We start from the raw sequence: 144,179 nt of genomic DNA on the forward strand, positions 1-144,179 counted from the left end.
TTTCTCCCTTCCTAATATTTCCCACTCATTTTTTCTCCTTTCCCCTTTATTCCCTTTCACTATTTTTTATATTCCCCAAATGAATGAGACCATATAATGTTTGTCCTTCTCCGATTGACTTACTTCACTCAGCATAATACCTTCCAGTTCCATCCACGTTGAAGCAAATGGTGGGTATTTGTCGTTTCTAATGGCTGAGAAATATTCCATTGTATACATAGACCACATCTTCTTTATCCATTTACATGCCTCTTAAACTTAAACTCTTATGTCTTTCTCCATAAGGCTGTTCCTCTTGTAGCTTCCCAATGTCAATTGTTGTAGCAGTTCCATTCTTCCTGTTGCTTGGGCCTTTCTCTCACATTCCATATCCCAGTCACTAGGAAATCCCATTTACTACCTTAGAAATGTATCTTGAATCTGATTCTTCTTATCACCTCTACTGCTACCACTCTGGACCAAGTCCCCATCACATTCTACTTCAATTATTGAAATATCCTTTTAATCAGCCTCCTTGATTCCAGTCTTATCTTCATTCCACTTGAGCCCAAGCTCCAAACAGCAGTCAGAGTGAATATTTAAAACATAAATCACATTATGCACTCATCTGTTCAAAACTATCCAGCAGCTCCCCATATTCAGAGTAAAAGCCTGTTATGGGCTGAATTCTGCCTCTCCAAATTCATATGTTGAAGTACTTCAGAGTATTTCTGTATTTGGAGTTGGAACCTTTAAAGTGATAAAGTAAAATCAGATGATATGGCTGCGTCCTGATCTAATATGACAGGAGTCATATAAGAAGAGGAGTTTAGGGATCCCTGGGTGGCGCAGCGGTTTGGCGCCTGCCTTTGGCCCAGGGCGCGATCCTGGAGACCCAGGATCGAATCCCACATCAGGCTCCCGGTGCATGGAGCCTGCTTCTCCCTCTGCCTGTGTCTCTGCCTCTCTCTCTCTCTGTGTGACTATCATAAATAAATAAAAATTAAAAAAAAAAAAAAGAAGAGGAGTTTAGGACACAAGATAATACACGGGTCAAACAATGACCATGTGAACACACAGCAAGAAGGCAGCCATCCGTAGGTCAAGGAGGGGGGTTCAGAAGAAACCAACTCTCCTGACCCCGTGATCTTGGAATTCTAGCCTCCAGAACTCTGAAAAGATATACTTCTGTTGTTGAAACCAACCAGCATGTGGTACTTTGTTATGGAATCCCCAGCAAACTCATACAAAGCCCAGATCTTTTCAGTCCAAAAACTTCCATGATGGGGTTCCCAATTCATCTCTTATGTTATTCCTACTCCTTTCCTCTTCTCTTGTGCTGTTCCAGCCACACTGTTTTTGAGCATGCCGGGCATACCCTTGCTGTAGAGCTTTTGTCCAAGTTGCCTAAACTCCCCTTTCCCCCCAATGTGAATTCACTCTCCTCTTTCAAGTCTTTGTTCAAATGTGACTCTTAGTGAAATCTACTCTGAAAATCCTTCTTGAAACTTCAGTCTTCCCCCCGCCCCGCCTTTGCTTATAGTCTTACAGTCTCCCTTTTTCTGTTCTGTTACCTTCTTTTTTAAAAAAGGTTTTCTTAGGGGGTACATATATTTTTTATTAAAAAGATTTTATTTTTTTTTAAAAAGAGAGAGCATAAGCAGAGGGAGAGGGAGAAGTTGAGCTGGGAACCCAATGCAGGGCTCATTCACCAGACCCTGGGATCATGACCTGAGCCAAAGGCAGGTGCTTAACTGCTTGAGCCACCTAAGTGCCCCTATTTTATTATCTTCTAACTGATTATATAATTTACTTATTTGTTATTACGCTGGAAATTTCCTTTGCTCCTTGAGGTCCCTTCTTCACCCTTACCTTACTCTGTGCCCTGAGGAGCTGCAATCTGTGGGCAGTTTCAACAAATCTTTCTTGCTCTCTGACTTTTAGTTCAGTTTAGCCAAGAAGGCACTATCAAAAGATTGGGTGTGGGGAAGAGAGAAAGCGAGAGAGAGAGAGAGAGAGAGAGAAAGAGAGAGAATTCAGGGTGTGTATTTCCTTCAATTCCTCTGTCAGAGGAGACTGGACTGGTCAGCACAGCGTCCTGAAGCGAGGCAAACTACTGATCTTATGTAGGGTTTTAGAGAAGCAAGAAGTTGAGAATTGGTGGACTCTCAGAGGCTCTAGAGGGTTGGCCTCTGTATTGTTGCTCAGCAAGACTGTTGTTGATTGCTTGAGTCTCAGAGGTGTGTTCTCTAGAGGGAGGCTGACTTTCAGGATGAGTGTCTGACAGTGGTTACCTTACAAAAGTATGTTCACTGAATTGAGTTTTTGAGGATCATTTGAACTGGTTTAAAACTGGTTCTTATGGCTACGTATTGCCAAGGCTGTAACAATCAGTCTTTTTCTAAGTTTGTGGGAACTTCTGAATTCTCACCTCTCTGCAATGCTGTGTTTTGTTTTCAAGCCTCTGGTAATAACTTCCTCCTGTTGCTAGCCTTGGGTGCTTTATCATACACCGTACGGAGTTATTGAACTATACGCATTCACCCATTTTGAGTGTGCAATCGATTTCATGGAGGGATCCTGATATATCATTTGTCTTTTTCCCCCTGTTAAAATGAAGCTCTGTAAGAGCAGGGATTTTTTTTTCTCTGCTCTATTTTGTTCACTAATATAGCCGAGTGCATTCATTCTTTTTATAGTTATTATGACTCCTTTTATCTTTCCGAGGGCCATAAACAGAGATTTTCCTTGACCTAGGATGGGGTTATGCCTGGATAGATCCTTGGTAAGTTGAAAATGTCAAAAGTAAAAAATTCGTTTAGTGCACCTAACTCATTGAACATCATAGCTTAGCTTAGCCCAGCCTGCCTTACATGTGCTCAGAACACTTACATCAGCCTATAGTTAGGCAAGGTCATTAAACACAAAGCCTATTTTGTAATAAAGTATTGAATATCTCATGCACTTCACTGAATACTGTACTGAAAGTGAAAAGAAAAATGACTATATGGATACACAATAGTTGAGTGTATCAATTATTTACCTTTGTGATCACGTGGCTGACTGGAAGCTGTGGCTCACTGCTGCTGCCCAGCATCACAAGAGAGTATCATATCACATATTGCTTCAAAATCTGAAATAATACACTATATGTGTATTATTTTGCACCATCTTAAAATGGAAAAATCATTTAAGTCCAGCCATCGTACTTTGGAGATTGTCTATACATATATTAAAGTTATTTTTATGTAGTTTGATTTTATTTTGCTTGCATTGATTATAATCATCTCTTAACTGTAGATTTTATCAAAATAAAATAATATCTCTGTTTCTTCTAGTTTCCTCATATGTTTTGGGATTTTGGTAGATAGGCTCATCTTGAATTAGAGTGTCCTTTTACTTTTTATTTCTTGGTTTTGCTCTCACTCTCTCTGGGTTCATGCCACCCTCAGTAGTCATTGTGTGGTTACCTCCATCCAATACTCCAGGGATCCTTAATGCAGAAGCAGGTCTTATGTTGGGGTTTGGGCTCCAGTCCTGTGGTGATATTAAAAAAGAGAATCCTATCACCAAGCATGTGGGTAACTTGGTGCTGGATTTGGGGCAATATCTGCATTCTCCTACTATCATAAATAAGGGGGCATAAGTAAGGCACAGCCTCAGGAAGTAGTTAATTGAAGCATTTTTAGTCTTTTTGTAAGGGTGGAAACCATACTTCAGTCTCTGGATTTGAGCAGTGAACCTGACCCAGGTCCCAGACTGTCTACAACTTCACCCTACTTTCTGGTTTATGTTTCTGCTCTGTCTGTGATTTACAAAGATCTGCTGATCTTCTATTTAAATGTGACTAGGCTGCCTGTTTTTTTTTTTTTTTCTTTTTAATTGTATCATTGTTGTGTGATTGGAGTAGGGAAGATGTCTGAAAACAGATTTCTAACATATCTTTACTGGAAGTTAAATAGTTTCCTGTAACATAATTTTTAATGGATGCATGATATTTCACTGGGACAATTGCAGCTTAAATTTAGCAGACAGAACATGCACATTTCCTTCTATTTCCTCCTCAAGTCTCACAAAATAACTATTATAATCCAGTTTAAGAATACACATGCCCCACACTCCCTATGTCACTTCCCTGCTCTTCTTTGCTCCATAGGATTTATAACTGTTGGGCAAATCATAAAATTTATTTATGAATTTTGTTTATTATCTATTTCCTTTCACTAGACTATAAACCCTATGAGGGGAGGCCAGGGATTTTGACTACCTTATTCATGTTTATCTTCTCACCTGGTAGGACAGTGCCTGATATCCTAGTGAGTCCTTAAATATTGAGTGTATAAATGGATAAATGAATAAAGGAGTAAAGAGGCACAAGGCACAACAACGAAGATGAGATCAGAAACAGTTGCTGGCGAGAGACGTCAGCATCTTTGGTGCAGAAAAACTCACCAATCAGAGGTAACTGTGACAGATTAACTGCAAAAATAACTACATTCCTTTTTTGTTCCCTTTATCTATGTGCATTGCAATGTGACTTTACAGCCTGTACCATCAAGAGGTAGAGTCTATTCCCTGTTTCTTGAATGGGAAGTGGTCTTGTTATTTGCTTTGACCAATACTAGAAACAGTAAAATTTTACCAGTCCCAGCCTAACCATCAAAGAGTCTATGGGTTTCTGTCCTGAATCTAGGGACAGAACAATTGCCATGAACAATTCCAGGCTAATCTGATGAAAGATGAGAGAATATGTGGCCAGAACTGAGTCAGCACAGTTGTCCTAGTCAAGGCTGCAAGTGTTATGAGTAAACTCAGCCAAGGTTGACAAAACTGACTTTTCAGACTTGCGTTGGACTGCACATGACTAAGGAAGCCCAGCTGAAAGCAAAAGAATCATGCAGCTTGTTTAAAGACTCATGAGTAATCGTAAATGATTATTGATTCAAGCCACTGAATTTGGGGGGTAGTTTGTTACATAACAATAGCTAACGGATATAGTAACTCAGAAAACCAGAAAAAGTCCAGGGCCAGATGGCTTCCCTGGGGAATTCTATCAAACGTTTAAAGAAGAAACCATACCTATTCTACTAAAGCTGTTTGGAAAGATAGAAAGAGATGGAGTACTTCCAAATTCGTTCTATGAGGCCAGCATCACCTTAATTCCAAAACTAGACAAAGACCCCACCAAAAAGGAGAATTACAGACCAATATCCCTGATGAACATGGATGCAAAAATTCTCAACAAGATACTGGCCAATAGGATCCAACAGTACATTACGAAGATTATTCACCATGACCAAGTAGGATTTATTCCTGGGACGCAAGGCTGGTTCAACACTCGTAAAACAATCAATGTGATTCATCATATCAGCAAGAGAAAAACCAAGAATCATGATCCTCTCAATAGATGCAGAAAAAACATTTGACAAAATACAGCATCCATTCCTGATCAAAACTCTTCAGAGTGTAGGGATAGAGGGAACATTCCTCAACATCTTAAAAGCCATCTACAAAAAGCCCACAGCAAATATAATTCTCAATGGGGAAGCACTGGGAGCCTTTCCCCTAAGATCAGGAACAAGACAGGGATGTCTACTCTCACCACTGCTATTCAACATAGTACTGGAAGTCCTAGCCTCAGCAATCAGACAACAGAAAGACATTAAAGGCATTCAAATTGGCAAAGAAGAAGTCAAACTCTCCCTCTTCGCCGATGACATGATACTCTACATAGAAAACCCAAAAGACTCCACCCCAAGATTGCTAGAACTCATACAGCAATTCGGCAGTGTGGCAGGATACAAAATCAATGCCCAGAAATCAGTGGCATTTCTATACACTAACAATGAGACTGAAGAAAGAGAAATTAAGGAGTCAATCCCATTTACAATAGCACCCAAAAGCATAAGATACCTAGGAATAAACCTAACCAAAGAGGTAAAGGATCTATACCCTAAAAACTATAGAACACTTCTGAAAGAAATTGAGGAGGACACAAAGAGATGGAAAAATATTCCATGCTCATGGATTGGCAGAATTAATATTGTGAAAATGTCAATGTTACCCAGAGCAATTTACACGTTTAATGTAATCCCTATCAAAATACCATGGACTTTCTTCAGAGAGTTAGAACAAATTATTTTAAGATTTGTGTGGAATCAGAAAAGACCCCGAATAGCCAGGGGAATTTTAAAAAGAAAACCATATCTGGGGGCATCACAATGCCAGATTTCAGGTTGTACTACAAAGCTGTGGTCATCAAGACAGTGTGGTACTGGCACAAAAACAGACACATAGATCAATGGAACAGAAGAGAATTCAGAAGTGGACCCTGAACTTTATGGTCAACTAATATTCGACAAAGGAGGAAAGACTATCCATTGGAAGAAAGACAGTCTCTTCAATAAATGGTGCTGGGAAAATTGGACACCCACATGCAGAAGAATGAAACTAGACCACTCTCTTTCACCATACACAAAGATAAACTCAAAATGGATGAAAGATCTAAATGTGAGACAAGAGTCCATCAAAATCCTAGAGGAGAACACAGGCAACACCCTTTTTGAACTCAGCCACAGTAACTTCTTGCAAGATACATCCACGAAGGCAAAAGAAAAGAAAGCAAGAATGAACTATTGGGACTTCATCAAGATAAGAAGCTTTTGCACAGCAAAGGATACAGTCAACAAAACTAAAAGACAACCTACAGAATGGGAGAAGACATTTGCAAATAATGTATCAAATAAAGAGCTAGTTTCCAAGATCTATAAAGAACTTCTTAAACTCAACAGCAAAGAAACAAACAATCCAATCATGAAATGGGCAAAAGACATGAACAGAAATCTCACAGAGGAAGACATAGACATGGCCAACATGCACATGAGAAAATGCTCTGCATCACTTGCCATCAGGGAAATACAAATCAAAACCACAATGAGATACCACCACACACCAGTGAGAATGGCGAAAATTAACAAGGCAGGAAACCACAAATGTTGGAGAGGATGCAGAGAAAGGGGAACTCTCTGCACTGTTGGTGGGAATGTGACCTGGTGCAGCCACTCTGGAAAACTGTGTGGAGGTTCCTCAAAGAGTTAAAAATAGATCTTCCCTACGACCCAGTAATTGCACTCCTGGGGATTGACCCCAAAGATACAGATGCAGTGAAACGCCGGGACACCTGCACCCTATGTTTATAGCAGCAATGGCCACAACAGCCAAGCTGTGGAAGGAGCCTCGATGTCCATCGACAGATGATGGATAAAGAAGATGTGGTCTATGTTTACAATGGAATATTCCTCAGCCATTAGAAATGACAAATACCCACCATTTGCTTCGACGTGGATGGAACTGGAAGGTATTATGCTGAGTGAAATAAGTCAATCGGAGAAGGACAAACATTATATGGTCTCATTCATTTGGGGAATATAAATAATAGTGAAAGGGAATAGAGGGGAAAGGAGAAGAAATGGGTAGGAAATATCAGGGAGGGAGAGAGAACATGGAAGACTCCTAACTCTGGGAAACGAACAAGGGGTGGTGGAAGGGGAGGAGGGCGGGGGGTGGGGGTGACTGGGTGGCGGGCACTGAGGGGGGCACTTGACAGGATGAGCACTGGGTGTTATTCTGTATGTTGGCAAATTGAACACCAATAAAAAATAAATTAAAAAAAAAAAGAAAACCAGAAAAAATCTGATAACTAAACCCACAGTGGGAAAGCCAGTTAAAAGCAATCAGATTCTTCTAGTCAAATTCCCCTGTAGAATCAGAGCTATCATGTTCCATTTTAGGTGGAGGTACATGATTCAAAGTCTTTAAGATGAGTGTTTAGGGGCAGCCTTGGTGGCTCAGCGGTTAACGCTGCCTTTGGCCCAGGGCCCCATCCTGGAGACCCAAGATCGAGTCCCACGTTGGGCTCCCTGCATGGAACCTGCTTCTCCCTCTGCCTGTGTCTCTGCCTCTCTCTCTGTGCCACTCATGAATAAATGAATAAAGTCTTTAACAAAATAGTGTTTAGAACGCTAGATCCTCTCCACCCCATGCATTCAAGCAACTATTTCTTCCTCACCTTGGCATAAGATAGGAGCTTTACTTTCTGGAGAGGTCTTTGGACTCAGGCACACAAGGTACCTCACCAGCAGGTAGTAAGGAATCACACTAAAAGTAGGGAACAATGAAATGTCATAGAGGTTAATGGTAAAATTCTGAGCCCCCAGCTAGGTTCCGAGGATGATAGCAGCCAGGCTTAAAACTCTAAACAGGATTTTGGAGGGAAATCTGACCTATCCACAGAAGAGAATTTACACGTATGACCTAGTATGACCCCATGACCCTTCAACAAATTGTACAATGGACAGGCTCTGTGTGCACACACAGAAGGCTTTTTTCCCCACTCTTAAATATTTATTTACTTATCTATTTTGGAGTGAGAGAGAGAGAGCTTGCAAGCGAGCATAGTAGGGAGAGAAGGAACCAAGGGAGAGAATCTCAAGCAGACTCCCTGCTGAGTGGGGAGTGGATGCAGGGCTCTATCTTATGATCCATGAGATCATGACCTGAGCCAAAATTACAAGTCAGATGCTTAATTGACTGAGCCACCCAGGCACCCCCTCTCCTGCCCCTGCTCCAGAGAGCTTCTAATCAGTGTTTAAATACAAATTTTCAGTCAAGGGTCATCAGTTATGTGAGAGAAGTCTTTGTGTGAAACCAGAGTCCAAAACAAATAAACAGAAAAAAGGAACACAGATAAAGAGAGACAATGAAGGGAGCCGAAGAAAACTTAAAAAAAAAAAGCCAAGATTAATATCTCAAGGAGATGAGAAGATATTGTACCCCTGATACAAGACAAGGACACTGTTTAAAAAGGAATAGGCAGAGAATAAGAATATGCTTTTGGAAATACAATGTTTGATGGGAGAAATAATTTAACAGGAGAGTTGGAAGGTAAAGTTGAGGAAATCCTCCCAAAAGCAGAACAAAAAAGACGAAGAGATGAGGTACTGAGGAAAAAAATAAGTATTTAAAAAAAAAAAAAAAGTATTTAGAAGAGAAATCCAAGAGTCTTAAAACAGCATTGCATAGCATCAAAACTTATTTAATCAGCAGATTCATGGCTGACTATTAAAACTGTTTCTGGTTTTTGCAATTATTAACAGTTCTTGCAGTGAACATCTTTGAAGCTAAATTTTGGGTTTCTGCCATGATTATTTCCTTGGGATAAAATTACAGAATGGAATTACTTGATTAAAATATATAAACATATTAAAGCCTTTTGATATGTATTACTAAGAAAGATTGTTTCAATTTATAATTCCAGAATATGAAAACAATGGTTTGTGACTTTTCCTTAAAATCAATCACCCTTGTCTCAGTCTATCTGGCAATGGGTTCCCATTGTATCAACAATAGGTATGGGAATTGGCAGTTGTGTTTATTCTCATTTCCCAACAAGATTAAGCAAATTATCCATCACATAACATCCTGAATTGTCTTGGTACATTCTGCTTTGTTCTATAGATCAAAAACTTTGAATGAGAGTTCTACAACAGTAGATTAAAGATGTTCTTTTTTGTTACGCTCCACACATGTGCTTCAGTCTTGACCTAAAGAGATAATATTGGATGAGAATGAAGTTGTTTTAATTTTAGACTCTACTTTTGGTCTAGCCCATCTATGACTACATCTTAGACGTGCTAAGGATAATAGCAGTGATAGTGGAAGTCTACTTAATGAGGTAAGTGTTCTTTGCTATAAATGTTTAGAGAAGAAAAGGAAGTGAAAAATGGAGGGAAGGAGGGAGGAGGGAGGAGGTAGAGAGAGTGGAGGGTCACTGAAGGATCAAGATCCAGAAACTGGCTGGCCTTAAACACAAGGAAAAGGATTTCATCTCTGAGAGTGGATGAAAAGAAATAAAGATGAGTAAGGGAGGAGATGCTCATAGATTGTGGGTGAGTTGTTGAGGGAATTATTTCTCTGATCACTCCTTTTCTTTTGTTAAGTATGAAGTAAGGCTATTTGCTGAGAAGCAGGAAGGTAGGAGTTGGAGAAAAAGAATTGAGAAATGTGCGTTGGTGGAAATTTGGAATGGTTCTCATTGGAATGAGAAGGAGAAAGGGATCTGAGCATGAACAAATAAAGGACTTACCTATCTCTTTACTCAGTATGTGCTTCTTGAAAGTGAAGGCTATAACTTTGTTCCTCTGTATTATCAGTATCAAGCCTAATGCCTGACTTTCTGGAAGTACTCAAGAAATTTTTGCCAAAAACATGGCTGCCAGTCACTGTTATTTGACCCATAGCCTTGACATTGAATGTCTCAGATTTTTCCCTTTCCCTAAAATATCAGCTTGGCCCAGACCTACCTTGACTTACTCCCTGTAAAATTATTAGAAGAGACAAAAACAAAACCCAGTTCTTAATTGAGACACTAAATCTCAACACACCCAGGAAACAAAGACATAGAAAAAGCAAGACTGATTAATCATATTTCTCCTGCTGTATTTCAAGTCCTTTCATTGGTCATGGCAACTTTCCAAAAGGACATTTATTAACAGAAAGTTTTCATCACCATTTAGTTCTCATCTCAAGCAAGTAGCATTGCCAAGTAGCACTGCCATTGCAGCATGAATTACAGTTAACATTCTAAAGTGCTATGTGAATTTTTTGGGATGCGTTTTGTGGCAATTAAGCTCTGGGGGAGTTAATGACATGTTTGCATTTTTAAAATATTTATTTATTTATTTATTTATTTATTTATTTATTTATTTATTTACAGTGAGCAGGGGTAATGGAAGAGGGAGGGAGGGAGAGAATCTCAAGCAGACTCCACATTGAGTGTGGAACCCAACACAGGGTTGATCGATCCCACAATCCTGAGACCATGACCTGAGTCCAAACCACTGCGCCTTAAACTCATTCCATGAGGCTGAATGGGAAGCCGATGCCACGCCACCCTTTCCATTGCCCACTTTTTCATTTGAGAGCCCTAATCTTTTGGATGGTCTTCTGATGACCCTCTCCCAAACTCCTGTTCCAATTCAAGTTTTGGAACAAAAGTTCACGTTCATTGGAAAGGAAATCGTTACTTTCACTGAGTTGTTCTCATATTTGGTGGCATTTCATATGCAAACACATACAGTGAGGAAAACTAAAAAAAAAGTATCTGTAAGGAGTGATTTTTTTTTAAGGAAGTGTTTTTTGATGTCTATGTTCAAATTTTTTTAAAATTAAGGCTTTATTTTCTAGAGCAGTTTTATATTCAGGGCAAAACTGAGGAGAAGGTACAGAGATTTTCTATATATTCCTGCCTATACACGTATATAGTCTTCCCCATTAGCAACATCCTGTTCAAATGGTACTTTTTTCATAATCAGTGAACCTACCTCAACATATCGTAATCCCCCAAGGTCCAGAGTTTACATGAGGGTTCATTCTTGGTGTTGTGCATTCTATGGGTTTGGCTAAATGTATTATGACATGTATCCATCATTTTAGTATGTAGAAAGTATTTTCATTGCCTACAAATCCTCTGTGCTTTATTTATATATCTCTCCCCTCTACTCCCACTCTGCCAATCCCTAGCAACCACTGATCTTTTTACTGTCTCTATAGTTTTGCCTTTTCCAGAATGTCATATAGTTGGAATCATACAGTATGTAGCCTTTTCAGATTGGCTTCTTTCACTTAGTAAGATGCACTTTAAGTTTTTTCCATATCTTTTCATGGCTTGATAGTTTATTTCTGCTTAGTGCTGAATCATATTACATTGTCTGGCGTACCACAGTTTATTGATCCATTCACCTACTGAAGGATGTCTTCATTGCTTTTAAATGTTGGCAATTATGAATAAAGCTACTATAAACGTCTGTGTGTAGGTTTGGTGGGACATAAATTGTGGGCTACTTTGGTTGAACACCAAGGGGAACAATTACTGGATGATGTGTTGGTTTCGTAAGAAACCAACAAACTATTCCTAACAATGAGTGAGATTTTCTGTTTCTCCACTTCCTTGCCAGCATTTAGTGATGTCAGCTCCAGATTTTGCCCCCTTTAATAGATGTGTAGTGGTATCTCACTGTGGATTTAATTTGCATTTCCTTGATGGTATGTGATGTGGAGCATCTTTTCATATGCTTATTTGCTGTTTTTCTTCTTTAGTGAAGTGTCTGTTTTGTCCCAATTTTAAACTGGGTTGTTTGTTTTCTTATTGTTGAGTTTTAAGAGTTCTTTGTGTATTTGGAATAATAGTCCTTTATCAGATGTGTCTTTTGCAAGTATTTTCCCATTCTGTGGTTCATCTTCTCATCCTAACATTATGTTTTACAGAGCACAATTTTTAATTTTATCCAGTTTATCAATTATTTCTTTCAGGGATTATGCCTTTGACGTATCTAAAAAATAATCAACATTACCAAGATTATCTAGGGTTTCTCCTGTTATCTTCTAAGAGTTTTATGGTTTACATTCAGATTTATGATCCATTTTGAGACAATTTTTGTGAAGGGTATAGGATACATGTCTAGATTCTTTTGTTGTTGTTGTTGTTTTGAATGTAGATATCCAGCTGTTCCAATGTCATTGTTGAAAAGACTATCTATTTAAAAAAAAGACTATCTGCTCCATTGTATTACCTTTGCTCCTTTGTCTAAGAACAGTTGTCTGTGTTTATATATGTCGGCTTCTGGGCTTTCTATTGTGTTCCATTGATCTACTTGTTTATTCTCCCACCAATGCTACACTGTCTTGATTACTGTAGCTTTACAGTGAGTCTTTTATTTTTATTTATTTTTATTTTTTATTTTTTAATTTATTTTTTATTGGTGTTCAATTTACCAACATACAGAATAACCCCCAGTGCCTGTCACCCATTCACTCCCACCCCCGCCCTCCTCCCCTTCTACCACCCCTAGTTCGTTTCCCAGAGTTAGCAGTCTTTACGTTCTGTCTCCCTTTCTGATATTTCCCACACATTTCTTCTCCCTTCCCTTCTATTCCCTTTCACTATTATTTATATTCCGCACATGAATGAGAACATATAATGTTTGTCCTTCTCCGATTGACTTACTTCACTCAGCATAATACCCTCCAGTTCCATCCACGTTGAAGCAAATGGTGGGTATTTGTCGTTTCTAATGGCTGAGTAATATTCCATTGTATACATAAACCACATCTTTTTTATCCACTCATCTTTCGATGGACACCGAGGCTCCTTCCACAGCTTGGCTATTGTGGCCATTGCTGCTATAAACATCGGGGGGCAGGTGTCCCGGCGTTTCATTGCATCTGTATCTTTGGGGTAAATCCCCGGGAGTGCAATTGCTGGGTCGTAGGGAAGATCTATTTTTAACTCTTTGAGGAACCTCCACACAGTTTTCCAGAGTGGCTGCACCAGTTCACATCCTCACCAACATTTGTGGTTTCCTGCCTTGTTAATTTTCGCCATTCTCACTGGTGTGAGGTGGTATCTCATTGTGGTTTTGATTTGTATTTCCCTGATGGCAAGTGATGCAGAGCACTTTCTCATGTGCATGTTGGCCATGTCTATGTCTTCCTCTGTGAGATTTCTGTTCATGTCTTTTGCCCATTTCATGATTGGATTGTTTGTTTCTTTGCTGTTGAGTTTAAGAAGTTCTTTATAGATCTTGGAAACTAGCCCTTTATCTGATATGTCATTTGCAAATATCTTCTCCCATTCTGTAGGTTGTCTTTTAGTTTTGTTGACTGTATCCTTTGCTGTGCAAAAGCTTCTTATCTTGATGAAGTCCCAATAGTTCATTTTTGCTTTTGTTTCTTTTGCCTTTGTGGATGTATCTTGCAAGAAGTTACTGTGGCTGAGTTTTAAAAGGGTGTTGCCTGTATTCTTCTCTAGGATTTTGATGGAATCTTGTCTCACGTTTAGATCTTTCATCCATTTTGAGTTTATCTTTGTGTATGGTGAAAGAGAGTGGTCTAGTTTCATTCTTCTGCATGTGGATGTCCAATTTTCCCAGCACCATTTCTTCCAATGGATAGTCTTTCCTCCTTTATCGAATATTAGTTGACCATAAAGTTCAGGGTCCACTTCTGGGTTCTCTATTCTGTTTCATTGATCTATGTGTCTGTTTTTGTGTGAGTACCACACTGTCTTGATTGCCAGTACCACACTGTCTTGATTACAGTGAGACTTGAAGTCAGGTAGTGTCAGTCTCCATATAAACTCTAGAATTGGTTTGTTAATATCCACAAAATAACTTGCTGAGATTTTTATTGGAGTTGCATTGAATCCATAGATCAAGTTTGGCAGAATTGGCATCTGAGAATTTTGAGTCTTTCTATCCATGAACATGGAGTATCTCCCCCTTTATTTAGTTCTTTGACTTTGTTCATCAGGGTTTTGTAGTTTTCCTCATATAAATCTCATACATGTTTTGTTAGATTTATACCTAAGTATTTCACTTTGGGAAATGCTTATATAAATGGCATTGTGTTTTTAATTTCAAATTGCACTTGTTCATTGTTGGTATATAAGAAAAAATTGAGTTTTGTATGTTAACCTTTATTCTGCAAACTTGCTATAATGCTTGTTAGTTCCAGTAGATTTTTGTTGTTGTTGTTGATTCTTTTGGAATTTCTACATAGATGATTGTATCATCTGTGAACAAAGACATTTTTATTTCTTCCCTCTCAATCAGTATTTCTTTTATATCCTTTTCTGATCTTGTTGCAGTAGCTAGAACTCCAGCACAATGTTGAAAGAGATTGGTGAGAGGAGACAGGAAGTATCTTTTCAAAGACTGATCAACTCTAGTAATTATTAATTGAAGGGAAAAGAAACATAGTTTTGAGGTTTTGTCTTAAGTGTAAAGCACTTATTAAATTAAAGAAATTCTTCATGCCCATTTGAGCTCTGGGAAGAGGGAAAATTTATTTCTATGTAGAGAATGACTTTTTAAGAAAATTAATGCAATTTTCAGTTAAACTCTAAAACTTTGCTTTGTGGGAGTATGATTATAAGATTTAGACTTAAAGTCTGAAAAACAAATAAGTGTGAAAGAAACTATAAAGATTGGAAAATGTCTTCCCAGGCTCTTTGGAGAGTGGGACTGTTTGAGAAGCATTCATGTTACCAACCATAGTCTCCACCCCAGGAACCCAAACCACAGCCCATCAAACTCCTAGACACTGACCATGGGTGCCTGGAGGAGCACTATCAACAGTTCATGAGCTCTGGTCAGATTTCTTGCAGGGTTATGTCGTGCTGACTTTAGAAAGAGGTTAAGTTGAATTCAGTGTCCCCTTTATCCAACTTCCAACAGATATTTAGAATTTTTCATGGAGAAGTTTCTTGGAGGAACTTTGAGATCACTGTTCTAGAATCGTAAGTTTTAAAAGTAAGAGTGTATTGCTGTGAATCCTTCTCCATAAAGCTGAGTGTGAAAAGAGGTCATTTGTCTTTGTTTTCTTTATGTCAGGTCAAATCTGACTCAGAAACAATCCCCCCACCGATGCTGTGACAGCAGGAAATTTATGCTTAATGAAGTGGGCCCACATATCTTGCCCAGGGCTGTACAAAAATCTTATGTGGTTCTTAGAAAATGGAAAATGCGCCCTTAATCTTTAGCCTGCCATGCTACTGACATCTTCACCATCCAGATCATCATGGTCCCTTGAAAATGGGTGGATACTAGGCCATGTAGTCCGTTCTTTCTCTGAGAGCTTGCCCTTTCCTTGAAATCACCGAGGTGGAGCATACATCCTCCTCACTAGCCAGGCTGGCTGGCTTACCTCCCTTGAGGCTTAGAGTAATGAAGGTCCATCCATGTGCTTAGAATGGGATAGAAAAATATGATGACAACAAAATACAAATTAGTATTTCAATAAATAATTCTTCCACAGTAGGATGAAGATATGACCATTCCATTGTCTATACTGCTCCTGGCAGAGCAAAGGTATTGAACTCGGGCAGTTTGACCCCAGAACACATATGGAATGGATTTATTGCTTCATTCTTAAGAAAACCACTGATCCAATCAACCAATGCTGTTTATCATCTACCACACTGAAGGCACTATGCTAGATGCTGTGAATAGAGCAGTAAACCAAATAGATAGGGGCCTTTCTTTGTGATGCTTAATGTCCAGCCGTAGAGACTGTGCAACTATGGCAGGTTAGAGTTTATGCCTTATAGCTCAGATGTGCCAAAAATTAAAGTAGTTTTCTTTATTTTTTTATGATAGGCCTCATTCCTATTGATGGTGGGGAAACCATTTAAAGCTATCAACCCATGAAAGTAATTCATTTTTAAAAATAGTTTAAAATGACCAAGTTTGGTCTAACCCAGTGTCTTTTGGGTACTTGTAGTTTTTCCCCCGAAGGTTTTTAGTCCTTCTTTTTCCTCTTTTCCTTGGCCCAGGGTGAACCTAAGAAGTATGCATATAGGGAAGGTACTCTCCTGAGCCATACTTGGAGAATTGTACTAGAATCTCTTTGCCAGTGCTCCATGGGGATTCCTACAGACAAGCAGGCCTCCTCTCCCACAGGGTTTCAGCCCTCAGGAAGAGCTGGGGCCCTACAGTCTAACCTCTTTGCTCTATTCTGTTTCTTTCCCTCAAAATGTCCCCAGCAAAGGAGGAATTTCTACTTCTTGTTGGATGCCTTTATGATTGTTTTTTATATGGTCTTCTGCTTCTTTGAGCCATTTACTTATACATTTGACAGATACTTATGGGACACCTATAATATACCAGGTACTCGTCTACCACTCAGGATATGTCAGTGATCAAAACCAAGACTCCAGTCCTTATGAAGTTTACATTCTAGTGTGGAGAGAGGAGAGACAACCAATAGACATAGAAAATAAGTAAATTATGTAGTATATCAGAAGATCATAAATGTTACCCCAAAAAAGAGAAAGAAAGGCAAATAGGATGGAGAGTGTGGGAAAGCAGCATGCAATTTTAAATAGAATAGTCAGGGCTGGCCCCAATCAGAAGGAAGTATTGAGTGACGCTTTGGAGCAAAGGCCTGAGCTGGCCATTTGAACAACTGGGGAATGAGGGCTCTGGGCAGATGGGATGGCAACTGCCCTAAAGTGGGGGTTTGACTTGCACACAGCAAGGAGACCAGCATGCCTGGAGCCAATTGAGACAGGGAGAAGCTTATAGAAGTGACTACAGTAGAGGGGTTTATAAAAGTGGGGCAGGATCATGCAGTTGTCTGTAATGGTTCATATAGCTCATTTTACCATTGCATTCTTAACTCTTTTTGCAAAGATGTATCAACAACTACTGATTGGTTTTAAAAATTTTGGAAACTTTTTGCAGATTATCTGAGCATGGGTCTAAAGTGACAAGGTGATGAACTAAATTCCCTTCTGTAGTTCTACATATCATTATTTTTTAAAAACGATTATTTATTCATGGCAGATACAGAGAGAGAGAGGCAGAGACACAAGTAGAGGGAGAAACAGGCTCCATGCAGGGAGCCTGATGTGGGACTTGATCCCGGGACTCCAGGATCACACCACAGGCTGAAGGCGGCACTAAACCGCTGGGCCACAGAGGCTGCCCTCTACATATCTTTAAATTCTGGACAAGGGTTGCATGTGGTCCTGAATCATGATGAAATATTTCTAGTTTATATTCAGATCTATGCTTGTTCTGTTGGCAGAGCTTCCATGAGTCAGGTTGGAGCAAGAAGATACCTATGTAACATTGTGCCTTGATTCAACGAGATACTCAGAGATCACATTCCAGGAGAGAAGAAGTTTAGAAGTGGCAGCAGGTTAACAATGGCATTTAGCTCTAAAGCACAAGGGCTTATGGGTAACAGATCCTTTTTCCTAAAAAAGAGGGGCATTCTTATCTAATATTTATGTAAAGGAAACAGCTGTAAATGGTCATCCCAGGAAATTCATTGCTAGGATTTGCCAGCCTACCCTGCAGAGACAGTTCAACTCAGCGAGATATATACATATATTTCATATATATATCAAATATATATATATTTTTAACATCTTTGAAATTGAAGTTGGTAGAGCAAATCTAACAAAGGGAAATTAACGAGTGGCATTCATGCCCAGTCAGTTCATTTAATATAATGTCTGGCTCCTAACCCTATTTTTGGTAAACTGCAAACAGAATTTACTTGTTTTCTGAAGGGGATCTGGGTCAGAAGCCAGTAACAGAGCATCCAACAAGTTACTTTTCTGCCTTTGAACCACTCAGCTAGAGAAATGTGAGGAGCAGGTTGGAAAAAGAGGGACTGTTCTTTAGTGTCTGTTTGGAATTCGCTCTCTTTGTCCTGTACACAAGTACAGTCTGTAAAATATCACATTCCTAGAAGGTGGATTAATGAAATTCTGAAACCTCCTACATATGATACACCTCCTGGGTAATCTCACATGTGTTAAAATTGTTACAGACACTTTCCTATCACCACAATTACAGTTTTTATTGTGTGGAGTGAGGGGTGGGGGAAAGAATTCATAAAATAAAAGTTAGTCTTCGACATGTGGCAAGTCCATCAGCTACGTGATAAATCTTTCACAGAGCTGCATTCCGTAAGGTGAGAGAGTCTGCTTTCCTTTACCAGGGCCTGACCTCCTGTTACTCAGTACTTTGGGGTACAACTGAACTTTGCATCAGAAGGAAGTTCCAGAGGACCCCTGTGGGCCGTCTGTTTCTTGCTGAGAACATTCTAAGGCTGTGTTTTGAGTTGTTTGTCTTTCCCCTCCTTGAATGCCATGCAGTTTACTAGAGTAGACTTGCTTTTATGTTTTCTTTCTCTTTCATGTCCATTTCTGGCTGACCGTTCAATACTGTGGCCATTGGCATGAGTCGTAATGCTTGGGTAACTGGGCAAGCAATTAGTCCAACCAGACAGATCTTCCTTCTTCAGCAAGTCTTTCCTGGCTTCTGCAAACACAGCTGGCCAGACAAAGACCATGAGAAGAAACCAGACAGTAAGTCGCTTCTTACTTTAAAAGAAATAAACTCAAAATGTTATTAATAGTTGTCATTTTGTAGTTGAAGACAAGGATGCTCCAAGCACCAATGCTATAAGGATTATGTTGGAGGGCGCTTAGTCTTTTGTGGTTCCCTGCCTCCACTGTAGCACATAACTTGGGGGAAACCGTTCAGGGTTCAAATCAACACATGGTTAGTGGAAGAAGCTTCTGGAAATCTCCACTGACATTCTGAGAAGCCAGCTTGAAAGGGAAGAACTCAGTGAGACACCTCTTCAAACATCTTGGAAACAAATGATAGACTAGTGCTGGGGCTGTAATTAGAGCCTGAGATGAGAATTCTTCTCTCCTGGAAACTAAACAAACTGGGGGAAAGAAAAAAAATCCAAATATAATTTATAGACACAAAAGGAACAATTGAATTAGTAAGAATAGGCATGAGCTCAAAGGTAAATTGGAGCATGAATTCTGTAGGCACAAGATCACATGAAATATATTTTTTAAAGCTTTTCAAACCTCTGAATCCCATTGCTCTTGAAACGCAGTTGAAGAAATGGAAAAAGCATGGCTGGAAGTGCTAGTGAAGCCAGGGGAGTAGAAATTCTTGGTTCTAGCAGGCTGAGCTCATCTCAGGGACTGGGAATGAAGACAAAAGGAGTTGCGTTCCCACATCATCCCTGTGGAGTACGCAAGCACCGTGGCCTCCTCCCTTATCTTTGTAGACACCATATGGGATCAATCTTGGTGATGATGATAGGTCCTTGGTGACTATGATATTCCCCTAGCAGATCCTTCAGATTTGACCCGGGATGGGGTGGGGTGGAAGAGCGAAGGAGTGGGGAGGGAGAGAAGGGGATCACAGGGGATGAAAGCAGTTAATGAATTTCAAACAAAACCACAGGAAGACAAAAAGATAGGACTCCTCAGAAAAGTTTCAACACTTCCTAAATGAGTAAGTCAGAGAAACATCACTAAATGTGCTGCCCATAATTTAAGGTAGTCAGCTAGAGGATTACTTTCTATTGTGCTTTCTGAAGGCTGGAATTAGTTCTGTGGGATGCTTTTGCAAATGATACTGTCATTTTTTACTTTTCAGCTTGGTAGAGCTTGCCACTTAAGCAGGACTCCTAGGAGGAAGTTGGCTTGTTTACCAACTTTACAAGAATGATCCCAAGGGAAAGGGCAGTCCCCATTTTAGATGTGGGTTCCTGCCACTGACTACCTGTGTGACCGTAAGCTGATCAGCCTCTCTGGGACTGCCATCTGATCTGTGAAACGAAGGTATTGGGTTGGATGACTTTTTAGGATCTCTAAGTTCTGGAAATGGGCTCAAATGGAATATTCTATAGATTTAAGTTTATCTTAGTGATGGACACGACTCTTAGTCATCCCTTCTGGCACCTTCTTCAAAATTCTTCTTTAAAAGGAAGACTTCATGGAAAGTATTTCCTATATAGTGAAAGAGTTTAGAAGATATGACCCCAAAATATCCTATTCCAGATCATTTTTAATTCAAGGCACTTTAGAAACAGCAGATCCATGGAGGGCATCCTTCCTTTTTCCTCCTGAAAGCAGGAGATGAGATGCTGATATGGAAGATGTCCTGCCTATAGCAGAAGGCAAGAAACATTCGTATCACCAGAGACGAGGAGTCAAGGCCAAGAGTGCAAACAAACCTATTAAACTAATCAGTGACAGTGACAAAACATGAGAGACACCTAACTCTGGGAAATGAACAAGGGGTAGTGGAAGGGGAAGTGGACGGGGGGTTGGGGTGACTGGGTGATGGGCAATGAGGGAGGCACTTGGCGGGATGAGCACTAGGTGTTATGCTTGCTATATGTTGGCAAATTGAACTCCAATGAAAAAAAATTAAAAAAAATAAACTAATCTAGCCTTCTAGTTGCTTCTCCCTAATTAACTACCCTAGCCTAAGCCCCTCTGCCTTGTCACGTGCTCACAGTTTAGTCCTCCTTGTCCAACTTCATGTGGAAGCATTTGACTCTAGCTGCTTCTTTGCATATTCATTTTTCTTGTACAAGTCTAAAAAAAAAAAGTAACTAAAACTTGTATGTATGCTTTTCCTCCTGTTTATCTGTCTCATGTTAGTTTAATTCTTAGGCCCGGCTGGAGACCCAAATGTAAAGGTGAAAATTTTCTCTCCCTACAGTAGCAATACGTGTCTCTCCATTTTCAGTTGCTCCGTGCAGGTGACGAACATTGTCATCTATAGGAACATTCTCCTCCTTCTTACCACACTTCTGGGGAAGAGTTTGTCTTCCTTTCTCTCTGTTCTTCATACAACTGCAAATGATGAGACCCAAGTGGAAGCCTTAGAAGCAATAATGGAGTGAGAGGAAAAAGATAGGAAGGAAAGGAAGAGAAAAGTGAAAAGAAAGAACAGGTCAGAATGAGAGGAAAAAGAAAAGGATGTGAGGAAGGGATTGGTGAGGGAGGGACCTATGACCTCCATGAGGAATGGACTCTGTCTCTGGGCAGTCTTTAGGATGAGAGGGATTCAACAGCCCTGCAATTGCTCGAAATTTCTTTAAAAACTAGAGATACTTTCACCGGCCGAGCTGAAAACGTACACCTACTTCCTCTTGAGCTCTGTGGGGCTTTCTGTTACACAAATAAAAGAGCACTTGAATTCAACAGTCCCTGAGATAGAGGTGGGATCTACTGACATAGAAGTGAGCAGCCCCAAGGGGGCAGCACCACCATGGGAAATTAGGGAGGTATTCATTAAGGCCTCCTGCTAAAGAAACAAGGGCTGAGTTCTTTTTGGGCCGCCTGAGAATCACGCAAGCCCATGAACGGCCACGGGATCCACGGATAAAACTCACTGTGCCTCTCCACTCACTTTGCCAACCCAAACAACTCCTACATTGAGGGTTGCTGCTAGGCCTTTGCATGAGTTGGGTGCTTGCTCTATCCCGCCATGATGCATCTGGCCTAACAAAAGGGACCCCCTGCTGGCAACCAAATTCAGCAATTCTGCTCAAACTTTTTCATATGGGAATTATCATCCAGATCCATACCAGGCAAAGCTCAAATTGTCACCATTAACCAGCAACTCTCAGCACTGTGGAGAAGCAGAATCAAGTCACTGTGCGAGGAGATAATGTTAGCGCTATATGATCCTGGTCCCCAGGAGGAGAAATTCTAGAAGAGCCAGTACTTAGGTGTCCTCCTTTAAATCTCCCTTACAAGGAAAGGTTTGCCAGCAAAACTAGGCTTTGCTAGAAGTCAGGAGGTCAGGGAGGAGGGGTGGTGCTTGGAAAGGGCAGCAAGGCTTCTTAGGTTCTCTTAATGTTCTATTTCTTGATTTGGGTGCTCATCACACGGGTGTGTTTGGTTCAGGACAATTCACTGAGCGGTGCAATTATGATTTGTGTGCTTTTGTGTGAATATGTTACTGTTCAGTTTAGAAAATGTGGTCTTTAGGCAGTGCCCTAGGTTGTACTCTCCTTGAGGAGAAAGACTGAGATTTTATTCACAGCTCCATCCCCTTCTTTGAGTGTAATGTCTGGCTCAAATTAACTACTTTTGATAAGTATTTGTTCAATGAAGAAGAAGGAGAAGAAGGAGAAGGAGAAGGAGAAGGAGAAGGAGAAGAAGAAGAAGAAGAAGAAGAAGAAGAAGAAGAAGAAAGGAAGAAAGGAAGAAAGGAAGGAGGAAGAAGGAGGAACAGGAGGAATGGCTTTCTCTTGGTGTCCAACCATTTGGCATCAATGGTTCAACCATTGGTTCAGCCCCAACCATTTGGCATCCTTCAAAAGTTTTGGCTTCTGACCAGTGAGCCACTGTGTGCACACAGTGTACAGATGTCAGCTGGTGGCAACAATCCTGTGCTACTTGGCAAGGAAACTCAATGCACAGGTGCCTGGCCTTTTGTGTTTTAAGTCCTCTTAAGCATGGGATGGATTTTTGAGCCTGGAGAAGCCATGCTAATCATAAACGTAAATCATCTGGAACAAGAGTTCCATGGTCGAGAGAAAACCAGACTTCAAAGATGAAGGCCCAGCTGCTCTTGGAGGAACCCAAAGAACTGCCCCAGAAAGTTCTGTCTCACCCACAGCGGGTAGAACGGCCAGGCACCCTGATAGTTGTAGGAGAGCCTTCCTATCAGGTCGTTCATTGTCATCACAGGACATATTTATCTAGATGTAAAAAAAAAAAAAAAAAAAAAATTCAAATTTCTTTTAAACAATCACAAACTTATGGAAAGTTTGCAACTATGGTCTAAAAACATGTTTTCTGAACTAGTGGAGAAGAAGTTGCCCAGCTGCTGCCCCTCATCTCTAAATACTGTAATGCATGTTGCACACAATCGACGAGGGCTTTCCCCCACGTGGCCACAGTACAACCATCCTGGTCGGGAATGTAAAGACACGCGTCACTACTGTCTAAACTGCAGTCTCCCCTACAGTCTCACCAGTTGCCCCAATCAACACGCTTTATTGCAAAGAGATCAAGTTCTGAATAATGCATGCCATGCAGTTATTATGCCTCTTTGGTTTCCTTATCTGACAGCAAATTTTCAGTCTTCCCTTGACTTTCCTGACTTTCACACTTTAAAGGGTTATCGGCCGGTTGGTTGGTAGACTGTCCCTCAGTTTGAGTTCGCCTGCTGTTTGCTCATGATTCCATTTCGATTCTTCTCTTTGGGCTGGGAAATCACAGAAGGGAGGCTATGTTCTCCCACTGCATCCTCTCTAGATGCATAGGATTTTAATTTGTCCAGTGACTGGCAATGTCCATTTTGGTGCCTTGATTAAGGTGGTGTCCTTAAGGTGTTCTGGGGGAGGTAATCTGACTGAAACCACGTAAATATCCCATTCAGCCTCCAACTTTCAATTGTTGCATTGATGAAGTCTGTAAGGACCCATGGTTTCCTTCCTGTTTCTGTCGTGGGCTACACACGCATGAGATGCTCTTGCTTGGGATCCCTGGGTGGTGCAGCGGTTTGGCGCCTGCCTTTGGCCCAGGGCGTGATCCTGGAGACCCGGGATCGAGTCCCACGTCGGGCTCCCAGTGCATGGAGCCTGCTTCTCCCTCTGCCTGTGTCTCTGCCTCTCTCTCTCTCACTGTGTGCCTATCATAAATAAATTTAAAAATTAAAAAAAAAGAGAGAGATGCTCTTGCTTAATTGTCCCTGAGTTTGATCGGTGGACCCTTTGCAAGTTGGGTTCTATGTCCCTGGACATGTCTTTGTCATTCTATGGGTGCGTTGTTTCCCACCATAAGGTGCTCCAGGCTTGTCTCGTACCTTCCTGCTCCAGCCGGGGAATGAGCCATTTTCCCAAGGAGTAACACATATGCCCACATGCACTCACATGTGCAATCTTTTTTTCTGTGATTAGCTTTTACGTGGAATACTGTAGGTTCGCATCCATAGCTCTGATTCGAATTCAACACCGATGTTGTTGGATTCATATTTGTAGCTTCCCTCTCTGACAACAAGAGACTCGGCTCCACCCTTAATTTGCTTGTTTGATTGATCACCCAGAGCATCACTGATATTTCTCTGCCACCATCTCCTCCTCTGTATGGTCACCCTCCACACCCTCACCCTCGGATGGGGCTCTGCACCCTCTGGAGGCCAACCCCTCTGTGTGGCCTCTCCTGGCCCAGCTTGGGTTCTGACATCCTCGCTGAACACCTCACCTTGGGCACCCTCCTCACCTGCTGTGTGTCTGGCCATCATCTGTGCTGCCCCCCCGCCCCCACCTCACCTGGGCTCTGACCCTCCCCCCCCATGTAGCTACCTGCGTGTGTGCTCCTTTCTCATCCCACCTGGTCCCTGCCCCCCTGCTCTGGGCTCTGCAGCTTCTGACCCTCTCCCACTGCTCGTCGGAGCCCACTGTGGTCTGCCTCCACCTAATGGCTTCAGGAGTAAATTCTTTAGGGAAGGAAGTAAAGAGAAAGGAGGGGAAGAAGGGAAGGGGAAGGAGAGCTTTCTCCCACCTTTTGGCCCAGAGAAATGTTTCCAGCATAGTTGTTTTAAACGCTTATCATGTTCTACCCTTTAGGTGGTTCACTCATATCTTTTGACTTCTAACTGAGAAAGAGATCATCCTTTCATACCAGTAAAGAGAAATATCTGTTTCTTTTTATCAGAGTTTTCAGGCAAGAGTTTGCCATTAGTCTTATTACAAATTCAGGTAACCCTGGCCGATCCATCTTGGTTGAGGAGGATTGAGGATGCTGGGAACAGCTTCACTGAGGAGGAGATGGCGCTGCCTTTAATTTGTAGCTCTCGGTTAGGAGAATCACTGGAAAACCCAAGCTGCCACCCCTCCTTCCTTCGGAGGGACCCTAGTCACACCCAAGAACCAAGAACTGCTGCTGTGGAGAGGGTTGGGGTGAGGAAGGGATGGGATTCTATCTCTACCCCACCCCCACCCCCTGAGGCTGGCCTGGTGGCCTTCCAGTGGCACTACCTTCCTAGCACGCCAACATAGTGCTCCTCCTTTTCCCAGGGTCCTTCATCTTTTCCTACCTCAGAAAGATCCTACCTACCTGAAGGCACTCCTCAGGAGTTTGGGGGCAGGTTTTGGGCCTCTTTTCCCATTTGAGATGTTTCACCTGGGGTCTTAACACAAAACATTGGTTGCATATCAACATTTCTTCCACAAGTGACCTTGTCTGAAATGACCCATTCTTTGCTAGAATAACTTCCTTGCTTTTGCGTCTTTCTGTCTAGAAAAGTCTTCCATTTTGTACAGCTCCTGGGAGTTCTTTTCTGCTTGCTGGATGGGTTGCTATGTGACTCATGAACCAACGAGTAAAACCAATTTGATCTTCAGATTGACTCAGTTGAGTTTTTTTTTTAATTTTTTTTTATTTTTTATTTATTTATTTTTTTTATGATAGTCACAGAGAGAGAGAGAGAGGCAGAGACACAGGCAGAGGGAGAAGCAGGCTCCATGCACCGGGAGCCTGACGTGGGATTCGATCCAGGGTCTCCAGGATCGTGCCCTGGGCCAAAGGCAGGCGCCAAACCGCTGTGCCACCCAGGGATCCCGAGTTTTTTTTTTTTTAAAACAAGATCTTTGGAGTGTAAGACCTCTTGTCTCAAGCCAGTGAAATACAAGAACTTCATGCTGAACATGGATTGTAATTGGAGAGAAAAGCTGTTTTCATAAAAACAAAACAACAGCGATAACAATAAAACCCAGCAATATTGGGCTTATTTTCAGAGTATTTTGTGTCAGGCATCATAAGAATGATCCCATTGTCCTCTCGTCTGCCTAACTTATTTGGAATTACCTTGAGCCATTTCTTGTCAAAGGAAAAGTAACCATCTCTGCCCTGCCTGGCTCCGGACTCTTCACTGTGCCCCCATAGCACCCTTGATCCCATAGCAGGTCAACAAATTATCTATCCCCTTTTCCTCTGAAATAATTCACTCCTTAATGCAGGGACTTACCCGCCTTTGAACTTAGAACCTGATTAAATAAACCAGCAACCACTTAGCTCTTGAGCCACCTTTGCTGGGGAAGACATTGGATTTGAAGATGCAATTGTGCAAGGACATGCTCCAGCCTCTTAGGAAAGAGTGGCCATGGACCGACCCTTCCTTTGAGGAAGGGAAAGCAAGTTTCTGGGAGCATTGCAAATGCTTCATGGAAATCCCACTTTAGGGTTCTGGGAAGGACTCTTTGCTTGGTTCATCACTCCATATGCCTCGTGGACCAAATTGCCACTTTTTTCTGATGGATCAATATGTTCTTGGCTACAGAGGGATGAAATGCTGCTACAAATTGAGCTTCGTAGGAACTTCAAAGGAGATGTGTCTTGGGGAGACCTGTCCTCCAGCATGCCTTACATGAGATGCAGGCATTTGAAGACATGAGACCCAAGCACCAAAATGAAATTAATAAGAAGGAGCTCCCGGGCTGGTGGGGGGGCAGGGGGAGGAGGGTATCGGGTGCTGCCTCAGATCCAAATGAGCAGTCAATTGAGTCCAGTAAGGGTGCTAATGAGCTGTTTTACGTGATTCTGGCAAACTCACCCCGCACCCATAATTTTCTTTCAAGGTATCATTAAAATAAAATGATCCCTTATTTTGGGTATCCATTTACACTGTAATTATTTTGGTCTTTTGTAGTGACTTTCGTGGTTAAATTAGGCAATTCTTCTCCTGCCTGGTAGATAATGTAATGATTTTTTAATCATGTGTTTTTTTTACCAGCCAAATTGTTTCCATGATCCCATTAGAAATTCTTCTGTAGTGATTCCAATGGATTTATTGAACTACTGGTGACAGCCACACTGATGAACTGCAGGCTGCCTGCTGCTAAATTCTGCCAATGAATATCAAACACCTTCCATTTTCCCGTGGACCCAGAACAAATCCAATAATTTTGATCAATGGACGTATTTCCAGACATTCACCATGGAAGTGGTGAAGAATACCAAGCAGTTGTAGTAGTTTTTTTTTTTTTAAGGTTGTATTTATTTTTTGTTCTGATTATGAGAGTAGTAGTATGCTTTACTACAAAACATTCAGAAATATATAAAAATACAAATGCTATAAAAATCTGTAATTTCATCAATTACAGCCATTTCATATCTGATGGTATTTCCTTATAATTTTTTAATCTACTTTTGTTTCTATTATCTAGCTATCTCCAAAATTGGAACTGTAACTTACATGCAACTTAAAAAATATTTTATTTATTTATTAATAAGAGACACAGAGAGAAAGGCAGAGACAGAGGGAGAGGAAGAAGCAGGCTCCCTGCAGAGAGCCTGATGCGGGACTTGATTCCAGGACCCCGGGATCACGCCCTGAGCCAAAGGTAGACACTCAACCACTGAGCCATCCAGGTGCCCCTACATGCAACTTTTTAATCAGATTTTTTTTTCATTTAATATTCATGATAAACACTCTTCCAGGTCACTGAATATTCTTTGAAGTTATGATTTTAATGGTTGTATAGTATTTCATTGTATTCATTTGTCCTCTAGATGTTTCCTGAGGTCCTACTATAAACAAGCACAGTATTTACTATAATTTATTTGGTTATTTCCTTATTGTTTGAACACTTGGATGCTTTAAAAAAAAAAAAAAGGCACAGCATGGCTCTCTGCTCCAAAGCGGCGAAGGCTCCCTATTTTGCTGAAAGTTAAGTCCTTTGAAGCCCTTCATAACTGCCCCGGAGCTCTTTTTCTCTGTGGTCCCCAGCTTCCTCTCCGACTGCTGTACTCAAGCTACTAGACTCCCTACTGCTTCTCTAATTGCTGGACAGGCTTGTGTCCCTACATCTTTGCACCAGCTGTTCCCTCTTCTTCCAATGCCCAGGGACCCACTATCTAGATATCTCACCTCCTTTGAAACTTGGCTCAAATATCAGCTTCTTAGTGAAGCAACCTGTTCCCCCTCATCTTGTTTCCAGCCATTCCTGATCCCTCTTACATTGCCCTGCTTTTTCTTGGTCTTCCAACACCTGTTCTCTCATGTACTATTTTACTTTAGCTCTTTCCCAAGTTTACTGTTTGTGATCGATTCTTCCCACCATAATGTAAATTCCACGAGGGTAAAGATTTTTGTCAATTTTGTTCACTACAATATTGCAGGTGCCCCAAAGAATACTTGGCACATGGTAGGTGCTCAGTAAATGTTCGTCAAATGAGTGGATATGTGGTTTGCATTTTTGGCTGTTGTGAATGATGCTGTATTGCATCTAAATCTTTCACTGACTCTCTTGTGAGCTTCTGATACTGAGTCAAGGAAACAAATGTTAAGCCTTCTTGATATGTATTGTTTAGCAGCCTTTTAGAAAAGTTGTTCCTTTTTTTTTTCTTTTTTTTTTTTGAGAAAGAGAAAGAGAGAGAGCGCAGGGGAGGGGCAGAGGCAAGAGGAAGAAAGAGAATCTTAAGCAGGCTCCACACCCAGCATGAGCCCGACACGTGGTTCTATCTCATGTCCCTGAGATCATGACCTGAGCTGAGACCAAGAATTAGACGCTTACCCAACTGAACCACCCAGGCGCCCAAAGTTGTCCTGACTTACCCTTTTAGCAACAGAGTATAACAAACTGCCCATCTCATTGCATTAACATATGCATTAAGTGCTATTTAAAAATATCTTTGCCAATCTAATTGGTGAAAAATGCTACTTGTTTAAAAAATTTGCAATAAAAATTTTTTACAGCTGTTACTAAATTTGAATATTTAAAAATTAGTTTCTTAGTCATGGACATATCTTCTTTTGAGGATCAACTGGTCACCTTTCTTTGATTTTTCTGTTGTGAATATTAGGACTTATTTTCTTTAGAAATAATCTGTGCACAGTGAGATATATTTAGAAAAAGAAAATAAACAGCCTTGAACCTACCACACAGCCTGAGAAATCATACATCACAGATTCTTTTGAAACCCTGATGAGCATCTCCCAATCCCATTATTCAGTATCTTCACAAAGAAACCATTGATTTTTGCATGTCCACAAATGGCATATTATTTAATTTTATCTCTTTTGAAAATGGAGTCATACTGTGTAGTCTTCCGCACTTTAACGCTGTGTTCCAAAATCACCAATGTTTGATTTCTGCAGCATTAGGTTCACTTGTTTTCACTGATGAATGGTATTCCCTTATGTGTATGTACCACCTTTTATTTATTCAGTGTCCTGTCAATGGACAGTTGGGTCATTTCTCTTTGTTTTTTTTTTTTAATTTATTTTTTATTGGTGTTCAATTTACCAACATACAGAATAACCCCCAGTGCCCATCACCCATTCACTCCCACCCCCCGCCCTCCTCCCCTTCTACCACCCCTAGTTCGTTTCCCAGTGTTAGCAGTCTTTACGTTCTGTCTCCCTTTCTGATATTTCCCACACATTTCTTCTCCCTTCCCTTATATTCCCTTTCACTATTATTTATATTCCCCAAATGAATGAGAACATATAATGTTTGTCCTTCTCCGACTGGCTTACTTCACTCAGCATAATACCCTCCAGTTCCATCCACGTTGAAGCAAATGGTGGGTATTTGCATTTCTAATAGCTGAGTAATATTCCATTGTATACATAAACCACATCTTCTTTATCCATTCATCTTTCGTTGGACACCGAGGCTCCTTCCACAGTTTGGCTATCGTGGCCATTGCTGCTATAAACATCGGGGTGCAGGTGTCCCGGCGTTTCATTGCATTTGTATCTTTGGGGTAAATCCCCAACAGTGCAATTGCTGGGTCGTAGGGCAGGTCTATTTTTAACTGTTTGAGGAACCTCCACACAGTTTTCCAGAGTGGCCGCACCAGTTCACATTCCCACCAACAGTGTAAGAGGGTTCCCTTTTCTCCGCATCCTCTCCAACATTTGTTGTTTCCTGCCTTGTTAATTTTCCCCATTCCCACTGGTGTGAGGTGGGATCTCATTGTGGTTTTGATTTGTATTTCCCTGATGGCCAGTGATGCGGAGCATTTTCTCATATGCATGTTGGCCATGTCTATGTCTTCCTCTGTGAGATTTCTGTTCATGTCTTTTGCCCATTTCATGATTGGATTGTTTGTTTCTTTGGTGTTGAGTTTAAGAAGTTCTTTATAGATCTTGGAAACTAGCCCTTTATCTGATAGGTCATTTGCAAATATCTTCTCCCATTCTGTAGGTTGTCTTTGAGTTTTGTTGACTGTATCCTTTGCTGTGCAAAAGCTTCTTATCTTGATGAAGTCCCAATAGTTCATTTTTGCTTTTGTTTCTTTTGCCTTCGTGGATGTATCTTGCAAGAAGTTACTATGGCCGAGTTCAAAAAGGGTGTTGCCTGTGTTCTTCTCTAGGATTTTGATGGAATCTTGTCTCACATTTAGATCTTTCATCCATTTTGAGTTTATCTTTGTGTATGGTGAAAGAGAGTGGTCTAGTTTCATTCTTCTGCATGTGGATGTCCAATTTTCCCAGCACCATTTATTGAAGAGACTGTCTTTCTTCCAATGGATAGTCTTTCCTCCTTTATCGAATATTAGTTGCCCACAAAGTTCAGGGTCCACTTCTGGATTCTCTATTCTGTTCCACTGATCTATGTGTCTGTTTTTGTGCCAGTACCACACTGTCTTGATGACCACAGCTCTGTAGTACAACCTGAAATCTGGCATTGTGATGCCCCCAGATATGGTTTTCTTTTTTAAAATTCCCCTGGCTATTCGGGGTCTTTTCTGATTCCACACAAATCTTAAAATAATTTGTTCTAACTCTCTGAAGAAAGTCCATGGTATTTTGATAGGGATTGCATTAAATGTGTATATTGCCCTGGGTAACATTGACATTTTCACAATATTAATTCTGCCAATCCATGAGCATGGAATATTTTTCCATCTCTTTGTGTCTTCCTCAATTTCTTTCAGAAGTGTTCTATAGTTTTGAGGGTATAGATCCTTTACATCTTTGGTTAGGTTTATTCCTAGGTATCTTATGCTTTTGGGTGCAATTGTAAATGGGATTGACTCCTTAATTTCTCTTTCTTCAGTCTCATTGTTAGTGTAGAGAAATGCCACTGACTTCTGGGCATTGATTTTGTATCCTGCCACGCTACCGAATTGCTGTATGAGTTCTAGCAATCTTGGGGTGGAGACTTTTGGGTTTTCTACATAGAGTATCATGTCATCAGCGAAGAGGGAGAGTTTGACTTCTTCTTTGCCAATTTGAATGCCTTTAATGTCTTTTTGTTGTCTGATTGCTGAGGCTAGGACTTCCAGTACTATGTTGAACAGCAGTGGTGAGAGTGGACATCCCTGTCTTGTTCCTGATCTTAGGGGAAAGGCTCCCAGTGCTTCCCCATTGAGAATGATATTTGCTGTGGGCTTTTCATAGATGGCTTTTAAGATGTCGAGGAATGTTCCCTCTATCCCTACACTCTGAAGAGTTTTGATCAGGAATGGATGCTGTATTTTGTCAAATGCTTTCTCTGCATCCAATGAGAGGATCATATGGTTCTTGGTTTTTCTCTTGCTGATATGATGAATCACATTGATTGTTTTACGGGTGTTGAACCAGCCTTGTGTCCCAGGGATAAATCCTACTTGGTCATGGTGAATAATTTTCTTAATGTACTGTTGGATCCTATTGGCCAGTATCTTGTTGAGAATTTTTGCATCCATGTTCATCAGGGATATTGGTCTGTAATTCTCCTTTTTGGTGGGGTCTTTGTCTGGTTTTGGAATTAAGGTGATGCTGGCCTCATAGAACGAATTTGGAAGTACTCCATCTCTTTCTATCTTTCCAAACAGCTTTAGGAGAATAGGTATGGTTTCTTCTTTAAACGTTTGATAAAATTCCCCTGGGAAGCCATCTGGCCCTGGACTCTTATGTCTTGGGAGGTTTTTGATGACTGCTTCAATTTCCTCCCTGGTTATTGGCCTGTTCAGGTTTTCTATTTCTTCCTGTTCCAGTTTTGGTAGTTTGTGGCTTTCCAGGAATGCGTCCATTTCTTCTAGATTGCCTAATTTATTGGCATATAGCTGTTCATAATATGTTTTTAAAATCGTTTGTATTTCCTTGGTGTTGGTAGTGATCTCTCCTTTCTCATTCATGATTTTATTAATTTGAGTCTTCTCTCTCTTCTTTTTAATAAGGCTGGCTAATGGTTTATCTATCTTATTAATTCTTTCAAAGAACCAACTCCTGGTTCTGTTGATCTGTTCCACAGTTCTTCTGGTCTCGATTTCGTTGAGTTCTGCTCGAATCTTTATTAACTCCCTTCTTCTCTTGGGTGTAGGATCTATTTGCTGTTTTTTCTCTAGCTCCTTTATGTGTAAGGTTAGCTTTTGTATTTGAGTTCTTTCCAGTTTTTGAATGGATGCTTGTATTGCGATGTATTTCCCCCTTAGGACTGCTTTTGCTGCATCCCAAAGATTTTGAATGGTTGTATCTTCATTCTCATTAGTTTCCATGAATCTTTTTAATTCTTCCTTAATTTCCTGGTTGACCCTTTTATCTTTTAGCAGGATGGTCCTTAACCTCCACGTGTTTGAGGTCCTTCCAAACTTCTTGTTGTGATTTAGTTCTAATTTCAAGGCATTATGGTCTGAGAATATGCAGGGGACAATCCCAATCTTTTGGTATCGGTTCAGACCCGATTTGTGACCCAATATGTGGTCTATTCTGGAGAAAGTTCCATGTGCGCTTGAGAAGAATGTGTATTCAGTTGAGTTTGGATGTAAAGTTCTGTAGATATCTGTGAAATCCATCTGGTCCAGTGTATCATTTAAAGCTCTCGTTTCTTTGGAGATGTTGTGCTTAGAAGACCTATTGAGTATAGAAAGAGCTAGATTGAAGTCACCAAGTATAAGTGTATTATTATCTAAGTATTTCTTCACTTTGGTTAATAATTGATTTATATATTTGGCAGCTCCCACATTCGGGGCATATATATTGAGGATTGTTAAGTCCTCTTGTTGAATAGATCCTTTAAGTATGAGATAGTGTCCCTCTTCATCTCTCACTACAGTCTTTGGGGTAAATTTTAGTTTATCTGATATAAGGATGGCTACCCCTGCTTTCTTTTGAGGACCATTCGAATGGTAAATGGTTCTCCAACCTTTTATTTTCAGGCTGTAGGTGTCCTTCTGTCTAAAATGAGTCTCTTGTAGACAGCAAATAGATGGGTCCTGCTTTTTTATCCAGTCTGAAACCCTGCGCGCGCCTTTTGATGGGGTCATTAAGCCTGTTCACATTCAGAGTTACTATTGAGAGATATGAGTTTAGTGTCATCATGATATCTATTCAGTCCTTGTTTTTGTGGACTGTTCCACTGAACTTCTTCTTAAAGGGGAATTTTAAGAGTCCCCCTTAAAATTTCTTGCAGAGCTGGTTTGGAGGTCACATATTCTTTTAGTTGCTGCCTGTCTTGGAAGCTCTTTATCTCTCTTTCCATTTTGAATGAGAGCCTTGCTGGATAAAGTATTCTTGGTTGCATGTTCTTCTCATTTAGGACCCTGAATATATCCTGCCAGCCCTTTCTGGCCTGCCAGGTCTCTGTGGAGAGGTCTGCTGTTACCCTAATACTCCTCCCCATAAAAGTCAGGGATTTCTTGTCTCTTGCTGCTTTAAGGATCTTCTCTTTATCTTTGGAATTTGCAAGCTTCACTATTAAATGTCAAGGTGTTGAACGGTTTTTATTGATTTTAGGGGGGGATCTCTCTATTTCCTGGATCTGAATGCCTGTTTCCCTTCCCAGATTAGGAAAGTTTTCAGCTAGAATTTGTTCAAATACATATTCTGGCCCTCTGTCCCTTTCGGCGCCCTCGGGAACCCCAATTAAACATAGGTTTTTCTTTCTCAGGCTGTCGTTTATTTCCCTTAATCTATCTTCATGGTCTTTTAATTGTTTGTCTCTTTTTTCCTCAGTTTCCCTCTTTGCTATCAACTTGTCTTCTATGTCACTCACTTGTTCTTCCACCTCGTTAACCCTCGTCGTTAGGACTTCTAGTTTGGATTGCATCTCATTCAATTGATTTTTAATTTCTGCCTGATTAGCTCTAAATTCTGCAGTCATGAAGTCTCTTGAGTCCTTTATACTTTTTTCTAGAGCCACCAGTAGCTGTTAATAGTGCTTCTGAATTGGCTTTCTGACATTGAATTGTAATCCAGATTTTGTAACTCTGTGGGAGAGAGGACTGTTTCTGATTCTTTCTTTTGAGGTGAGGTTTTCCTTCTAGTCATTTTGCTCAGTGCAGAGTGGCCAAAAGCAAGTTGTATTGGGAAGAAGAGAAAAAGAGAGGAGAGAAAGAAGGAAAGAAAAGAGAAAGAGAAAAAAAAGGGAAGAAAAAAAAAACGAAAAAAAGAAGAAAAAGAGTAAGAAAAAGAAAGGAGAAAAAAAGGGGGTGGGGGAAGGAAACAAATCAAAAAGCAAAACAAAACAAAACAAAACAAAACAAAACCACGGGGGAGTATCTTCTGATTCTGTGTACTTTAAGTCCCTTGGCTTCTCCTGGAGGTTGTCCGTCTAGCTGGTGTTCTGGGGGAGGGGCCTGTTGTGCTGATTTTCAGGTGTTAGCAGTTGGGGGAGCTGCTGTGCCCCTGCCTGGTGCAGGGCTCAGTGGGGGTTGTTTACCCCGTGAGGCCGCAGGAGGAACAGCCCCAGTGGCGGGGCAGCTCTGGAAACCTGGATTCAGCTCCGGCAGGAACTCCGTCTGCAGGGCCTGGAGGCTCCGGGCGGGGCCGCTGATCTGCTCAGCTCGGGGCAGGAGCGTCCTCGCTGTCCTGGGCCCTCCCGGCCTCTGCCTGTCCCGGGGGAGGCGGGATCCTGGGCTGTGTCCCGGCGCCCTGTGCTCCGGGGCCTGCGCTGGTGGATTCGCGCTCCCGCCCCGCAGCCCCCTCCGCGGAGCCGCCGCCCGAGCCCCTCCGAGCTGCTCCTGGAACCGCGCAGCCCCCTCCGCACGGAGCCTCTTCCTCTGCCCGAGCCCCTCCGAGCTGCTCCCGGGGCCGTGCAGCCCCCTCCGCGGAGCCGCCGCCCGAGCCCCTTCAGCTGCTCCGGGTCCCGCCGGGTCCCGCCGTGCGCGCTGCAGCCCTTAGGGAGCTCGGCGCACTCTCCTGGGCGCGCAGTTGCTGTTACTGTCCCGGGGAGCCCGAGGGCATCCCCGCCCTCCTGGGGTCCTGCTCCACCTCCCTGCGAGCCCCTTTCCGCCCGGGAAGGTCGGTGCAGCTCCTGCTCCTCCGGGACGGGGCTCTCCTGTCCTGGGGACACTCGCCCCGGCCTCAGCCCGGCTCCTCGCGGGCCTCTCCCCCTTGGAGGCCTTTTGTTTCTTTCTTTTTCCCGGTCTTCCTACCTTGATAGATGCGCGAACTCTTCTCACTGTAGCATTCCAGCTGGTCTCTCTTTAAATCTCAGGCCGAATTGATAGATTTTCAGGATGATTGGAAGGTTTTCTAGGTAATTTGGTGGAGACAGGTGATTTGGGGACCCTACTCTTCCGCCGTCTTGCTCCTCCTCCCTCTCTTTGGTTTTATAAACAACACTGCTACAAACATTCTTGCTCATGATTCCTGAGGCATTATATGCAAAGTCTCTCTAGGGTGTGGAGTTGCTGGGTCTTAGATGGTGTGTATGTTTGGCTTTTCAAGATAATGTGGAGCTCCTTTCCTACTTGGTTGTAGCAGCGAATATTCCCACTATCAGCAGATGGTCATTCCTCTGGGTTCACATTTTTTCTAACACTTGTACTGCATTGGAATGGCTGAAAAACAGTATCCCATTTTGGTTTAAATTTCATTTATCTTTTAAACGATTCCTGGGTGTTTACTTTTCCTCTTCTTTTTCTTTTTACTTAAAGGCTAATAGTGCCCATTACCATAATCGTTTATTGAGTTCTGCTTTGAGTGTGCCAGTCCCTGCACATTACATGTTATCCCCTTGTCAACCTTGTGAAGTAGTTAACTATCTTCTTTGGGGCCCCAGAATATATGTTACAAATGGTATTTCCCCAAATGATAGCCTTCACATATTTATAACATGTGACTTGAGACCCAAGACTGGCCTGTAATCCTATTAGACTGTAACTTGACAGTAGATATCTAATTTCTAAAGTCTGTCCTATGGTCTTTCAGAGATTTTTAAAAAAATATCACTAATAGTTTTGTGAAAGAAAAAGTTCTTTCTTAGTTAAGCCGAGGCTAGATTAGAGTGTCTGGTTGATTTCCAAATATATGGGAAATCATCATCTTTAGGGAATGTTTTGCAACAATGTGGATGGTTCATCAGAATTAGACAACAGAACCCTAGAGCTTCCTGTCAACCTTTTGAGAGAAAATCCATAGGAAATATTGTCAGATAGATCCAAAAGGACATGAAAAGGTATTATCATCTTGTTTTGGAAGGTTCCGGCTAGATTGTCTCCCAGAACATCCTTTTTCTGAGGGAGGAGGCCCCAGCAAGCCTGGCTCAGAGTTATGGGAGCAGGGAGGGGCTGACATGTTTTGCTGCTACTCATCTTGGGCTAGGCTAGGCTCAGGAAGTTCACTGGGCCACAGGACCCCTGGGCCTTCAGGCAGCAGGCCGAGGGAAGGCGAGTGGGATGTTCACAAAAGAGGTAGAGAGAAGGATGACACCGTGGGCCTCAGAGACTAGACCCTTCCCATGGCACTCCTGGGTGGGTCCTCCCCCAGATTTTGCTTGTCTGCCAGCCCAGGATCATGCTCTGTCTGACGCTTTGCTTTGTCAGTCAAATTCTCAACCTTTCCATCATTCGCTTTCCCCTTGGCATGTGGGGTCTTGTGCTATTATTTATTAAAAAAAATATAATTTTACTGAAGTGTAATTTGCATTCCATGAAAGTCACCCTTTTTAAGTGTACAGTTCAATGATTTTTAGTGAATTGTGCAACCATTACCAGCATTGGCTGTCAATCCTTGCGTCCTACCTTTCCTGGGCATTTTGGATAAATGGAGTGATATAAAATGTGATCTTTCGTGTCTGGCTTCTTTCACTTAGCATGAACTTCATTCCTTTGTACCAATGGAATTACGTTGGAATAGTGTTCCATTGTTTGGATATACTGTACTGTATTTATCATTCACCAGTTGATGGATATTTGGGCTGTTTCCACCTTTTGGCTGGTTTGAATAGTGCTGCTCTGAACATTCCTGGGTAAGTCTTTATGTGAACATGCGCCTTAATTTCCTAGGAAATTAAGGAATTGTATTACCTAGGAACGGAATTGCTGCACCATATCGTAAGACCATCTAACTATTTAAGAAACTGCCTGTTTCCACATCAGTGCCCGATTTTACAACCCACATGATTGACATCTTTGTATGAGTTCTGTCTCTAAAAGCTGTAGACTTTTGCAGACAGCAATCCCGCTCATAGCCCCTTGTAACTCTCACTGTCAGTGGAGGAGAGGGTTGTGGTCATTAATGATGATGGCTATAGTGGGCTGAATGGTGGCTCTGAAGATATTATCCATGTCATAATCCCCAGAACCTGTGAATATTATCTTATGTGGCCAAAGATGTGAGGAGGAGCTAATCCTGGAACATCCAAGTGGGTCCTAAATGCTGTCACAAGCACCATTATAGGAGGAGAGGGATAGTGGGAGATCGCATGCATATACACAGAGGAGAAGACCATGTGAACACAGAACAGAGAGAGAAGTGGCCACAAGCCGAGGAATGCTGACAGTTACGGAAAGCTGGGAGAGGCAGAAAACAAACTCTTCCCAGATATTCCAGAGGGGGTATGGCTCTGGCCACACCTGATTTCAGCTCAGTGAAACTGACTTTGGATATCTGGCCTCTGGAACTGTGAGAACACATTTCTTTTAAGCCACTAAATTTATGATTATTTGTTATAGCAGCCACAGGAAATTAATACTGTTGCTTAATGTGGTGGCTAAATGGAGCAAGAGTAGAAGCTGCAACACAGCATATTGGCAGGTCGTAAACATAGTCCTGGATCCAGAAGACAAAGGGGTTTCCGATTCCTTTGGAATAAGCCTTCTTATGAATGAAGTGCATTCACTGACTCATTCAGTCATTCATCTTCAACCACAAAGGTTCTAGGAACTCTGTTTGACTGCACTTACTACATCATGGACATGTTTTTCTTTCTATCTGGGAAGAAATTACACATCAGCCATATTTGGATATACTTTATTTTCCATTGTACACAAACCAGTGTTACTGCCTATAATCATAAAGAGCAGGATTTTGGAACCAGGTTGCTTGTGTTCAAGGCTGGCTTTGCCACTATGTAGCTGTGTGGCTCTGGGCATGTCACTTAGCCTTCTTGTGCATGGGATCACTTTTCTAAATAATGGAAATGATAATTGCACAAACCTCATACAATTTTTACAAGGATCAAGCAGTAAAGGTTTAACAATCACCTCTCTTGATTTGTATGTAGCATTTGCCAATCTCTGAGGTGTAAATGCTCCCTTTGTGGACAATTTGAAGCTATCAAAGTAGCATCACTGAGTATGGCGTTGGAAAGAGATGCACAGCAGTGCCCCATGACGTGACATAATATTTCCTCTAACACAGAAACAATGCATTGAAATAACCCCAAGAATGTAGATAATAGTAAACGTAGTGAAATAAATTAGGGAGAGATTAATTTTGAACATTTGTTAACCTTGTTTTTAAAAAGAATTTACTGAATTCTTTAATCATGGCTGTGTTTAACAACTGCCTTTTAAATTTCCAAAAGTTTAACAACTGACACTTACTCATGAGCTGGCATAGACTAACTCCAGTTTATTTAAATTAATGTATATAAGGGACTTGGAACAAAGCCCGACACACAGCAAACGGTATATAAGTGTTAGCTAGTTTCTACTGCTATTGCTATTATTTTGACTAGTGAGCTCTATAAAAGCTGAAATGAGGTATTTTCCTTAATTACCCTGGGAAAGCCCTGGCACTAACCCAGGATCTGCTTTTGTCCCCAGGGATGACTAATGACTGTCAGGAGAGACCCAAGGGTAAGAGTGTGGGCACCCATGAACAGCACTGAATTGGTAGCAAAATGGAGGAAATGGTGGCTTCTCCATCTATCAGAATTCTTGATGCACTTTGGGCTTGGGAGCCAACTGTTAGGAATAAAGAAAAGGCCCAGAGGAGGATGAGGAGGGCAGCATGCAGCTGACGCACCATTTTAGGGATCTTGGGTAAGAGCCACCAGCTAGCCGGTGGCAGAGTTGAAGCTGGGGTCTCTTCATTCCAGTCTGCTGGTCTTCCTGATGCATCATGCTCCCTGTTAGTCTTTAGATGGTGACCTTTTGTTCTCTGACATCTCCACCTCTGATTTAAAGTTGAGTAATATTTAAGAAGCGCTGTGGAGATCAAGAATTTATGAGTCACCGTAAACACGGTCCAAAGGCAAGTGACTTAAAGAAATCCCTTTGCCAGGTAGTTAGCATGGGCTCCCTCAATGTTGGATGTTGCTTAAACGCCTGGAAAATTAATTCATCATAATGATCGCTTTATCCTTTGTTGATGAAACTAATTCCCTAAGTTGTAAACTTATATCCAAAGTTTTAAAGTACTTAACAATAATTAAAGTGTTTTTCTAATACTCCTTGAAATGCTCTTTTAAGAGATCAATTTATTCTGGAATATGTAGGGGGGAAAATAAACAAATTACGTAAAACCAGCTGATTTACAAGTTACACTGGATGTTCTTTGTGTTGTAAGTTGGAAGTTTTAGTTTTCCTTGAATTAGCTCCCAACGGATAGAATAACATTAAACATGCTGAAGAAAAAAAAGAGTGGAGTAAAGACTCAACTTCAGAGACTTCGATCTATTCTAGGACTTGTGCACCACAAAGTGTGCCGTGTAAAAATTTTATTCCCTGGGAGATGCTTTAGGGGAAAAAGCTCTCTTTGATCAAGTAAGTTTGGGGGCTGCTGCATATTAGTCCCTCTTGGGGATGTGCAACACACAACAGTGTGATAAAGGCTCTGAGCAGCGCTGCTATAAAGACAAAGCCCTAATTTCGGGTAACCACCCCCCCCCCCATCTCTTAGACTTATTTGGCCCCGGATCCTGTTTTCATATAAGTCATGTGAACATCCCGGACAACTGGTGTTCTTTGGGAACAAGTTTGGAATCCCCACTTGGGGCGGGGGGGGGGGGGATTATTATTAGCAATAATAAATTGTTTTGTGATCTTCAGCAAACCCTAGCCTCAGTTTCTCCTTTCAAGTAATATCCCCCCGACAGAGATGCTATGAACCAAAATTTCCACAGAAAGCTTCTTTCAGAACTTTGGAAATGCTACTTCCGTGTTTGGCTAAGGTTCATCACCAGGAAGCCACCGTACAGGTTCTCCTATTTACTCTATTCTCTTGCAACTCTCCATAATGCACCACCACAGAATGTTACCTGGGACTGGCACACACATAGAAGGGGGACACTGGGCAAGGCCAGGGAAGCTACAACTTGTTTCAATTTCAACCTGGTGGCTTGTTTCAGAGGTTCTGTTATTTTCTTCTGAAGGCACAACAAGTAATTCCCTTTAGTACATTTGTAGCCGCGTACTTTGAGACAAGTTGTCATGGAATTACCTGTGGTTCACATCATCATTTCAAAGGTGGCTTAAATGTGGAGCCAGGATGACTACTCATTACTCTGCTGCCTTCTCAGTCTGGGTATAGTTTAGAAATCGGGTAGTATGTAATCTAAATAAACAAGCCAGGGCAAAGTACCCAAAAGACTGAAAAGTATCCACTCTGGCAGGATACTTGGAGTTTAGCTCTTGTGACACCAGCCAACGATTCATTAATCAACATGGTGCCCAATGGACCAGGGGCCCATAACTGGCTTCGCGTCTTCTCCTCCCAGAGTGTGTTAGGCTTAATTAAGTAGGAGCAAATACTCATCTTTGCAAAGTAGAAAATAATCACAAATTAGTTTTGGGTATTTCCTTGAAGTGAGGGCAAGACTAAATTGGGCGTTGGGGGATCTTTGTCTTTAGGGTCTCTGGAGAGTGTCATAAGGCTCTTCACTGAATCAAGCTTCCCTGGGTGGAGATGAACTTAACTTCAAAAACAAAGCTTTAGACCCCAATTCCAGCCAGGTTTCTGCCTCTCTGTTGTCTAATAAAGAACAGCATTTATAAATTGGAAAAACCCAAGATTATCTTTTTGGTTAAAGAGGGTTGTTCATAAAATTCTGAAAAATGTCTTTCCCCTTGTGAGCTCCACTGAAAGCCACAGATTCTTTCTCAAACAGGAACTGAGTTTCAAGGAACTTGACTGGGCTGAAGTATAAAGCAATACACTTTATCTCCTTAATATGCCCCATACTTTCTCCCCTATTTTTGTGTTTGCAGTATTAACACAGGAGCAATTCAGTCAATGGTCACTGACTTAGCTGACTTGATGACGAATGAGTCTTCCATTCTCAAGGCTTGGGTTTTAAAGTTGAGAGGGGGACCAGCATGGAAGAGCTTATCTGGCTGGTGCCTAAGGAGAGGAAGATGTTTTGCATTTTACCTAGATTTCCTTGTCCACGGACCTAAGAACTTGTTCCTGGACAAGGCCAGGCCAGCCTCATGGATTTGTGAACTGTGCAGTTGCACAGGGCCCTTGCACGGAGAAAGACCCCAGGCTTAATGCCCTGTGGTCACCAGGTTGATATTCTTAATGCTTTTTGAACAAGAGGCTCCACATTTTCGTTTTGCTCTGGGCCCCTCTAATTAGACAGCTAGTCTGCTCTTGGATTGTTGTTGACCAAGGCTCTCCGCTCTCCTCTTGCTCTTCTCTCTCACCTATGGCCCCAGATGCAGCCTCAAGACCATGCTCAGTGCCATGTTCACTGGAGTGGGAAGCTGATATTCACTCTGCGGTGAGTCAACTTTCAACCGTCCTCCTGTGGATTGTATGGATTATTTGTCATCTCAGACTGGCTTTCTCTTGGTCCAGACTTTCAAGAAATGCCAGGTAATTTCAACAGCTGTGCCAGCCAACCACGAGCAGGAAGGGAAATGTGTTACCTAGTAAAAGCTTTGCAGTGCCAAAGCTTAATAAAAATTATTTTTCATTTGTAATTTCTGTATCCTTATTAACAGTAAACCAGTAAATAGGTGCAAAATCAATTTCCATTGGAGTTTATATTAGAATTTTTAAAATGTCTTACTGAACACCTGAAAACTTCGTTTTATGATGTCAGTTTCCTGTAGGTTGTTTCTATTTTTTTATGTTGAGCCATATGGAGGACATTTATTCAATACGCTTATTAAACTTTTATATTTGCACCACTTGCATAAACTGCCTAAAAATTATGATGATGAAACTCCTGTCTTTGGATAGTCATTTGTTTTCTTTCCTTTTCTTTCATTTTATTGCCTCAGGAAATTCTTCTGCAAGGGCAATGTTTCTCATTTAACTAATTTAAAAATGGCTCACCTCACGATATTCCCTTTCCCTCCCTTGCTTTTGGTAGAAATGCTTTTATGAAACTGCACTCTACTGTGATGACTTGTGCCTTCTTGAAGAGCATGGAAAGAACTAGTCCTGTTAAGACTCTGTCTATATGCCTGAGAGCATGTGTCATACGTGACACTCTTCACTTTCAAGTAGAGTTGGTGGAAGGGCTAGCTCATCGGGGGTGATCCTAGCACAGCCAGCTGGCATTGTGTCACAAGGGCCACTGGACAGGGAATGAGGTGAGAAAAAAAGCCTAGTTCCCAAAACTTCTTTTAGGAGGATTACTGTACATGGTTGAAGGGAATATTTTGAGAAGCCACTTGGGGAAGTGCTAAGAATTTCAAGGAGTGTGATCAAGTAACAATATGCTCCATCAACTTCCCTCTGAGCATCTTGGCTGCATTTAACTGGAGAGCTGTTTGCTGGGTGAGGCGTGGAATTTTAGGGCCGGAGACAAATTGCCTGGGATACTGGATGAGAAGCTGAACCCTGTCAGCAACCCCCTTTTCCCCCCCTTGCAAAGATCTTTAAGCAGCTCCTCTGCAAATAAGCATGGAAGAGAGATTTTAAAAACTATTGGCTTGAAGGGATGCCCAAGCAGCTTTCCCACAGACCTCCCTACCTTGATCCAGGCCTAATGAAGTGCCTTGTATAGTTTAACTTCTCCTGAGCAACTGCTTGGTTTTTGTGTTTATGGTCTTTGGGACTCATAACCAGCCCCGATTTCCTCTTTGAGGTGGCTGGAGCAGGGCTTAGAGCTAAATGTGTCATCCACCTCTCACACAGTGCACAGGAGTCCCTGTATGCCTTTTGTCTTAACCTCATTCTGAGGCCCATTTTATTGTTTAGCCTTTATTTCCTCTTGCCTAATTTTTCCTAATTATTCGATCCTGCCAAACAGTGCACATCTTCTCAGACAGCCTTAACTCCTTACTATTTTAACTTTTAAATTATTGTTTAGAGATAGTTTATATAAATATTCTCCTCCTCTTTAAGGGAAGGGGGAGGAGCAGAGGGAGAGGGAGAGGGAGAGAGAATCTCAAGTGGGCTCCAGGCTCAGTCCAGAACCCAATACGGGGCTCAGTCTCATGGCCCTGAGATCATGACCTGAGCTGAAATTGAAAGTTGGAGGCTCAACCGACTGAGCCCCGCAGGCACCCCTCCTCCTCTTTCTCTTTCTTCTTCCTCTCTCTTCTCCTCTTCCATGGTTACTTCATAAGAGTAATAGCAATTATTTCATATTTCATATTATTGGCCTTTGTTTCAAGAGCTGGCCACTATTGTTGTGATTTGACATAAACTAACCAAGTACCCAAAGGGCATATTTTGGATGAAGATTCATAATACATATGGGGGAGGGAGGGAGGAAGTGCTCAGTTTGCCAAATAGTAAACTACACTGTTATATAAATAAACATATACACAGAAAAGCAGCAAAGGGTATTAACTTTGTAGGATCTAAAGAGGCGCCTGGGGGGCTTAGTCAGTTATGCATTTACCTTGAGCTCAGGTTATGATCCCGGGGTCCTGGGATGGAGCCCCACGTCAGGCTCCCCGCTCAGTGGGGAGTCTGCTTCTCCCTCTCCCTCTGCCCTCCCAACCCCCCACTCCTGTGTGCAAGCGCTCTCTCTCTCTCAAAGAAACAAAATCTCTAAAACAAAACACACAATAAAATACAAGTAAATTGTACAGCATCTCACCAAATAAAGCTGTTATGTGTATTCATATTAAAAGTAATTCAATATATAATTAGTACTCTTCACATATAGTATAACTAATTATCAACAAATTATCAGACTAACCTCCTAACAACTGTATTTCCACTTGTCTACCAGACGTTTCCACCAGGATGTCCCAAAGGCACATTAAACTCAACATCTTCAGTGCCAAACTCACCGTCTCTGGAAACCCTCACCACTGCCCATCCTGGTTCCTCCTCAGTCCTATACATCACTGTTGAGATTCCTGTCTAGAACTTGCATTCAGTCAGTGACCCAGTCCCTTGCTTACGTTTGTCATCCTTGAATGCAGACTCTCTGTTTCCAAAGCCCACTTCGGATCCTGCTCTCTCTCTTCTTTGCCTGAGTTCCCTTATGAGGGTGCGCACTCCAGGGTGTACGTAAACCTGTCTTCCGGACAAGTGGAGAAAATATTAGAGCTTCTATTTCTATTTTTCTCTCTTCAACATTTCTGGCTTTTGTAACACCTACCAATTAAATATGTAGATAAATAATGGTCACCCGTAGGACTACAGGCTCAGAAATTTCTAAGGGAGTGTCGAGTCAAACTGGTTTGGAGACGGCCAACATAGACTACTGCGGTTTGTCAACCTGCTAACTTCCCTGCCATTTTATTACTCACCCATGAGGTAAAGGGCTTAGAAAAACTAAGTACTATGCAAGTGTTAGCTATTAGTACTATGAGCCTATTCCCAAACTTCACTTTCTGTCACCATCTTAAATCCTCATTGTCAAGCATCTGGATTTTTTATTTCAAAGTCTTAAATCATGTTGGTTCTCACAGTAGGATCCCCAGGGTTAGCTCCCTGGCTCCTGGCCTGCTTTGCCAAGTCCAGGTGAGCAGGAGCTGGCGCCCTGGGCTCTGGCTAGGTAGAGGAGGAAGACTGTTGTGGCCCTAGCACCACAAGATGTGTTCATTCTGCTTCCAGCCTCTTCCTTGATTGTTTCCCATGACACATCATGTCCCTAAACCACACAAGTCATTATGCCACTGCCCAGCAAAAGAAAATGTTTTAGATTATCTATAAAATCAAGTCCATATTTCCTGAGAAGGCCGGGGAGACTAAAACATATTGGAAAGCGCCTAACTGGGATCTGTGGAGGTCTGTCTGCATTTGCTGAGGAAAAGGAAGGAGGGGGAGGAGCCTAGTGTTAAAGTCTTTGGAGTCAGGTGACATGAATTCAAACCTGTCCCTCTCAGGTGTGATCTTGGGTGAATCGCTACGTATCCCCCTACCTCAGTTTTCTTATCTGTGAAAGGGTACAATGAGACCTGCCTCTCTCGATTGTAAGATACCACGTTATAATGTTCTTGGGAACCAACAGGTTTTTCATAAATGGCAGCTCTTCCCATTTACAACAATCTGACACTTTTAGAAAGTCTTAGAAAGCCCCCCACGAAAGGGATATTTCAACACATTCTAGGTAGAGAAGACTTCTTGAAAGCAATGACAACTAAATGGGAGCTGAGGAATGTAGGAGGGTCCCAGGCAGTGCGGGACAGGTGGGCCTGGGGAGCCTGACTGGGCCGGGGACTGGCATATTGTCTCTTCTTTATGACGCTGCAGAGTTTTCATTGCAACCAACTTCTTTCCACTTGGGGCAACTCACTGCGACCAACTTTATTTCCGTAAGATAGCACGCGCAAACACCATGCCATACAACTCTCGGAAAACTAAAGCAGCACCTTTATTTTATACAAACAGTATAAAATGTTCATTATGTAAGAGCTGTGTCTTGTTTACAATATATTATATTGCTTCAAGCCAATGCCAAAAGTCATACATTATAATCCCTATTTTATTGTGTTTACAATATATTATATTGTTAAATGCCACTGCCACAGTGTTTGTCTTTCTCTTCTTTTCTTTTTTCTTTTCTATTCTTCTTTTCTTTCTATATTGAATTCTCTGGAATCATAGTAAGGTCAAAAGATATCGAGAGTTTAAGAACAAGGGGGATTTTAAAAATGTGACAAATGTCTAAACACATGACAATAAGGTGAGAAACATAACTTCAACATGATTAACTGCTCCATCCGAACCCTTGATTTATGCCTTTTGGTTCATTTACCTTCTCCACTGTCCCCCAGCCCCTCGACGCCACGAGTGCGTTGTCATTTTGGAAATTATTTGCCGGCTATGCAACCGAAAAGACACAATTTTAACCTGATTGACTGACATAACATCAAACCTGTCCCAAAGCACTGAAACAAGAAATCTATACCATCCCGCTACAGACGTACTTAGAAAACTTAAAAGGAAGAGTAAATATCAGCTCAGTGATTTATAATGAAGCTAATAAAATTCAGGCCAGTATTCTTAACTGTAATGAACATTATTTGAACATTCAACACATGAAAGGTTAACAAAGGCTATGAACTTGGTGTAACTTAAAACGTTTCAGATGTCGGGGTTCACCAGATGTAATTGGATTCAGGTGGATCCTGCCGCTCCTCGGCCTTTTTAAGTGAAGGCGTGTGTTGCCTGAGCCGGGCGCCTGCTGGCCTCAGGGCATGCATGAGGCTGGCTCCGTACCCTGTAAAATTATTCACAGCTTAAAAGAAAAGAAACTACAAAAACAGGCTCTTCAGATTCATTATTAACCATTCAAATGAAATCCATTTTCCCTTTTCAACCCACAGTGAAAGACCACAGGCACCACTAAAAGCCACCTGAATGAGGGGATGTTATAGGTTCAAGATCTGTTACAGAAGAAACCCATTTTAGGAACTCCATGGAACCTGGCTTCCATCGAAGCTCTGACTCACTAGAGATTTTGGCCACGTAGAAACTCTTGATGCAAAGTTTGGACCAATGTGACTGCATGAAGGATTTCCTGCATTCAAGGTCTGGTAAGCATCTGGCACTGGGGTCCCCAAAGCAAGGAGACTGCTGCAGAGGACTTGACCATTTTCACTGCATTGCCAAACCAGCCTTGATTATATTGATCCAGGACACCCCCCACCCCTACTCTTCATCTCGGTCACACCGTCAAGTGTACCTATTGCATTTACACAAGATAGAAACTTTGCAAGAAGTAAGGACTTCCATGATGCATTTTAGAGAAGGGTTATGACTTGAATGGACTCCTTATCAACTGGGATTTGTCAGTTCAGGCAAAGTGGGCATCTGTCCATTTCCAGCGTTGCTGTAAGTGGACTCTAACACTGACTTACATTGCTTCAGATCTCCTTTCCTCCTACCTGAGAACTTCTGGAGGTGCTTGGGGCACTGACTCATTTTCTACTGATTTCCTGAAAGGGATCCAAGACAGCAATCACATTGAAAAAAAAAATCTGCCTCCATCTTCCTGTTGCATTAGAGTCAAGTTTGGCACTGCAGCTTGTTCCCTGTGGTTTTCAAATGCAAGCTTGCCATTAAGTAACTACTGAGAACAGAATACTTTGTCTCCGAATGTGTTTCTCTGAATTGTCAGTATGTAGGCTAGTAGCTCAAGAACAGCCACAACAGGAGCCAACAATGCGCAGGAGTAGATCCCCACCCTGCTGTCTCCCCGCCACCCATGAAGCCCCAGCCTCCCTGCTGGCGAGGCTGAGCCTCAGCCGGGAAGTCTGTCTCCAGTGTCCTCCTCCCCAATAACATGTCTGGGTGCCTGGGACCTCCCAAAGTGTCACCTCGCTGGGAGTCTGTTCTCAGCAGAACTCTGTGCCTCAAAGCTCCCTCGTCACCTCCCCCTGGTCAAAATAAACCTCATTCTTCCGGCCTGATTCTCGAAGCTAATGTGCAAAACGGCTGGGTGGCCTCCCCTGGACAACACGTTCACATTTGCATCAGGCGCCAGGGCATCTTCTGGATGCGGTGCCTTGATCTGAGGGAGGTACACTGGTGACAAAACTCTCAGCAGCAGGTCTAGGAGTGGGGGTGCCTGGAGGGGTGAGGCTGGCAGACGGTCAGGATTGCTCATCGATGCCACCCGAAGGCTCCTAACTTGCCTTCTTTTTGGAGGCATGACTGGTGTACCAGCAGGAACAGTGCCCTTCTACTCTCTCGCCACCATTCTTGGTCCCCAGGTCCCAAACGTGGGTCCCAGAAGATCTCTGTAACTGAGGCTTGGGATGTATAGTGTGATCGCAAGCCACCTAGGCCCGAGGAGGTCTCAAAAGTTAATTGTATCTCAAGTTAAGGGTGATGTAAAGGATTTAGTTTATTCTTTCCCAAAGTGTCTCTAGAAAGGATTCATTTTCTAGGTCTTTTAGTCCAAAACAAACCTCCCCCCCCGCCCACCAAGGGTGTCCCTGCAGGGATACCCTTCAGCCATGACTACCTGGGGAAACAACTATTTCCCAGAGGAGATGCAATTCTTGTTAAGCTACAATCACCTGAAGCCAATTCAATCTACCATCCAGTCAATTCAGTGAGTGACAAGACTCAAGTCAATGGCTTAGTGTAGCCTGGACCAGACAACAACATACCTTAAAATCAACAACTAAGTATGTCTATCTCCATAGAAACATATTAGATATGCATCCTAATGATATAATGTGAACATTTAAAATATGTGCAAAAAACTGTGGAAGGAGCCTCGGTGTCCATCGAAAGATGAATGGATAAAGAGGCTGTGGTCTATGTATACAATGGAATATTCCTCAGCCATTAGAAATGACAAATACCCACCATTTGCTTCCACGTGGATAGACCTGGAGGGTATTATGCTGAGTGAAGTAAGTCAATCGGAGAAGGACAAACATTATATGGTCTCATTCATTTGGGGAATATAAAAATTAGTGAAAGGGAATAGAGGGAAAGGAGAGAAATGAGGGAAAATATCAGTGAGGGTGACAAAACACGAGAGACACCTAACTCTGGGAAACGAACAAGGGATAGTGGAAAGGGAGGTGGGCGGAGGATTGGGGTGACTGGGTGACGAGCACTGAGGGGGGCACTTGGCGGGATGAGCACTGGGTGTTATGCTATATGTTGGCAAATTGAACTCCAATAAAAAATTTTTTTAAATATGTGCAAAAATTAGAGATTTGGGATTGAGATATATAAATTTACATATCTGTTTATATATAAATATAATAAAATAAAACATAAGAACATTTTCAAACTAGTATTTTCCATCAGCCCAGCTGATCATTCCCATACTCACCGGGCTACACAGATCACCCTTTGGAGGCTGAGGATCTGAAAAAACATCTGACATGCATGTGATCTGTTCAGTGTGTGTCCATTATTTTGGAGACTCACTCTGACAAGCACAATCTGAACTTCTGGGTGCTTGTATTAAAAAGGGTGTTGTATGACTGAAGCCTTCCTTCCCTCAAAGAAGTGGACCGTGGGCCCACGCTCAGGAGACTGAACTCAAGCTGCCAGATGTACTGAAACCACAATGTTTATTTTGTTCCCTTGCTAATTGTCCCTCCCACTAGAACCTGGGCTCCACCACGCAGGACACTTTCTGTCTGTTCACTGGCATGTCTCCAACGCCTGGATTCCTGCTTGGAACAGAGAACATATCAATCAAAATGAAATGGTTGAATGTAGCCAGTTTCATTTTGTGTCCAAACAGGCCAGTGTTTATTAGCTATAAAGCTAGCTCCTTTTTGGTAGTCAATCTAAAAAGAAAAAAACACAGCTCCATTATAACATCTCTCCCATACTTTTTTTTTTTTTTTTTTTTGCCTCGAAAGAACTTAGTTAAAACATATCATAACCAATAACAGTTAATGAGTTTAAGGAGCAAAACCTTTCATGTCTTATATGCTTGCTGATAAATCTTGAATGAATGATAAAATCAGAGCCCAACAGATCTATAGATTTGGTTTAAAATTTTATACTTGTTATTTCTTTCGTAGTTACCACACTGTATTACCAAGTCAACCTGAATTTCTTTTTTTTTATACATTTATTTTTTATTGGTGTTCAATTTGCCAACATATAGAATAACACCCAGTGCTCATCCCATCAAGTGCCCCCCTCAGTGCCCGTCACCCAGTCACCCCCACCCCCTGCCCACCTCCCCTTCCAACAGCCCTAGTTCATTTCCCAGAGTTAGGAGTCTCTCATGTTCTGTCTCCCTTTCTGATATTTCCCACTCATTTTTTCTCCTTTCCCCTTTATTCCCTTTCACTATTTTTTATATTCCCCAAATGAATGAGATCATATAATGTTTGTCCTTCTCCGATTGACTTATTTCACTCAGCATAATACCCTCCAGTTCCATCTACGTCGAAGCAAATGGTGGGTATTTGTCGTTTCTAGTGGCTGAGGAATATTCCATTGTATACATAAATTTCTAATTGAGAATTAGTACTTAGAAAACGGTCGTGGAGCAGTTTTACAGATGTGGTGATGATTTACACAGCTGCATTGCCCCTATACTCTAAAACGTGGAGTCAAAGGTGTAGAGAGCTGTAGGGGCCAGGGGGGAACCACAGGGGAGAGGAAGCAGAGAAGGGGAAGCTGCTTTCACTGAAATGGAAAGCAGGGCTGAGGTAGGGGTTATCTATTAGCCTTTGGAACCAAGATATGAAAGAGGCGGGCCCTCCAGATGGTTCCCACTCACTTTTATTGCAGTGTCTTCCGTGCCAGCCTTCTTGACATTGGCATTTGTTGGGTTCGTGGCAGGTTCCGTGTGCACCACAGCCAGGCTCACAGACAGCTAGACACGGAGGAGATAAAAGGCATTTGCTGAGCTTTCATTGTCCAACAGAATCACACAGCTGCTTTGCTTGCAGTTCTTTAGAATGTGTTAGTTTGGGCTTCATCCCTTGTTTGTTTTGTTCTGTTTTGTTTCCTAAGCCAAACTCCAGCTATAAGTCAGTTTGAGACTTTTTGAAAAAAAGTCCTGAGAGAGATCATAAACTAAGCTTAATGCTTCTCATTCATAAAAGATGCTCAGTAAGACTTTGAAACTGCTGGAATGGAAGTGCGTTTTCCTTAAGAAAACCCTGAATAGTTAAAAACTTGAGTTGCTTGTGTGTGAATGTGTCTGTTTGTTTGTTTTTACATGCATGGATTTCATATAATGTCTTTGTTTTAGATAAGGGAACATATGGGTCAGTGAAGAAAGGTTCATTGCGAAGCCTAGGCAACATGGTCCAGAAGATGTGTAGGAAGAGATCCCCAAACCCAGGGTGATTATGTGGATGGCACTTACGCTTTGAACAGAGGTCTCCTTGGTAACCTTTGGAGCACTTACATTTGCTTTTACCAATGCATTTACCTCCATTTCGACAGGGTTGTGGACACTTGCCTGAAACAGAGAAGGATGTGAGTAAGCAAGGAACTCAGTGCATCATTCAGAGATCATCACATTTTTCAAAGGAACTGCACAGCTTTAAGAGGATAAATGCTTCTAAAGGGCAGTTATTCTCACTTATTTTGGACCTGCACTGGCTTTGATACCGTTTGTGTTTTGTTTTTGGAACAAACAGGCTAGCATTTTTACTTGTGACTTCCAATGTATATCTTCTACAATAAATGTGTGGCCCACATGCTACATTTATGTGAACTTTTTATAAACAGAATAAAAATCTGATTCATAAACATTTGTAATTTAAGCTACAGTAAAAGTTAAGTTATGAATAAGCCTCTAAATGATCTTTTCTCTGAGTTCTGACTCTGAATGCCACTCCTTCTGAAAGAAGGCCTATACCTGTACCCAACAGTGTCTTTCTTAGCCTAGGATTCTCCAGACAGCAGGGCTTGCATGCAGAGTTTCTTTGGTGAAGCAATCCTAGGAAACCAGAATGGGGGATGGGGGGATAGAGAGAGTGAAGAAAATGGAAGGAGGAAAAGCCAAAACAAAATTATGTTTGTGGGTTGGTCATCACTACAGGCAACCAGGCTCTGTCCTGCTACGTCCTACTGAGGAGCCATGAAGACTGTACCTTCAAGTCACTCTTAAGAAGGCAGAGGGGGGCATTTGTTCATTGGCACCTGTCTCCCCCTGGTTGAGGGTCACCCTATGGGATAGCTTCCTCACACTTCCAATCTGCCACTGTGTGAGAGCAGACTGATTTGGCAGGACTCAGAGGCATCTGGCAGAAAGCAGAAGTGTAGAACAGCTAAGATGAGGGGCAATCAGGTTGTGTCTGTGCAAAACAGGTTCCCACAGCAGTGACTGGAGTGAAAGGCTGGCAGAGCAGAGATATGAGGTAGGGCACCAAAGGGGCCCCCTGCCACACCTATGCTTTTTTTTCTAGAATGCCTTAGATCCTTACAATTTATCATTCTTTCTTTCATGTCGGTGCCAACTGAGAACTGCTAGTGTTTTCACAGCTCTTTGGGTTATAGGATTGTAGAGCTGGAATAGAGCCTTAGATGTAAAAATGACATAATGATTGTCTTCTTTCTTACTCCAGAAGCTATTTATTCTCCCTCTGCAATCTAGAATTTACCATCCAGAGGCTGAATGTTTTTAAGAAGTAGGAAAAAAAGGATTGTTCACCCAGAGCTGAGATGGCACCCTGTAACTGGCATAAAGATGTTCCAAAGAGAGCAATTAGATTAGATTTTGGTAGTGGAGGAGTTTGGATTTTTTTACTGTAGTTCTTTTTTAGTAGAGCACTCTACATCAGTTTCAATATACAAGGAGAAGAAATGAAATCTTTATTATAAAACAACACACTTTTATTCTCTAAGCTCTTGTTTTTATGGTTAAATGAACTTTTTAAAGAAGTGAGCTACTCTGTTTTCCCAGCAAGTGCTATGTTTGATAAACATGAATTCCATATTAGCAAATTATTTTGCTAAAGCACTTTACTTCTCTTTTCACTTATCCAAAAGAACTTTCTTCATGTATAAATAGACCCAAACAGCATTTAGTCATTGTGGAGACCATATATACGTAATGTTGAGATGTTAGAGTCTCTCAAAAACCTGGAGTGCCTTTATACCTTTAAGTTTTCCTCATGCAGGGATGTCGTAGAAATAAGCATAAAACAATAGAATACCTTACTAATACCTTACTAATAGAATACCACCTTTTCATTGACTATTAAAAATCCTAAAGGGAACTTTTTGCTAGGTTTGGATACAAAGAATAGCATTTACTATTTGGTCAAGATCTCAGTTCTTACGTAAAGGAAAGGAACACATAACTCTGAATTTCTGTTTATATCAGTAAAACATCTGACCCCACCATATGTATGAAATCAGATCATATCACAGTACTCTGAAATGCACTTGGGTTTTTCAAGTAAACAAGATGGGGGGCAATAATTATATGGCAGAAAAGATAATACTTATTGTGAAATACTTGGTGAGTCCAAATTTCCCCACATTCAATGAGAAGTGAACTTGGTAGCCAGGGATATCACAGAGAATGACTGGTGGAGAGAAGCTTTTCATTGGCTCCATGGGTCTTTTTGTTTTCTTGGTCAGAGGGAAGTGAGAGCCCTTAGGTTCACCCCAGCCAGGAAGAAGGACGTTCTCTCCTGGTCATCACACAGCAGAAATGTGACTCTAGGTGACTGTTCAAAGGCCATTTCAAATCAAATCATATGAAGCCAAAGCCGCATGAAGGTCTGATTGCTTTACAATTCAGAATCCTAAAAAGTGCCTTTAATATTGGCTTCATTTCCTTGAAAACATTTTGCAACAAATTCTATCCATTGGACAGTGGGAAAGTGAGCCAACTTGGAAGATTACATATTTTTACCTAAAACAGACTAAGCATTGCTTGAAGACAAACAGATCTGACTTCAGTTTAATCAGTTAGCATTTTTACTATAACATGTGGATGAGTCCAAGGAGAACAATTAGTTAGAACAATTAGTTATTGACAAAATAAGGGCATTAAACTTCCTCTACCCATCAAATTGTAAGAGAACTTAAATTTGTGACTCTGCTTCATGTAGAGAACAGATAAAAATGATTTACAAAAGTGTCAACAACTATTGTTGGGTCTTAGGATTATGGGTGATTTTTAATTGTTTCATTCAGTGTTCTTAATTTTTTTAATAAAGAACACTTTATACAAAGGACTTTTATAATAATAAGAACCCAATAAGTTATTTTAAAACCTCATTTATAATACAGTATAAATAATCCATGTAAACTTTTTAACTGAAAGTCCACTGAAGATCCTTGGGCTATTTATGAACCTTAAGTAATGGGGTAAATGTATACTACATACATCCAGATATTTCTAACCATGATGTTATTTGTTAACTGGTAACAGTATCTCAAATTAAATCAAAGTAAAGTTTGATGAGATATCAATCCTGATAGAGGCCAGGAGAAATGAAAATATAAATAACATCCGAATACATATCTCATGAAAAAAATTAGACAATAGCAAGTATTGGCAAAGATCTGGAGAAATTGGAACCCTCATACATGGCTGGTGAGAAAGTAAAATAGTACAGTTGTTTTGGAAAACAGTTTGGCATTCCCTCAAAAAACTGAACTTGGAGTTAATATGTGGTCTAGCAGTTCCACTCCTAGGAATATACCCAAGAGAACTGAAAACATATGTCCACACAAAAACTTGTACATGAATGTTCACAGCAGCTTTATTCACAACAGCCCCAAAGTGGAAACAACCCAAACGTCCATCAACTGATGAATGGATAAACAAAGGGTGGTTTGTATATCCACACAATGGAATATTATTCAGCAATTAAAAGGAAGTAATGATACATGCCCAAATACATGCCCAACACAGATGAATCTCAAAAACTTAATCATGTTAAGTGAAGTCAGACACAAAAGGACATATGTTACATGATTCTATTATATGAAATGTCCAGAACAGGCAAATCTCAAGAGACAGAAAGTAGACTAGCAGTTTCTAGTATCTTGGGGAAAGGGGAATGAGAACAGGGTTTCTTTTGTGGGTGATGACATGTTCTGGAATGAGACAGAAATGATGCTGTATAACTTCATGAATATATCGAATTGCATATTTTAAAATGGCAAATTTTATGGTATGTGAATTAGATCTCAATTTTAAAAATAAGAACTCATAATTCAACTTTTTGTCTCTCTAGAGGCACTTTGCAACTCAAGACCTATTTCTGTATTTTCTTGGTAATGTGGTTCTTGTAATAGAAACAGGACATTTCCTAGGGGGGAATTTGAGCATAACGTGTGATAGGGATAATCAGGAGCTTTCAAAGGCCTACATTTTTGGTGCAATTAGGGGAAAAAAACAGGAATAGAAATCATTGTCTCTGTCAATGGAAAGGTTGTAAACCCAAGGGCAGACTTACATGAGGAGAAATGAGCCCATGAACAAAGATTCATAAATATAATCTAGCTAAGTATGTGAAGTCTGAGAGTAAGTATGGGGAGAAAATTGAGGGGAGTTAGTTCAGAGATATCTTTATCAGGTCAGGGTAATTCGTAAGAACAGAAACCACATCCTGACAATTAATTACATGTTCTATGGAAACTTCAGAAGTATTTCATTTTAACTCGGTAAAAAATGGTTACTTCGTCTACTACTCATTAAAGTACAAAAACTCACAAATAAATTAGAGGTTGAAAAAATAGGAAGTCGATATTATTTAATTTTGATCCCACTGCAACCCACTTCAGAAATTATGGTTGTACTAAACACAGCAGTATTTTACAGATCCAACCCAGCTGGAAATGAGAATGCTATATTCCAGAACTTCAGGAAAGGCACGGACACAGCACCCTTAGCAGATATGCTCATGTTCTTTTTGCTCCTTCCTGAACAGAGTGCTGGTGTTATCTGTTTTCTGGATCACAAAGCAATCTAGGATGTGGCTGGCTCATTTCTGAGTTTAATAGAGAGCTTCCGTGATTTGCTGAGGGTTACGCAGCCGGTAGGTGGCAGAACCAGAATAAGCAGTTTGATATCCTAATTCTGAAAACAATGATTATCTACCACATTCCACCCTTACATTTTTCTTTCTTTTTATGGAAGCACGACAAACATATAGTGAGGGCGTAACGAAGACATAACTGTGTTGATCTTACGCTTACAGCTCAGCTATTGTTTTTAATCTAAATAAACACTCACGTGACACTTCATCATTCAAGATATAGAGCATTTTTGGCACCCCATAAAGTCCCTTTGTACCCCCAACCACTATCCTGGTTTCTACTATCATCCATTATTTTTGCCTGTTCTTAAACTTCATAAAAATGGAATCGTGCAGTATGCACTTTTTCCTTTACTGAACATCTCTGTGATTGATTCGTGTTGTATGTACTGTTAGTTTGTTCTTTTTTGTCGTTGTTATTGCTCTGCACCCTTTCTCCCTTTTTCTTGAATTTATCCTTTCTTCTTAGATGGGTCCTGGCTCAGTGTAATTCAGGACATGTGGCAGTGAAAGGAGAAGAAACTTCTATGCCTGCAGGTAGATAAACAAATCCACCTGTTTCAAAACTTTGGTCTACATTTCTAGGCTGAAGCTATGGGCTCTTTGAGATGAGAAGGGGATGAACTCACTAACAAGAAACAATGCAACACACTAAACAACCCAAATCCAGATATAACTGAGTCAGTGTGTGTGCTCAGTCAGCTGAGCTGAGCTATGGTACCCTCTGCTCCAGCTTTAGCCACAATGAACGGTGGCTAAATCTGGTGAAAAGAAACCACTAGTCATTGCATCTGGGCTTCAGCTTCCTCACTAATTAAATGATAGGTGGAGTTTTGAAGTTCTCCCTCCCAAAAAAGAGAATGCAGAAGGTCAATACTCACTTATTTCACACTGTTCTCCCTCTAGTCCTGGAGGGCAAATACACTTTCCAGGGTAGAAACAGGTCCCTCCGTTAAAGCAGGTAGTTGAGCAGTTTGCTATTAGAATGGATAACAGGGTGATTGCATTAGACAGTAGGCCAAACCAAAAGAAAAAAAAAATGCAGCTTCACTTAAAGTGAGGTGATATTTCTGGGATCCCTGGGTGGCACAGTGGTTTGGCGCCTGCCTTTGGCCCAGGGCGCAATCCTGGAGACCCAGGATCGAATCCCACATCGGGCTCCCAGTGCATGGAGCCTGCTTCTCCCTCTACCTGTGTCTCTGCCTCCCTCTCTCTCTCTGTAACTATCATAAATAAATAAAAAAATTAAAAAAAAAAAAAAAGTGAGGTGATATTTCTGAGGCATCTGTTGCCTGCCCATTTACATACTTAGTCAAATAAGCCACTTTTGCAAAGGCCAAGGATTGTCACCAACTGCTTGGCCAATGGCAGATTCCAACCACACAACAGAATAGCACACACATTATATCCTATCCTCCCCCAGGTGCTTCTATCTTAGAAAAAAAGGCAGAATGTGTAAAAAAAAAAAAAAAAAGATCTTTTATATTTTCTTGTAAATATCTATGCCCTTAAAAAAGAGAACATTATAACCCCCTAAAATATTTGTTGAAGCTAGAAGAAGAGTGAAAAGAAGACTTACGTTAGATAAAAGGGAGAGAGGCCATCAATACTGGGAGCCGGCAAAGGAGAAAGCATTTATTTTTTTCCCAGAATGAGAACAGAGACTCATCTTATGTCATGGGGATTTTTAAAAAAAATAGACTTTCATGACTTTCAGAGGAAGGAGTCAAGGTATTTGGAAAAGGACAGGCTGTCAATCCTTCATGAGATCCCACAGGCAGGGGAGTGGCACCAGCTACTTGGACAGATTCCTGTGGGAGTCCAATTTTTCTTTTTTTGTGGGAGTCCAATTAACTAGATTTTCCAGGTAATAATCATACTGTCTGTGATTCATCGTAAACCCTGTCTTCGTGTCAACTTCTGGAATTTCGCTGCTCACACGTAAAATAAAAGGACAAAAATGGGGACGAGAGAAGGTAGACTGAGTATCTAAAGATAGACAAGTTGGCTCATTCTATAAAGGAGATTAAAATGAGAGCTCGGATTCTCGGCAATTCCAGTTATAGGCCCTATTTGTTCGTGTCCTATATAAAACAGGCCAAAGTTGGCTGCAGATGAACAAAAGCTGGAGTAAGCTTCCAAGCGGAAAATCAAAAAGGAGATCCAAGAGCTATGTGTACGCTTTGTTTGTGGAAAAGAAGTCCAATTAGCTTGTTCTGCAAATATCATGCTTCTAAAATGATAAAGCTTTTTGTTTAAAATCCTAAGTATCTCCCATCTTAAGGTCATGCTGTACTTGTTTTGACAAATCCAGCCTCCCGATGCACAGGGGAGCAGCAGCATTTGGGTACGGAATTTAGGATTTAGGAGAACCAGCTCTTAGGCCTTCCTCCTTGCTACTTGCTGCTAGTATTGTTGGGGCTGGAGGGTTGTTTTTGCGGGTGTGTTTCTGTCTCCCCACTTGTCCCTGTTTCTCCTGGGGAATTAAGAAGAGATGAAGAAACATCAGGATTAGGATCTGCTTGGCCAGAGCCCTCTGGGCACCATCCCATGAATAGAATGCAGCGAACCTGGGAGCTGGATTGGAAGTCACGGATAAGAACAACGGAGCTAGTTAAAGAATGTGCCCCCGCTCCCAGTATTTGTAGAACACTTTACAAGCTTCTCTACATTTCTGTTGTGCAATGATTCTTGACCAGGAAAATGAACCAGAGACACCAGGTAACTTTCACTGGGGCTGAGGGTGTGCTGGGCCAGGGCTTAACTACTCATTTCCTAAAGTTTGCAACAGATGTCCCAAGAGCCACTGAACGTTAATCTTTAATGTTTCTTCAAATATGCTGTGCTAAGGTCTAGCTCTGGGCCAGTAATTAAGCCATTTTTCAGAAGCTCTATACTCCCTCCTGGATGATAAATGTATCTTTTTGTTGAGGTAGTAAAAACCATTATTTTTTAATATTCCCAGATCTCCAATGAGACCAAGTGGAATTTCAACAGGCTTTCCAAAAGAATAATAATAATAAAAAGTTACTGGAGTCTGACAAGTAGGGAAAAATCTTTCATCTGAAAGGCAAAATATTATAAAGTGTAAAACATACTGGAGTACGCATATTTTCCTTCCACAGTGACCACGCAGTGTTTGTGGCTCCATAGCATTGGGAAAACATTGCAGTTGATGCTCCATTGTACAAGTGACACCATTGGGTGTCAGACACCCAAGTAAGTGACATTGTCACCATTGGGTGACAGACACACCCAAGTAAGCAGGTCTCACAAATGTTCTCTTTAAACCTGTTCTTCCAAATCTCTGAAGGATTTGCTCTATTTCCTAACAGTTTTGTGACATTCTGCTTCAAAAATTGCCCACTTTTGGCATAGCAGAGATGCTGAATGGTAGATTAAGACAAGAAACTTTTTTACTCACTGGCTGTCCTCGTGTCATCAGTGCTTACCTTGATGAACACGGACTTTAAAACTGTGTTAAATCCAACCATTCTAGTTTTAGATCACTCAAAAATAAGAGGTAGAGATGATCTCACATATTATCTCAATTAGCTTGGAGCTGGGGAGCCAAGGGCAATGGCTTAATTCCTAATTTATATTCTGGAAAAGTGTGACCCCCAGAGAGATCAAGTCACTGGCCCAGATGAAGTCACTTGTGGAGAAATGGGGACCCGAGGCAGCTAGCCTGAGTGACAACACAGGACAGCAGAAGATGTGAGTTCGGGGTCAAGCTACTGAAGTTCCGTAAACCTCATCTTGCTTATCTGAGAATGAGACAGAGAAAACTTTACATATCTCAAAAGGCTGTTGTTGAGTGTAAAATCAGATAAATGTGTGAAGTACTTTATGTATCACAAAAGAGCAGATGCCTGCAAATTATTCTTCTGACTCATGTTGAGGGGTTCTTCTTGTACTTTTTCCTTCTTTTTAAAAAAGCTGTTCATTTCAATCTTAATTGATGCTAACTGCATGATCACCAAAGAGACACTTCTCAAAACTAACACATCTTTTTATTTCACGGCATGTATTTATTTTAATTTATTCTATTTTATTTTTACAGATTTTATTTATTTTTTTGAGAGAGAGATAGAGAGAGAGAACATGAGCAGGGAGGGAGGGAGAGGGAGAAGCAGACTCCCCAGTGAGCAGGGAGCCCAACCACAACGCGGGACTTGATACCAAGACCTGAGCTGAAGGCAGACACTTAACTGATTGAGCCACACAGGCACCACCACCACTACTCTCTTTTTTTTTTTTTTTTTTTAAGATTTTATTTATTCATGAGAGACACAGAGAGGCAGAGACACAGGCAGAGGGAGAAGCAGGCTCCCTGCAGGGAGCCCGATGTGGGACCCCCGGATCATGCCCTGAGCTGAAGGTCGATACTCAACCACTGAGCCACCCAGGTGCCCCACCACCCCCCATTTTTAAAGTAGTGTCTACCCCAATCTTCTTCTCTGCTCATTGGCTAACTTCAGAGAGCTCCAGAGCTTTAGGCAGGACCACAGGTGGAAGGTGCCAGGCCCCAGAATCATAGCACGAAGGGCTGTCCTGCCCACTGTAGGGACCCCTGCCCTGGAGCATTCTGTAGGTGAAAACAAACTTCGACTGTGTTGAACTACATTAAAATTTGTGTTAAAGTGATCATAGCAGCCAACGAACTGTTACACCCTATTTACAGAGCTATTACATAGTGATGATATATTAAATATACTTCTTTTCACTAAACATTTAAAAAGTAAAAAAGAACCTTGTTTTTAAAAAGAAACTGTTACCTTTATCACAATTGACTCCATAGAATCCAGGTGGACAGATGCAGAACCCAGGAGTGACACAGAGCCCGCCGTTCATACACCATGGTGTGCAAAGGGCTGATAGAGAGAGAGCACTGAGTAAGGCCAAGTAGAGGTTTGAGGAAGGATATTGTGGAAATACCAGTAATACAATAGCTCTACATTTTCGATCTCTGTAAAGTCTTTAGAGATATAGGTTTGCTCTATTAAACATTATATATGAGTTGTAAACGAGGTGCTTCTTTGGGGGCCAATCTCATCAATGAGAATTTTGGAATTGTTCCATTTCCATGGCTGATGAAAATTTGCCTTGAATCATTACTTTGACTAAGATGTAGCCTTCTTATGACTATAAATATTTTTCCCTGCCCTTTTTCCCCTTCTAATTCCAAAATCTATGCAAACAAGAAAAATTCTTAGGTCTTGAAAATGAAAAATGTTTGGCTGACCCTCATCAAGTAAGCTCTTACTATTTAAGCATCTTGTGGTTAATACACATTTTCTTGTTTAACTCTTTCATAATAAAGGGAATTTCACTAAGAGAAATATTTATAATCAAATTATTCTCACTTTTTTTTTTTTTTGGCCTTCTAGCAACTTCATAACTCAGGTGTAGACTCAGTTGTGAATCAAGCTACTTTTAATTGGAGTAGATAGTCTCAGACCAGTCACAATATTAGCTTTTTAAATCCAATTTAAGTGGAGGAGAAAAACTTAAAGACTTTTATAAGATTATGCCGAAGCATAGCACATATAGTAGCGAATTAGGGATGGTGGGGGGGCGGTGGGTAGTGGCCACAAGGAATGTAGACATTGTGTTAAAGTTCTCTGCCCCGTCCCCATATATTGGATTTAACAGAATATCACTCCTAGTAGTACTTTCCAACTATTCTTCTGTGGCTTTTTAAGATTTTACCAATCCTTATGCCCAGAAAAATAATTTCAAGGAATGTGTTAAAAAAGCATATGTGGGGGCTCTGGTATGACATCAATTTCATTGGGAAGCAAGCGAGGGTAGCTGGCTCTCTCCATTCTTTACCTTTCTCACAGTGAGGGCCATAGAACCCATCAGGACACTCGCAGATGCGTCTTTCATTACAAAAGCCTCCATTTCGGCACCCTCCTGGGCATTCGGCTTCACCAAAGAGAAACAAGGTTATATGGACACCTTTGAAATTGTGCTGAGTGAATTACAGTGAGCATGAAGAGGTGAGTGGTGACTTTCCCCCTCCGGTGCACTGATGATCTTAATTTACTGAGTACTGATGACTTCTATGTGTATTCCCTCTACACCACTTGTGCTTCACTAAATCCTCATCCAAGTCAGACTTTGCTTCTCTCAATTCTACTTCCAACAGTAGGGGGCTCATGGAAGAAGACAAACAAGCTTCATTCTGCCTTCATCCCCACCTATCAATCTACTGTACCTTCTTAAATTCACACCGAAATAAATGATATGGCCCACGATGCTCACTTTCAGAGGGTGGAATGGCCTTCTGGTTCATCTTTAGAGCCCTGAAAAACTGCAAAGCTTAAAATATGTGCTGGAAAAGCTTGTATCTGGGTGGGAAAAAATCTAGGCCTTCATGCTTTAAATGGGCATCAGGTTGAGATGCCTTTGCCTGGCAGAAATTGCTGGTGTGACGGGAGCACCTTGTCCTCTGGGGAGGTCAGCAGCACCAAGCTTATGGTGGGGGTATGAGTGGTATTGCCTTCATAGGTGGTGGTTGCTGGTAATGACTGGCAGCCTTGCCATGAGGCTGGGGACTCCCAGAGATTGTGTTGGAGGAGGGGAAGGAGAGAGGTAGAAGAGGGCTTTTGAAGGGGTATTGGGGGTTCCTAAAATTGTGAGTAGGGTTGCAGAGAAAGTCTTAGTACTGGACCCTGCAGTAACCAGCCCTTCTATCCATTGGTGTGGTTATAATTATACCGATAATTTTTCGGTATAATTAAAAATTAATCTATCTTAATTAATTATAATTAAAAATTATCTATTATCTATCTTTCTATCATCTATCTATCTATCTATCTATCTATCTATCTATCTATTTATTATCTATCTATATATCTATCATCTATCTATATCTTTTTACCCACATCACACCTGGAAGGAAGCCCTATGAGCCATCTCTTGATGGTGATCACTGATTACCTTGTTGACATGTTTTAAAGAAGATAGCATTTTGAGGTGTCTGTAGGATGGTGTTGCCTTCAGAATTCATTACAATCACATTCACTTCAAATGCTGCCACTCCATCTTGTTTTCCAAGACACGGGAAACCAACTTGGACAACTAACGAAAAAGCAAGTATAGAGAAACAGTTTATCTAATTGATTCCAGTTGTATAGAAATCGTGGTTAGAGACAAAGAACAAGGCAAAAACGTTCACATTTCATTTATTTGACATTCTTGTATCTCTACCAGAGTAGTGATTGTATTTTGATCATATGGGCATTCTCCTCAGAACTTATACATCATGCCTGGTGGCAAAAGAATAAATGACTCGTTAATTTGTGCCCTACCAATATGGAATCTGGGATATTTTGTTCCTAGTCTGGGCTTGTACTATCTTGAAAAAAAAGATTTTTACTAAAAATTAAAGGAGCAAATAGGCAACACAGATGGACTGATTAGGGAAAGAAACCTTGTGGGTACCTTCGACAGCCTTCATATAATCCAAAAAGAGCTAAAAAACAGTATTCCGGAATCTATTAAATAACGACCCATAAGCGCTAGTTTATTTTTTACTCTGTGTGCTTGAAAGTGACAAAATATTTTCTTTGGAAACATTTTACAACTCAGACTAGACTCCAATTATTGGATTGAGTTAGCGAAGCTAATATTTTCTTAGGCTATTTGTTAATATTAAAGAGTCCATATCTTGGAGATCTAGAAGAAAGTTTGATGTGCTCAAATAATGTCATGACAAGCTAATATACCTAATGGTTTAGTTTCCTAAAAACGAACCATTATTTGTATAAGTGTAATGATCACTGGGGGTATGTAGATGTTTACTTAACAAAGAATGACAACTAATGATGATGGTGACTGGAGGAGCAAAGAGACCACCAATTGTGGAATGCCCACAAGTCAGTGGGTGGAAACTGGATCAAGTCATTGGCTAAGAGATGGAGTATGTAGATTTCTCCTTCTTTTTTTTTTTTTTTTTTTTTTTTAGGGGGTGGAGTTTGGAACTCATGACTTGAGGGCAAGACCTGAGCTGAGATCAAGAGTCTAGACACCAAACCGACTGAGACCCTGATGATATAAATTTCTAAAATCCCCTGAATTATCATAACATATCCACTGGGGAATACTGACCTAGCTGATCCACTAGGTGAAATATTGCTAATAGGTATACACTTGAAATTTTGCTTCATTTTGTTTCTATATAGCAGGTTATTATTACTGCCAAGCTTGGGGAAATCATACCAAGCCAAGAAAAATCCTTTCCCTTTAGTTTTCATAAACCTTTCCCCTAGGTTTTAAAAAGGAATGATTTGAAAATTGGTTTGCTCTTCTATAAGGCATTGCACATAAATTTTTTTTAAAGATTTTATTTATTTATTCATGAGAAACACAGAGAGAGAGGCAGAGACATAGGCAGAGGGAGAAGCAGGCTCCCTGCAGGGAGCCCATCCAGGACTTGATCCCAGGACCCCGGGATCACACCCTGAGCCAAAGGCAGATGCTCAACCGCTGAGCCACCCAGGCATCCCTGGTCACATAATCCTAATGTGCTTGACAACCAAAAACCTCTCTCAAGGCTTTGGCATTGTCAGTGCTTATTACTGTGCCATTCTCAAAATAATATGGATTTCCAGTTCTCCTGAATCTTGAGATCTGAGCAATGCAAATAATAAATTAAAAGGTAAAAAGGAAATACAGACATTCTAACAGAAATAAAAAGGAAGAGAAAACCAAAACTGTGTCTGACGTTTCAAAGTAAAATTGTCTCCACCGAAAGCCTTGGTTTAATGAAATCTTATGCGTGACAATGCCAATTTACAAAACACAAAAATCCATTGTAGGGATTTCCATTTCAAAAAGAAGCAAAAGCGCTGACAATTTTCCTTCAATTGTTAACTCTTCCAGTGCAATTTCGCTGTGTTCAGTTCCAAAATTCTGTTACTCTTTCTCATGAATCTTTTGCATGGATGGGGGAGGTCAATAACCATCCTGAGGCATAAAAGGCTGGAAGAACCTGAAAGGATTCTTAGAGATGAAACTTTCAGAATTTTCTCGCCACATGTAATCATCCAAGCTATTATTTTCCAGGTGCATCTTTTTCCTGGACCTTATTCAGCCTCCACTTCTCAGCCCACTTAATTCTTTAAAAAAGGTAGTTCATGGGGTGCTCAGGTCATGATCTCAGCATCATGGGATCAAACCCTGCATCTGGCTCTGCACTGGGCATGGAGCCTGCTTAAGATTCTCTCTCTCCCTCTCCCTCTGCCCCCCCCTCCCTTTTTCCCACTCTCGCTCTCTCTCTCTCTAAAAAAAATCTTATCAAAGCACTCATTCAGGTAGCATAGTTATGGCCTTATTCTGTCAAATGCAAAAGAAAAAAAGTCTTTTATATCTTTGAATAGAAATACTTCAGGCAATCTTGGCAGGTAACTAAAGATGTAGCATCTCTATTCTCTTAGTAAACCAAAAGGAAGCTATCTCTAAGAATTAATGTACTAATCTAAAATGATGTTCAATTCATGTTAATATTCATATGAAGTATTTTTCTTCTTCATCTTTTAAAGATCTAACACCCTAGGTTTAAACCTGTGTGTATTTTCATAATCACAACTTAACAAATGCAACTTCAATTAAAAATGAACACATCGCAAATTCCCTCAGCCCAGGTGGAAACGTTTTACCAACACATACCTATCTCTTTCGAAACAGGAAGTATGTCAACATAAGTATGGGCTTCCTCAATACAGAATGATTTGAAAGGAAGTTTAAAATAAATAAAGTTAAGGGGTACCTAGTTTATGAGTTTCAATCAGTTAGCTCTTTAAAAAAACATTTTATTTATTTATTTGCAAGAGAGAGCATGAGCAAAGGGAAGAGCAGAGGGAGAGGGAGAGAGGGAGATGCAGACCCCCCCCCCCCAAACAGAGAGCCCAACACAGGGCTCGATCCCAGGACCCTGAGATCATGAGCTGGGCTGAAGGCAGACGCCTAACCAACTGAGCCGCCCAGGCGCCCCTCAATGAATTAACTTTTAAGATAAAAGTAGAAATTAATAAAAGATGTATAAATTACACTACTTATACTTGCATATTTTTGAGTTTTAAAATATGAAATAGAAATGTGATTTCCTTTTGTGCAAATGCTACATGTCCTCCTTTCTGTTTATAAATTTATCTATAAGACCATTCAAGTAATAAGAATTATAATTATACCTTTTGGAGTTATTTGGAAAAAAATTTGCTTTATAAAAAGAACCATCTGGGGCACCTGGGTGGCTCAGTCAGTTGAGGGTCCAATTCCTGATTTCAGCTTGGGTCATGGTCTTGGGGTTGTAGGATCGAGTCCTGTGTTGGGCTCTGCACTTAGCGGGTCATCTCCTTGGGATCTTCTCTCTTCCTCTCTCTCTGCCACTCCCCCCACCAACTTTCTGTCTTACTCTCTCTCAAATAAAAACAACAAGAACAAAACCAAAAAGCAACAACTGACTTTAGTTAGCTTTAGTAGTTGACTTAGTTGTAACTTGTGCTCTACCCAAACTAGGTTTCTTTCATTTCCTCAACATGTGGTCCAGGTCCACATTCCCCTGACTCCGTGCACCCATCCTACTGCTTGGAATATTCTTTCTCTTTTTTTCTGTCCAGTGTCCTCCTACTTGTCTTTCAAGACCAAAGTGAAACAGCACTTGCTGTCTGTAACCTTCCCTAACACCACCTGCCTAAATCACTTCATTTACATATTTCACAAGCCCCTCTACATATGCTTGCCTTTTAACATAATGATTTAATTATGATTCTGCATCCTTCGCTAAGGATGAGATTTTCAAAGGCAGGGACCATATCCTACTGGTTTTTGTAATTTCAGCACTTAGCATATCACCAACTTAGTGCATCACCAACTAGTCACTGACAGACACAAAGATGAACCTTGTGGGGAGACTCACCCATATACCTTTATACACAAAGGCACACACTTGCACACACACCAGCACATGTACACACAAATGCATACACACAGAAATCCACCATGGACAGTGGGAGATGCAGAGAATAAGACATTAACAGTGTGTATGCAGAAAAACGCATCCATGAAGAAAAAGAGATCTCAAAGGTAGAGAAAGCACAGACTCCCTACTTCCAAGGAGTAACAGCAACATGATGGCAACGTTGTGTTTTTGCAACAATAAGCATATGAGTGGAGGGCCACTGTTACCTACGGCTAGACGAAATTAGTCCAGATGTTGTGAATTCCGGGGAAGTCTAGATTGTATCATTGAGACTCAGGTAAATGAAAACAACCCAGAAAAAACGAAAGCAGATTGAATCTAACTCACATGGTGTTCCGGGACAGTCATGTGCCACTAACTGATTGCACATAAACTAACTCTCAAAGGGAAGTAAACAGCCAGCGTATTCTGATTAAACACCTCTTCCACTCTGAGATGGGAGCCTCTGGTCACTTGAGCCACTGTCCTTACAAGGGAAGAGACCAGACGAGAGGAGAGAGCACATCCTCAGCACCACCTGACCACAAAGGGCTGTGCGATGGCACCAAGTCATCAGTGCTCCAGGCTGTGCTGGCAGCAGTTCATTGTCTCAGCAAATCCTGAGCACCTTCCCTGGGCTTCACTTTCCCCCAAAGACTGGGGTCGCTAATAAGAAGATGGTCCCTCCAGCATTAGCACCTACTGAAACATTTCTCAACTTGGAATTCCTGGAAATGTTGGTTGAGAAACAAGCCTGCTCTCTGCTGGTTTCACGGTACGACCGAAACCGTGTTCAGAGAGGCAAAGCCTTGGGTTTATGGAAACTGTTTTTTGTTACCCAATTTTACTGAAGCAGCCTGCAGTTTGTATTTCCTGTTTTTGTTTTCTTCAGATGCCAGAAGGTAGGCACTTCGTAACTGTTAAAGATCAAGAGTTTTCTTTTTCATGCAATGCTTTGACATAGAGGAGTCTGGGGGGATGAAAGAACAACTTAGCAGCATGAGGATATAAAATAGACCCGTAGAATAATGAATATTACCTGGATGTTTAGGGGCAAAGACACACTGATTTGGTTACTTTTTAATAATTCAAGGTACCCTTGCTGCTCCTACTGTGGGGACTGAGCTCATAAGGCTAATGAATAACTGCCCTGCAATGAGCTAAAATTCCCATAAACATCTTGCACCTGCATTTCTGCAAACAAACCTGCATCTGCCTTCAAAACCCTCTGTGTGGGGACGGTGGGGTTGTACATGCAGTGTGTGTGTGTATGTGTGTGCATGCACATGCATAAGTCACTTCAGCCCAGAAGGCTTATTCTTTTTAATCCTACCTTGTCCAAAGCATCAATCAGCTTTTCCCCTAAATTTTATTATTTATAAAGATTCTAGATTATTAGAAATTGAAGTTTTATCTCAGCATGATGTATTAAAATATTCTCACATCATATATTCACAATTTGATTATCTCAGATTCTGAAGAAATAGAATTTCAGGAAGCTTTTTTCACTAGACACTAAAGTGAATGAAGCTGGGAAGATTTAGGATATAAGCATTAAATTGGAAACCCAAAGATGCAAGATTTATTGGAAGTTGAGCTGATGTGACTGTATAATGAATTTAATTATTTAATGGGCTACAATGAGCTTATATTCCTTTAATAATCAGGGAATGACAAAGGAAAAATTCGAGAATATAAAATGGAAATCGAGAGCTACATTCTGCATTTGTTTTATTCCTGACTGCTTCTAAAAAGAGAGAGCAAAAAATATGATCAAGAACATTTTATTTAAAAAAAAAATGATCTTTGACTAAAAAGAAACACTGTGAGATGTGGCTTGAGACTGAGGAATGTTCTCGTCCAAGAACGTTCTTGTCTCTGTGATGTAGCAGTATGCAACTACAGTAGCAATGCCATCTGTGTGCAATAGGGATGGCCATGGATCTGGAACGGGGTATCCATATCCTTGGGGCTACAAATCTCAGGTGAGTTTATCTCCAGAATCCAAGGCCTCATTCCTTCACAGGAGTTTCGTAGAACCCCAAACTCATCCGGATTGGAAGCAAATACTCCGGGAGGGCTGCTAGTTACACCTCAAATTACACACACGTGTCTACACCCACATTGATACCTATGCCAGGAAACTGAAAAAAAACTCTGCTCATTTGGTCCCCAGCTCTTCCAGTGATGAGACGTGAAAATAGAGATCCACTGGAAGTAATAGATGACTGCAACCTGCAAGCGGGCTTTACAAGGGTATTTGATTTCCTAATTATTGCATAGATTCATATTAGTGCTTAATGAGATTTTCATTTGACATTAAACTTATTCTAACATTTCTCTAGAAGAATAAGTCTAATTTTTTTTCTAAAAAGGACAGGATTACAATATCAGTTATTTAAAAATAGTATAAAACTAAAAATATTACAGTATTAGAACAAATAGTAAGCTCTGAAGCTCTATGTATGAAAGAACTTAATGTGAAATAAAGGGCAAATCTGGAATCAATTCAACCTCTCACACTGGAAAAGCTGAATACTCGGGAAAATAATTCAGGTAAGAGCCCTACCTTGTACTATTGCCGAAATAAGTGTTGACAACATACCAGAAGCATATGTAAATGATCACATAACTGCTCTCTGGAATAAGAATTAACTTCCAAACAGAAAAGTAATAGGGGGAAAAATGACAAAGGGAAAGATAATTGTGATCACATAGGACTTAGAATCAAATATCCCCACCTTAAAAAAAAGTAATAAACTGAAGAATATGCCAGAAAGTGTAGACAGTTAATATATAGGGAGCTTTGCAAATCAATAGATTATTTTATATTTTCAATATAAAAAATGAGTGTGGTACACAGATATTTTACATCATCTAATAGATACAGGAACACATCTTGTACCCCAGTTGGAATTAAAAAAATCAAAAGAACGCTAAGAAACCACTTTTTGCTTTTTAAGTGAGCAGAACAGTTCACATGATTAAGAACCAGCATTGGTGAGGTTACAGTGAGCGAGGCCCTCTCCCACACTGCTAGCCAGGGCACAAATGCACAACCTTTGTGGAAACTAATTTGGCACTTTGGCAATTTGTTCTAAAAGGCTTTTAAAATGTTCATAGTTCATGTCCTTTGACATAATAATTGTACTTCTAAGAATCTACTTTAACAAAATAATGAGATGAGTGCAAAGATTTTGGTACACACATTAATCCAATAAGTATTTTCTGAATGCCTGTTCCATGCTGGGCCGTTGTTGGCAGTTGTGGTGAATAAGACAAGGCCTCCTGCTCAGTGACCAACTATTACTTCAAAAAGAGTGCTTATAAAAAAAAAAAAAAAAAGAGTGCTTATTGTCATATTTCTAGTATGAAATCCCCGAAAATAATCTAAGTAACACACAATAAGGAAATGAGTAAACCAATTATGGGTATGGTCATAAAATGGATAATGAGGGCATCAAAAACAACTTTTGGAAAAATCTAAAATGGCATGGAAAAATGCTTATGTTAAAAGTTAAAAGCAAAAAAAAAAAAACAGTGCAAAACCAAGTATGTAATATTTTCACAACTCTGGAAAAATATATCTTTATAGACTAGAAAGAAACAAACATGTATTTGAACATGTTAGCATAAGTGATCTCTGTACTTCTCTAAAGATCGTGAAACCTGTTCTCCGCTCCACTGCTTATTAGTCATATATGATTTTGGGAAAGTCAGTGAAGCCTCAGAAGGCTTAATTTTCTAATTTGTAGAATGGAGCAGTAATTGTGGCCTTGACTCCTTCCCAGAACTCAAATTAGATAAGGAAGGAGTTGCTATTTTGCAGGCCGAACAGCTCTAAACAAATACCCCATACTATATTTTCTCAGCAGAGAAGGATGATTAGCTCTGACATATTAACCCCTTAACCTCCCACATTTCCAGGTGTCTTCTCTCCTTCAAATTCCTATTCAGTACCATGCTCATTTGGGGGATGTTTTTCTTGATGCATCCCATTTCCCCCCAATGACTTGCTTTGCATCCTTGTCACATTTATGTGCACTACGTTAATTCATACCTATTGGCTGGATACATCTCATGTGGTGACTTTCTTTTTTTAATCTGGAATCACATACAAACTGGGGCCATGTAGAGTTTTTAGCAAATTAAGAGAAGAGTCATTTCATCACTCCCATCCTAATTTTTTGCCCCAAAGAGATAAGGACATAACAATTGAGTTGCCCTAAAAATTAAATCAACGGATCTCTTCAGGAAATTATTCCATGATTCCTCTGATGAGTGGCTTCTGGACCTTCAATATTATTTTTGTCACCATTACAGTTTAAGTGTAAACTTTCCCCCGAGGCAAAGACCACCCACCTGAGGCCTTGTGAGGCACTGTTCCCAGCAGAGGGACATTGACCGTTGGGTCTGCCATGATGCCTTTATCCAGGGAGCGTAAGGACAGGAATTCATAGAAGTATTCTTCCTACAATAAAAGGCATTGACAATCAGTACCATGGGAACCATGGAGCATGAGAAGGCGTTTCCTAACTGGTCACTCCTCTGATGGGAGAGTGACACTTTGCACTACAGGAAATCTGGAACACATGACGTCTAAAAAACTGGGTAGGCCTAACTCACCCTTATGGATTTTAGAACTCTAGAATCAGACTCCATTGGGAGAGAAGTGGTGCTTTAAAAACATTAATGACATCTGTCCAAAATACCCACAAGGTAGCCTTTTATGATATTATTTAGTTGTTGTCTCTTAAAAGGATTGAGGAAAAAAAAATGCTCCTAAGGAAACAGGTGGTATCAAAACAATCAGCAACTAGTCCCTAGAAGATCCATCGCAGCTTCTTCGGCCATTCCTTAATTCTTTTCAAATCTGAGGTGAGTCTTTTGATCAGAATTTGGAAAGCTGGAATAAATAAGGGATAATGAATGCAGTAAGCTATCGACGAAAGAAGATATTAAAGCCCAAAATGTAATGAACTTGCTCTAAATATTTATTTTTCAGTATCATTTCTTTGACAGGTTTACATTTCACGTCTCAATTTAATTATGGAGAGAGAAGCCTAAAAGTGTAAAAACCGCCACTGCAATTTGACAGCATGCTGTGAAATTTGACTTTGTAAACATTTTCATTTTCCCCACTAAGTCTAGTAGAGAAAATGGTTCCTGCTACTTGAATAGGCATGAAATAACTGAAAATAGTGAAGCATAATCTCCCTGGAGAGCTTTGATGCTTAACTGATTCTCTACTGGGTTATTCAAAGGATTTGTGATGGAAACAATGTGTTCTCACTTGGGAAGGGAGGACAACCAATAATTAGTGCTGTTGTCAAAGTGAGAGGTGAGCTGAGTGGCTCTGCGGTTATCTGTAGAGATATGCAGAATTTGGACGGGTTAAGTAACTAAATTATGAATTACATGAGCATGGGCTAGAATAACACTTAAAAAAGAATATAGTCTTTCTTATAGTCAGTATACAATTTATTTCCCAATATGGAGAAAATTAAGAGATACCTTGTACATATCCACACAGTTTTGTGGCCTTGGGTCCTAGTATCAATGTACTAGCTATTAGGGACTCCAAGTGAGGAGGGTCATGCAAAGGGGTCATCCCAGCTGCCGTGGGTGACACCTGCAGCACATTGGCGCGAAACACTTCTTGGTTTCCCCAGGAAAACAGACTAAATTCCCACTGCAGCCCCTTCTTTGGGTTGTGGCAATGTTCCACATGACCACCATGAAGGGTCCTTCCTTATGGGTAACAAAGATTTGTGAATTAATTTTATTAAATTCATTCACCAGGAGGGCCCTGAGGATAAAGAGTTTTAAGATAGTCGATTCCTATCCTGTTTGAGGGAAGGCAGAGGGTTACAAGAAGTCCGATGAAAGAAAGGAGTGTCATCAGGAAAACTAATTCAGTCTGTTTGGGGGTTTTTTTTGTTTTGTTTTTGTTTTTAGTGAAGTTCGATTTGCCAACATATAGTATAACACCCAGTGCTCATCCCATCAAGTGCTCTCCTCACTGCCCGTGAAGGTAATTCAATTTGGAATGAATTCCTTTGAAAAAAAGAGATGATTTCTGACCCTGCAGTAAAACCAACAACTACTAAAAGTGGGTTACTTCTTAGGGAGTGTTTCCTGAACCCAGCTGTTTTAAATGACCTCTACCAGCTGCGCTTCCCTCTCTGCTTATCTAGATAATGTTAATCATTTAACATTTTGTTCTAAAACATATTTTCATTGGCATTAATGAAAGGAGTTAGTGATGTATGCCCTTATAATTAATAACTTTGGGTTATTTGTATTACTAAGTACAGGAATAACGACTAGCAACAGTAACATAGCAAACACCTGTGTAATGCATCCCACGTTCCAAGACTTATTTTGAACACTTGTATTAACAGTACATATCATGATGGAAAAGAGCTGGGTGGGTAGAGCACAAGCATGCTGAAAATAAAACATTTCGCTGGCTAGACTGCCTCAAACACCATTTCATAAGTTGTCATTTACTGTTCTGTAATTACATCTTTGAGCTTCATCACATTATAAATGAAATTTACATTTATACGGGTGATATACTTTAAAAGGGCATGAATAAAAATACAATTAAATATAAGTTAACAATTTTGTGTGTATTATTAAGAAAAAGGATGAAAGACTAGCCACCCATATTAAAACAATGATTGTGTAGGACTGATACTGATTTTCCCCCAAATTTTCTATAAGCGGTTCCATGCCTTTCCTAGTGAAATAAAGACATTTATTTAAAAACAAACACTAATTATGTACCTTGTTTCAGTTCTGCGTGGCTGGTGATAATCATTGGCTCTGTTTGTAGAGTTCTCTGATCATAGATGAAATATTTTTGGACCTTTTATTTAGTGAGATTGTGCTCATGGAACAATTTGATTTAAATCTCTTGTCTTCTTAAAAGTGTGCTTTTTAAAAAAAAAAGATTGATTGATTGATTGGGAGTGACAGGGCGGGGCAGAGGGAGAGAGAGAATTCAAGAAAACTGTGCTGAGGGCGGAGCCTGACATGAGGCTTGATCCCAATGACCCTGAGATCATGACCTGAGCCAGAATCAACGGTCACGTCCCTCAACCAACTGAGCCACCAGGGTGCCCCTCCCTGAAAGTGTGCTTTAAGAAAACAACATTTAGTAGTAAAGTAGCTTCTGAATGTGTCTCTCAAAAGCTTTTGACTATGCTCAAAGAATGTGGAACTGAAAGAATTTCACTCGGGGTCCAGAAACAATTCCATAGAGCCTCTGGGTCTCCAGTTGTTGCTTTTGAGTATGACCCCATCAGGTAGACTGGCAAGCTCAGAATCCGTTATATTCAGTGTCAGAGAGTTTGTAACCAGTATTGGTGTGACTGCTTAGCACGATGCAGCCAGGTTCAATGGATTTGTCCAGACAGTCAATAGTCTCATCTTATCAATAACAAATTTCACACTAGAGGTTTTAGGGTGTCCCTTTGATTTCTCTGAGAATCAGTAAATATCAGTTTTTCTGCTGCAATACTAAGATTATATTTTACAGCAGGAACTGGTCAAAACAGTTTATGTTTGGATTTTATCTGTAATAGGCAGTTTCCAGAGAAAACTTTTTTTTTTTTTTTTGTTAATCCTCCTTTTTGGAGATGATAACGATGCTGTAATTTCTGAAATATATAATTTCCTTCATACTTGGCACACACATATATATATTTTTAAGATTTTTATTTATTTATTCATGAGACACACACAGAGAGAGGCAGAGACACAGGCAGAGAGAGAAGCAGGCTTCTTCCCTCCAGGAAGCCCAATGTGGGACTTGATCCCTAGACCCCGGGATCACAACCTGAGCTGAAGGCAGATGCTCAACCACTAAGCCACCCAGGCATCCCCTCGGCATATACATTTTAAAGGGGTTTGTCCATTTACCGTTTTCTTTCTTAAAAATTCCAATTTGAAAACTACTTAGAAATTGACCAACCCTTTGTCTCTGATCTTGACATGGATTTCTTTCAATGTTTCACTCTGTCATTATCAACAGACCTAGCAAAACCACCCATGCCATATAAAGTATTTCTACAAATCAGGTATCATCACCAGGTAGTAGAGATAACCTATATTCCTCATTTAACTTAATTATTAAATGGCTAAAATATTTCCCTCAAAGTAAAAAAAAAAAAAATGGCTGATGAAATAAATGTTAGATTTATAATGTCACAGTTTAAGTTCTAGACAGGACTTTCTGTTTTTACTTTATTTATAATACCATAAACAGTCTTAGTCTCAAACCTCTCCACTGGAAACACTTATTTGGGGGCAAATAAAACCTAAATTCTATGCCAAAGAGAACAGCGAGCTCGCTTTCAAGTTTGGGAACAAGTTCCACAGATTGTAGATTTATTAGTTAGATAAAAGGAACTCAGAGTATGAACTGTAATAGGGAGGTGGCATATTGGAGAGCACGAAACCTCTATTAGGGAAAAGTACATTTTGTTTTATTAAATGACACTAGTGGAAACTCAGGTAGAGGTAAGTAGGGTGCTTAGTTGAGAAACACATGAAAAGATTGCCTTGTATTCAAACAAAGAATGGGTCTATTCAGGAGAATAATTCACTTCTAAATTAAGTCGCTGAAAAATCTTGCTGGCCTGGTTTCCCATGCAGTAAATTTTCTTTTCATGGAGAAGTATAAAAGACACCCAAATATTATCAAGAGAGGAGTGCTAGAGGCCACTTAACTTGCTTCCAAGCAACTTGGCTGAATATGAAAGTCGTTCCTTCCAGAAGAGATGAAGACATTATTTAAACAGCAAAATGGGACAACTCAGAAGGCCTTCGCTCTGGCCCTCTTTCTTGGGTAGACACACAGAAAGGAAGCAGAGAACTGCATTAACCATTGGGAGGAACAGAGGGAATCCAGTATTCTTTTCCATCTTTGAAGTTCTGGGTTTGTGGTGCCTACTTAATCTAATATATTAGCACAATAATTACAGGAGCGTCTGAGTTAAGAATCAAAGGTTCTTCATAAAACCATGGCTCTCCAACCTCTTTTAACTTCATGTATCACGATGCTGACCTAAGTGTTCATGAGGCACATGGAACAATAAAGGTATCAGATTTGCCCTGAAGGAAATTTCAGGCGATTGACAGATGCAAAGCATACAGATGCCATAAAGCTTGAAAATGTGCAAATAATTTTTATTGAGTGTTTACTAAACTCCGGTCACTGTCCACTTAATTCTCACAAGAACCTGGTATTATCAGAGCATACACGTTGTGTTCAGATTAGCCAGGCATTCGGTATGAGAATTACCAGAGCGATTTGAAGTAAACTCCTATGCTGTGTGCGAACGGCAAGAAATCTACTAAAGTAATAAGCGAGAAAGCAAAAGAGTTTGATGTTAAAGTCCCAAACAAAATGAATGAGCACACCCAATGCTTAAAATAATCCGACGCCTGAATGTCTAGACCCAAAATTGCCAGATCTCTCATTCTTCCTGGGCATTCTTCTTGTCACCTCCCTGCAAAATGTCATCCTTTAGACGCACAACTCATTATCCTTGGATGCTGGGACACTGCTGATTCTTCTCGCATGCCTTGCTTTTCCTGCAGTTCCTTGTTAACCCTCCTCCTCCCAGCTCATGATCTCAAAAAATCACTAAGACTCAGGCCTCAGCTCTTCTCTGTTTATACTCTATCATAAAGCTCACGCACTTGTACAGATGGAACTATTTCCTTTTGGGCAATGATGCTCACTCGATGCAAACCATTCCCACTGCCTCGTGGCCAAGCTCCTCATTTGCACGGAGCTTCATTCATTACCTTCCCAAGCCAGAAGCCTCACTTGACGTCTTTATATCTGTCAACAGAGTTATCATTTTTTCCAGTAACAAAAGTACTGAACCTCTGAGTCATTGTTGTTTCTTGCCTCTACCCCGTGTCCTGATAGCCACACAGACATCAAAGTCTTGTCCTTTCTCTTTGCGTAATCTTGATTCTGCCCCTTGCCTGTCATTCCCACTGCTTCTGCCCTAACTTGGCCCTTAGGTCTTCATGTTGGCATTATTATAACTTTTCCTGAAATATCTTTCTATTTTTCCTCTTTAAAATCTCCATCATGACATGAACCAATATATGTAATTGATGCATCAGACTTGCCATATTGCAATGCTTTCATGTCACCTCTTGTCTCTAGGATAAGGCCCTTAGCCTGTTAAGGGTCCCTCATGGTCTAGCTCCAAATTTCCTTGATTTCGGACTACTCCCCAACAGGGATCCTTTTCTGGAGCTCAACTGGCCTGCTCTGAATACATCATAGCCATACCTATCTCCCAGGGTTTTCATCTATACTGGCCTGCAATAGGACTCAAACCAGTGTGGCCCTTAAACATATACAGTCCTGTATTACTATTAAACTTTTCCCATGTACAGATCATGTATTGTCATGTAGAGTTTGGATTCTTGGTGGTTGAGGATGGGATTATGTTTTTTTCCCCCCAGTACCCAGCATTAGGTACAGCCAGGTATGTAATATATACTTGCTCAATGAATGAATGACCTACTGAGAGGCATCCAGATGCGTAAGCCCAGTGCATTCCAGAACACACTGTTACAGTGAAATGGCATTAGCCTCTGATTTTACAGACGGGCATCAGCTTTTCTGTTTTGGCAACTGCTAAATTACTTTTATGGGCCAAAAGATTCTCTTTTACTTTGCTGTGTGGCCAGTCACCACAGCATGTATGGAGAATAGAGAATATTTTTGAAAAAAAGAACGATGACCCAAACACTGACATTTGATATCCAGCCAATCTCCATGTAGTTTGTAACTGTTTCATGCTTGTTTAGGGACAAAACCTTGGCAATGAGGCTCCCAGAATAAATACAAGCAGATAGTGTAGATAAGGCCCAGTTCTGAAACATGACATTGTCCAATCCTCTTCTGGCTCGTATTTCCAGAAGAGACTTGATCTCTTCTCTAAGTCACACATATATAATTGTATTTATATGTAATTTATATCATTATAAGTTTATAAATTTTGTAAAACTATGTATACATTTATACATATAAACACCTTCTGCAAATTACAATTATGCAATTACAATGTCACTGAGAAAGTGTGAAATATCGACAAAGACTTCTTTCATGACTTCTTTTGAAACTGGCTCTAAGAAGAACTTGTTTCAAAAAAAAAAAAAAAAAAAGAAGGGGCGCCTGGGTGGCTCAGTTGGTTAAGCCTCTGCCTTGGGCTCAGCTTATGGTCCCAGGGTCCTGGGATTGAGCCCTGAGTCGGTTAGACTCCCTGCTCAGTGGAGAGCCTGCTTCTCCTTCTCCCTCAGCTTTCCTCCCTGCTCGTGCTCTCTCTCAAATAAATAAAATCTTTTAAAAAAGTAAAAAGAAAAAGCTCCTCATGCAGAGTGGTTATTTAATTGTCTTACTGGTCTTGGCTTAATTGATAATGAAGTGAACATCACTTAAGGAGAGAATCTCAATGGCCTCATTCTTCTGTTCCAGTAATTATTTTTATCCACACTGCCGTTGACCACAATTACTGGGTTGGGGTGAGGGAGTAAAGCTATTGGAATATAATGATAACATTAAAACTTAAAGTCCAAGTAAACACATACGGGACCATGAAAGTTTTGTAAACGAAAACTGGCAGGAGATCACACAGTTTGGCTTCACATGAATCTGAAATATCTAAGCCATTTTCCATCTTTTTCCTCCTACGGTTTGGAATCACCATTGCTCATGCAAACCAGAAACAGACCTGGCTATCTGACAAATTACTGGCTAGTCACTCTCTTTTAAGATTCCTAAAGATAGAAAAGCAGTGTCATAGAGCACTATATTGCTTTTTTGTGTTAGATAAAACCAAAAGCTAGCAATTTTTATTTTTGTTTAAAGAATATTTTATTTAAATTCAATTTGCCAACATATAGCATAACACAAGGAAGTAGAAAAGCCAAGCATTGGGGAATGGAAAAGTGGTTTTTTTTTTTTTTTTTTTTTTAGTGCTTCTAAAGACGGAGAAAAAGGGTATCAGTATGCACACAAAGTAGGCTCTAAAAGTATAGCCCCCCCTTCAGCATACTGCTTTCACCACATTGCCAAAATTTTCCACGGGAAGGTCAACGTAGGCAGCGGGGAGGTTTCCAAAAGCTTCATTCCTCTTTATTCCTCAAGGCTTCTGGGACCAGGACCTCCTCCTCACAGTAAGCCTGCCCTAATTCAAGCATTTGCAAAGTTGTGGGTCAACTCCCACACTGGGCACTGAGAGGGACAGTATTGGGCAATATTGGGGTGGGTTAGGTGGGTAAGGAAAAGGATTGAGGAAAGAAAACTTTGTTCTACAGGGTGCAGCCAGGAGCAGTCCAAACAGGATGTGTGGGAAAAGAAAGGTCAGGAGCACAGTCACACATTTCTCCTGGAAAGGAGGATGGAGAATGTGGAAGGGCCGAGGAGGCAGCGGTATGAATGCAGGGGCTCTAGAGGAGATGAAAGATTTCAGCTCCTTCAGGAAAAGGAATACTTTTTTCTGCTGATCTCAAAATCTGTATTTGAATATTTTCTTTTCTTAAGGTTTTAGAGGCAGTCATTGGGTATTCACTTATATGGGGTAGAGGGGAAGAGAATGGGCTAAGAGCTCTTTTCTTTGATAATAATTTCAAAACTGAGCAACTACCCTTATGCTTCATGTAGTACATTCATTCCTCACTGGTATCTTCTTCCCTCCGTCTCACCTGCATGCAATTCATGCGCTGCGGACTCTTATAAAATGTCCACATAAATCTGTTTAGCACATAGAAATAGCTCAAAGGAGGCAAGACTAGTGTCCCATTTCCTTCGAGTTCTTTAAAATATATAGTTATCTCCTGGCATATGTATTTATTTTATTCCATTGATAAAAAGTGCTTGGAAATTTTTAACTGATGTAGAAATATCAGAAATATTCTTGGTGATGGCTTTCAAAATATTTAACATTAGGTCATGTTTTTCTTAGTTTCAGCTTCAGGTAGTTTTTTCTAAAATTCTTTAATATATTGTTATTGAATCCATGTGGACCATATTAACCTACTTCTTGATAAAAACCAGAAAAAAAAACATAGACTGTCCTTCTTGACTTTGTATTTTTAAAAAATACATTATACTATTTGGTAAATGTGAGATATGCCTTAATTTGACTTCTTAGTTCATATAATTACAATTTCATATATCAAAATCCTATGTTACAAGATATCCTCCAATGACCAGTTGTTCTGTTCCTATCTAAGAGCCAAATAAAAAAAAAGTCTGCAATTTCATAGTCTGCAATTTCATACAGATTTTCAAAGTCTAAAACTTTAGGGAACTAGTGTTACTAGCAGAAGGTTCAAGTAATAGTCATCACTATAAATTTATTTTTATACTTCAAAAAAAAGCCATTGCCTAGAACATGCAGTGTCATCAGCCCTTTTCATCTTCCAAGCTCCTCTAGATATTTGCTATTTTAAAACTGTTACTCATACACACATTATTCATCCTTTTTAAGAAAAAGAGAAACTAAGGCAGAACTGAAGCAATTTCCTGGAGAACACTGATGATGCAAATTCGTTATCCGAGGACTAGCTAAATCTATGTGGCCAACTTCAATTGCCCCCTAATACCCCGAGCAATTATTTTTTAAATTAGCTAATTAATTAATTAATTAATTATTTTTAGAGAGGGAGAACAACGATGAGAGGGACAGAGGGAGAGGGAGAGAGAGAATCTCAAGCAGGCTCCATGCCCGACATGGAGCTCAACAGGGAGGGGGGTGAGGGGGGCTTAATCTTTACAACTTCAGATCATGGCCTGAGCTGAAATCAAGAGTCAGATGCTTAACTGACTAAGCCACCCAGGCGCCCCCCTAAGCAATTCTTTTAAACATCCCTCTTCCTTTCCTTCTCCTACACACCACAATTCTATAGTTTCCCCAAAGTCCACTGCCCCCTCTGCTATCATCACTCAACTGATGACAACTTCCTACTCACAAAGAAAACAGGAGTTTACTAGACAGGAATTCTCTCAACTTTTCCTCCATCCACCTACAAAGAGCCCACATTCACATTCAGTCTGCTTCCTTCCCATATCCTGGGAGGTTGGCTCTAATGGTAATGTCATCTTCCCTCATGTGTATTAATATGATTAAAAGGTTGAAAACTCAACACTGTCTCCATCAGGCTTTCTTCCTGTCACTACATTGCTTCCAGAGGGGTCTGTACTCATGGCTTCAGTGTTCTTGCTCATCAATCTTTGGCTCACTACAGTTAGGCTTTTGCCCTCATTATTACTGTTATTATTATTTTAGATTTTATTTATTTGAGAGAGAGAGAGAGAACGCACCAGAGAGCATGAGATAGGGAGGGGCAGAGGGAGAAGAAGCAGATTCTCTGCTAAGCAGGGAGCCCAAAAACATGGGGCTTGATCTCAGGACTCTAAGATTATGATCTGAGCCGAAGGCAGATGCTTAACCGACTGAGCCATCCTGGTGCCCCTGCCCTCATCACTATTAAAATGTCTTCATAAAAGGTCGCAGATGGCCTCCCAATTGTTAAATCCAATGGACATTTTTCCTTTTTAATCTCTCGTATAGTCTTTTATAGAAATTTTTTATTACAATTTTTTTTGCCCTGTCTATAGCAACAGTCTTTGTGAGTTCCTCTTCTCCTTCTCTCATCAGTCTTTCCCTCATGACTTTCATGTGCTTCTCTTTCTACAATGGGGACTTAGAAAGAGTTCTGAATGTGGGCCCGTGCACCCTTAGAGAATCCATAGCTTTTGTGTTCATATATTTTTGACTATTTTTCTGTGGAGAACAGACCCTAGCTTTCATCACATTCTTAAAGGAGTCCGTGACTCAAAAAATAATGGTAAGAGCCACTGCCTTAAAAGCTGATGTTTCCAAGAAACAGCTGCTGCTCTCCTCTTCTTGCTTCTACTCTCTTCTTGAGGTATCATATTCATTTCTGTGACTTCAATTTTTGCCAACATTTCAATGACCTCCAAATTTTTATCTCCAGTTTTCACGTTTCTTCTGCGCTCTACGTTCATACTGGCAGCTGTCTCGCAGACATCTCCCCTCGGACTTAACATGTTTGAACCAAACTCATTACCTTCCTGATGCCTGATTGCTCAAGAGACAAACTTGGCAGTATTTCTAGATCCCTAACTTTTCTCTCACTAGCCATTTCCACAAACTCTCACTGACTTCTCAAATCTATTCCCTTCTTTTCCTTCCTACTGTTACTACCAAAATTCAGACACTTCTCATACGTGCTTGTATAATTGTCCCCTAACCTAACTCCCTATTAACTCCTGCTGTCCAGATTTATACTCTCCACGCTACAGTATCATCCAGGTTTTCTTCCTAAATGCCAATTGGACCATACCACTGCTCCCATTTAAAAATCTTAATGGTTTCTAATCATGGGGAAGAGTTTAGCTACAGCTTTACAGCTGGCTCTGCCCACTGTCCTCTTCTTTCACATCTTTGGTCCAGCCATAGCAAGCACTGAGTCCACTGAACTGCTGTGCTTTCTCATGAACCCTGCTCCCTACTCTATATGCCTGGGATGTTCCCTCACTGCCCTTGTCTATCAAGCAAATTGACTTACCTCTCTAGGCACAGGTGAAATATCAATTCTTCTGTAAAACTTTCCCACCTCAGATCCTTCTTTCCTGTCCTTTCCCCCTTATTTTTACATTGTACTTCCAGTAACAGTCTATTTACCTGAATTCGCCATTAAAGTCTCCTCTGTGGAAGGGACTTTGTCTATTCTTATTTGAATCCCCAGTGACTAACAACTTTTGTGGCACAGAGACTGTTTATAAAAAATAAATACAGGCTTTTAGTCAAACTAGTCATACCCTGAAAAATTAGGTAAATCACATCTTACCATATCGATTCCCAGTCCCAAAATTTCTCACTTAAATGAAACAGAGGCCCAAGTATACTTGTGAAGTCCTGATTGAGAGAAGTAGACATTGAGATCCTAATCACAAGTCAGCAGGAAATGGGAGAAGATGGAGTCATGCACAAGGAGACTCAAGCTGGTCTTGAGCTGGCTCTACATGGAGACAGACCACTGACAGTCCAAATAACCACATTCACAGGCTGAGGTTAATTTGGGTGAAATCTGGGCTATGGTGAGACCAACTGGCTTGAATTCTCATTCTATTACTTACTAGCTGGTGTTGGGCATAGTTTAGCCTTTTTAAAAATTTTTTATTTAATTTTTATTTTTTATTTTTAGCCTCTTATTCATTCAACACTTCATGTATCAGGCAATAGATGTTGTACATGCCCACCATGCCAAAGAGGAGCAAAAATAGATCTAATATTTATGCTTATGGAGCTTGCAGACTGGAAGGGAATTGGTCATTAACCAAATAGCCAAAAAATTAAATAAATAAGATAATAAATGATTAAAAAAGACTGTGATAAGGTGCTTCAGAGGAGAAAAATATAGTGTTTTGGGGATGTGTAATTAGGCTTAGCTTGGGCGGGGGGAGTCAAGAAAAGCTTGACTGAGAAAGAATGGCAGAATTGAGATTTCCTTAGGGAATGGAGGTTACGTGGGTAAAAGAGGGGTGGCATTTTTGGCAGAGGTAAGATCAGGTACATACGCTCTGGCAGGTCTTTGGCAAGCTGGAGGACTGAACTGGGCCAGCTCCCACTCTACGGTGTTGTCGCAAAGATGAAAATAAGTAATGGGTAAAGTAGGTAGCCAATGTTGACACATGGTAAGCAGTCAACAAATAGTGGTCATCATTAATAGGATCAATACACAATTCTCCTATTGCTGGGGCATGCCAATGGGAGTTTCTAGACAGTGGAAGAATCCATAGGTAGAAAGGAGTGGTCTGGGGACTTCTGAGTGTTTGGCGCTAGAGGAATGAGATCAAGGGGGTTCCCATAGTCCCAAAGCAATCAGCTATGTGCTGTGGGCATAGCAGTAGAGTTCAAAAGGAACAAGAGGTTGTGAAAATAGTCTAAAAAACATTTTATTTTCTGCTTATTGCAGATGTGGGTTTACAGTTGAAGTTAGCATAAATAGGTATACCTGGAATTGCCTCATTTCTTTAGCTTTGAAACAAATTAAAGATGTCTTATTGAAATTTTATCTTACAGGGAATTTAGAGGATAGAAGAACAAGTAAAACTATACCAAAAACATATAATCAGTGAAATCCAGGCTAGGGGAAACTATGGGCCAAATACCCAGTCTCCTCAACAAAAGTCTGAAGGAGGGCAGCCCTAGTGGCCCAGCGGTTTAGCGCCACCTTCGGCCCGGGGTATGACCCTGGAGACTTGGGATCAAGTCCCACGTCAGGTTTCCTGCATGGGGCCTGCTTCTCCCTCTGCCTGTGTCTCTGCCTCTCTCTCTCTCTTTCTCTCTCTCTCTCTCTGTCATGAATAAATAAAAATAAAATAAAAATATTTTAAAAATAAGAAATCAAGATAAAAGCCTTTAAAAAAAGTCTGAAGGAATAAAAAGAGAGAGAGAGAGAGAGAGAGAGAGAGGAAGCCTACAGATTACAAGAGAACTAAGACTTATCAACCACAGTATGAGTGCCTTATTTGGATTCTCAAACAAACATTGTTTATTTTTATATATTTTAAAGTATACACACACACACACACACACACACACACATACTTTAAAAATGGATGACGTTTATGAGCAATAGCTGGAAATTTAAACATTAACCAGATACTTGATTATGTTAGGGAACTATTTTTAATGGTTTACAGAGGTTTTTTTCTAATTTTACCTTTTATAGATCCATGCTAGAATACTGGTAGATAAAATGACATGATGCCTGAGATTATTTCAAAATACTATGAGAGGGGGCCACAGGTAGGGGAGTGTAGATAAAACGTGATTAACCATGAATTAACGATTCTTGAATCTGGGTGATGGATAAGTGGGTGTTCATTTTTCTATTCTGTCAATATTTGTATATGTTTGAAATTTTCCATAATAAAAGGCTTTTTATAAAAGAAAAAAAGCCTCACATTGGCATCTGTGTTGAATGAATAAGCTTTAATTCATAGAGAATAACACATCATAAGTGATACGGTAATGCTTCCCCTCCGGCTGGATGCTCACAAACTGTAGCTCCCCACCCACTCTGGTCCTGCCACACTGGCTTCCTTGCTGCTTCCTGAATGTGCCAGGTGCACTCCCATCGGAGAGACCTGGCACTAACGACCGCCTTCAGCTGGGGTGCTCTTCCCCCAGATGGCCACATAGCTTGCCCCCTTATGAATTGTATTCCTCTTTAGTAAAATGTCATCTCATCCAAGCAGCCTCGCCTGTCTGTCCTCTCTGAAACAGCACCTCCTCACCATGCATATTTTAATTTTCTGCTATATTTTTCCACTAGCACTTATCATCACTTGATATGTGTCCATTTAAACATTTAAGAAATTATGTGGGGCAGCCTGGGTGGCTCAGAGGTTTAGCGCCGCCTTCAGCCCAGGGCATGACCCTGGAGTCCCAGGATCGAGTCCCATGTCTGGCTCCCTGCATGGAGCCTCCTTCTCCCTCTGCCTCTCTGTGTGTGTGTCTCTCATGAATAAATAAAATCTTAATAAAAAAAAAAAAAAGAAATTATGTGTCTCCTCTTCTTCACCACAGGGAAAGTAAGTTCCACAAGGGCCATCACTCTCTTGTGTTCACTGTTATAGTTCCAGTACTTGGAGCAGTGCCTGGCACATTGAAAGTGCTCCCTAACTATAACTATTTATCGGGTGAATTAAAGAAGGAACGAATAAAGAAAGGTCAGCCAGCATATGACATGCTTCTGTTTATGTTTCAATGTGGAAAAGTTTTTGTTATTAATTAATTAAAGTTAATTTACTTTAAAATTTACTTTGCCAATTTGAGAGCTGTTGGCTGAAATTCATCCGTCGGGTAAAAGGCAAGATCTAGGAAAATCGTATGTGTTTTTGGAAACATAAGCACAGTATAATTTTTATTGCTGCTGTTTAGAGAGTAGATGTGTGCGTGTGCTGGGGGTGGTGGGGCAGATGGAGAGGGAGAGAATCTCAAGCCGACTCCACGCTCAGCCCGGAGCCCAAAGTGCGGCTGGATTCCATGACCCTGAGACCAAGAGTCAGACACTTAACTGACTGAACCACCCAGAGACCATCCTACGCCCCCTTTTCAAGCACAGTATAATTCAACCACAATTTTACTGATGACGTGATTTCCTTCTATTCAGATTTTTTTTTCTATTCAGATTTTAATACAAGAAATTGGTTGTAGGAGATTAAACATCAAATTTAATTTAAACAGGAGCAAATCCTCTTATTTCCTTTCATAAGTTCAAATAGTATTATTATCCAAGTTTCTCAAAGCCAGACACTAAGACTTCTTCTGCAATCCTTGCCTTGCCTAACACCGTCCTAGACAATACAGGTAATAAATACTACTGACTTAAACCAGTACTTAAAAAAAACAACAAAAACAAAAACAAAAAACAAAAAAACAAAATATACTCTCCAGTGTTGTCTTTGTCAGAAAAGCTTTCATGTTGATACAAGGAGGCAAATATGAATTTTGGAAAACTGGTAAGTAATTGAACAAATATCTGAAGGAAGAACACTCCAGCAGAAAGAATAGTGGTGCCAAGACCTCCAGGTGGGAAGGTACCTGACAGGTTGGGCAGACAGCAGGCCAGTGGTGGCAGGACCAGAGCCGGTGGGGCATTGGGGTTAGGAGCATTCAGCAGGCCGGGAAGCCTCACCCTGTCACAGACAAAGGAAGGGCTCAGAGGCTCCCACTGGAGGAACCCAGGGAAGTGCTCCTAAGTCTCTGTTTCCCATGTTCCCCCACCAACACCCCAGCCTTCCCGCCCTTGGGGAGCTGGAGGTGTCTAGAGAAGAGTCAACCACTGTGCCTTCCAGGCTGCAGCTAAGGGAGGGGAGGAGTTTTAACTGTGAATGAAGATGGGAACTTTAACTACTACACAGTAGTGGGTATTTTAATTACTGAAATGAGAATAACTTCAGCACTAAAGTCACTTGAGGACATTTATGATGTTTGGCTGACTAGAGAAAGTCCAGGACCTACCTGAGGAGTCATCCGAAGGCCCAGGGAGAAAATAGCCCACACAGCGGGTTCGTAGGGGCTTGTGTGAGAAGCAGCCACGACTGCTCCAGGTCATTACACGTGGCGGCATTTTGCTTATTGGGTGTAAGAGTTTTAAGCCTTGGGTCCTTATAGAAGGCTCTGAGGAGCCAAGGGGTGGGCAGCAAGCATACTTCCATTTGTAACCTCACAGTCTTTCTTTTTTGCCCACTTAAAACACACCAGAATATTAGCACAAATATGAACCTTCCTTTATTTCTTTTTAATTATTATGTCACATGTTAGCTTTCTCATTTCTAAGAATGATTTCCTGTAAATTCTTTAGTCCTTTGAGTTCCCCTTCCTAGACGTAAACCTAGTTAATGACCGTGACTCTCGAGGGCGCAGTGAATGACAATGCTGTGCAGTTAAAATAAACAGGCAGATGTGGGCAGGCACCGTAGTTAGTCAAGCTGATTCATTAAAGAAAAAAAAAAAAAAGGCACATTAAAGCTGGATCAACTGTCATCTTTTAGTGATGACTGTTGATCTGATGTGATGAGAGAAAGTTCATGCACGTGGATTGGTTGATTCGGCTCCCGGATGGTCTGGAACATCGTTAACTCATACAGACTGATTCTGGCCCTGGTTCAAACTTCTCAGCCTTTGTTCTTGGGGCTCAGAGGATGGCTTTGAAGTTCAGGATAAAGCCCTTCTAACACACCATTACCAAAGAATAACCTTTTGATTATGATCTCATGAAAGTATAATCAATAACTTACATAAGTTAAAACCATGGCAAACAGTGACGGTCCTGTAATTGGACCTTTATGAATTCCATATGCTACAATCTCTGCATTAGCTACAGTCTTGCATAATACATATATTTCTTCCCCAAAACATAGCCGTTGAACTTTCTTAAAAGGCTATGAAACTTTCACAGCTACTGTCAGCCTTGAACTCTTCAGGCCTCTGAGCTTGGGTGTGGGTACGTTAACAGGCAGGATTTTTGGAAAGCTTAAAAGGATAAATACATATTTCTCCCAATCCAATAGACATTCATTTGTGCAAAGCAATTTAATCAAAGCCAGTAATTGTTTACTTAATTGTGCAGCTTGTGTGCTTTAAAAAATATTTCGGGGGAAAAAGACCTCCAGCAAATGATGGTTAAAAACACAAGTAGAAAATATATTCACTTAGCAAAAAGGCATGTTCTCATGTAACGTTCTCAAATAACTGGGACCTGGCTAGGAAGCCGTTATGCCACTATCTAATTATCTAAGACTGATATTTACTTCTCTCTCGCGCTAAGCTAAATTGCACTATTACTAAATTGTAAATGTTAAGTGTTTAGTGTAGCTTTATTGGCTTCATTTCGGGAGAAAGGGCAGTAAGCACGCAAGAAAAGATTTGGGAAGAGAAGTACCTAACCCATGGTCACAGTAGTTAGAAGTCTGAACTGAAGGAACATTCAGTGACAGAGTGAAAGATGTCCAAGGAGGAACGAGTCCTATCTTTTTAGACTAAACATCAGATCTTTAAAGAGAGAGGAGTATAGAAAGCCCAAACCAATAACTAAAGGGGGGAGGAGACACATCAAAAGTGGTTTTTTTTGTTTTGGGTTTTTTTTTTTTTTTTTCATGTTAGCCTTCTCCCTCTCGACTATTATGACCCCTCTCAGTGTCGCCTTATTCAGTTTTGTTACTTGTTGCCACGAATTAGTTTTTCTTCTGGAACATATTTGAAAATTGCCAAAGGGGAGTAGGGAGGGGGTTGGGCAAAATAGGTCAAGGGAAATGGGAGACACAGGCTTCCAACTATGGAATGGATACGCCACAGGAATAAAAGGTACAGCATAAGGAATATAAGCAGTGGTATTATAATGATGTTCTATGGTGACAGCTGGTAGCTCCACTTGTGGTGAACGTAGCATAACGTACACACCTGTCGAATCACTAGGTTGTATTATCTGAAACTGTGTGTCAACTATAGCGCCATTAAAAAATGTTGCCAAAGCTCATTTCCAGCAAATGTATACACTTTTAGTTTCCTTAGTCCAAAATAGCACCATTAAAGTAACCTTTGTGACTCTACTGTCACTATTCAAACTTGTAAGTATGTTACTAGCTTCCATATTAAAATTTGAATTACTGACTCACAATGCATTTCTTGTATCATCTACATTAAGAATGTGATATTTGGCCCCATATCTCCTCTATTTGATTGTATGTAATTCCTAAAGGCAGAGACTATAACTATTTACCAATCTATTTTCAATTGTCCAACTTTATTTTATAGAAGTAATTTCAAAGTCTTACACACACACACACACACACACACACACACACACAAGGATGATGAAAGAAGACCAGTACACTAAAGGGGAGAAGGATCAAGCTTTTAATATCTTTGACTGTTTTTTAAAGAAAATACCAATGAGCCTCTGTCCAGTTGTGACAGGCTATATAAAGAGGAAAAGAAATAGACCATGGGAAAACCAGACGTACACAAATCAGCAAGGACAATATGATCTAAATCATGATTTATGTGAATGCGTGGAAACTAAAAGACATTAAGAAGTGGGTCTCCTCTATTCATTTTGTTTTTGTTTTGTTTTGTTTTGTTTTGTTTCAAAATAGAAAAAAGGATGGTTCTGGAAATTATAGATCTGTCAGCATCAGTACCTGTTTTCATGGCTCTTACACCTGGAAGAATAACCTAGATACCAACACAAGAGTCACAAGAAATAAACAATGCCTGACCAAATTACTGTTCTTCCTCATAAGAGAGGACAGGAAGCAATAGAGAGTCTACCTCTATGTCAAAATCACTACTGATTGCTTCCCACAGTTGGGAAGTCCAGCCTTTACTCCTCTGTGGAATAGCTAAACAATTGGCTTAAGAGTTTAAGAGTTTATATTACACTCAAAACATGAATCTCCATCAGCCTGGTACATATGAGGTGTACATATTGGGTGATGTTTCATTCAGATTGGTTTTAGAAAACCAATCTATCAGATACCCTTATTAGTGACTTTTACAAACAAAATGTAAAGGTGCTCACAAAAGCTGGAGACTTTCTTGAGTTAAGTGGGTTTTATACTCTAGAAGACAGAAGAATCTAAGTGTTCTTAATCAGTTAACATATGACAACACTAAAACTAGAATTAAATTTGCAGGGACAAAAGGTCAACTTCTGAGCATAATGCAGCAACCGAAACTAGGGAAACCAGATCTGGAAAATCAGTTTACCACAAACTAAAGATGAGTTAGCAATTTTCTGCTATATGGAAAATGTCAACTTGATTATGAAGCTTATTGTGTGTAAAATTAAGAGGAACAAACTTCGTCACGAAGATGAAAAGTACGGCATAGGGGATATGGCCAATAAGATTGTAATAACATTGCGTGGGGACAGATGGTGGCTCCACTTATTGTGGTGAGCACTGAGTAATGTAGAGAATTGTCAAATAACTATGTTGTACACTTGAAACTAAAATAACATTGTTGTTAATTATACTTCAATTAAAAGAAAAAAAATGGAAATTAAAAAAAATACTACTGGTATCTATTTTAAATGATATGAATGAATAGAAGTATCTAGAAAAACATATCAAAAGTTTATTGAACCATAAGAGACTCTTAACCCTAGGAAACAAACTGAGGATTGCTGGAGGGGAGGTAGGTGGGGAGATGGGGTAGCGGGGTGATGGGCATTACAGAGGGCATGTGATGTAATGAGCACTGGGTGTTATAAGCAACTGATGAATCACTGACCTCTACCTCTGAAACTAATAATATATGTTAGCTAATTGAATTTAAATAAAAAATTGTAAGTTTATTGAAATCATTTAAAAAGTCTTATGAATGGGTGTTTTTCAAAATTAAGTATTCAGGTTGATTACTTTTCCAAGTTCATTGTGTCTATAGTTCTTCCTGGTTTTGTTGTTGTTGTTGTTTACATATCATTCTAGAAATCAGAGAACAAAAGGGTCAGCACACTTTGTGCTAATGTCAGGTCAGGTCATTCTTCCTCCGTAGGCAGTGGATGGAAGACAAAAGCCAACCTAAGAGCCCAGACTTTTAGAAACAGGTTAGCACAAGATCAGGTCAATTTTTTAAAGTCATGTAAAAAAATGCTATATTTAAATATATATATTATCTGACTTTCCAAATCTCATTGAAAAATTTGTGTATATATTTCTCATTCATTTGGGGAAAATAAATAATAGTGAAAGGGAATATAAGGGAAGGGAGAAGAAATGTGTGGGAAATATCAGAAAGGGAGACAGAACGTAAAGACTGCTAACTCTGGGAAACGAACTAGGGGTGGTAGAAGGGGAGGAGGGCGGGGGGTGGGAGTGAATGGGTGACGGGCACTGAGGGGGGCATTCTGTATGTTAGTAAATTGAACACCAATAAAAAAAATTAAAAAAGAAAAATTTGTGTATATATTTCTTTTGATACTGTTGGAATTTTCACAGTAAGAAACCTCAGAAAGCTTTGTGAACGGGTCAGTCTTCATTAAGTCCCTCTCATGGGGAAATATGATACTGTAGAGCTGGAAAAAGTCTGGAGATCATTTGGGGATATTGAGGACCGGGGAGGTTGTTAAATTATATTTCCAAGGCCCGTCCAACAGGATTGGCTCAGCACGCTTTCCATGATATTTCCCTACCTCTGTCTTCATTACACTAATATTAAAATTAAAGAGAAAAAGAACCCAACATTGATATTAGCCTGAGATTTGGGGCACTACCATTGTTAACTGCCTACCACATTCTGGGCACTGGTGCTGGGTGAAATTCAGAAGACACATGCTTTTTTGCGAGCTCTGTTGCTAACTCTGTGATCCTCAGAAAGTCCGTTGTCACCTCTGGTCCTTGGTTTTCAAATCTGAAAATTAAGGAGGTCAAAGGAACCTTTAAGATGCCCTTCCTTGCCTTCTAAGAGTTTGTGATTTTGAGTGGAGGCAGCACTTAACAAATCCTTCCAGAGTTTAACACAGAGTCTCTCCTGAGCATTTGAGAAGAACAGAGTTCATTCTGCATAGATAACTGGATAGAGAACTAGGCTCAATAAACAGTGACCTCGTGGGGTGCCTTGGTGGTACAGTTGGGTAAGCGTCGAATTTTTTTATCTTTGGTTCTGATTGTGATCTCGGGGTTGTGAGATTGAGCCTCATGTGAGATTGAGCCTCATGAGAAACTCTCCCTCTGCCCTCCATCTCTCTATCTCTCTTTCAAGTAAATAAATAAATCTTTTTTAAAAATGCCTTTACAATCTAGGACCTAATGAGGAATTTTCTCAGAAACATACAAACCTGGAAATTTGCTACACAGATATCCTTGGAACTACACCTTTGCCTTTATCAATTTCTGATGTTTTCAAACTGCAGAGATACATTTTGATAACCAATTGACGAGACTGCTTAGAGTGAGAATGAATTCCCTCCATCAGATCTGCCCATTTCCATTTTGTTTGCCACGTGTTCACTGCAGGAGATTTTGCTCAAAGAAGTACATGAGGGCTCCTGTCTTTGAAGTGGCTACAGAAGATGCTCTGCGGCAGAGAAGCCAGCAGTTTATAAACAATAATTTGTGTCTACCTACCAGGTTTTTTTTTTTTCTTCCCTGGATCATTTTATTCCACAGAGAGCAAATTCAGGACAAGCTAACAGACACTTCAAAGTCTAAAATGCAGAATATTTACTCAGATATCAAGATTGCTGGTTCAGATGAAACCAGCTCTTCAGATGCCTGAGTACTTTTCTCTAAAGAATCCTCTATATCAACCCTTTCTCCTTCTTCCACTTGGATATACAGCTCTGGGAGCTCTTATTGGCAAATTAATTTGTCTTCCCTTTTATGGAACATCTATAAAGGCACATTTATTTGCTCAGGGTTCTCTTATTCTGATAAATGCAATAAACATGCCATTCTTCCTCTTAGAAAGTGCTATGCTCTAGCCACTGATGACAATAACCCTTTAGGCTTTGAAGTTGATCTACTTGCTAATCCTGCTCTACCCTGTCCCTTTGAAAATTGAGAAAATTATATCACTGAGTATTTAGAGAATAAATTACCTAATATATAAAATACATTAAAATTATTTGAAGAGCATATATGCAGAAGTAAATGTTCTAATCACTATTATTTCAAAACACTTCTGGATAAGTATAACTACATATGTACATGAAACATGCAGAGGAACTCATTTATATATTCATATTCTCTTAAAAATTAATAGAAAATGTGTTTCCTTGCTATGTTAAAAAGGAATAACCTATTTTAATCTTTGGAAGTCACCCATTAGTTTTGTATTTGTAATCTGAAAATAATATGTTTCTGAAGAGTTTTGTGTTCACAATTAATAATCATCTCTATGTAGTTTTTTACCTTGACCGACCTTGACATCTCCTTCTCTGGAAAAGGAGGAGAGCCACTTACTGATCCCCCACTGCCCCCTACAGTATGAAATTCCTACTGAGGTAAACTCCTCAGAACTTAAAAATGCTGTGGCACAAATCAACAGCCACCAGTATCATTTGGAAAGCTTCATTTAGAGGTTTAGAAATAAGCCACAAGAGAATACTAAAAAGGATATCCTTGCATAATTATGTTGAATGCATGGAGTAACCATTGCAAGCCATTCAGCATTAATGTATGTGCCAGGTGCCGACACAGCGATCAGGTGCTTTGACTCAAAAATTCCACTTGCGGATCTCAGTCCTAAGGAAGTAATCCTAATATGGAAAAACTCTTATGCACCAGGTTGCTCTTCACAGTGTTATTTATAATGGTGAAAAATTATCTAGAGACAATCTAAAGAGAAGAATGATTAAATAATCCACAGAATATTCGGTGGCTGGTAAAAAAAAAATCATATTTACAGAATATGTAATAACATGGGAAACTGCCCCACCATCCTTAAGCAAACAACAAGCAAAAAAGGGCACAAGTTGTTGCTTGAATGGAAAAAAACTCCAAAATTTTAGCATTTTCTTATATGCGTTGACCATACATGACTTCCCTTCTCCCATTCGTCCTTCTCTTTTTCTGTATTTTTCCAACGACTTTTAGAGGGTGTACTAGTTTATGATGGAAAAAGTAATGAACTTAAAATAAAACTCTGTAAGGATTCATAAAAAGAAATAGTTTTACCCAGGAAATTAAGTTCTGCACACTCTAATGAAGTCCAGTTTATGTAACTGAGTGAGTAATAGGTTTTGCAAGTTGTAATTACTACAAAGGCAGCTCACAATGCAGAAACATCAATTTGTACCAGAGAGACAAAATCTCAGACTTGGTTCCTCCGTTCTTTGTAAAGAGCCAAGCAAGGATAAATATTATGAATATAGTAGATCTCCTTCAGACGGTAGAAAGGAACTACCGTCTGAAGGAGATCTTAACGGGTAAACATGAGTAATAGAGCCATCTGGTCTACCTGCCTCAGAGTTGAACTCCTAAAATCAGTTTATCAGTCAGATTGAACGAACTGAAATCAAGCTAATATGAAAACCTGATGAAGGTTGCCTAAAATAGATTTTGGAAGATGTTACTGGCATTATTCAGGCAAACCGTATTTAGAAAAGTTAATTCTGCTCCAAGTTTATTTTTTGTTACAATTAATGGTATTCTCCAAGTTGTCTTTCGGTGATTTGAATTCAAATACAAACCAAGAACAAGGCAGAAACAATAATGACTAATAAATCACAGACATTTAGACCTAAAAAGAACCCCTTATTTTTGCAGAAGAAAGAAAATGAAATACTTGTCTGAGATCCCAGATAGATGGTGTGGGAGTCCAGGCCAGAAGCCAGGTCTCCTGAGGCCAGCTCAGTGTGACACGCTGAGTTCAGAGACTGGGACACCATCACATATAGTGGAATTTGGGCATCTCGCCGGCACACTCCCCAGCCTGCAATCTGGCAGGCTACCTTTCTTTGGCCTCCTGGCTCCCATGTAGCACTAACAGCTCATTAATACAAAGGGAAGAAAAGACCCTACTTTTTTCAGTGTCGATTATGTGTCAAGTACTTTGTACACATTATGCCACTGCATTTTGCTGCCAGTGTAAGAAGTAAATTAATGATTTCCTTTTAGCACTTGAAGAAACCAAGGCCCCAAGCATTTTCAAGATTTGGTCCATGCTGCTGTTTGCTTCTCTTTGACAGTAACTTCTCCAGCTAAGACAGAAAACAGTGTATTAAAGCTCTCCAGAAAGAATCAGTAGGCTAGATGACAGACAGATAGATAGATAGATAGATAGATAGATAACAAGAAATAGGTTCATGTAATTATGGATGCTGGTGAGCCTGAGATCTGCAGATGGCAAGCTAAATTCTGAGGAGAGGCGGTGATACAATTCCAGTCCGAAAGCTGGCAGGGTCAAGACCCAAAAAGAACCAGTGTTTCAGTTTGAAGGCAGGCAGGCAGGAGGAGCTCCCTCTTGCTCCTGGGAGGGTCAACCTTTTTGTTCCATTCACGCCTTCATGCGATCAGATGAGGCCCATCCACACTGGGCAGGGGCGGGGGGTGGCGCCATTTGCCTTCAGTCTACCAATTCAAATGTTAATCTCCTCCAAAACACCCTCACAGATGTATCCAGAATAATGTCTGACCAAATGTGGCCTAGTTAAGTTGACACATTAAATTAACAATCATATATCATGTTCTCCAGTGTGGTCAGGGCCTGGACTAGGGGAAGTGATCAAGGTATGCAGAGTGTAAATTTAGGGAGGCACTTAACGTACTCCTAGGTTCACCCTGAGTGCCTCACTTGTCTCACTCACCCTACTCCTGGCCCCATGTCCCACTCAAAAGGGCGATTTCATCACCTCTCTTAACTTGACGGGTTTTGTATTAAGGGGACAGCTTTCTACAATCATATAAATACCATTCTAGGAAAGTCCTGGATACGCAGTTTCTCAAGGAATTGATGGCAACAAATATCTGAAATATCAAGAATAAAAACAGATGAAGGGTAATTATTTCTATACTTACCATGGCATGGAATGGTAATCCACTTATATTTTCCACTGAAAATGCTTCCTTATAATTTAAATAGTATTTATTGAATGGGCCCTTATTTATTTTTATCAAGAGGCAAAAGTATTTCTATAAAATCACAAAAGCAAATCTTTTCATGCATTATGGAGGCATGCACAACTATTAAAGATCAGGTTTGAATTATTTTATTTTGGGCTAAAGGCCATTCACTGCAAATTATCACAGTTATTCCTCATATTTAATTATCTACAGTTTCAGCAATGCATGATTTTTTTCAGTTACTAGGAGAACTGAATGAACTCAGTGAGACAGTATCAATGAAGCATGTTTTAAACTATTAAGTGCAATATAAAAAGGTGTCACTATTAGCAGAATGATAGAAATCTCTTACCTTAATTCAAGACAGCTGTACCAGTTTCCACTGTCTCCCTCAGTTTATGAGTAAATGTTCCCCCAACCCCCAGACAATAGGATAGGCAATGATAACTCTCCAAATTCAAGCTGTCGATACCCAAGAAATCAGAAAAATGTAATGATCAAGCTTTGGGAACCAAAGACATCTAGCCAGTCTGGAGCCAAATGGACTTTGCATTCATTTCATTTAGCTTCTGGACTAGATCTTGACCTAATTGATTTGATATTTACCTTGTAAGGCAGGACTCTCTAAATGAAGCTGCTTCATTAAAAATTGATTTGGTTGGACAGGATTGGCCTACTCTTGTATAACACAGAGGGTGAAATAATATATACAGCCAGAGCCCTACTTGGGCATCCGACTACCAGGGTTCACACCCAGGCTCTGCAGATGACTAGGGTATGATCTTGGGCAGGTTACTTACTTTCTTGGCACCTCAGTCTTCTCATAGTATAAAAACAGTATCTTCAGGTCAAAGAATTGGTTGGAGAGTTAAATCCATATAAATTACTTAGAATAGCTGCTGGCACACAGTAAATAATCAATATCAGTTCTTATTAGGTTAAATCACATGAAATTCAACCATTTTTGACCTACTATAAATGACAATTTCAAGTGAGTCAACCTAATATTCTATAAAAGACATTCTGTTTTGGCCTCCTCCAACAGTATGAGCTCTTACTGGTCAGGGTCCTTATCTACTCATGCTCCACAGCACGCGGTGTGCGTACTATAAGTGTCTAAAGAATAAAGGGCCAGTTCAGGAAATTCTCGGTTTTAAAGAGAATTAAACACGTTGCAGTTTTGTCATGGGTTCTGGAGTCAGATACCTGAGTATCTAGCTGAGTATCCTGGCTCCAACCCCCACTAGCTGAGTGACCTTAGGCATGTTGCATTTTTGACTTTTTTCTGACCCAGTTGCATTTTTGTAAAATGGTAGTATTAGGAGCACTGATCTCACTGGTTGTTGAATTAAACTAGCTAGTGGTGAAAAGTGATTATTAGCAACAACGACTGGCACATAGAATACCAGAAGTGTTAGATATTTTCCTTTTTTCTTCCTTTCCTCCCTCTTCTTCTGTTTCTTCCCTAGTTTATCACACAAGTTGTTTTATGACCCAAAAGATGATTTCACAATCCTAGAAGTAATCCCTGATTCTAGCAATGAACTCTTTTCTCACCAGGGTATAAAGAGTAGAGTACCAGTAAATGCCATCTGTGATAATTTTATACTTTCGCTGAGGATTTAGGAGTCAAGGTTGAAGACATGCAAAACTGCTAATGTGAAGGAGCTGAAGGGACTCAGGCTGCAGGAAATTAATGTTGGTGTCTAGTGGCGGTCAAGGTCTTTAGTCATGCTGTTGTAGGTGCCAGGTGACAACGCTCAATGTCAAATTGAGGATAGAGGTAGATTCCCCATTTTGGTGCAGAACACCATGTTGCACTGAGACTGGGAGGCCAATGGAGAATACAGCCCTCTGTGGCCCCTTGAGTCTTCATAGCTTAGGGAGCACGATGAGGCTCCATCTAGACCTGACAGGCGGGTCTCACCAGGGCCACACTGTACCAGCTGAGGTCAAGACATCTCCCTCCAGGATGGCATGTGCAGAGTCCTTCTAAGAACTCACAGAAATAGCTGGTCTTCACTAGGGAAGAAGCAGGGGTAAATGAACCAGAGACCCTACATCCGCCATGAGGGAGACGACACATCAGCAAACTTTAGGGTATAAATGCAAAGCAGGACTCTCCAAATGGGAGCACACAGATTGTTCGAGTCTTGGGTATTCAGGGTACAGCAGGAAGGCAGGTTGTAGCCCATTATGAAGAAAACTTTCTTTGGTTAACACAATTAAAAGTATTCAGTAACACCTGTGCTAGTAAGTTCCCTGCCGCTGAGCATGTTCAACTAGAGGCTGAGAGCCCCCGATTCATGGATGCTTCAGAAAACGTTGGGCTTGATGGGGTGGAGGAGCTCCGGGATCTCTTCCAACTCTGCAATTCTGTTGACACCTAAAGCTACAGCCACAGAAGGCAAAGAAAATCCTGGATGAATACAGAGAGATACTCAAAACTTGACTCCAGCCTGAAACCGAGCAATTGTTTAAAAGGAAGAAAACAGAAAATGGGCATAAAATGAAATCATTCACATTTGTAGTTATTTAGGATGAGTTCTCACATCTACGATGAGTCTAAAATGCTTTCAGTGACGTGGAATTTGAGACAGTTCATTCTCTAACTTACTGAATATATTAATGGTTTAGTGAAATGAGTTACGTAAGATCACGGTACCCCACAAATTGGTCTCTGTTAGACAGAGAGCAGCCCCACAGCTTCGAAAAATGTTGAGGTGGAATATTTCACAAAGAAGTAACTTTTACATTGCCACCTGCTGGCTACTGCTGTGACAGCAACAGAAATACAATTTCAAAGACACACCAAGTTCCAACTGGAAACAGGAATATTCATTGAATTTACCAATGACAGGAATCAAATGGCTTCATGAAGTACTCAGAAGGCAGACAGCAGAGTAATTTTACAAGTTTATTGGGGATCCATCCATCAGAGTATTGCCTTAAGTAGGAGATAATCTACATGGACTTGACTTCAGATGTGATTCACCCCCTGGTGGTGCACCCATGGCTAATCCTGAAATAGCCCTTAAAAACGAGGCATACTAACAAAGCCCGTGGTGTAGACACCTAGTGATATAGGGACAATTGTCATATTCATTTCCAAAACAGTAATAATAATAATAACAGCAAGTAGAAGGCAGCATACATGAGGCCAATCTATCTCAAGTACATAAAAGCCATGAAGTGAAGCAGAGCGGTTGTTCCAAGTGGGCATTTATTCGTTTTATAGGTTTTAGGCTATGCCCCAAAGAACACCAGGGACACTATGTAAATCAATTCACACCTCTCCCAACAGTTATGTACCTTGTTCATTTTGCAATTATAACCCACTTAATACTGTGCTCTTGTTGTTTTGTTCATACCTGCTGTCACACTAGACTGAAGGCAAGCTTGATCTCCTTGTGGGCAATCTTCATATATGAATTCTGTTTTTTGTTTGTCTGCTTGTTTAGCATTAAGCACAAGCTTTGGCAGTAGGTAGGTCCTTAAATATTTACTGAGTTAGGGTCAAAACAAGGAAGGAAGAGGGGGAGGTACAGAAGGAAAACCTCAGCTCTCCGAAAGCAGGCTTTTTATTCTCCATCTCCTATCTTCCCTCTAGACTCAAGTTTTCAAATTCATACCAGACTCTGCTGTGGGAATGTTCAGCAGAAAATTCATGTTTAGGAATTTCCAATTGGGCCCCACTGCTTTTGTACCTCAAACTGTTCTGCTTTTGCTCCTGTAATTAATTTCTCAGTTAAGACATAACTATCCAACCATCTGTCCAACCATCTTGGAGTCATCCTCTAGCCCCTCATTTTCATAACACCCACGTGTCAATTATACTGAGAGATATTCTAGAATCTGTCCTTCCTCCCTCTCTCCACTACTTGTCTTCTTTCACACTCTGTCACCTTGTAACGTCTTAAAGAACTTCCTAATTGGTTCCTAGTCTTCAGCCAGGCACTCCGGCATCTATCCTTCCTCTGCCACCAAAGCTGTCTTTCATACAGGCATCACATTATCACCTATGTAATCATGCTCCCCATTTTCTCCCCCCCCCTTCCATTTTCTATAAGACAAGCCAACTATGGCATACAGAAACCATAATCTTTCCAAACTTTTTGGGACTGATAGTCCTTTTCCAACTACACCAGTGATTCTTAATCCTATGTGACCTCCTACAGGTCATTCAGTGTATGTAGGAAAGCCCATTCAGCCCCACCTGCCTTGGCCAGTATCTGCCTATTGAACATTTTTTGGGACCCAGGTTAGATGTTACTTCTTCTGTGATATCTTCTTCAGGACATAAGTAATTGTAAATTTACCTGATCAAAGACAAAACCCTTTGGCTTTATGCTCCCATAGCACTTCTATTAGGGCATTTAATGGGGGCCACCTAACTCATATGAAGGTTCTGTGCAAATTACGTACAAGTGTCCCCTCTGGACAGAGGCAGCTCTGTGGCATGTTGTCAGACTTGACAAGTGAGCTGGATTTCTGCTCAGAAGGTTGAACCTGCCACTTTGGTCAGGTTACCTTATGCAACGAAAAAGCCCATCCAACCCCACGCATGGGCCCTGAGAACTCAACACAATTATTATTGCTTTATATGCCACAGTCTTTACCACCAGCTGGTGAATTCCTAGAAGGCAGTTAGATCAATTAAAATTTGTATTCTCAGAACCTCACACATAGTAAGCATTGATAAATGTTCTTTGAATTGTTGTTTTTTGAATGAGAAGACATTCCAGAAGTTATCATAAGAAATCTCTTAAGTATATAAACACGTACATAAGTCTTCTTAGCAAAAAAAAAAAGCCTTCTTAGCTGCATGATCTTAGGTAAATAATTTGACTTCCTTATTCCCTAGTTTCCTCATTTATAAATTGAGGACATTACTGGTGCCTACGTCAGGCTTTCTGTGAAGATCTGATGAAAGAGTATCTGGCAAAGTGACCAGCCCTGAGTCTATGTTACATGAGTTATTGACTATTATCATCAACATAACAAATAAATAAAGGAGTATTCTGAGACCAGCCCTTTTAAATTTGACAACAAATAAGACAGTTTTGGAGGAAGAATCTTTCTGCCTTAATTTAAGAAACAGGGACAGTTACTGCAGTCTAAATAAGGATATTACCGTCAATGTTACAGTATTGAGGATGTTCAAGAGCTGGAATTGCAATATTTTAGAATTTGGAAGGCATTTAGAGATAATCCAAACTTCTTTTCTTATAGATAAAAGAATTGGGTTTAGTGACCTTTCCATGGGTTCTGTTTCTCCCTCCGGCCCTTCCCAAATGTCTGGCCTCATCTCCTCACACACACACACATACTGCCTGCTCAGCCCTGGCCCCCAATATCTTCCCTTGCATACAGCCCCTATCTGGGGCATCACAACCTCTCCCAGAATGCCCTTTTGCAGCTCCTTTGCCTCGGCCTGTGATAGCCTTCCTCTCTACCCCTGACTCCTGTCTCAGCTTCAAGTCCCAGTTCAGTAGTTGTGTCTTTTCTGGCAAAGCCTTCCCCTCCCAACTCAGCCAAGGTTGGCTGTGGCCCCCTTTGTGTTCATACCTCTATCCAGCCCTCATCAGAGTAAGGCTCCGAATCCCAACTGTCTGGCTTTAAATTCCAGCTCTGTCACTTACTACCTGGGTTTCTCTTGCTCTTCTCTGCCTCAGTCACCTTATCTATCAAATGGAAATAATCATGGGATCTACTTCATGTCTTAATACATTCAACAAATAGTTATCAACTGCTTATTGTGTGTCAGGAGCTGTTCAGGACCTGGAGTAGTGACATGGTGAATGAGACAAAGTCCTTATTCTCGTGAGCCTACACTGAAATGGGAGGGCTGAACAATTAAAATAAAATATAATCAAGTATAATCATTATTTTAAGGGCCATAAAAAATATACAGCAGAGAAGCAGACTCAAGAGTGTTGAGGGCAGTGGCTGTTGTTTTGAGAGGGGAGGCAGGGAAAGAAAGTCTGTTAGAGGAGGTGATATTTGATTGCACATGGGGGAACTGAGTGAGCAAGCCACACAGAAATCTAGCACGAGTGAATTGTAGGCAGAGGCAATTTCATGTGCAAAGGCCCTTGGGCAGGAAGGATGAGCTTGCATGGCAGGGGGCAGAAAGGCTAACAGGGCGACTACCAAGTTAATGAAGCAGACAGTGGGGGAAATGAGATTTTATCCCTAGCACCAAGACTTTTGGATTTTTATCTCCTAAATGTTTCCCCAATCCATTTTCCCCTTCTCTTCATCCCTGATCTTGTATGCTATTATCCCTGATTTCTCTCCTTGTAGTCAACCCGCCTTAAAGCTATCTTCTATCCTGCTGATGCAATAATCTAAATACATAACTCTGACGCCACTATCCTGTGCTTTATAGTTTTCTGTGGACTAACTCAACTTTGTCTGTAGAGTAAATCCCAGGTGCATCAACATTCTGCACAAAGTCCTTTACTTAACTCCTGCCGACCTCTTTACCTCCCACTTGAACATACACGTCAGCCACACCAAACTACTGGTTCCCAGATACCGTCTTTCTGGTCTCTACACCTTGCCTTGAGCTGTTTCCTTTCCCTAAAAACCATCCATTCTTCCACATTGTTTCTTGGCTAAACCAAAAGTCAGATTCAGCTCTGGAGTTACTTCTCTGTTCTCTCATTATAGCCTAGCAATGTCCTAGTACTGCTACAATAGCACTTCTCAGTAATTATTAGGATGATCTGTTTATATATATCTGCCTCTCCAGTTGCTTCTAATTTTCTCAAGGGCAGAGAATTGGTCCTTAATCATGTTTTGCCTCCCCAGGGCATGATCTGCGTTCTGGCCAAGAGCAGCTAGGCAAGAACTGTGTTCATGGCCTGTCTCATACTGTCAGCTAAGAAGTCGATCGTGAATATGTCCCCTGTCTCAGGGCCACACAAGACATAGCTGCTCTATGAGACTGTGTTCAGGCAAATGCGTTTCAAATGACGCCCAACAATTTTCAAGATTCTTTAATCACATTCATCTTAAAATTCAAAAAGAAGGCAAAATCCACATGTCTACCTGAGAAAAACAGAGAACAGAAAGTGTCTTAGAAGGTTGTTTTCTTTTTTTTTTAAAGATTTATTTAAAATAAAGTGAGGGAGTGTGTGTGTGTGGGGGGCACATGGATGCACTTGCTGGGGGGCGGGGGGTAGGGGCAGAGGGATAGGATCTCAAGCAGACTCCCCGCTGAGCAAAGAGCCCCACACAGGGCTCCATCTCATGTTCCCGAGATCATGACCTGAAACAAAATCAAGAGTCGGACACCTAACTGACTGAGCCACACGGGTGCCCGAGTTTAGAGTTTTAACTAGTAAGTTTTAAAAGAAAGGTAAATACTTGAAGAAACAGGCTTATTTTAAATAAAACTATGTCCAGTGTCTACTTCTCCTCATTTAAATGGAAGTATCACCTGCCAAGTGTAATTTCTATATATTTATTGTACTTTGCCTGATAGTTAAAAAGGTTTGGGAGTGGAGAATAGATGCTAAATCAATTCTTTCCCATATCAATGTGCTATTTTCTTTATTTAAGCTTCTTTTTACATTAAGTTCAAAGTTTTAGGCTCCATTAGAAAATTAAATTGATTTTTTTAAAAGTTCTATGCACTCACAAAATGAGATGTTTTTTTTTTTATCGTTCCATACTCTAATTGCCAAAAATAATTTAACCTGGAACTGAGACTAACCATCACAAAGTTTTCCAAAAGTTTAGTAAAAAAGAAGAACTAATTGATGATTGTAGAAAAGCCACTGTCCACCCAACACCTAAACCAAAGATTTATTTAATATATCCCCGGGACAAACCTGCAAAATGTTGAGTCTGTTATTTTCACAGCAGAGAAGAGAGATATCTCCCTGAATTGTTTCTCCCATCTTCTCTCCCCCCAGAACCCTTCTCCATTATTTGACCTTGACCTCTCCTTCGCTGAATTTCCAATGACCTCTCAGATATGATAGGAGGCCCTCATGATCATCTAGAACACGACTTTCTCTTTAAGATCTCCATGCACTTGAACATCCTGAGCTCTCCCCTTGGAAAGAAATTTCCTCCGTTGCTGGTCTGATGAATGCTTCCTCACCCTTCGGGAATGAATTCAGACATCACCTGCTCCGTGAGCTCAGTGAAGAGCTCCTGCCTCTCGTTCCTCCAGGCAGGGAATAGAGTGGCCTTCTTCGTGCTCTCAGCCAATCCCATTCTTTCTAACCTCATGTGGATGAGGATGATGAATATGTGCTTCCTAGACTATTAGCTTCCTGAGAGCAGGGACCACATTTATTCCCCTCCATGTGCTCTATGACTCAGCGTCTATGTTTGTTGATTGACTGCTTGAAGCAGAGAAGTGCGGCAGGGGAGAATAACGGAGGGTTCACAGCAATGGAACCAAGTTACCCCCAGGCTGGCAAATGGGGCAAGTTGGCTAAATTACTGCAGCCAAAGAAGTCCTGACCTGACAAGGCTTCCTTCAGAGATCCTGCTACAGGATGAAGAACATTTTCACTAAACTCTTATTCCCCCAAACTTCTCCTCTCACAACACATCAGGGACATTTAAGTGAAATGAGCTTAATCCAAAACAAAATGCTTTATTGAATATCATTCCTTTCCGCTTCGCCACAACAATTTAAAAGATTTTTATTTGTGCAAGTGTTTTAAAGTCAGGAATAAACACAGAGGATAGTGGTGGAGGGTTTGTTTATGCGCTTTTATACCACCGTGTAAGGAAGACACAGCAGAGTTTACATTTGTGCCATGTAAATCGCTATAGAACCAGATGTGGCTTACAAGGTACCTTGTAACTCATCTCCTCTAAGCAATAAAGGCTTTTTTTTTTTTTTTCTGGCAAAAGTTTGAGAAACTTACTGCTGTTTTCTATCAGCAGATACAACAGATGGCTGGCACATGCCTGCTTTGCTAAATGAAATGGGCTCTCTGCAGAATTACTCTTTGATCCCTAGTGGCATGTCCACAACACCACAATGCAAAATACCACAGCGGAGCAGCATCTAAACATTAAAAGTTTAAAGCTGTGTTTTCGATATGAGTACCTTCTTTAAAAAAAATCATGCCCACAGTGAGTAAACATATTCGCATTCCCACTTTGAAACCACGGGCCAGGGGTTAAAAACCGAGGTATTTCCTCCATTTGGTGACATAAAACCACTGCAAAGGTACGATGGCTAACCCCAGGAGTACGCAAGTATGCAACCACTTATAACTACCAAAACAATCACAACTCCATTAGGAAAAAATGTGGACGGTACACATTCAGGGACTTAAATAATAATAATCAGTGTTACCATAACTTAGGGAATTGGAAGAAGGCCGTTAACGGTATTTGGCAGTTCCTTTGAAGAAGGAGGGGAAGTACGCGAATTAAAATTCACTTCTCTATTGCTTTTCTTTCATTTTTGTCAAGGGGAGAAAAGAAGGAAAGAAACATTTTTTTTCTTTCTTTTTTTTAAAAAAGGATTTTATTTATTTATTCATGAGGGACACGGAGAGAGAGGCAGAGACACAGGCAGAGGGAGAAGCAGGCTCCATGCAGGGAGCCTGACATGGGACTCGATCCCGGGACCCCAGGATCATGACCTGAGCCCAAGGCAGACACTGAACCACTGAACCACCCAGGGGTCCCAGAAAGAAACATTTTCATACAGGTCTCCTTTCCTCAACAAGTCCAGTGGGAGATTTGAGGCTACAAACTATAGCCAGTTTAATGGGACTAGTGTGACACTGTACATTGCAAAAACAAGTTATCCAGAGCTGTAGGGGCATTTAAATGCCAGAATCATATTATCTAGTTCATATTATGGAAACACGTCAGAAGGATTCCGCTTTTAAAAAAAAATTAGCACAAATATGAGTCAGTTTTCAGGAAAATGGTCTGTTTTTTATTTTCCTTTTTGCCAACAGTACCTTCCTCATTTCAAAGCTAACTTTGGGTGCTACTGACTGGAATCATTCACAAAGACACCACTATCCAGACAAAGTCCTTGAGTTTTCCTCATACTGGATTTTGTATTATTATTGCCCTTATCGCTGGCAGTTTGAAGTAACTCAAGAAGCTTTTTAACTGACAGGGAGCTAGGAAGGGTTATGAACACATTGATGTTCTTTACATAGGAGTGAATATTGCACTAGATACACTGTATCTTCACCATCTGTCCTACTTGCTGTTTTCTATGGTGATACATAAAACACAGGAGCACATTTCTGCACTGTAACCCAATAATCGATTCTTCTAAAATATGCATGTGACCACCCCCTTCCCAGGACAGCAAAATTCTCCTCTTCCTTTCCTGTATCCACAATGACATTCTCAGTTATGTATTTAAACATCTTGCAACTGAGAAAAATGAAGCTCTGTCACTGACTTCTAGTGGTTATAAGAATGGGGACCACTATATATGATAACAAGCGTACTTTGAGATCTGGACCTGTTGTTACAAGAGCTTGCTTGGTAATCCACGTGGTGGGTTGGAAGTTAATAGCGACTAGTTTTCTTCACCCGGAGAATTTTTATTCCATACACCCCAGTTTCATCCCAGCCCTTGCCAACCATCTCAGAAATCCAAGCATTTGGTCACAAGGAGGTTGGTAAACTAGTACAAATGGCTCAACATAAATCCATCACCACTGCTTAAAAAAGAAAAAAAAAAAAAAGCCAACATTAAAAGAGATGCCCTACCAAATGGGTACTAAATTCACAGAACCTTGGCATCTATATGCGGGTGATAGACTATACTACAATTATTAAAATCAAGTCTATATGATCTTTATAAATCTTTATAAATAAAAATCTATTTATACGGTCTATATAAACAAAAAAATTTGGCCTTGAACCAAATTGGTTCATATGGAAATCAGCAGTGGTGTCCTAGTATTAGAATTCAGATTTGTCCAACAAAACTTCTCATTAAAGTTTTATTTGAAAGTCATTAGTTTTAGAAAGGGCTATTTTCCAAATAAAATATTTAATTAGTGCATCATTTAGAAAACCAAAATGGTCACTCATGGCCCCTACCTGTCCCAAATTTAGAGAAAAATCAGAATAAGGAATGTCTCATTGAAAAATATCAACTATTAAAAGTTATATACAGCAATAAAGAGTATTTTCCCTTAATTACTAAAAATCCTTCAAGCCTAAACTTCTTTAATAGAAATTCTTCTCTGATCTAAAGGCCTCGAAAAGGGGCATGTCAGAAAATGAGTATTCTAAATGGGAGATAAAGTAGAGACAGGGTTTTCCATGGAAAATGAGGATTTCAGTGAGAGGAAGGGGTCAGGTTATCTGATTTCAGATAGGAAAGCCTTTCTATACAGATTTTTAGGGATTGTAAAAGAAAGTGGTGACAATCAGATAAGCATTAGTGAAATCTTTGGGCTCCATAGTTATGATCAGCCATGAAAACCATTTGTTTTACCATTTTGTTGAGTGATACATAGTGTAAAAATGATACTGGCTAATAAATGTAAGTAAACTATAATGTAGAACATCATGAAAGTTTTAACTCAAAAAAAAAAGTTTTAACTCTAAAGTAGAGCTTTTTGCACACATTTAATGTAAAATAGTTCTTGAAATTACAAATCAATACACACTCATTGTGGGAAAACAAAAACATAATACACACAGATGTAACTACTGTTGTCACCTTGGAGAATCAGAGGTGTATCAGATGCTTATTCCAGTGTCTGCCTACATATTTTGTAATGTAATCAAATAGAATATACTGATACAGGCTGTTGACTTAATCTGTCATGAATGTCTTTCTATGGCATTGAGTAGATGCCTAGAATATTCTTTTTTTTTAATGTCTAGAATACTCTTATTAATGCTTCATTGCATTCTCCTGCCACTATCACCGGACCTTTAGATCCTACCCATTTTTACTTTTATAAATAGCACAATGAGGAACAGTCTTGCACCTACATTTTTATTAACATCCACAATTATTTCCTTAGAATGAATCTCTGGAAATAAAATTTTCCAATCAAAGGTTATCTATCAAACTTTTTGCTATCAGAATAAATAGCCTTGCAAAAAGGCTAACAGGGCCATCAGCCATATATAAGCATGCACTCTCCTCCACATACTCAAAACTCTTTTAAAAACCTGACCAACTTGATTTGGGTAAATGAATCTCACTGAAATTTTTATTTGCATTTGTTTGAAGTAGAACATAAAAGATATTTCAAATGGCCCCAAGAACACTTTGGGTTAATGGACTAATAATTTATTGGAAAGAGATAATACCTACTGCCTCTAGGTCTTCAATCCTAAAGTTATTTTAACTTTCTCCACGTGTTGCCAAAACACTTAAATATTAAGCTTAAAATTTTGTTAATCAGCTGTGTGTTCTTGCTTGTGTTGAAATCCTAAATGTTTGATATTATTTGGATGAAATAACTAGATAATGAAATGAACTTTTCATTTTCCATGTCGATGTTTTGATGTGGTTTGGCTGTAGCCAGAGATGCCTTTCAAAATACTTAATTGTCATTGAAGTGATTATTTTTCTCATCTTCAAAATTTCCATGCATTTCAAAAATTATGCTGCTGGAGTCACATAACTTTATTGAGTAAAATAAGTAAAATTTAAATAGTATTTTTAAATGTCCCTCTATTTGGCATTGTGTAGACCCTACCTTCCTCACCTACTCTCCTAGCTAATTAAAACAGACACCAGAGTTCATGTAGTTACTGATGGTAACTACATCCAGAGCAGACTGAGCATAAAGAGCAAGATAACTTAACCGAAGTGCTAACACTATACTGCATAATGAGATGATTCACAAGGGTGATCAACACCTAAACAGGAGAGAAAAAGATGTTAGAAGCTTCGTGTCCATGCCAGTTCCAACATCTTCTCTAATCCTTTACAAGAGACATTCCTGAGATTGATTCGAGACTCATTTTGTACTCAACAATGTGTCAGTATTTGCAAACATGCGCTAAGCTATAAAGCAACAGGGGAGATGACATGATATTTAAGTCTTTGTTCAAAATCCATTCTCCAGAAGACAAATGCATATGTAAAATAAATTAATAAATAAGAACTGTTGACATTTTCTGCTTCTCCTATAGTTACCAAATACTTTCAGCTAGGAAGGCGTGTAAGTCAAGCTACCTTCTAATGGTTCTTATAAATTCATAAAAGTATAGGTAAAGATGATGTCCTTTTTAAAACTACAGAATTAGGGACACCTGGGTGGCTCAGCGGTTGAACATCTGCCTTTGGCTCAGGGTGTGATCCCGGGGTCCTGGGATCGAGTCTCACGTCCAGCTCCCCGCAAGGAACCTGCTTTTCCCCCTGCCTAAGTCTCTGCCTCTCTCTGTGCCTCTCATGAATAAATAAATAACATCTTAAAAAAATAAAACTACAGAATTAATATTGATCTCATCTGCCAAGAGATCAAACACAGATTAAGTCAGGTGAAAAGAAAAGGAGATGACAAAAGGCCATTCACTGCTTTATTATTGATTTCACACTATTCCAAAATTAATAGTCTATGAAGTATCTATAAAGAGGGAATTATAGGAGAAAAGAAATGATCTCCTCTCGAGCAATAAGAGCCTCAGTGAACTTATCTGCCAAATGGGGATATTAGAGTACATGACCTTCCTGCTATGAACCCCGGTGGATCCAAAATCCATTTTGTTTTTTGTTTTTGTTTTATTTTTACAACGATAGAGTGTTGATAGGTCTAGATTCGGTTTATTTTAGAAAACAAAAAGAAAAACAAAATGAGAGAACAGACCTGAGGGAAAAAGATGAGTAAAGCAGTCACACCCAGCATATAACAGATAATTAGAGGCACCCAATGTGGCTTCTCAATTCAAAATAATTACTTTTTATAAAGTGTTTTCTGGATTGCATTGTTCATGAAAATAGCCATGTAAGTAAATTTAGAATAAAAAAAAAAAAGACCTGAAAATGTGATTTTAATTATAATTACAATGATTCTCATAGTGGACACATTTTACCGACTAATGAGCAAAAGAATTTATTACTTACTATTTGTCCTCCAGAGTAAATTCTCCAACTGCACAAAAGAAATTAAACTCACATAATATTTATTCTCCCTTTCTTTCCAAAATTAGACATCATTTATGTATTACTGGAACCGTACAAAAGGTAACATACAAAGGATGGTAATGTGCTAAGAAATAAAAGGAATGCTTCTTCATAAAAATACATTGCAGTTTTCTTTTTCCATATGAAAGTATTTAAAACGGTGCTTAAAAAATCAATAGCCCGCAATATTTTACAAATGTGACACTTTTTGAGGCTGTGAACTTCAACCAGAAATACGCAGCATTTACATTGTCCCAGTGAATAACATTCAACAATTTTTTCAAACGCACAACGTCAAAATCACTTACAGAGTTTAATATTTGTTGTAAAGCATAACCAACACCAAGAGTGATTGGGTATATAGCATGGAAAAGAATCTTTTAAGATATTATGTTAAATTTTAACGTCAACGATCATAGAAAGAAGTGATGTTGGTGTTTGTTTCTAGAAGCCTGAAGACTCAGAGTCATATCAAAACAGCAAGCTTAGGCACACTGCTCATCTTTTTATTTTTATTTATTTATTTATTTGCTCACCTTTTCCTTTTGGGAATCTTTATGTGACACGTTGGAATAAACGCGAGTAAATTCCTTATTTGCTTTGGAGATGATCCCATGAGAAATCACTCTAAAAAAGTCGTAAAAGTGTAGCAGCCTCCACACTACACAGTATTCTCTCTACCTGCCCATCAGGCAATGGAAATATTACAGGCTCATTTTCTCCACCCTTCCTCGTTATCAAAGCTTACCTGCCCTGCAGCTTGCCAGGTGAAATTCATGGAATGGATATTGACGGGAATGGCTGGCATTCTCTGCTGCGCTTTCCTGAAATCATGGGTGAAAGGGGCCATTTTCCCCTCTGAAACAATCAAGATATCTTCTTCAAATCCTGGTTTAAAAAAATAATAATAAAGTAAAATCAACAGAACCATCCAACCAGACCGACTTCAGAGAAGCCAGCAGACAGCGCACGCGGGGGGGGACGGGGGACGCTCAAGAAGGAGCGTGGTGCTCCCTGCCAGGCACCTGTCCTTGCCCCACCTGATTGTCCTCGACGTGTGATGAGAGCAGCGCCAGCACTCAGGCCTTCGGGGAAGGCAGGGGACGGGGGGCGGGGGGGGGTCCCCGCGGCGCCCACCCTACAGCCGCAGGGCCGTCGGCGCCCGCACCCGCGCCACCGGAACGCTGGGCCCGCTTAGGGGTCTCCAGGCTCCGCCGAGGGACGCGCGCTGTGGGGAGGGGGGTGGAGCGCATCCCGGGGAGCGAGGAGGCTCCGCGGAGGGACGCGCGCAGGGGGGCGGGGGGCGCGCTCCGGGGGGTAGGAGAGCATCCCAGGGAGCGAGGCTCCGCGGAGGGACGCGCTCGGGGGTGGCGGGGAGCATCCCGGGGAGCGAGGAGGCTCCGCGAAGGGACCCGCGAAGGGACGCGCGCAGGACGGCGGGGAGGGCGCATCCCAGGGAGCGAGGCTCCGCGGAGGGACGCGCTCGGGGGTGGCGGGGAGCATCCCGGGGAGCATCCCGGGGAGCGAGGCTCCGCGGAGGGACGCACGCTCGGGGCGGAGGGGGGGCGAGCATCCCGGGGAGCCAGGCTCCGCGGAGGGACGCGCGCTGGGGGCGGGGAGCATCCCGGGGAGCGAGGAGGCTCCGCGGAGGGACGCGCTCGGGGAGGGGTGGGGGGCGCATCCCGGGGAGCGAGGCGCGGCGGCCCCCGGTGCGGGCGCGGCGGCGGGGCCTTACCGATGAGCGCTCTGGCCTGGCGGGCGTCGATCCACAGGTACAGGCTCTCCTCGCGCGGCGGCCCGAGCTCGGCGCGCAGCCCCAGCAGGCAGGGCAGGAGGCCCCACAGGCCGAGCGCGGCGGCGGGGACGGCGCCCCTGCGGGCCATGCTCCCGCCGACTGCCGCCCCGGGGCTCCCCCTCGCCTGCCCAGCCCGCGAGCCCGGTGCGAGCGAGAGCGCGACGGAGCGAGCCCTCGGCGGACGCAGCGCGGAGGCGGGGCGGGAGGTGCCGGCACGCGCGGCGAGGCCCACAGCCCCGGGGTTAAATACGCGGCCGCGCGGGCGGGGGGCGCCGTCGGGGGCGGAGGCCGAGGCGCCGAGGGGCGCCCGCGGGGGGGCGCGGCGGCCGCGGCTGGGATGCTGGGGACGGGCACGGCACGGCACGGGGACGGGGACGGGGACGGCCGGGGACGGCTCCGCCCCGCGCGGCGCTGCAGGAGGCGCTGCGCCCCCGCTCCCCGCCTTCCGCCGCCCCCGCTGCCCAGCCGTCGGCGCCCGCCCTCCGCGCGTCCCCTCGGGGGAAGGCCCGAGCCGCCGCCCCAGGCTCGCAGCGCCGAGGGCGCTCTCTCGGGGTGGGGGGCGGTCCTCCCCGCGGCTCGGGCGGCGCCGCGAAGGGTGACAGGTGCACCTGCCGCCCGGCGCGCCGATCGATCGGAGCACCGCGCCGGAGCCCGGAGGCGCGCGGCCTCGTGCAGTCGGCGCGCTGGGGCCCGGCCTCCGAGGTCGGGAGGGGGGGGGGGGGGGCTGCAGCCTCGAGGGGCCGCCCCAGCTCGCCTGCCCCTGCCTGGCTCCGACCTTGTGCAAGTGGCCACGCTGGGGACCCGGCCTCCCGGGGCGGGGGGCTGCAGCCTCCAGAGGCCGCCCCAGTTCGCCTGCCCCTGCCTGGCTCCGACCTTGTGCAAGTGGCCACGCTGAGGGCCCGGCCTCCCTGGGGGGGGGGGGGGGGGCGCGAGGGCTGCAGCCTCCAGGGGCCGCCCCAGTTCGCCTGCCCCTGCCTGGCCCCTTGGCTGCCCCCAAGCACACGGAAGCCAAAGGTTTCAAACCAAAACAACTTAGAAAGGCTTCAGACCCTGAAAAGGGTTGTCAACTTCCCTCTGTCCCTTAGCCCCAGATGCTGTGACAGACGCCCGGGGGTGAGGCTCCAGGCCACGGGCTTCCGCTCAGGCCTTTGCAGAGCCGGGGCCGCCTCAAGAGGGAAACCGAACAGAAGAGGAGCCGCGCAAGGGCGGGGGAGCGCGGGAAGAGGTTGGCGCCGGGAAGCGCCTAAAAGGCCCAGAATACGCATTTCCAGTTGTGGACTATTTCCCGCCCTACAACTGTTGGTCTTTAGAAGTAGAGTGGATGTCTAGTTATGACTGATTTGAACTTGCAGTGTCAAAGTTTATAAGTACTTTTTTAAAAAGATTTTATTTATTTATAAGAGAGAGAGAGAGAAGCAGGCCCCATGCGGGGAGCCCGACAGGGGACTCGATCCCGGGACCCCGGGGTCACGCCCTGGGCCTGCAGGCGCTAAACCGCTGAGCCCCGCCCCGGGCTGCCCTGTAAGTACATTAAAGCGCTTACTTAATCCTCGCAACTGTCTTAAATAGGCATTGTTGTGATTTCCATTTTACTTTTGGGAAGCAGGGTTCCAAAACGCCCCGTAAATCGCCTGTGGTTGCCTCGCTGGGAAGGGGCACCAGTAGGGTTCAAACCCCAGGCACCCCGATTTAAGGGCCCATTCTTTTAGCCCCTATACCTCGCACTGATGAGTAAATCATAATTAGGCGTTTACATCCCAAGCCTCACAGCCACTCTTCCTTGAAAATCAAAAAGTTTTACCTCTTTTCAGACATTTTATTAGTTTTGATTTCATTTCAGTAATTATTCCTTTATAGAGAGTATGCACATACGTTAGGCAAGCCTTAAAACTCTTTAACATTTTAATGCCAGTTGTCTCCCAATTATAGATCGTTTCGAAACACAAGAGACCTTTTCCCTTGATTCCACAAAGTGTGGTCTTAATTGCAACTTTTTTCCCCTTAGCGATGCTCAAACCCCTTTGGCTCTTGGTGCAAGGACGCCCTCTACAGGCTGTTATAATCAAATACTAAGCGGGAAATAGTCCTAAAATGTACTTTCTGGTAGAGAAAGAGGGGCCTAAATTTCCTCCTCATCCAACTTCCTCTGATTGAGACCCTCTCTATTCACTTCTCCTTAGCAGTGGACACTTCTCAAAAAAAAATTATGTTTGATTATAGTTAGAAAAACATGCTATTTTTAAAAATCTTGGATTTGAGCTCCTTGTGTTTTAAAGGGAAGAAAAGAACATATGGTACACACGGTGAGCTATTTCCAAGAGTAACAGGGTGTATCCTTCGGGGGGAAGGGTCACCTAAGACCTAAATCAGGCTTGACTCTCCTTTCTCTTGTGAAGGAGCAAAGTGGCTTTTTCATCTAGAATACAGTCCTGTTTCAAATTTCTGTATTAAAAGTAATAGTATTTATTTGCATATGATAAAAATTTGGAAATAATGTGTTATGTAGTATTACAAATCCACACATTCAGTTTAAAACCTCTACCGTTTATTGGCTGGCTTAGTGGGTAGAGCATGCAACTCTTGATCTCAGGATTAGAAGTTTGAGCCCCATGTTAGGTGTAGAGATTACTTCAGAATCTTTTTTAAACGGATCCCTGGGTGGCTCAGTGGTTTAGCTCCCGCCTTCAGCCCAGGATGCGATCCTGGAGTCTCAGGATCGAGTCCCACGTCGGGCTCCCTGCACGGAGCCTGCTTCTCCTTCTGCTTGTGTCTCTGCCTCTCTCTGTGTGTGCCTCTCATGAGTAAATAAATAAAATCTTTAAAAGTATATTTTTTTAAAAAAATTCTATCATTTATTTTTGAGACTGTTACTTTTCCTTTCCTTATGTAATTCGTTCCCATCAATTTGCCTACATTTGTAGGCAGATTCATTTGTTTGTTCGTTAACTCATTCAGTCATTCCACAGAGATTTATTAAATACCTATTTTGGGGATCCCTGGGTGGCTCAGCGGTTTAGCGCCTGCCTTTGGCCCAGGGCATGATCCTGGAGTCCCGGGATCGAGTCCCACGTCGGGCTCCTCTCCTCCTGTGTCTCTGCCTCTCTCTCTCTCTCTCTCTCTGTCTATCATAAATAAATAAATAAATCTTTTAAAAAAATAAATAAAAATACCTATTTTGTTCAAGGCACTGTCCTAAAAGTTACAGGAAGACAAAGGCAGCAAAAAATAAAAATAAAAAAATAAAAAAACTGTGTGAAAAGCAAAGCATGACCTCAGCCCTTGAGGAGTATTAGAGGTATTAAAATGAGTAAGACAAGCCCCCAAGTAATTATAATGCGAGGCACAATACGGTGGTTATTCACAGAAGGACTGGGAATTCAAAGAAGAAATCTCATATCTGGCATTCAGAAAGTTTTTTAGTTCATTCAAAAAGCATTGGTGAAGTGTCTGATGTACGGACTGCACAGACACAGAGGCTAGAAAAGCGAGTAAAAAGATGCCTCCTGCTCTTGAAATCTTGGTCTATTAGGAAAGTGTAAAGAGTGAAACATAGAGAGAGATGAATGCCATGATGGGAACATGCCCTGGGTATTCGGGGACTCAGAGGAGAGTCCCCTAATACACACAGGGTTCCAGAAAGACTTCTTAGAGTGCAGGATATTTGAACAGTCTTGTAGGTTAGAAGGGAATTGAACACACAAGGGAGGAAGACATGGGATGTCCCTGCGCAGAGAGTGGCCTTAGAACAAGAGATGAGAGAAAGAATGGAACTATCCAGCACCTGCGAGTACTGGTCTGCAGCATGAGAGCTTGGAGGAGGAGAGAGAGGGAGCAGCTGGATGAAGCCAGAAAGGTGGGTAGGAGTTGATTATGCAAGACTGTGCTGGGAAGAATTGCAAGTAGCTTATGGAGAGACACTGTCCTCAAGGAAGTGGAGCACAACTCTCCACTCCCTAAGCGTGGGCTGTGCGTAGTGATGTTCTTTCATAAGAGTTCAGTACAAAAACGGGAGGGAGAGCGAATTTATAGTTGAAAGGCCTAACATTTCCTCACCTAGGTGATCCAGGTCAACATCAACGGGGATGTGTCATGTTGATAATACGTATCCTTGGTATGTTTGGAGAATGGCACTTTATCTCTGTGGCCTTCTCCTGAAAACCCACAATCTCTGTCTAATCATGAGAAAAATATCAGAAAAACCCAGCTGAGGGACATTTTACAAATACTTGAACAGTACTCCTCAAAACTGTCAAGGTCATCAAAAACAAGGAAAATCTGAGAAACTGTCCCAGTCAAAAGGAGACTAAGGACACATGACAACTCAATGCAACGTGGTGTCCCAGATGGGATCCTGGAACAGAAAAAGGGCATCAAATAAACCTAAGGAAATCTGAATAAATGATTAATATTCATGTATCAATATTGGCTCATTAAATGTGACCATCTACCATTCTAATGTAAGACACTAGTAGCAGGGACATGTGGGTATGAGGGGATACAAGAACTCTCTGAACTATCTTTGCCATTTTTCTGTAAATCTAAACCAGTTCTAAGAAATAAAGTTTATTTTAAAAATAAAAAGTAACAGCCCTAAGTACATCCCCAAACACTGGGATAGCTGACATTTGAAACTTAGAAGATTTCTCGTGAAATTTGGATTTCTAGCTTCTCAAGACTTTTCCTGGCTTCTTATGACTTCTTCAAGGAAAATTTAGAGATCTGGCAACATTCCCTCCTAAAAGAGGAGGTGTGTGAGTGGTGGTATGAGTAGTGGCTGCCATTCAAGCAGGGCTCCGCTTCTGACAATTCTTAACACTCTTCTACTGAGCCTGCTTGACTCATTGACTTGACTTGCTGAGCTTCTGTTAGCTTCTGAGTTTGCTACTGTTGGACTTAGAGGAGAGGCAATGGGACAGGGAGTGGGGAGGTGCTGGAGGGGGTTGAAACCAGCAGTCATCCCAGGGAACAGGGGCAAAGCCTGCTGTAGAAGAGGAGCTTGCCAGTATCCAGCCACCCACCTACCAGGCAAGCCGTCTTTCTGTTGCCTACTCTGCCTCGTGGTCTCAACCAGAGCTCCAGGTGTTGCCACTGAGACCGGGGCATTTCTGCTGCATCCTAAGCTATGTTTGGGAAAGGAGGGAAACGGGCACCCCCATAGTACCCTGTATGGACCATAAGATATGGAGTAAATAGAGCCAGTTGCCAAGCATTATTTTTATTGCAGTCCTGTTTTTTTTTAAATGTGTATGTGAACATATGTATGCATTTGTGTGTGTTTAAAACGATGCACAGAAAATGTCTAAAAGGTCACATACCAAAATACCTCTAGGGATTGTCCATAGGGAGTAGAACTGGGTCTAGGGCATGATTTTCACTTCATGCACAAATATTTCCTGATTTTTTTTTTAAATAAGCAAATGCTCTTGTAATTAAAACCATTTTAAGAAGGGAGAAAGATCTTTTCTTTCCTGCTTCAGTCAGTTTCTCCTAAAGTAGGCAGCTGTCACCACCCTAGGCCAGCACTTCTTGCTATGCTGCTTGCATACTTTATCACTTCAAAACTGTACATCACAACACATGACAGCTCATTACTGAAGCACAGCACAGCTTGAGCATTCCTCGTCATCCCATGTAACACTCTTGCTCTTCTTCCCTCACATAATGGCATTGCCAAGCAATCTAGCATATCTTGTCTTCCACAAGCCATAGCCCTTATTCTCTGTTCATACATGCTATTTCGTCTCTATGACATTTAACAGGTATTATTTTTTTTATGATGGGGGAAAAGAGGAAAACAATTTCATGGCCCAATATTAGAGGAATGAGAAACAAATTAGAACACTTTTACAGGATGAAATATTTTTGCATTAAAATTAATGTTCTGACACATATGCTCAATCATGAAACTATCATCACAATCAAGATAATGTACATTCCCATCACTCCCAAAGGTTAGCAAGTCATACACTTTAAACACGTGCAGTTTACTGTCAACTGAATATCATTAAATCTGTTTAAATTTTTTCTGAAGAAGTAAAAAAAAAAAAAAAATGATGTTTCACCAGGATACAAAAGGCACTAACAATAAGAGAAAAAAATTGGTAAGTTGAACTATATTAAAATTAAGAATATCTTTTTTCAAAAGATAGCATTGAAAATGAAAAGACAAGCCACAGAGTGGGACAAGATACTTGAATGTACAGGAATCTTGTCCAGGATATGTGGAGAATTTCTAAAATTGATAAGAAAAAGGGCCAGTAGAAAATGGGCAAAAGACCTGAACAGGCACTTCACAGAAGACCATATTTACATGGCCAATTAACACATGAAAAACTACCCAATGTCACTAGCCATTAGAGAAATGTGAATTAAAACCACAGTGGGAAACCAATTCACACCCCTCAGAATCGTTAAAATGAAAAAAAAAAAAGATTATATAAAGTTGGCGAGGATGTGAAGAATATACTGCTAGCAAAAGTGTAAATTGGTACAATCATTTTGGAAAACCATTTGGAAATAACTACAAAAGCTCAACTTAGCTCAACTTAGCAATTCCACTCCTAGAGAGACAGCCTAGCAAAAGAAAGAAAAGAGAGAGAGAGAGAGAGAGAGAGAGAACATATATATGTATCCAAAGACTGTTTGTAACAGCACTATTTATCTTGGCCCCAAAACGGAAACAACTCAAATATCTATTGGCAGTGTAATGAGTTAATAAATTATTATACTATACAACAATGAGAATATACAAACTACAATCGCATACATCATGGATGAATCTCAGACATAATGTTGAACTAAATAATCCAAAAGAGTACACACTGGATGATGATTCCATTTACTAAAAATTCAAAAATAGGAAAAACTAATACATGATATTAGAAGTCAAGATAGTGAAGGGATTACCTTTGGAGGGTGGTTATGATTGAAAGGGAATATAAAAGGAGCTTTGAGATACTGATAATGTTTTTGTTTCTTGATCCTGATATTAGCAACATGGGAATGTTTATTTTGTGAAAACTCATTAAGTTGCATACTTATAGTTGTGCACTTTTTAACATGCTATGTTTTAATAAAATACTAACTAAAAATTGTTATACCATATAAAAAACAAAGTCATAAAAGATCTAGTAGGACACATATATGAATGTGTTTATAAATTTCGAATGGGAAAGACCTTTATGAGCAAGATACTTGAAAGCTATAAAAGAAAAGATATATGAATTTGACTTAAAAAGTATTTTTTAGAAAAGTATTTGACATAGCTATGTAGGAATTAAAATAAAAAGATCTGCCCCATAAACAAAACACTGGGGGACATGCCTGCAAACATATGAGAGACAAATGAAGAACTTTCTTAATTTCCAAAATGGTTATACTTACCAGTAAGCATGTCATCTAGTAGAAAAATGGACAAGACTATAGAATTCTGTTTTACAGAAACAGAAGTACAAAAGACTAGGAGGTGCTTACCTCCACTTCTAATGAAAGACATGCAAACTCAAACAATAAATACAAAATATTGCTAAATATTAAAATTAAATAAATTAAAAATTAGACCAATTTAAAAATAACTAAAGTATCGTTAAGGATGTAGGAAAGAGATATTCTCATATGACTTATGAAAGTGTAAGTTGATTGATTCATCATTTTTGAAGAACAATTTTTTAAAATTTCCCAATATCCAACAAAAATTCAGAACACATACGTCCTTTGATTCAATAATTCCACTGCTGAGAATTTATTACATGAACACAGATGAAAAAAAACCCACCAAAATACATTTACAAAGATATCCTTTGTACTGTTGCTTGTAAAGGCAAAGACAAAGAAACAAAAAACATGAGACAGTCTAAATATGCATTAACCGAAAATTAGTCAAACAAATTATAGTACATGTATAGAATATTCAGAAAATATCAGGAATATTCAGAAAAAGGAAGCTCTGTATGTGCTGATTATGAAAGTTCTCAAGATTCATTATGAAAGCAAGTACAAAGCAGAGTATGTAGTTTCTGTTCCTTAATGTACATAAAATTATATATACAAGCATTTAAACACGGATGTAGGGATCCCTGGGTGGCGCAGCGGTTTGGCGCCTGCCTTTGGCCCAGGGCGTGATCCTGGAGACCTGGGATCAAATCCCACATCGGGCTCCCGGTGCGTGGAGCCTGCTTCTCCCTCTGCCTGTGTCTCTGCCTCTCTCTCTCTCTCTCTCTCTCTCTCTCTCTGTGACTATCATAAATTTTAAAAAAAAGTTAAAAAAAACACGGATGTACATGTACATACCAAAAAGATGCAATAGCATGCACACGTAGACACACACACCCTAAGTTTATCATACATAGCCAACTGGATGCTGGTTTCCTTTAGAGAAGAGAACTATGGATTTGTTAGATTTGGGGGGAAGAGGGTTTTTTTCTCTTGTATTTTTTATCTATCATTTTTAGATAGATAAATTTTATTTATCATTTTTATCTATCATCATCTATTTTTTAGACACTTAATAGTTGATCTCTCCCTTTTGAAATGTTACTAGGAATTAGTAAGGTAAATGTGATTATGAGCCATTTAAAATTTCTTCTCTTTGCTTCTCCATTTTCAAAAATAAGACTCTAAGAAATATTTTTAAAATTTATTTATTCGTGAGAGACACACAGAGAGAGGCAGACACAGGCAGAGGGAGAAGCAGGCTCCATGCGGGGAGCCTGATGTGGGGCTCGATCCCAGGACCCCGGGATCATGCCCTGAGCCAAAGGCAGACGCTCAACCGCTGAGCCACCCAGGCGTCCCTAAGAAATATTTTTAAATGATATTTTCAAATACTTTTTAATAGCTGAAAATAAAGTTCTGAGTGAAAAAAAAAAACCCAGGAGAATAATGTTTCTGTGTAATGTATTATGTGTAATGTAAACACACAGAACATAAGAAAATGCCCTGATAGGTTAATGAGAAATGTTGTTTCAATAACAACTGCATAAGTCGTGTGGAAGCAAACCGTAAACCGCAAAGCCCCACTGGTAGCTGGTATTTCATGAGTTCTAGTCGTAGTGATCTAAGTGAATAGCTAAGGCTCAAGGCCTCGACATGGAGCTGCTTACTCACCTGTAGACCTGAGGCCACCCTCAGGACAGAGGAGCTGGAGGGTTTTCTTCTCGTGATCACTGATCTCTGAAGTCTCCAGAGCAGTAAGAACTTTCCTCTCTTGATGGAGGTCTGATTTTTTTATGCTAATCTGAGTTCTAGTCCTTCACTCATTCCCACACCCAGAAAGTTATCACAGACACAGACATCCTAGAACACAGTTTACCTGAAGAATGGAAAGTTCCATGAGTAACAGAAATACTATGTAAAAGATATTTTTTTCAGAATGAGCCTTAAGAGGTAGCAGGATGATTTTGACACGCGGCTTTGATGAGGCCTTCTTGTCTAGAGCAGGAGCCATCACACTGCAACAGTGTTGTTTGGGGTCAGTAGGGGTGTGACTGCTACCACCACCAAGGAATCCTCACCCCTTCCTTCTATGAGTCTTTTTTGTCTGTTGGGCCTTAGGGGAGAGGGTTACGACATCCATTTGTATGTCTCGCAGGAAAAAAAAAATCTTGAAAGTGTGATGGATTGTAAACATTCTAGAAAAAAATCTACATGATCATTTGGCAATCTTTCTTAAAAAAATCAAAGGTATATAGTATATACATATGTCGTATATAGATGCCAAAGATCTATATTTTTGTCTTTACAACTAAATGCATTTATGTACGGTTTCTGTGTACATATAGACACATATCTATACATGTATCTATATATCTATATGCTTAGTGATACAAGAAACAACATTAAAAGATAAATGATGTCCTTTGGGGAAAATGTTGGGCTAACATCTCTAATATAAGTCAATTCTCACCAAAATTTAGAGGAGGTGAATATCCCAGTGGAAAAATGGGCATATCTCCAGGTAACTGACATACACATAAAATAAATGAAAAGCTACAGTCATTTAATATTTTAAAGCATATTCTGCTTCATTAGTCATTACAGAGATACAAATAATAACAATGAGATACTCTCTTTTACCTTTCACTGGAACAAAGTTGTAAATAATTCACAGTGTTCACTGGTGTTGAGAGCAGGAATGATACAGTCTTTCCAAAGAGTAATATTATTATCTTGTATTAGCATTTTGGATACACAAATTTTTAAAGAATTTTTATTTTTGAGAATTTATGAGATAATTAGAAATGCATAAAATAATTAAAATGCATAAAATATATGTGAACAAGAATGTTCTTCACAGGCAGCAACCTCTTTGACCTCAGTTGCAGCAACTTCTTGCCAGACACGTCTCCAAAGGCAAGGGAAACCAAAAGCAAAAATGAACCACTGGGACTTCATCAAGATAAAAAGCTTTGCACAGCAAATGAAACAGTCAACAAAAGTAAAAGGCAATCTACAGAATGAAAGGATATATTTTCAAGTGTCCTATCAGATAAAGGGCTAGTATCCAAAATCTATAAAGAACTTATCAAACTCTGGGGACGCCTGGATAGCTCAGTGTTGAGCGTCTGCCTTCAGCTCAGGTCATGATCCTGGGTCTAGGGATCGAGTCCCACATCAGGCTCCTTGTGAGGAGCCTGCTTCTCCCTCTCTCTCTGTGTCTCTCATGAATAAATAAAATCTTTAAAAAAAAAACACACACACACATACCTCTTACACTGTTGCTGGAAATGCAAACTGGTGCAGCCACTCTGGAAAACAGAATGGAGGTTCCTCAAGAAGTTAAAAATAGAGCTGCCCTACACCGTAGCAATTGCACTACTAGGTATTCATCCAAAGGATACATATATAGTGATTTCAAGGGACACCTGCACCCCAACGTTTATAGCAGCAATGTCCACAATAGCCAAGCTGGAGAAAGAGCCCAGATGTCCATCAACAGATGAATGGATAAAGAAGATGTGGCGTATATATATAATGGAATATTACTCAGTCATCAAAAAGAATGAAATCTTGCTATTTGCAATGATGTGGCTGGAACTAGAGGGTATAACACTAAGCAAAATAAGTCAGAAAAAAGACAGATACCATATGGTTTCACTCATATGTGGAATTTAAGAAACAAAACAGATGAACATAGGGGAAGGGAATGAAAAATAAAGACAAAAACAGAGGGAGGCAAATGATAAGAAACTCTTAACTATAGGGAACAAACTGAGGGTCTGTGGAGGGGAGGTGGATGAGGGGAGGGGTAACTGGGTGATGGGCATTAAGGAGGGCACTTGAAGTAATGAGCACTGGGTGTTGTAAGCAACTGATGAATTACTGAATTCTACCTCTGAAACTAATAATACAGTATACATTACTTAAACTGAACTTAGATTAAAAAATGTTTAAAAAAGAATGTTCTTGACAGACTTCACAATATTAAAGGACTAGAAACATTGCTCATCCAAATTGAACAAGTGAGCACACAATGAATGTCATGCTGTAAGTTAAAATGTGTTAACTTTGACTATACTTCAACTCAGATTCAGTTTAAGGAATATTTCTGGTTTTAAAGTTCCTAAAATATAATAGGTACTTTATGAGTGTCTGTTAAATGTACATTGAAAGACTTAATGCAATACTAGGATCTAAATGGTGATAGTTGGTTCCTTCTTCTCAGTTACTCCGGGCAGCCCACACAAATTTACTCTTAACTCAGGCTGCTCTAATAGCATGACTACCTTGGTTATCACTAATTTATATGGAGCCATGTAGCTTATTTCCAAGAAGCAAATTTTACTTTACTCTTTGGATATTGCAATAAAAATGTTACCATTAATGGACGACGAAGACATAAGTCTGGTTTCATCATCCATGCAAGACTAGCAGCATCAAATACAATCTCAGAGAGCATCATGACTCTAAAAACCCTTCCCGTATACAAAAAATATATATAATTTTAAAACTTCTAGAAACCAAGGATTTCATATAATTTATTGTGGAAGTTGCCTCACTGACAACAATAGCCACACTAAGAGTTGAGTTCTTCTATCTTGCACTCATTCTTGAGAATTCTCAAGTTTCCTGAAGTATCTTCCTTGGACCACCTGAACATGATACATTTTCTTTCCATTCATGTAAATAATCAAAATCAAACAATGCCAGATTGTGTAACTGGCTTTTTTTAGGTAAAATACCAAATGGTATTTGCTGTAGCCTTAAAAAACGTTCACTTGTGAATTTTTTTTGAAGATTTTATTAATTTATTTGAGAGAGAGTGAAGAGAAAGAGCACACGTGTCGGGGAGGGGGAGAAAAAGAAGCATATTGATCTGCTGAACAGGAAGCCCCATGAGGGGCTCAATCCCAGGATCCTGGGATCATGACCTGAACCAAAGGCAGATGCTTAACCAACTAAGCCACCGGACATCACACTCGTGAATTTTTAAAAAGACATATTTAAAATTTCAAAGGAGATGAGCTTATTGCGAACCTAAAACCTATTGAGGGGATAAAAACTCAGTGTAGTTAACACAAAATTGGAAGTTTATTTTGCAGAGATAAATCTCAATTTTGTTACTTCCAAGTTGATCAGATCTCAGAGATGGTTTTAGGCTAAACACACTCAGAACTGGGATCAACCAAAATGATAATTTATTAATCTCCAGGATGTGGAATATATTTCTGAGGACTGAAACACAAGTTAGCACTCTACGACACCCATTCCCTAGCATGAGGCTACCTGCAAAATTCTATTAGTAATGAAAAGATTGGTGACTGTTGATCCCAGATAAGAGTATTGGATGGTATGAGAGATACTTCATCTGGCCAGTGAATCTCAACTGCTACGCAGTAGGAGGCATTTGAGAAATTTGTGGGGATATTTCTGGTTGTTACAATGACCGATGGGTGCTTTGGGCTCCTGCTAGGTCTAAGCCAGGGATAGTACATTTCCTGCTATGCATGAGACAGGGCCACATATGAATTGTGCCACAATCTAAATTGTGCCACATCTTTTGATTACCCACCCCACTGGAGATTCATGTAGATGAAAACCTTATAAGTAAAATATAATGAAAAACTTTATAATTACCTGAAGCTAAGAATCTAGTTCTATTTTACATATAATCACAGTTTTTTTGTTTTTAAGGAGACTTCTTTTTTTTTGAGATTGTATTTATTTATTCACGAGAGACACAGAGAGAGAGTCAGAGAAAGAAGCAGGCTCCATGCAGGGAGCCTAATGTGGGACTCCATTCCAGGTCTCCAGGATCATACCCTGGGCTGAAGGCAGACGCTCAACCGCTGAGCCACCCAGGCAGGCATCCCTACACACATAGTTTTAAATGCACGATGAATTTTCCAGAAATGCAACTACTGGGAATAGTAAGATTCTGTGAAAAGTAAGATTGTTCTTGGTTTTGTTTGGATCCTTATCAAGAATTATTCACATTTTGGAAAAATCACATCACACGTCTGCTTTTTTTCATTCTCCTGTACTTCTTAAAACATGATAGCTTCTGATTTTCTTACCTCCCAAAAAATCAATCGTGAGCATCCAATTACTTCCCTAGGTCTAGAATAGTTGTGCTCGACCATTTCCATTTTAAAGTGTATTATTTTAGAATTGATTTGGGTTTTTTTTTTGTTCATATAGGTAGAGCATTATGTTTTACTTGAAATTATATGTGTCAGAGTAGATGATATTATCTCATATTCTATTCAAGGATAATAAGGGGGAAATAACAGAATATCTATTATAAAAAGGGCAGCTTTGGGTTGGTCAAAAAGGCTATCTAGATAATCACTACAAATAGGTAACACATCAATGGTTGCTAGAGGTTAAGAGTTCCCAAGAAGGTTTAATGACAAAGGGGCTGCATGAAGGAATTTTTTTGAGGGGTAATGGTAACTGTTCTGATTTTTTTTTTTTTTTGAGAGAGAGAGAGAGAAAGAAAGAGAGCATGTGCATGTGATGCACAGGGAGAGGGAGAGAATCTCAAGTAGTCTCCATGCCCAATGTGGAGCACGAGGCAGGGCTTGACCTCAGGACCCTGAGATAGTGGCCTGAGCTGAAATCAAGAGTCAGATACTTACCTGAAAAACCACGTAGACATCCCAACTGTTCTGAATCTTGACTGTAGTAGCGATTACATGACTGTTTGTGTTTGTCAAAACTTCTAGAAATGTATGCCCTCAAAAGTGAGTTTTGCTAAAAAAAAAAAAAAAAAAAGTGAGTTTCGCTGTATGTAAATTATAAAGTGTTTCAAAATAGGGGGAAGAAAATACAAATCAAACACAGAAATAAGACAATCAAAATGGTAGCATTGGTTTCCAGTGTTAAGAATCACTATAATAGGCCTCAGAAACCCCTGATGGCATTCATGCCTCCATAGTACAGTTCCTACCCCTCATGAGTGAGCTGTTCATTCTCATTCTCATTCTTAAATATGTGGATAGAAAAAACCAGAAACAATTTATTTTTATGGAATTCATAACAATGCACAAATTTCATCTCAACTGAAGCCTGCAAGTTATTGGCAGTTAGGATTAAAACCTAGCCACTTCATTCTGGTGATCAGTTAGTACACCACATTGCCTTACTCATTTATGCTAAAATGAAAAAATACTGTGAATTCTTAAGTTTTTCCATTCATAGCCAGCATTACCTCTAAAGTAAAATAAAATAAAATACCACTATTCACGTCATACTACCACCTGACTTTACTAAGAAAGCAAAGATAAAATAAATCATTTTCTTAATAACATCACCACTCACATTCCTAGAAGAAAAGTGTACTATAATGTCACTTCTGTTGACAGAAAATACAAGTCTCTTGTGTTTTTTATAAGGTGTTTACAGTAGGTCAGTGTTTTGGCTAGGGTGTTAAAGGTTTTTTGCCATTTATAGTACTTATTCTGCAGCCTTCTGAAACTGCTTTGGGAAATTTTAACATGTAGAAATGTTTAGCTCACTCATTGTAGGTGATTAAAATGGTTAAGGGAGGAACATTACCTAATAAATGCCTTAATTTGGATCATGTCCAAATAATAAGTGTCAGAATGATATATTATTAGCTACTCAAAAATTTTCTTGCCCAATATCCATAGAACCAATTAAGCTACATGAATCAGTAACAAGAATATAATAACATTTAGGTAATCATTAATTGATACCTTTGCTAAGGATCTGTCATTCAAATCCAGTGTGATTGCTTTATAAAAGAAGAACCAAATAATTGTCGCTATAGTACATTTGCTTCATGGTAATTAACATTGCAATTGACTGTGAATTCAAATTAAAAAATGTACTTTATTGACTGTAAGCTGAGCTATAGATTTAAAGGCAAGATGAGGGTATTGATGCCCACACTGTACAGTCTAGCATCTGTGGCACACAATCAACCTGCCAGTGATACTACTATTTAAATCACTCCTAATTAGGTTTGCAATCATGCCCTCCACCATCAGTTTAAAGCTGGTAGTTTCTATGACATATTGAGGAGGGGTAGAAGTGGAGGTAGAAAGAAGTATAGACGAAATAAAATTGGCTATGAGTAGATAATTATTGAAACAGAAACTTCCTCTGCAAGCTATGATGGAGTAACTGGTAGTGGACTGGTCCTCCTAGTGCACACAACTAGAAAATTGGACAACATTAAGAAACATCTGTTTTAAGGTATTGAACAATAGGAAGTGCAAATTTATAAACCCTACAAAAAAGGAAGCAAATTTAATCTGAAGCTTAAATTTATTTTTTTTAAGATTTTATTTATTTATTAATGAAAAAGCACGGAGAGAGAGAGAGAGAGAGAGAGAGGCAGAGACACAGGAGGAGGGAGAAGCTGGCTTCATGCCGGAGCCTGACGTGGGACTCGATCCCCGGTCTCCAGGATCACGCCCTGGGCTAAAGGCAGCACTAAGCCGCTGAGCCACCCAGGCTGCCCTGAAGCTTAAATTTAAAGTTAAAATTAAATTTAACTTAAGCCAATGATCACTCTGGCTTTTTTTCCAAAGGCACTTTCATGACTATGGAACAGGGAGAGGAATCTGAATAAAACAAGGTAGTCTCTGAAAAGGCAGAGATAGAAGCAGATGGAATTTGAAAGCAAAGGACTTAGAAGAGAGATTATATATATAGTAAAAATACCACTGGAAGGTTAGTTCTTCAATAACTTAAAATGAAATGAAAACTTTTTAAACAAAAGTTTGAAATTTGTCCCTAGAAGACCTGCATTACAAGATATATGAGAGGAAGGTTATACCAGATGAAAATCAGAAGAGCTAAATATGTGGATAAATATCTTTTCTCTTTTTAAGATCGACTTTAAAATAACAGATTATTTATTTATTTATTTTTATTTAAATAATAACTGACTCTTTAAAGCAAAAATAACAATGCATGATGTAGTTTGTAATATGTAAAAGTAAAAGGTATAATAGCAATAGCACAAAGAATGAGAAGGAAACAGAAGTATGTTGTCATAGGTTCTTCATTATATGTAAATTGGTACAATGCTGTTTGAAAATAGACTGTGTTAAATTGGAGATGAATGTTGTAAATCCTAGAAAAAACATGAAAACATAAAAAAAGAGGTATATTTAATAAATTAACCATGGAGAGAAAATAAAATATTAAAACATAATCTAACAGAGGGGAAAAAGAATCTGGAACAGACATAACAAATAGAAAATAAATAACAAAATAGTATACTTAAAACTAACTATATCTTTAATCACATCAATTATCACATTAATTATAAATGTTTAAAAACTCCATTTAAATAGCAGAGATTATCAGATTGAATTTAAAGAAAGAAGACTCAGCAAAACCATCTACAAAAAAAAAAAGGTTTAATTATGAAGGCTTAGGTAGGTTAAAAATAAAAAGATGGGTAAAAATATGCAGCAAGCCAACACTATTCATAAGAAAGCTGGAGAGGCTTTATTAATATCAAAGAAAATTGACTTCAGAACAAGGGATATTAGCAGGGATAATTGTCGAAGCTGAGTGATTGATGTATGGCAGTTCATTACGCTGGTCTCTCTACTTATGCATATGCTTGACATTTTTCATAACAAAACATTAAAAGTTGAAAAAGGAGAAATATGTTTAAAAATGTTTTCTCTGTGTAGATTAAATATTTCAGTTACCCATTTTGAAACAACAATAGCTTTTGCTGTGGAATTGCATTATCAGCCTCATGCTCTACAGATCTACTCTTTTTTCCATTATTCTAATTTCTCTTGTAATCATTATAATACTATGTTTTTGGAATAATAATACCTAGAAGTATTTCAAAAGGTTAATAATTCCCCTGGTGAATGTGGATATTAGGTTCTGAAAAGCTGTGGGTAGATTTTAGTTTTATAGAGTTCCCAGAGTAACTGTATATTTGAAACATTGTACTGCACCTCAAATTTATAGCTAGTTTCTCCAAATATTCCAGAACAGAAAAGAATGCTTTTCATTATTAACAGAATATTTTTCTTTCTTTCTCTCTCTCTCTCTCTTTTTTTTTTGTTTCTTGCAGAAAGGGAAGCAAAAAACTGTCAGCTTGAAAATGTCATATATTTTACATGATAATAAAACATTTCACAAAGAATTACTATAAATGGTATCCTCTCAGTATAGAAAAGATCTGGTCATTTGACTTCCTTCTTCTTTGTTATTTACCACCCATATAAGACTTTCAGAAACTTTATCACCAATAGGTATTATTTCCAATCTCAGACAAGGTTTTGTAGATAAGTCATATTAATATTAAGCCATTATTCTCATCTTCAGAAGTCAGAAAAATATGTCTATGTATATTCTTCTCTAATTTACTAGATAACATTCAATAAATTTCCATCAGAAACTGAAGAATAATATTAAACAGAATTTTGCCAAATATACCACCTTATACATACAGCCTTTTTTGTTATAATTTTGATACCCGATATTTTTATGAAAGTATACAAAACTTTACACATAGTAATACACTAATGCTTATTTAGCAACTATAATAAAAAGCCAGGTACTTTCCTGAACACTAAGACAGTTTTACTTGTCTTACTTTACAAGCAAAATTTATGGCTGTGTAAATTTGTGACTGTACCAAGAGAGATTTTATTTTATTAATTAATTTCTTTTTTAAAGATTTTAAGTTATCTCTACACTCAGCACGAGGCTCGAGCTCACAACCCTGAGATCAAGAGCTGAGTGCTTTCCCAAATGAATCAGCCAGGTACTCCCAGAGAGATAAACCTTGTAGGTGGTTAAGAGTGGTTTGAAAGATACATTGACCATAACTGGATGGCATCTGTTTTCAAGCCAGGGATCCTCTTAAAGTCTAAATCAAAATAGATCACTTACTCCTCTGTTCAAAACCCTGCAGGAATCCCCCTTCCCTCTCAGGAAAGTTTTCAGCAGCTTACATTGCTCATATTAGTGGCTCTCCAGCCTGGCTGCTATTAGAATCCCAGGGGGCTTTTTTTAAAACCTACTCATGCTAAGGTCCTATTTCAGCCCAGTTACATCAGGGTTGGTGGCTTTGAGCTGGGGTTCTCCAGGTGATGGTACCGCACAGTCAGGGTTCGGGACCTCTGCCTGTACCATCACGCCTTCTCCGACACCTGCACTCCTACCTCTCTGGCTTCTTTGACAACTTTCCCTCAGGTCATTTCACTCCAGCCACACTGGCTTCTCTCTGCTTTGCCCAGCCATGAGCCACATTCCCAACCCAAGGCCTCTGTGTATACTACTCCCACTTCCTGAAATGTTTTTCTTACTGAGAGCCACAAGGCATGCTCCCTCACCTCCTTCAGGTCTTTGCTTCAATTCATCTGTGCACTGAGGGCTCCCTGTTGGCCTTATTTAGAGCCACACCTTCCTCCAACCTTGCTCCAATACTCCTTACCTCCTTGTTTCCATTGCCTGCTTTGCTTTGATCGGTAGCATTTATCTCCATCTAATAGATGTTTGCTTGTGCACTTAATACTCTCTCATCCCCCCATCTCCACAGTCCCCAAAACTGAGTTCTATGAGCAGGGATTTTGTCTGTTTTGTTTACTGCTGTATCCCCAGGCCTGGCACTTATCAGGCACTTTATGCATATTTGATGAATCAATCACGAGCAAACAAACAAACAACAACAGCAACAAAACCCTATATAGCAAACCCTATATGTGCAATATTTCACAGTTGATCTTTACAATAACATGAGGAAATAGATATTGGTATTTTTTCCCCAGCTTCCCTCTTTTGAGGTAATTCTTCTAGTGTAGAAGAGATGCTTTTCCAGATCATGCATTTTGTTCCTCGTTGCCACCTGGAATTCCAAATCTGTTGTCCTCATATGATGCTCTTACCTCATTACACGTATCAGGAAGATATGAATGTGAGGTGGGCCACACTTCCCATTGCTGGCTCTTTGTTCTCCACTCACACATAAGTACAGACATATCAGACTTCAGTGAAGTCTTAGGGAAGGAAAGGAGATTTACATCACAGAAATGCAAACATAGATTGAAACATAGGATATCTCTTTTCCTAAAAGCTCTTTATTTGTTCACCCTTCATTTCCCACTGGCTATCTTTCTCCATAGGCCCCAGGCTCCTTCCATACTCTCTTGTTCCTTTTTCCTTTCTTCTCTTTCCCATATTCTCTCTTATTCTTAAATTCTGTTTCTATCTCCAAGCGTGGATTTGTTAAAATTTCCCCTTTCAATACCTGCTTTTAGTTCCCATTTGCACTTTCAACTCACTAAGATATTTTCCTAAATAAAAACAGCTCTCCCCATTGTAGGAACAACCATGGTACCAGCTATAGAAATCATTTTTATCCATTAAAAAATAATTTACATTTAAGTGAAAGAAAGAGGTTAAGTGACTTACCCAAGGCAAAATATCTGGTAATTAGGATTCAAACTAGACCATCTGTGATATCTGTATTTCTTAATGTGTTGATGATAAAAGAATCCTGGGTTAGGCAGAGATTTGTGTTGACATTTCTTAGGGGAAGATGCCAGCTCACAGGAGTGGTGTCTTGTCCAGCCTTGCTTATACATGCTGGTCTGCCCAGGACACTGGTCTTTCTGTTATATCACACTAATAGAAGCTGAAATACATTATGCTGAGAAACTATAAGTTTAGTTTATATAATCAATACAGTTGTATTATATAATATAACTAATCTAATTCTATTTTGAGGAACTATACATTTAGGGAGATATGTAATTATAGCCAATAACTGTAAGGCATTTTCAAGGGGACAGGAACTCTTCTATGCATATTATATATGTAAGAGTGGGTAACTCATAATCTTTGTGATGACCTTAAAACAATAATTATTATTGTTGTTATCATCACCCCTTTACAGTCAAGATCACACAGCTAGTAAGTAATAGAGCTGGGATTTCAAACCAAGTAGCCTGGCTCCAAAGTGTTTACTCTTAATCACTCCATAGTATAAAGAAAGCATCTGTACTCTACATTCTGACCCACACATTTTAGGGTTGACTATATGTCAGGCTATTATTCTAAGTGCTTTACATCTTATCTCATTTAAACCTTACAAAGTCCTAGTGAGATGGGTACTCTCATCAGCATTTTACAAATATGGAAACTAAAGCTCATAAAAATTAGATTACTCATATAAGGTCATGGAACAAATGAGTGGTAGAGCCAAGACTTGAACCCATGTCTCACTCACTATGCCGTATTCTCTTTTCAGAATGCATTGTACATGTATTATTATACATATACAAATACATACACAACACATGGAATCCAAGTTCTCAGTAATCTTACATGGTAAGAAAAAAGACAAACACATGAACTTTTGATTCTATTTTTCATTTTAAAAATATGACAAAGATGATTGGAACCATATTTTCCCCTTGACCTTGGGGGCAAAGATGATATCCAATTTTTGTTTTGATCTCCAACACTAAGCACAGTATTGGTGAGTCAAAAAGTAAATGTTTGGGATCCCTGGGTGGCGCAGCGGTTTAGCGTCTGCCCTTGGCCCAGGGCGCGATCCTGGATACCTGGGATCAAATCCCACGTCGGGCTCCCGGTGCATGGGAGCCTGCTTCTCCCTCTGCCTATGTCTCTGCCTCTCTCTCTCTCTTTCTCTCTCTGTGACTATCATAAATAAATAAAAATTTAAAAAAAAGTAAATGTTCATTCCTATGAATAGGGATTTATTTCTTAAATCATGAATTTTAGTATACAATGGATTTCCCCTTAAAAATTAAGTTTTCTGGGGATCCCTGGGTGGCTCAGTGGTTTAGCGCCTGCCTTTGGCCCAGGGCGCAATCCTGGAGTCCCAGGGTCGAGTTCCGCGTCAGGCTCCTGGCATGGAGCCCTGCTTCTCCCTCCCACTCCTGTGTCTCTGCCTCTCTCTCTCTCTCTCTCTGTCTGTCTATCATAAATAATAAATAAATAAATATTTTTTAAAAATTAAGTTTTCTGCTTTAAGTGTGTTGCAAGTTGGAAGTTATCTTAAGTACAAAAAGGAGTTGTGAGGGATCCCTGGGTGGCGCAGCGGTTTGGCGCCTGTCTTTGGCCCAGGGCGCGATCCTGGAGACCCGGGATCGAATCCCACATCAGGCTCCCGGTGCATGTTGCCTGCTTCTCCCTCTGCCTATGTCTCTGCCTCTCTCTCTTTCTCTCTCTGTGACTATCATAAATAAATAAAAATTAAAAAAAAAAAAAAGGAGTTGTGATTTTTGGAAGATATTTAGCTTCACAGATAAATTAGCTGTAGATATTAAAACTAGTTCATGGGATTCAGCCAAATAGTAAATCTGAAGTAAATAGGGTACAAAGATGGGAAACTTGGTTACAGATACTGCTCTTTGGGCTAGGGTGAGAATCATCATAGTCAACAAGATAGTTTAAGATTCTGTGGGTTATTTAAAGAAGAAAGGGGATGGGGCACCTAGATGGCTCATTGGTTAAGTGCCTAACTCTTGATTTTGGGTCGGGTCATGATCTCAAAGTCATGAGATCAAGCCCTGCATTAAGCTCAGTGCTCAGCATGGAGTCTGCTTGAGATTCTTTCCCTCCTCCCCTCCCCCTGTTCATACTCCGTCTCTCTAAATAAAGAAATGAAATCTTTAAACAAAAAATTAAAAAGAAGGAGGATAATAAAATGGTTCTTGAACAAAAGGCATTGTCAACCTCAAATGTCTGGAAAATATCTGTTGAAGGGGGTTTCTACATTCGATACTGCTTGACAGGAGTCTAGGTTAGTGTGGTAGACACAGTGGCTGGCAGAGTGATGGCCTTCAAAGATGTCCATGTCCTACTTCCCAGGACCTATGAATACATTATCTTCCATGGCAAAAAGGACTTAGTAGATATGATTAAGTTAAGGATCTTGAGGTGGTGAAATTACACCAGGTTGTCAGGTTGGGCCCAGTAGAATCAAAAGGGTCCTTTCAAAAAAAAAAAGGGGGAGGGGTCCTTTCAAGTGAAAGAGGGAGTCAGAGTGAAACAGTGGGTGAGTCAGAGTTTGAGAAGGACATGTGATGACAGAAACAGAGATTCAAGAAATGTACTTTGAAGATAGAGGAAAAGACCTTGGCCAAGGAATGTAAGCAGCCTTTATAAGCTGAAAGAGGCAAGGTTTCTCCTCCAGAATCTCCAGATAGAACTCAGTCGTGCCAACACCTTGATTTTAACTCATGGATACCCATTTTGGTCTTCTGACCCCCAGAATGGTAAGATAATACATTTGTATTGTTTTATGCCCCTAATTGTGAGGCAATTTGTTACAGCAGTGAGGGGAAACTGATACAGAAGCCAAGTTACCAATTATCCTGACAGTTCAAAGAAAGAGTTTTTAAGGACAACACTGACCAAGCAAAAGATTACATCACAAAGAATAAGATCAATAAATTTAATGATGTAAAATTTCTATATGTCCAAACTAAATGATAAATGACAAACTGAGAAAAATACGTGTGACAAATATGACAGAGAAGAAGTCATTTTAGCATTGAACAAGAGTTCTTCCAAATTAGGGGGAAAAAATAGCATCATGATGGAAAAGTGAAAAAAGGACATAAATAGATAATACCCAGGAAGAATGCAAATGACAATAAGCATACGTTTAAAAAAAACCCATCTCATTTTAAATGAGGAAATGCAAATTAAAACAAAGCTGAGATACCATTTTTAATTTATAAAACTGGGACAGGCTTTTTTTTTAAACTCATATTTAAAGTGAACAAAAATTCCACCACATTGGCAATCTAAGCTTCTGCTGGTAACAGTATTTATCCACAGGTTCTTTATTAAAAACAATGACAACAACAACAAGTTGCTCATATGTATCTCAGGTATGGAAATGTTTACATTTTTGATCCAGTGGTTCTCTATTTAGGAGCTGGGATGATTATTATTCTACCTTTCCAAATTCTTTTTTTTTTTTTTAACCTTTCCAAATTCTTACTAGACGTCTCTCTGTTCTACATGCTGCTCTCTATGGATGAAGTCCCTGGATCCCTTGCTCCCTAGCTTTTAGTTGGGTTTAGCCAATGAAGGCACTGAAAGAAGAGAGGCCAGAAGAAGGGAGATTTGGAGACAGTTAATTCCCTACCCCTGCTCCCTCTCTTCAAGTAGGGCTTTATGAGTGGCTTTGTTCCTCCAAACTAGTGGTTCTCAGATTTAAGTGCATCAGAAGCACTGGGGGGCCTTCTGTTTGACTCAGTAGGATGGGGTAGGGCCTGAGAATTCGAATTTCTCATAGGTTTCCAGGTGTTGCTGATCTTGCTGGTCCAAGGACCACCCTTTGAGAGGCACAGCTTTAAGGCCCTTGTGGGACAGCCCCGATTCCCCAGCAAAGGCTTTCTTCTCCAGTTACACTAGAGCCCAATCCTCTCCAACAAGTCTAGACGTGGTGAGGGCTTCTTTGCCAATTCTGAGCACTTTACCATTCCCTTTGCTTCCCTGGACCCTGGCCTTAACTCTTGTAATCAGCCCCTTCATTAAAGTTTCTTGAATTAGCATTTTGAATATACCATCAGTTTCCTGCTAAAATCCTGGCTGATGTAGGGATTTATCCTAGGGAAATTATCAAAGATGCAGACACAGACTTAGGTGCAAGAATGTTCTTTGCAGCATAATTTACAATAGCAAAAACGTTAGAAAGAAGGTGCATGCTCAACACGGGGGAAAGATGGAATATTATGTGAATATGAGTGGCTAATTATACTGACTAATGTTCATGGCACAATGTTTAAGTGAACTCAAGATATAAAGCCATACATAGAGGATGTTCCCAAATTTTGTAAATATATGTGGATGTTCTTGTGTGAGACTCAAATTGAGGTGAAATTGGGAAAAAAAGAGTTGCTTATGTGACAATGACTACATATATAGTTTATTGGAGGAGGATTTGATTTGCCAGTGTATTCATATGAGTGACAGTTTTAAACCACAGATGTAACTCCAATTTAATTTTTTCCTCCTTTATTTCCAGTTGGCTTCAGCATGAATATCACACTTAATGTTAGATACACCTAAATATGTATATCATCTATAATTAAGATCCTATTATATTTAATTAATAAAATTAAGATATGCTTAAATAGAGAGGAATAGGAATTATAGTCTAGCAATGGAATGAATTCTCTGTATCACAACTTCTTTCTATACAAGCCCTTTAAACATATGTGCAAATTGAATCCACAGATATTTATTGAGTGCCTACTCTCAAGGAAGTTACAGTCTAGGAGAGGACATAGGACACAAATAAAGATGCAACGGCAGTATTAGAAAGAACCCTACTTGGCATTAAAACACCAGAGTCTGGGATTTGTCACAAGTGTAATTTAGCAATCTATGAAATCTTTTGCTAAATGTAGGGTACGTAGCAGGGTATGTAGTAGAACGTAAATTATAAAGCTCGATTATGGAATCAGGGAATCATGAAAAGCGTCTTTATAGGAGTCTGAATACTCTGTGGCATGCACAGCAAGTGTGTGTTTACCTACTTGGAGTTAACATTAGTCTGTCCTTCTAATTCTTCTCCCCTGAAGAAAGGCCATACACATCTACATCCTTCTCGCTACAGGTGCATAATTATGAAAGTTTGGGCATATTGGTTAAATTGAGAATGAAACTTCAAAAAATCAGAGCTGATGGTTAAAACAGAGGTGGCATTATTCTCAGTGACACAAGTGAGCATGTTATTCCAGACTCTTAAACTGGGTAGGTTTCCATAAAGAAGACTGGGAGGGCTGCTTAGAAACCCAGCTTATGGAAAGTAAGCAGTAGAACATTTGTATGAGCTGGAGATGAAATGATTTTTCAAAATATACAATAGAAAGAAAGAAAATCCGATAACAAGATTTGAATGTAGGATAAAACTGAGACATTGACTTGAGGGCTGAGCAGCTGAGATGCTATGACATTTCCAGTTCTGACATTTCCCTCTCTGATCACAGCATCCCGATACTCTAATTATCCCATTCCTTTGCTCCTGCAGAATCTATTTATCCAAATAATAAAGTCCAGTTTTTACTTTTGCCTTTTCTTTCAGAATATCCATCTGCTGCAACTTCACTTACCTTCCTGCCCAGTAGGACTCTGCCCGGCCTTGCCAGTAGTGCTCTTGTCTGAACACTAGACTGGACTCTTTCATCAGCGATGAACTTGTGCCATTGCCTGCTTGCCAGACTTTGAGCTTAAAAGAAAATCCCTAAGGTCTATTTCTCTGCTTGTACTCTGAAGCTGCCAAATCCAGCTGTAGAATCACAGAACTAATCTCAACGTCTGTCTAAAACAGTGATAAAAGACATAATGAGAAGTCTCTTTCAAATTCCTTCCTAATTAACCAGGAAAATATGTTAAATGAGAAAAATCTTCAATGAACGCAGAGTAAAATGAAAGATAGAGTCAGATTCTGTTAAGAAATAAACTAGTCCTGCTTACCTTTTTGTGAAGTAGGATTGAAATACAAGAGACTTGTTCTTGCTCATTACTCGTTGCTACAGTGACCATGACTCAGTAACTAAAGGCATTGACGTTCCACTCATTTGAGCTTGTTGGGGCATTTATTATCAGGTAGGGAAGCTACAGAATGGTATTCTTAGGCATCCCAGGACTCAGAAACCAGATTGTCTTCCCAAATAAGTGGTCCTAAAGGCCTGCTTCAGAACCCCAACATTGGGATTCAATAAAAGAAGAGTGGTGGCTGAAAGTGGATTGGGGAGATAGGTAAGGTAACATAAATATATAGGAATAAATTGAGTTTATACAAATAGTGTATATATTTGAAATAAAGTTACTTGGAAAAGATGATTTGTACCTTTCAACACAAGGACAATGATGTAGTCTATGACTACAGTGTAAATGGAAAAGGAAAAAAACAAATACCTAAGAGAAAAAGGAGAAGCTTTGCTGAAGGAAACCAAAGTACTGGGTTTTAGATCCTTCAAAAGGGGAGTAATGTTCTTAAGTTGCTCCTGATTTTCATAATTAGATGGTAAAAATTTAAGAACAGTTTAATTGAAACAGGATGCTTTCCTTCTTAATTATTGCAGAGAATAAGAACAAACTAATAGTCCATATCTAAAAAGGGGAAAGGGATTAAAACCCAGGAAGTATAAACTAAGACCTTGCAACTCTGTGACAATTAAAATGGTCATTTACCTCTTTTCTGCCCAGAGCGCTTGCATTTTTCTGAGAAAAGCATCCCATGACCCCATCCTATTCTAGCCATAGACTCCACATAGAGATAACATCGTTTTGCATGATCTTACTTACCTGGACTGGATTGTCTGGAAGTGAATGTCTGACCTAAGTCCTGGAACCTCATCATCCCCACCCACTCCCCACCCAGCCCTGTAAACTGATCCAGCGCATAGGCTGGCACAGACTGTGAACGTCATTCTTCTCCTCTAGGGTTTATTCAACAGGCCTTGCAGGAAAGGAAATTTTTCCTTAGGAGACAAAGCCAGGAAGATGTGTGCAATGGTGTGTGTGGACAAAAGTAGAGAGAAGCAAAGAAGTGAGGCAGAGTAAGAGAATCTCGGCAACATCAAGTCTCTGGCTCAGTGGGTCTCTAGCTGCACTCTTGTCCTTTCTGGTTGCAGGAGCCAATGAGTTTCTATTTTGCCTAAGCTAATTGAAGATAAATTTCTACATCATGCAACCAACTATATAAATGCAAACATTACTATTGTCAATGTAAATGAGCTTCATTCTCTGAGTAAAAAGTCAAATACTCAGATTGGAATGGAAAATCAAATACGGTTATTTGAAAGAATGACTTCTGCAATAAAAGGGCAGAGTAAAATGAGTTGCAGATACTAACCCAGACGGATATTTAAGACAAATACAATTCAAAGCTGAAATCATTAGACAGGAAAATGTTTGGAGTTGATAAATGGCATGATCTATAGAAAAGACAAAGTAGGGTTGATGGAGCAGCTCAAGAATGTCTTCAAGGAACTTTTATGTTTCTGTTTCATCATTCTTGGCATGTGGCTCTCATTTTGGTTACAAGATGGACAGACACTTCTGCTTCAGACATCAGTCCTGTGCTGTAGGCAGGAAGACGAAGGGAGGGAAGGGTATGGCATTAAGAAAGCAAAACTTCTTAGGAATCACTAGCAGCCTTCTGTTTTGCATTGTATTGGTAGGTAATGTATGACACTGCCTTCACTATTGCACAAGAGGCTGAGGATTTATAAGCTGGGCATATCGCCACCCCAAATCGTAGTTCTATTACCAAAAAAAGGGGGATAATGGCAATTGCATAGGCAATTTGCAGTGGCTGGCACGCCTGTCAAAGGTAATGTACACTGACCTCCATCATACCTCTTGGGTTGTACTACAAATTATTTGGTGAAATACTATTGGAAAGTGATTTGGCAGCGTGTAGCCTACAAAATCTTTACACCCTCTGATCCAGTTGTTTACTGTGACATGTCTCTTCCACATTCCTCTGATTTTCATGAAAAATATTTTTCCTAAACATCCCCCTTTGCACAGCTCCTGTCTCCAGCTTCCCCAAGGAAGATAGAATGACTTCTCTGCTTAGTGAATTTGAGAAATAGGTATCCACAGGTCAGTTATCCCTTGTTTCCTCTTGGGGGCCGTCTCCTTATAGGAAACACACATTTTTGTAGGCTCTACTATGCCACAGATGTTTTACAGTATTAGGTCCATTGTGAGAACACAGTTGGTTATTCAGATGTGCCTCTGATGGGTGGTAAAAATGCCTAGTTCTGTGTCTCAGGCTGCCACACTTACATGTAAGTGCTAAAAAATCTTTTTATAAAATAAATAAATCTTTTTATTTAATAAATCTTTTTATAAAATCAGAGGTATAAATTGTCATCACCTTGGATTAAGCAATGAATTCTTTGGTAAGAAGACATCAAAAGCACAAACAATAGAAAAACATATAGATTGGGCTTAAAACCTTTGTGCTTCAAAAGATACTGTCCAGAAAGTGGAAAGACAACCCACAGAATGTAGAAAATATTTGCACATTATGTATCTGATAAGGAGCTGGAATCGTATACACACACACACACACATTGCCGTAGGAATGTAAAATGGTACCGTCACTTGCAAAACAGGTTGGTAGTTCTTCAAAATGTTAAACATAAGATACCAGTGCAATCAAACAAAACTCTAACATTTCTTTATAGAACCAAGCTAATTTTAAATATCTCTTTAATTATTATAAAGGCTGAGTTGGAGAAAGTAGCTGTAAGTCTTTGATCCATTTCAAGTTAAATTTTCGTGTATATTATGAAATCAAGATCCAACTTTATTCTCTTGCATGTAGATACTCAGTTGTACCAGCACCATTTGTTGAAGAGATGGATTATTCCTTCCCCATTAAGTGGTTTTGGCACTCTTGTTGAAATCAATTGGCCATTGATGTTTCAGGTTTATTTCTAGACTCTCAATTTTATCCCATTCATTTTTATATGTATCCTTATGTTCTTGATTACTGTAGCTTTGTAGTACGTTTTGGAATTGAGAAATGGGAGTCTCAGCTTTACTATGTTTTTTAAATGTTGTTTTGTTTATTCTAGGTGCATTGCATATCCATGGGAATTTTATTTTATTTTATTTTATTTTATTTTATTTTATTTTATTTTATTTTATTTTTCCCATGGGAATTTTAATGTCCATATCAATTTCTCCAAAAAATGTTCTCTGGGATTTTATTTTTTTTAGTTTTTATTTATTTATGACAGTCACACACAGAGAGAGAGAGAGAGGGGCAGAGACACAGGTGGAGGGAGAAGCAGGCTCCATGCAGGGAGCCCAACGTGGGATTCTATCCCGGGTCTCCAGGATCGCGCCCTGGGCCAAAGGCAGGCGCCAAACCGCTGCGCCACCCAGGGATCCCTTCTCTGGGATTTTAATAGTGATTGAGTTGAATTGGTAGATCAGTTTGTGGATTTTTGCCTGTAATTTCAGTTTCAATTTCTTCTTTAATCAAAATTATTTTTAAAAATGTTTGCCTGTCTTTCATATTGCTATTTTGTTTTTATTGCAACATGATTAGAAAGTGTGACTTTGTGAATTCTGTTGTTTGGATTTCATTGCAATCATCTTTGTTCTCTGATCCCAAACCCATTTATTTGATAATATCCCCTGGTCTTTTGAAAAGAACACTCACCATATAATTCATTATGTGTGTATGAGTATATAGATGCTTTCAAATCATGTTATTTAAATCCTTGTTTACTTTTGTCTAGGGATATGTCTGTTTATAAGATGGTTTGCTAATAGCTTTCACCATGATTGTGAATTTGTATCTATTCCTAAAGTTTAAAGCCCTATACTTTGAAGTTATATTGTTAGATTATAAAGATTCAAAACTGTTATACTATCATGATTACTTGTTCTCTACATTCCATGTTTTCCTTCCAGTGACTAAAGAGCATACCATATCCATTCAAAACTTTTTTTCATATTGAAGTATAATTAACATACAGTATTATATTAATTTCAGGTGTACAAAATAATGATTCAGCAATTTTATACATTACTCAGTGCTCACCAATAAGTGTAGTCATCATCTATCGCCAGTGTTTTTACAATCTTATTCACTATATTTCCTATCTTGTATTTTTCATTTCCATGACTTATTTATTTTGGAACTGGAAGTTTGTACCTCTTAATCCCCTTTATCAATTTCACCCATTTCCCCCACCACCTCTGTTCTGGCAACCACCTGTTTGTTCTCCATATTTAAGTCTGGTTTGTTGTTGTTGATCTTTTTTGTTGTTGTTCATTTCTTATTTTTTAAATTTCACATATGAGTGAAATCATTTGGTATTTGTTTTTCTCTGACTTAAATCACATAGCTTTATACCCTCTAGGTCCATTCTTGTTGTTGCAAATGGCAAGATTTTATTCTTTACGGCTGAGTAATATTCCATTGTGTGTGTGTGTGTGTGTGTGTGTGTGTATTCCTTTGAAACTTTTAAAATGCATATTAAATTTCTATTTTACTAATCAAAAACTAGAATTAATCAGCATTCTCTGAAGAAGATATTGAACTTTGGTGCTCTTTTTAATCTTTTCCATGGCCCCCTTCACTACTTGACATATTGAAATTAGCTGGAATTCTATTTCTAGAAAATTAATTTTTTACATTGTGTATTAATAATTAGTCATAACTGTAACTTTCACAGATTCCTTTATTGTGATAAGTAAATGAGGTAATTCATGAAAAGCATTTGACACGAAGCTTGGCATATGTTAATCATTCAACAGTGTTTGCAATGATGAGGATTATCAAGATCATTATCATTCTGCACAGAGCACTTCTCTTTCTACCAGCTCTCTTCTGATGATCTTATCCTCAGTTTTCATTATCACTATGACCTGGATGATTTTATAACCTACCTCACCTGCTTAGACACCACTCTTGGGCTTATTTTATTTTCAATTTTTGTTACAGATCACTACCTAAATATTCCACCAAATATTCTACCTAAAGATTCTGCTCTACATGTTGCTTTTGTGAACAGAGGTAGTATCCATCTCAATACATCCAAATTAAACCATCATCTAATTTCCCAGTTTCTAAGTCACGGAACAGGCATTCTCCCTGTTTTCTATTCTGGAAATCTTGGAGACATCTTCATTGTTCCTCTTAGATTGCCCACATCCTCCAGCAGGATAGTTGAGCTAAGTGCCTGTATCATGTAGTTGCATGGACAGTGTTGGTCTTCCTCCTCCTCCTTTAACTTTAATACATTGCAAAATCCTGTAAACACTTTTAAAAATTCTATTCACCTTCCTCTCTATGACCCTCCTCCTCCCAATGTTTTACTTTCCATCCAGTGTTTAGTTAGACTCCTAGTTTTCTCCTTATTTTCTGACTTCTTCTCCCTTCTGCTATCCTTACTGTTCAATCCTCCTCAAAGATTGTGCTAATCATGCATTTATTATCTGTTACTTAACAGGTGCCTTGTTTTAAACTTTGGTCTAAAATCCTCAGTCTATAATGGAAATGGATCTGACCTACAATAGCTAGTCCCCTTAAGGACACTGTGGGTCAGTGAATCTGGTACACTGGTTCCTTCCTGAAAACCCCAAACATCCTCTGAACTTTTTGGGTTGATCTTTGATATTCTTTCTGCCTAGAAAGCTTTCTTCTGCTACCTCTGTTAAAATCCTACCTATTCAAAACCACCCGTGTCATAAAGCCTTGGTTCACGTAACTTTAATTGATAAATTTAATTGTTTGTGAAATAAATTGACCTGGACTATCTACTAACCACAAATGACCACAAAATCTCATTTCTGTCCAACTTTTTCTCCTGGGGCAGTGGAAGAACTATGTCCACTGAGACAGTTTAAAGGGCCAGTAGGAAGCAGAAATAAATAAAT

At 40.2% G+C, this 144,179-nt stretch overlaps 1 protein-coding gene and 1 long non-coding RNA gene across 2 annotated transcripts; one reads left to right on the forward strand and one right to left on the reverse strand.

The window, feature by feature from the left end:
- Nucleotides 1-9,642: 9,642 nt before the first annotated feature.
- Nucleotides 9,643-50,175, forward strand: LOC144323339 (uncharacterized). The gene is made up of 7 exons (XR_013388755.1): nt 9,643-9,712; nt 17,626-18,919; nt 20,019-20,203; nt 27,623-27,732; nt 37,360-37,515; nt 42,152-42,311; nt 47,180-50,175. It is a non-coding gene; the product is annotated as an uncharacterized LOC144323339 (long non-coding RNA).
- On the reverse strand, nt 46,206-112,431 carry WIF1 (Wnt inhibitory factor 1). Its single transcript, XM_077913712.1, has 10 exons — nt 112,269-112,431; nt 111,282-111,421; nt 71,634-71,742; nt 63,251-63,391; nt 62,138-62,233; nt 61,081-61,176; nt 57,184-57,279; nt 51,661-51,756; nt 51,067-51,162; nt 46,206-47,073 (listed from the first exon to the last, which is right to left on the reverse strand). The coding sequence occupies exons 1-10, from the start codon at nt 112,414-112,416 to the stop codon at nt 46,952-46,954; spliced, it is 1,140 nt and encodes a 379-aa protein (XP_077769838.1). The 5' UTR covers nt 112,417-112,431; the 3' UTR covers nt 46,206-46,951.
- Between the last annotated feature and the right edge of the window lie 31,748 nt (nt 112,432-144,179).

The sequence above is a fragment of the Canis aureus genome, chromosome 11 (assembly GCF_053574225.1).
Source record: "Canis aureus isolate CA01 chromosome 11, VMU_Caureus_v.1.0, whole genome shotgun sequence".
Lineage (NCBI taxonomy): Eukaryota > Metazoa > Chordata > Mammalia > Carnivora > Canidae > Canis > Canis aureus.

What these genes read in the sequence shown, in the direction of transcription:
- WIF1 (XM_077913712.1), bottom strand. Translation starts at nt 112,416, where the DNA reads ATGGCCCGCAGGGGCGCCGTCCCCGCCGCCGCGCTCGGCCTGTGGGGC. An exon ending in TGGCCCTCACTGTGAGAAAG is followed by an intron (nt 61,177 to 62,137) that starts GTAAAGAATGGA and finishes TCTCTCTATCAG; the next exon opens with CCCTTTGCACACCATGGTGT. An exon ending in TGGAGTCAATTGTGATAAAG is followed by an intron (nt 57,280 to 61,080) that starts GTAACAGTTTCT and finishes CCATTCTAATAG; the next exon opens with CAAACTGCTCAACTACCTGC.